Source organism: Mixophyes fleayi, chromosome 2, assembly GCF_038048845.1.
Source record: "Mixophyes fleayi isolate aMixFle1 chromosome 2, aMixFle1.hap1, whole genome shotgun sequence".
NCBI lineage: Eukaryota > Metazoa > Chordata > Amphibia > Anura > Limnodynastidae > Mixophyes > Mixophyes fleayi.
Window position 1 is genome coordinate 333,338,475 of NC_134403.1, and position 144,179 is coordinate 333,482,653.

A 144,179-nucleotide genomic window follows, 5' to 3' on the forward strand; every position below is an offset into this window, starting at 1 on the left:
GTGTATGATGTGTGTGTGAGGGGCCACTGTGTGTGTGTATTATGTGTGTGTGAGGGGCCACAGTGTGTGTGTATTATGTGTGTGTGTATTATGTGTATGTGTGAGGGGCCACTGTGTGTGTATTATGTGTGTGTGAGGGGGCACTGTGTGTGTATGATGTGTGTGTGAGGGGCCACTGTGTGTGTGTATGATGTGTGTGTGAGGGGCCACTGTGTGTGTGTATTATGTGTGTGTGAGGGGCCACTGTGTGTGTATGATGTGTATGTGAGGGGCCACTGTGTGTGTGTATGATGTGTGTGTGAGGGGCCACTGTGTGTGTGTATTATGTGTGTGTGAGGGGCCACTGTGTGTGTGTATGATGTGTATGTGAGGGGCCACTGTGTGTGTGTATGATGTGTGTGTGTGTGAGGGGCCACTGTGTGTGTATTATGTGTGTGTGAGGGGCCACAGTGTGTGTATGATGTGTGTGTGAGGGGCCACTGTGTGTGTGTATTATGTGTGTGTGAGGGGCCACTGTGTGTGTGTATGATGTGTATGTGAGGGGCCACTGTGTGTGTGCATGATGTGTGTGTGTGAGGGGCCACTGTGTGTGTATTATGTGTGTGTGAGGGGCCACAGTGTGTGTATGATGTGTGTGAGGGGCCACTGTGTGTGTGTGTGTATGATGTGTGTGTGAGGGGCCAGTGTGTGTGTGTATTATGTGTGTGTGAGGGGCCACTGTGTGTGTATGATGTGTATGTGAGGGGCCACTGTGTGTGTATGATGTGTGTGTGAGGGCCACAGTGTGTGTGTGTGTATTATATGTGTGTATTATGTGTGTGTGTGAGGGGCCACTGTGTGTGTGTATTATGTGTGTGTGAGGGGCCACTGTGTGTGTATGATGTGTGTGTGAGGGGCCACTGTGTGTGTGTATGATGTGTGTGTGAGGGGCAACTGTGTGTGTGTATTATGTGTGTGTGAGGGGCCACTGTGTGTGTATGATGTTTGTGTGAGGGGCCACTGTGTGTGTGTGTATGATGTGTGTGTGAGGGGCCACTGTGTGTGTATTATGTGTGTGTGAGGGGCCACAGTGTGTGTATGATGTGTGTGAGGGGCCACTGTGTGTGTGTATGATGTGTGTGTGAGGGGCCAGTGTGTGTGTGTATTATGTGTGTGTGAGGGGCCACTGTGTGTGTATGATGTGTATGTGAGGGGCCACTGTGTGTGTATGATGTGTGTTTGAGGGGCCACAGTGTGTGTGTGTGTGTATTATATGTGTGTATTATGTGTGTGTGTGAGGGGCCACTGTGTGTGTATTATGTGTGTGTGAGGGGGCACTGTGTGTGTGTGTATTATGTGTGTGTGAGGGGCCACTGTGTGTGTATAATGTGTGTGTGAGGGGCCACTGTGTGTGTGTATTATGTGTGTGTGAGGGGGCACTGTGTGTGTGTGTATTATGTGTGTGTGAGGGGCCACTGTGTGTGTATGATGTGTGTGTGAGGGGCCACTGTGTGTGTGTATGATGTGTGTGTGAGGGGCCACTGTGTGTGTGTATTATGTGTGTGTGAGGGGCCACTGTGTGTGTATGATGTGTGTGTGAGGGGGCACTGTGTGTGTGTGTGTATTATGTGTGTGTGAGGGGCCACAGTGTGTGTATTATGTGTGTGTGTGAGGGGACACTGTGTGTGTATTATGTGTGTGTGAGGGGCCACTGTGTGTGTATGATGTGTGTGTGAGGGGCCACTGTGTGTGTGTGTATGATGTGTGTGTGAGGGGCCACTGTGTTTGTGTATTATGTGTGTGTGAGGGGCCACTGTGTGTGTATATTATGTGTGTGTGAGGGGGCACTGTGTGTGTGTGTGTATTATGTGTGTGTGAGGGGCCACAGTGTGTGTATTATGTGTGTGTGTGAGGGGACACTGTGTGTGTATTATGTGTGTGTGAGGGGACACTGTGTGAGTGTATTATGTGTGTGTGAGGGGCCATTGTGTGAGTGTATTATATGTGTGTGAGGGGCCACTGTGTGTGTGTGAAGGGGGGGGGGGCAAACCAATATCTTGCCTAGGGCCCCATGAGGTGTAAATCCGGCTCTGATAGATATATATATCATGCATTTGCAAATAAGTGTAGCAGAATTATTTCAGTAATGTGCTAGCCCCCACATTAGGTTGACCACATCCACTTGGCAAATGTCACTCCCACTTCGAATGGGGGGCGCCGGTGCCCTGTCTCACTTCCACCACTGCTTACCTTTCAATTCACACAAATTGTACTTTATATTTAACTAAGCTTAGGTATTAATCATAATTAACATGTCAAGAAACTGCAGTTCATGGTTAGTAAGCCCAGTAATAAAAAACAGCAATCTCCTATCACTACCACGTCACAGACCGTCCGCCACTACAGTTACTGACTGCAGCCCTCTACCTACAGAAACATGAAAAAGTGCTGGAATACAATAATCATGTTAATATGTCAGTCTTCTGCATGAATCCCATAGTGCAACATTTAAAGCAGTCAGACCTCCTCATAATATAAATCCCACCAGATTCAGGATATTTGGCAGACTGCCCTGCTCTCTACTACCTGTTCTCGTCACTTTAACGGCTTGTGGCTGCTGGTGTCTTTAGATCAGCTGCTGCTTGTCTGGATCCTGGAATGTTGGAGGCCCTATTTGGAAAAAAAATGGGTACACGAAATTTAGTAAACTCCAACCAGTCCCAGTGTTAAATAAATATAGCACCCACATTTTATAAGTAGACCATACTTACCAACTTTCTTCAGGTCTCTTCCGGGAGCCAGCCAGCGGAGGGGGGCATGAGGGGGCGGGGCGGCCAAAATCACCTCATTTCGGCACCGCCCCCTGTGACGCCATGACGCAAATTGCATCATTTGACAGCGGGGGGCGGGGCTAAACGCCGCAATTCATCGGGAATCGCGGCGTTTGGGATCTAATTCTGCCCCCTTCCTAGTGAAGAGGGCAGAAGTCGGGAGATTGCCACACTTGCCCGGGAGTCCGGGAGACTCTCGCAAAATGCGGGAGTCTCCCGGACATTCCGGGAGAGTTGGCAAGTATGAAGTAGACCTCCCTCCAACCAAAACATTAAATTAATAGCATACACATTTAATAAATAGACCTATTTCCCTCCAACCAGCTCCAACATTAAATTAATAGTGTTACCATTTAAAAAATAAACCTATTTCCCTCCCACACACACATAATATAAATACACTGGCCGCTCACACACACATAATATATTAATATAAAGGGTGCCTCTTTTCATTTTGAGGTAAGAGAGGTGTCAGGATTGAGGCAGCGGGTCATATGAGGAAATAGATAATGAGCACGTGTCATGGGGAATATCAAAGAAAAGCTGGTGAGTGTTGTAAGGGTATTGTTGGCTGAGGAGGGGCCGTGTGGGGAACAGACTTCTAACTCATATGCCCCCTCTCTGTCCAGCACCTTCACACATGCCCCCTTTTCTGCCCAGCACCTTTAGCCACACATGCCCCCCCTATGCCCTGCAGCTTCTATCACACATGCCCCCCTGTGCCAGAGCAGTTTCCATCACACATGGCCCCCCTGTGCCAGAGCAGCTTCCATCATACATGCCCCCTCTGTGCCAGAGCAGCTTCCATCACACATGCCCCCCCTGTGCCAGAGCAGCTTCCATCACACATGCCCCCCCTGTGCCAGAGCAGCTTCCATCATACATGCCCCCTCTGTGCCAGAGCAGCTTCCATCACACATGCCCCCCCTGTGCCAGAGCAGCTTCAATTATACATGCCCCTTTTGTGCCCTGCAGCTTCCATCACACATGCCCCCCTTGTGCCAGAGCAGCTTCCATCACATATGCCCCCTGTGCCCTGCAGCTTCCATCACACATGCCCCCTGTGCCCTGCAGCTTCCATCACACACTAACAGACACACTATCTCCCCTTCTTCTTCTTACCTTTTTTTACAGGAACCAAAAGAAATGATGGAGCTCCTGCACGACTGCCATAGACTTCCAGCAGCTCGCCTAACACTGTGTACCATGTGACCGCTGCAACCACACGACCCTGTGATGTCATATTGACGTGCCTACAGTTACAGTGCCACAACAGCCTCTACCCCTAGCTCTAACACCAGCCCCTCACCTGATTCGCGGCAAACACCCCCCCCATGCATGTCGGGGGTGGGGGGCGCAAGTCGGGGGAGGGGCCAATTTTTTTTTCTCCCTTGTCCTCCCCATCTGGACCCCCAGAGAGCCGCTAGGCCCTAGGCAGGTTCCTAGGTTGCCTAGCGGTAATCCGGCCCTGCACTGAAATGGAACATTAGTATATGTTATAGTGACCTGTACTATCTTAATTTAATCTGTAAAAACAGCTCTGTTTACTAAATGTCCCACTTCCACATTAATGGATTGAACAAGTATGCTAATTGTTCTGTAAGTTGACTTGTTTCCTTTTTACCTGTTATTTTGTAGTGTTTTTATTATTATTAAAAATATGGAGTTGTTTGTGTGCTCCAAATCTTCCTCACAGCAGGGCCTGATTGACAATGCAAAACTGATGTTAGTAAATAAATATTAACCAGTTAACAATTTCAACTTCCAGCTTAAGTAAAAAAAATAGTAATCTGAGGTGTCTATGTGGAAAATGGAAAGCACATGAAAGCTGACCATATAACACACAAACAACCCAGAAAACACCCCTTTCGGCACTGATGAATAATAAATTGAGATTAAAGGAATACATTTTCAAACGAAAACAGAGATAACAGCTGCTGTCACTGAGATAAGTGCAATATCTCAACAGTAGTATTGCTAAAAGGAAAAAAGTGTGACGAATTAATAGAAGAATTCCCTCTTATATATAAAAAAAAGTATTTATTCAGAACATATAAAATTATTAAAAAGCACTGTTTCACAAAAATCACTATCACACAGCACTGGGTTAATCTGCAATCAGTCTGTAAATGTCAAATGTTTATATATAGACAGTTAATTTCCTGTTAGAGGTATTCTGAATAATGCTCAAGTGATGTGTCATATATACTAAAGTTTACTCCTGGGACCCAGCCAGCTTGATGTTGATATAGATTCAGAGTAGAGTGTAGTCAATTACCATATCAACGGCTTATGTGCAATAATTTCCACCAATGAATAGTTAAACAGTCTGTACGAAGTTCCTGTAATGGAGTGTGATTGTTCATAAATAAGACGTACCTAATAGTGAGCAAAGGTCCTGATCACATAGCTAGGACTTATGTCCAAAATCCGGACTGCAATTTGTGGAGAAGCAGCTGTAGTTTGAAGACATTGGACTGCAATGACCATAATAGCTTCAAACTTTTAATTAGCCGCTTCCAGTGTTAGGGCAGAAAACTTTCAGAATACTTGTAGTAGCAGAACTGCAGTCCACACAAAAGCTTCAAATGTATAATTAGAAGATTCCAACGTCATAGCAAAAACCTTGACGCATTTCAGTGCTTAATGCACTTTCATCAGAAACACTTGCAGCTAGGCAGACTCGCCTTGCATTGCTCTGGAGCAGGAAAAGTGGAGTCACTGCAACTCAGTCTACGCTTTTTGACCTGTGTCAGATCCCTGCAATACACTGTCCTAAAGATGTTCAAGAGTTGTGATCTTTCTGTAATGGAGTGTGAAGATAATACTTTATATTTTAACAGAATAGCAGCAGAATGTTAGGTCACACTTAACCTTACCTCTATGGTTTATACCCCCTAAACTTAATTTTCAGATAATTGGGGTAACTTACACTTGTCAAATAAGCAAGGTACTCATACACAAAAAAAGGTTGGAAGAAAACTCCGGTATGGATGTCCAGTGACCCAAGGTTGAGGTCCACTCACACCTTTATGATGGAAGGTGACACATGACACTTCATCTCAATACATTATCCACCTGTTTGGGTTTCCCATTTTATTTTAACTTTATCTATGCCAACTATGCTGCATCTTGTGAATCCCAGCACTGTTGGTTACATGATAATACTGTAAAACAGGTTTTATTTTTATTTTGTTTTCATGTTACAGCTTCTGTCAAATAGGGATAGAGCAGATGTGCGTGGGCAAGCATTCCAATAGGATCCAATCTTTACCATCTTGCTAAATACATCAGGAGTAGCCCAGGCCCTGCTCTGTAGACAATCTGTCAAATTGCTGAGATTAGGGTGGGGCCAATTGCCAGTATTGACGCATCTGAGCAAGTAGGCGCGGAGTCTAATCCACACCTGGTAATCACGATGGACCACTACAAGGAGGTATGGACTTGGCTGCAAGGGGTGCGCAGGTCGTGGTTCTCTAGGACAGTCACTAGAGAAGTGGTCGGTGAAATAGAATAGTCAAACAATCCGAATCAAAGCCAGCTGGTATGCGAGGTAGAAGGGAAGTCCAGATACTGGTCAGGGAAGCCAAGAGTCAAACCAGAGAATCCGTATGAGCCAAAATCCCAGTCCAAAGAAGGGTCAGGAGACAAGCCAGGTCTGGAGTCAAATACACTGAGAGCAGGGAAGCAGGAAAAAATGCTGGAGCTAGATGGAGACCTAATACTCTGGCACCCCAATGGTGCCAGAACCTTCTTAAATTGGGAGAAGGTAGGCCTGATTGACCATTGTTAATTGGGGCGACATCGGAGCCCAAGAGTGTCTTGCCTAGCAATGGGACGCGCACCAACTGCGCATGCACCCGGTCAGTGCAGAGCTGAATTGGGAGGCAGTGTCCCATTGCTAGGCAATGGGATGCACCCAGCCAGAAGAGCCTGTGTCCGTCCCTGCACAGTGGAGGAAGTACGGAGACGGTGCTTGACAGTACCCCCCCCTCCTTCTCCCCGCTTGGAAAGGCCTGGAAGCACATTTCTTTTGTTGCATAAAGATCCTTTTTATTAACCCATGATATTTCTTCAGGGCCATAACCTTTCCAAAACTGAGTCTTGCCTGGGAGAGTAATAGTTCTCAGAATTTGTTCAATCTGGTATTCCTCCCCTGAGTCAGTCCTAATAGGAGGAGGAGCTTGAAACATTTGTTAAGAACCAGAGGTTTCAATAATGAGATCTGAATGGAAATGTAAATCCTGACAGAAGGGAGGAGCTGAATTTTATAGGAAACATGAGAAATACAATATGGACCAATAAAACGTAGTGCTCATTTCATCAAAGCTACCTGAAGCCTTAGGTTGCAAGTGGACAACCACACTCTGTCCTCTACTTGGAGTTTCTACTTTATTAGGGTCCATTTGGAGACATGAAATCAGAGACCAAATACCTTGGGGAAACTCAAAAAGACATTTCTCTAGCTCACAATAAAGATGGTTTTGTTGTAGTCCGGAGAGTACCTCCTTCACATGATTTCGGTGAGCAGAGAGATTCTGAGAAAAAATTAGAATATTGTCAATATAGACTTCAACAGATTAGTAAAGAAATTCCCGGAAAATCTTGTTAACGAGCTCTTGAAAGACCACTGGGGCATTGCAGAGGCCGAAAGGTATCACAAGGTACTCATAGTGTCCGTCTCGAGTATTGAACGCAGTCTTCCACTCGTCACCCTGTCGTATACGAATTATATTATAAGCGCCTCTAAGAACCAATTTGGAAAAAATCCGTGCCCCACAGATCTGGTTAAACAGTTCAGAGATGAGGGGAAGAGGATAATGATTCTTGATCGTGATAGCATTCAGTTTTCGGAAACCTATGCAGGGTCTCAGAATGCCAACCTTCTTTTTTGACAAAGAAGAAGCCTGTGCCCATGGGGGATGAGGATTTTTGAATAAACCCCTGTAGGAGATTCTCTGAGATGTATTTGGCCATGGCTTGGGACTCAGATAAGGACAATGGATACACTCTGCCTCTAGGAATATTCTTGCCTGGGACTTGATTAACGGGACAATCCCATGGTCGATTAGGTGGGAGACTCTTGGAGACGGGTAAAATAAGGTACCAGAGATCTGGAGAGAGGTACCGTAGAGAAGCAGTGTTAACTCCAGAAGGAACCCCAAGAAGCAACTTGGGTTCGATGCCAAACAAAATGAGGGGAATGAGTTCTTAGCCAAAGTAATCGCAGGATGGTCAGGTCGACAGATTGTGGAAGGATTAGGAATTTGATCCACTCAGTGTGAAGGGCTCCTATCTGCAACCGAACTGGGCCAGAGACATCCATCCATTTATTATTGTGCTTACCTGTACCCATTGTTATGTTTACCGTTCTCATGTATGTCTGATCTGTATGGTTATATCAGGTGATATGGTGTCTGTGGCGCTATATAAATATTACTAATGTCTTATCCAATCATTAGGAAATTCTGGGGTGATGTTTTATACTTTGTATTAGGGGTGACCTTTTGCTGATTTCAGCCTCTCAAAGACATGTAATTTGGGTTTCGTTGACAAATGAAATGCTGAGAAAACAGTTATTGGGCTCCTGTATATGTTGTTTTCAACTGCAAAAGTAGCAGCATGGAAACCTCTGATCTTGCAGAAAACTAATACATTTTACAAAAAAGCTTAGGATTCATTTAGTTTGCACTCTCAAGTCACTCAGAGATTTTGGTCCTTACTAAAATGTTCTCTGGATTTTAAAGTGGTCATGCTATCAGGATGTGAATCCTCTCTGTGTTGTGTATTGGTAAGTGGAGTGCACTCTGTATTGTATATGGGCCACCAGAATATTCTCTATCATATATCAGTATCAGAATGTATACTAGTCATTAGAATGTATTCTGTAGTGTATATAGGTCACTAGAAGAAGGTCTTCATCAGATGGGATTGTGTTGTCCTTGGTTATAGACCTGTAAAAGATTTTCATATATGCCAATGTATGAGTAATAGCAAATCCATGTGTATTCATTTCTTTGATAATTGTTTGGGTACAATGTTTGTGTAGGCCCTGCTGGGCACAATATATATATGAGGACACAGCATTTATGTGAGGACTAATGGGCACTGTGTGTTTGTTGGCACTGCAAATTGTCCTATGTGTTCTAAAGAAGGGGTTAGCTATGATAGACATCACCTGGTGACTGATCTCTTTTAATAAGGGTGTGAGAAACTAGTCAGTAAAGAATTGTGAACTGACCCGGATTTTGAACAGTGTTGGTAGGTTACACTGGATAGTTAGGATACATGTTGTTTGCTAGAGCTCGGATGAGCAGGATTTGTTTTATTGTTTGACTGCACACAACCCAGAAAGCACTGTGAACCTTGTTTGTTGCAAATAAAAGCCAGCCAGACTGAGTTTAAAACTTTACCTATGGACTACCTGATTGTTGACTGCAGAGCATTAAGCTGAACACGAGCTGGAGCTCACCAGGCTCAGCAGCCCGTCGGCGGACCAAGGTTCGTGTAGAAAAAACCCCAGACATGGCCAATTCCCCGTGTTGGAAAAAGACGGCTACCTTGAAACGTTCCTGAAGAGATTTGACTGGAGTTGCTGACAGTTTGAACTGGACCACAGTGAGTGGGCCAGCTATTTAACCCCTGGACTGAGAGGGAAAGCTTTGGACGCGTTTGCAGACCTTCCCCCGGGAACTGGACGGCGATTATGTCGCAATTAAGAAAGCTTTGTTACATCGTTTCAACATAACTCCTGAAGCTTCCCGGTGGAAATTCCGAGACTCAAGGCGCAGTCCCTCTGATACCTATGCTGGACTGTTAGCGCAATTATCATTCATGATGCATTAATGGATTGATGGATTTTAGGTACTGGACTATGATAAGCTAAATGATCTTATTATCCAGGAGCAGTTCCTCACACTGTGCCCAGCTGAGGTGAGAGAATGGGCTGTGGATTGTGACCCTAAGACATCGCAAGAGGCTGCTAACCTGGCTGACAAGTACACAGCTGCCAGGGCCCCTGTGATGAAGAAGGGTTGAGGAGTGCCAGGGCAAGCTACGTGGAAAGAGGCAATCTGTAGGATCACCCCTGAGTTTCCCGACAACCAAACCAGCTGTTGATGCACCTTTTGGGGGGGGGGCGGGGGGGAAAACCTGTTTTGGCAACTGGCCGCAGGTGTTTTACGTGTGATGAGGTAGTTACTTGTCCCAAAAAGAAGAAAACAGCACCTTCTCTAGTGGGGGGCCCGGCAGGAAAGCCAGTGCCGGCCGTCCTGTGTGCAGGAGGACCCCAAGAACGTGCCCGAGACAATCTTCAAGTGGTTAAGGTAGATCGCACCAAGTCGCACTTGGGTTGTTAGACTCTGGCGCAGACCTGACTCTTGTACATCCAGCACTAGTGAGCCCAGAGAACATTATTTCCGGGAAGACTATTGCTGTGCAAGGAGTGGGGGGTCTACACGTCATCGTACCCCTAGCCAGAGTGTACCTAGATTAGGGATCTGGCAGAGGGATACGAGACGTTGGGGTACTAGACAATCTGCCTGCCATGATACTGTTGGGAACTGATTTGGGAAGGATGCATGCTGCTCATATAAATAAAAGTGATGTCATTTCTGATGCACTGGTGCAAACTAACCCTATTCTTTCTCGGGTGGACTCTGCTGACCAGCATAACATGAGTGCAAAAATATGCAATGAAATTTTATTTGCTACTCAGAATACTCATACAGATTTGCAAGTACGTGTGATGCAGAGGGAGGGCTCTTATTGGAGAGATTAGCACTTTAAATTCCCTGGGTTGTGAATTTGATCAGGGCAAAATGTGTGAGATTGTGCCTAAATGTAATACCATGTCCCCTACGTCATAGTACAGCACATTAATGATGTAATGGCAAAAGATGAGAGCCAAAAGAGTCAGAAGGTATATCACATAAACATGCTCAAAGCTTATCATGACAGGGAAGCTTGTGTATTATCTGTGTGTAGCTTGCCTGAGAGTGATCAGGAGTCTGACCCTTTGGTAGATTTAGCAGCTGCTGCAAAGAGGGGGGGTCCCTAGCAGACGCCCACTGCAGTGAAGAACTGTCTAACTCTCAGCTAGAACAGCTAGCTGTTGTGCTACGGCCCTATCAGTCCTATTTTACAGGGAAACCTGAAAAAACACACTTGGTCACACATCATGTAAACACAGGCAACCAGACAGCCAGCATATCGTACTTCCCTAGAAGTGCTAGAAGCAATGAAAATGGAAATAGACGAGATGTTGCATCTAGGGGTAATTCAAAAGTCTCACAGTTCTTGGGCATCACCAGTGGTGCTGGTCCCAAAGAAATTTGGGGGCACCCGGTTCTCTGTAGACTATAGGAAGTTGAATGATGCCACAGTGTTTCATGCTTATCCTATGCCTAGGATAGATGAACTCCTAGATCAGCTTGCACAGGCACGCTAAATCACCATCCTGGATCTCAGTAGAGGGTACTGGCAGACCCCATTGTCACCGAGACATGTGAGAGGTTCGCATTTATCACCCCATTTGGGCTGTTCGAGTTTTTGGTCATGCCCTTTGGAATGAAAAATGCCCCAGCGTCCTTCCAGAGCCTGGTCAATGACCTGCTAGAGGGCCAGGAGGGTCATGCAGTTGCTCACCTGAATGACATTGCGGTATTTAGTCAGACCTGGGAGTAGTACCTGATTCATCTGAATATTGTTTTAAGCCGAATCACTGGGGCAGGTCTGACTATCAAGCCAGAGAACTGCCAGCTTGGCATATGTGAAGTGCAGTACTTGGGGCACTGTGTAGGGAGAGGTACTCTCCGCCCAGAGCCAGACAAGGTAGAGGCTATCACTGTGTGGTCAACCCTTACAAGGAAAAAGCAGGTCATGTCATTCTGGAGTATGGATAGGTATTATTGAAAATGTGTGCCCCATTATAGAACCCTAGTCAAACCTCTGACTGACCTAACAAAAAAGTAATTACCACAGGTGGTTAATTGGACAGAGGATTATGAAAATGCATTTGCAGCTCTGAAATCTGTTCTGGCCTAATCCCATGTGCTACAGGCCCAAGAATTCAAATGGAGATTTATAGTATAGACCAACGAGTCTAACTTTGGACTAGGAGCCATCCTTAGCCAGGTGACAGCTCAGTGGGAGGAGCACCCTGTTATTTTCCTAAGTAGGAAACTACTGCCCTGGGAGGTGGCGTATGCTACCATTGAACGAGAATGTCTAGCCATCATATGGGCACTGCAAAAGCTACAGCCCTACCTGTATGGATGGGATTTCACCATTATTACAGACCATAATCCTCTAAAATGGCTGAATAGAGTTTCTGGGGATAATAGAAAGCTGGAGCTTAATTTTGCAGCAATATAACTTCACCATTTAGCACCGGAAAGGGCCCAGAACATGAAACGCAGATGGCCTCTCGCGTCAAGGGGCAGAAGTGGTGAATGGGGAGGAGAGACAGTGACAGGTCACAGTTCTCCGTGCCATAGGTTTAGGGCGAGGTGTGACGATTAGGTAGTATATCTAATGACTGATTGTTATTTTCTGTTGAATTCATGTATGACCATGTGAATATTTTATGTAACCTCTCAAAGTATGCTTTGCTGACTGACCTACGTGACCTATGCAATTGACCAAGAATCTTTTGAAATTGACCAGGCCCCAGGATAGTTAAGCATCTCGGAGGTGTTTGAAGCCCCAAAGTTGTAAACCATCTAGCCACTCAAGCAGAGCAGAGGTGAGAGATCCTCTGAGGTGCCAACATATATCTTAGTGATAGATCATTTACTTTGAAAGCTCTATGTCATTTTGGGAATCAATCTGACTTGATTGAAAATGTAATTCCTAAGGTGAGGGTGAAGAGCCATGTAAGAAAGGTTTAATATTTTCTGCTTTAGACAATACATTGTGCATTTTTATAAGGGGGTCTATTAAGACTGAAATGTTCCATATTTTCAATTGTGTTCCCTCACACATGCCAGTCTTAATTAGTAAGTAGCAACTCTGGTTTTAGTTCCTATTTTATTTTTGAAACTTATTTGTACAACTTATTGTATGTCTTGTGATTAACTTCTTGAGTAACTAAGCCTTGCAAATATTATTCAGATTAAATACATTTAATTTAGCTTGTTCTCCGTGATTCTTTGTGAACTTACAAAGCCCAATGAGCCTCATGCTACATGTGTATGTGATTTAACTGTGAAACATTAATAAGTGGTTTTGTTGAATGTAAAGACACCATAGTAAATCCGTCATGATGGCAGAAAAGGTGTAATCATTGTTAAGAGACTAAGGTGACGCAAGTCACGGCCAGATGTTCAAATTGCTGTATCTGAGACAGGCTGGGCGTTTGTGACAACAGAAATAGGGGTATTTGCAAGGCCGGATTAACCATAGGGCTAACTGGGCTACAGCCCAGGGGCTTCGGGCATCCAGGGGGCCCTTGAAGATGCTCAGCAAACTTGCCTTTACAAGCCATCGCCCCTTTAAATTTTCACTGCAAAGTCGCCGATTTCCGGCGACTTGCAGAAATCGGACTTTCATACATTTACCCCCTAGACTCTAAGAAATAGAGCTGACAATCTAAGTAGGTTAAATAGGTGCACTGGATGTATTCTTAATTGAGTTAGTCTTCACTTTTTTTTGCAAGGCCTAAGATTAGTAGGGTCAGCGTCTCCTAGGGTCGATGGGGATCAGGACAGCAGACACACAGATACCAGAGTCAAGGTTTCGCTGCTTGGTTTTAACTAGCTTGCAGCTATGTGTAAAACAAAAGCGAATAAAAGTTATTAGCACCAAAATTGATAGCAAGTTTCTTATATATCAATGTATTTTGCCATTTTAACATATTTCCAACCTCTGAATAAATGTGAAAAAGTAAAAATACTTTTGCTTATTTTAAAACACTGTTATATGAACACTGCAATTTGTATGCCCTTAATATGTTATGCTTTGGACCTTACACTGTCCGGACAAAGGGATTTGGGTATACACTTACAGGTAGCATAAAGTGTGCAGATTGTTTTCTACTGAAGTACTTTCCCTCAAAGGTTTAAGTCAATAGAATAAATTAACTAAGTGGAAGAATTCCTCTCCCCCCACTTTGGCCAAAACTGTCTTTAAAGTTCAATTCAGTTTTAACATAGAGTTGATAGACATGCCGTACTCCTCCTCTGCCTCTGCCCTCTTATTAATGGTTTAAGTGGCATGAGTATATCACAGAAGAAGACGGTTCGGCCCAAGTCGATCCTGGTTCTCTGATCCCCAAGTATTCAATGTGATCAAACCTAATCAATCATAAATGTTTGATGCTGTTTGCAATTTGATTGTGTGCATACATTATAGTATGGTGCTAAGGCCCAGGGTCTCCCAAACCCAGTCATCAGGGCTCCCTAACAGTGCAGGTTTTCCATATCTCCTTGCTGGAGCACAGGTGTATTCATTACTGACTGACACATTGTAACAGATCCACAGGTGGTCCTAATTATGTCACATGTGATCCAGAAAACCTGCACTGTTGGGGAGCCCTGAGGACTGGGTTTGGGAAACCCTGTGCTAAGCTATATGTTCTCTATTTTGTTTTCTTCTTTTAAATCAATAGAATGTTTATTAAATTTTGCAGAGAAAAATGTATATGCAATCACATTTCAAATGACAGGTAAACACATCTGGGGGTAAATGTATCAATATGCGGGTTCTTCAACACCCGCGTGTTCAGCCTCTTCCGCGATTAAATTTCAAGCGGCGCTGCATTGTAAAGGGAAGAGGCTGAACACGCGGGTGTTGAAGAACCCGCATATTGATACATTTACCCCCAGGTATCACACACGAATATACATCAAACAAAAAAAAACAAAGACAAGGGTAATTACAATCTGCATATGTTCTCATTTTTCAAGTTTTCAAGTTTTTTTTTTCTTGCAACTATTTGAAAAGTGTCCTTACTTGTGAGTAACCACCCCCATGCCCCCCTTTCTAGTCTTGGGTGTTTTCCTTTATTTTGCTGAAGATTTTGAATGTTTTTAAGCATTCCCTCATTTTGCACTGTCCTAGATTTTAGGTCAACTGTTCCTGGTTGCCTGCTAAATGATTTTGAAAGTGCTATGAAAGGTTATATAACCTGAAGCTAAATCTTATATTGTATAGGTAACATTTCCTGGTAACTTTTGGTCACTTGATCTCACTGCAGCTGTAAAACGCGCTTCTGTTCGTCTTTTTATCGCTTGGGATAATCTCTTTGATATTGCCGTTCGCTTGGGTTCTTCTATGTGATCTAGCTCATTTAACTCCAGTTCACGGCCAAATATTTCAATCTAAAAAAACAAGAAGCTTGGTTAAAACTTTTAAAAACTCTATTATTATCAAATGATTTTTGTGTCACTATACTTTTCATATCATATCTCAGGGTCCTGCTGTGGCTGAACTGCCCCATGAAGCATGAGATCACCAGAATAGTTCACTGTGTTCGTCATGGTAGTTGTCTCTAATCAGATTATTTTGTGTGGTCAAGTTGGCCAAAATAGTAGTCTAGCTGCCTCCACCACCCTCCCCAGATCTCACATAGTCCTACTTCAGCTAGACAACCACAGCCCTCGCTGCTTTACCAGCTTATATTTACAGCATGGTAAGCTATTGCTGTTGGAATTTCCAAACCTTGCCACACAACAGGGATGAAGCTGTAGAATTACGATTTTCTCCATGGTATCTTAAGGTCCCTCCAGTTGAAGGAGTGAAAAGTCTTAGGCTATTTCTGATGTAATATCATTAACAATTTTACCAATGACAAAGTCCTGATCAGCATGTCAATTCATGTGTACACACTATATACACATTTTACAAGATTTACCTTCAGATCTGTGTTCTTCATCTGTCATAACCATCGGCTGAAGAGATTGTGGCTGTAAACTCTATAGAGATCTGCCTACAGTGCTGGTCGTGAGTGCATACTTACTTCTGAATTTGCCCGACCTTGTTCCATCGTATAAAGAGATTTTAAGTCCAGTTATAAAATCAAATGAAATGATACAATGTGCTTTGGTACGATAAAACATGATCCTGGGAGCGTATACACTAGTGCAATATCGGACCTAACGGTCGGTTATCGTGTGATTGGCACAATAATTGGGTGCAAAACCTGTGCTGTGTACCCAGCTTTAAGGTCTCCCAGGTGCTCTAATTAATGAGTCCAAGTGAAGGGAAACACTTTAAACGGACGAGGGTGGTGGAGGAAATACCAAAGGCAGACATCCTATTGAAGCTTTGTAATTGCATTTCCTGAACAGAAAGAGAAATCCGGGAGGGAAATGCGTTCCTCAGACACTCTTATCTTTCACTGATTGATGGGACCTTTTCGGTCCTGCACCAGAGGGGAGGTCCATGTTGTAGGAGATGTTGAACAAAACTCTGTCCTCTCTATGTCTACTGGATATGTAGGGGTTTTCATAGCTTCACTGGAAAGCAACATATGGCAGCCCAATACTTGTTTTTGAAAACGGATAGGACATTCTGGGAAAGTAGGCAACTATGCTGTGGCCTCATAAATTGAATATATGATGGTAGGTGTCACATTCCGCTCTCCTTGTATCTCTACCCGAGCCTCTAAACACTGACTGTTTCTTTAATTTCTGTTGCTAGTGTGATTATGGGCCTTGATCTGCACCTGTGATTGTCACATCTGTATGCTGGCCAGTGTTACTATTGTTCAGTCTTCCTTTATTAGGCCCTTCCTTTCTATCCTGCATTGCTGGTTCTTCAAGTCACATCCGTTATTCTGATGTCTGTTTGTGTACCTGTTCCACTGCTCGTGGTAAGTGTAATGGTCTACACCTGTTACCTGTTCCACCATCCGTGGTAAAGCTGCTGTGTTCATCTCTGCTGTGTGGTCATCGCTGCTGTCTGCTGCATTTCCTAATCTTTGCATACCTCTTCCACTGTTCGTGGTAATGCTATGATCTACACCTGTTACATGTTCCATCATTCGTAGTAAAGCTGCTGAGTTCATCGTTGCCTGTGTGGTCATCGCTGCTGTTTGTTGTATTTTCCTAATCGCTGCATACCTCTTCCACTGCTCGTGGTAACGCTATGATCTACAACTGTTGCCTGTTCTACTATCCGTGCTTGTGGCAAGTGTTATGAACTTCATCTGCTCATTGTTTGATCTTCATCGCTGACCCTGTAACTTGTTCCAGTATCCGTGGTATACTTCAGTTACTGCTGCCGTGAGTTTACTTTTATTGGAAGCTGGACTGTTTGAATTCTGTATACCTATCCCACGGCTTGTGGTAACATGAGGAGTCACATCTATTATCCGTTTGGCCTGCATGTTTGATCACTGTTTTCCGTTTCACCAATTTTATCAAGCTGTGCCTATCGTGGCTGAATAGAGTTGGACTATGTTGATTCTCATACTTCAAGATTTCTATTATTGAAGAACCTGATTACTGAATTTGCAGCTTGTATTAATGAATGTTGCTGAAAGTTATTACTCCTGCATGACTTTTATAATCATCTCTGGCAAAGCATTCAAGTTTGCATTGGTCTCTTGTATAAATATTTTATAATAAATACAGTAATCTTTGTTACCATCTTTGATGTCCGAATTGGATCATTCCTCTGCCAAGTAACTAGTTCTCAGCTGTCGCAGTGGGAACTTTCCTGGAGGGCCGCTACCTGCAAGCTGGGAGCCGCAGAAGCCCATATTCCCTTGCGGGAACTTCTGGTGAGTACCTCTCAGTTTGTTAGACTCCGCTCCTCCAGGAAAGTTTAGTCAATACTCATTGGACAGCAGAATCTCACTCAATTACTTCATGAGCTAACCTGACAGTAGGATTATTTGTGATGCTTTTATTAATTAAATACATTAGCTGCAATTCACTTTAGTTTTCATACATACTCATGTTTGATCATTGTGGTTTTATTTACTACAATATTTTAATATAGGTGTGTGACGAAAAAAATCCTGAAGCTTCTGTGGCACAATACCAGAAAAGTTGGGAGCCATTGGCACAAATATGAGTAGGCAGTACTTCAAATATCTTATTTTGGTCAAATTACAGATTATGCTGCATAACGCACAAAGCATCTGTTCAGACAATTAGGGTTATGCAACTTTTTGGGTTCAGTGATGTAAATGGAAATGTGCTGGGTTTTGCGTATTGTAGTTTTATAAATTACTCCCTTTGTGTTAAACATGTGTATACAATAGTTCACCTGCATTTGCAGTATATCAGCACATGGCTACATAAACTACCTCTGCATTTTTTACATCTTCTTTGTAATCTCTCAGGTGCTTTCTCGTAATCCCATTCAAAGTATCTCTTTCTGCGACTGTTTGACCATTGATGACTAGGAAATAGGAGTAAAGTTGCAAGAAATTATTAAAAACAGTTCTCACACCACAAACTACATAGACCAACAATGCAACAAACACTTTACATTGTGCAAACTGGAAATACCAAAACACCAGTCCCAAATCTTCATAATGTGCATCTTCATCCCACTCAGTACATTTCCAGCTGTTGTAACCCAACTATGGTGATTGTTGCTGCTCTTGGATTTCTATGAGTGTTTGGAGAAGACTGTAGGAAGACCTGTATTACAGTGTTCCACAAGGCTCCCTAAAATATCGGTGTGGATTATCGAATTACCTTCACTTTGGACAATAGTATGCATTGCAAACCATTACACACAAATCAAGTGTATAACAGTATAGGAAAAGGCAAATATTACACAGCAGTAAGTAAAACCTGTTCATTCTACTTTCATACATGACAGTGTTTATAATTATATTATACCTGATGCCCAACCCTGTAAGCAACAATTCCATTGCTCCATTGTTAATACTTTTGAGTATGTCATTGTTTTCATTCACCTGTCACATTTCTTATTGTCATGTAATCTGTTGGGGTGTATACATAACATGTATTACATCACCACTTCTTAGTAACTGCTGGTGTTGACGCACATTTTAAACAGTCCATTGTCTGACACTTTGGTTGGTGTTGTGGAAATTCGTATGATGGAAACTTTAAATATGCATTACATTTAAAGATGCATTATCACCTAATTGATTAATTTTTTATTAGCCTTCTCCTTCCCCTACCCTGAGTGTTCTGTGGCTCCTCTGTTTCTGTAAGATAAACCTGGCAAAACTTTTCACTTTAAAATTGCTGAGACCAGAGGATGTGAGCAGGGGTACCAATCAGAAGCTGTAATCTCTGTGAACTTGACAGCTGATTGGTCCTCCCACTTTCATCCTATCTCTGCTGTGTCACACATCTGTAGTGTTTGGGTGGGGATTGTGAAGAACCATGGAAGAAAAGGTGTAATTTAGCAATCTGGTGGTGATACAGACATAGCGGGCCTGAGTCATTAAGGAGAGCAAAGCATAAAAAAGGAGTAACATTTGCACTTGGGCAAAACCATGTTGCATTGGAGGGGGAGGTAAATTTAAAATGTTGGGACAGATTTATACTTGGGGTAGGACATGTCCTAGATCAACTTTAAATTTCAGTGTAATAATAAAGCTAACAAGTATTTGTGTGCTAGATGAAAGAACAGCCAGTATTTAACTTATGTGCAAAATAATAAACTAATTTGCACCCCTTAAGTTGTAACATGGTTTGTCCCAGAGAACATTTACTCCTTTTTTGCCTTAATGACTCAGGCCCAGCATGTCTGTCTGTTTAAAACTAAATATAGTATTAGCGGTACTATAATGAAAACTACTGAGGAGGAAAGGGATCTAGGAGTCAATAATTGAGATGACTTAAAGGCAGGTAAGCAATGTAACAAAGCAATGAGAAAGACAAGTCATTTGCTTGGTTGCATAGGGAGAGGAATCAGTAGGAGAAAGAAGTTATAATGCCACTGCTTAGGTCATTGGTACGGCCTCATCTAGAATACTGTGTTCAGTTCTGGAGGTAGTATCTCCAGAAGGATATATATACATTAGAGACTGTACAAAGGAGGGAAACTAAAATGGTGCATGGTCTGCAGCACAAAACTTACCCGGAAAGACTATAAGATCTTAATATGCATAGTTTGGAGCAGAGAAGGGAACTGGGGGACATGATAGAAGCTTTCAAATATATCAAGGGTTTTAACAAGGTACAGGAGGGAAACATTCTTCAAAGGAAGAGAAGTATTAGAACACGAGGACATGTACTGACACTGGAGGGGAGTAGGTTCAGAGGAAATTTGAGGAAAAACTGCTTCACAGAAAGGGTAGTGGATAAGTGGAATAAGCTCCCATCAGAGGTGGTAGAGGCTAATATAGTAGAGCAATTTAAACATGCTTGGGTTAGAAACAAAAATATCCTTACAAAGAATAAAGGATCAAATAGGGTTTGGAGTTAAAAAATCGGCAGACTAGATGGGCCAAGCGGTTCTTATCTGCCATCAAATTCTATGTTTCTATGTATCTACCTATCTTTAAGATTTTCGATACTTGGAGGTGAGCATAGAGATAATCTTTCTTTTTAACTTTATAGTAAAGATGGTCACTGACCCCCGTGTTTTGATTTTGTATTCAGTTTTGGATCTGGATTACCATCGTGTTTTGGTTTTGGTTTTGGTTTTGCAAAACCGCCATAGCGTGTTTTGGTTTTGGTTTTGTTTGCTTTTGTTTTGCTATTTTGTTGGAAAATCAATGTTTTTGGGCCTAAAATAACCATATTTAGTGCCCCACCTGTTTCTTGGATAAGTAATATAATTGTAAGGCTAATAAATTATCCAAAAAACTGTTTAATTCCTGGTAGGTAGGCCTTCATTAATTCTACACACAAACCAGATTGTCTTCCTCTCCATCTATGCATATTGGCAATGCAGCCATCGTCATTGGGTATATATTACACCCTACACTTATAATTAAATATGTAAAGAAATGGACAAAGGCAGTTTGGTTTCTGTCTCTCTAGGCCCCTCTCCACTTGTAGAAAATACAAAAAAATTCAGCCGTTATAGACTGTACAATATTAATTGAAATGGACAAAGGCAGTTTGGTTTCTGTCTCTATAGGCCCCCCTCCACTCGTAGAAAAGACAAGTGGAGGTAGATTGAACCCTAGACTTAAATAGAAAGTTTGGTAAAGATGTTATCGTCATCATCTGGATCTTCATCCTCACCCTCATCAGTGTGTACGCCATCATCACAAACTATCAATTCATCGCCGCTTGAATCCGCCATTAGAGAACAGTCAGTGCTTGGATGTCTTTGATGGTGAAGGACTTCCTCGTGGAAGATGTAGTTTATTTTTATAAACATCATTTTCTCCACATTTTTGGGAAGTAACCTTCTATGGCGATCACTGACTAAGTTCCCGGCTGTACTGAATACTCGTTCAGAGTACACACTGGAGGGTGGGCAGCTTAGGTATTGCAAAGCAAGTTTGTACATGGGTTTCCAAATGGCCTGCTTTTCCTCCCAGTAAGGAAAGGGACTGTCTGACATTTCCATATCAATTACCTCTTGAAAATAATCCTCCACCATCCTTTGCATGTTTATACTCGTATTGGATGGAGTTATGGGCAAGGTGACACATTTTTTAGAAAAATCCTTCAAACCAGCCCAGATGTTAAATTGTTCTCGTCTGCCCCCTGCGTCTTCCCTGCTTCTTTTTGGGAAATTTAATTTTTTATGAGCAGCAGCTGCTTGAGAAAGTGAAGGAGGACACGTAGTCAAGCCGAGGCCCAGTTCAGCGGCCAACTTGCTGAGCAATAGCTCCTTGCAAAAGTTCACATCTCGCTCATTTACAAGTAAAGACTCAATGTAGGTCTTAAACCTTGGATCAAGCACAGTGGCCAAAATGTACTGATCCAAGTTCAAGATCTTAATAACTCGAGGATCATTGTGAAGCGAATGAAGTACTTGATCGACAAGGCCAACATACTTTGCTAAATTGCTTGCTTTCAGCTCCTCCTTCAGTTTCTCAAGCTGCTTTTCCAATAGTCTAATTAAAGGAATGACTTGGCTCAAACTAGCAGAGTCTGCACTCACCTCACACGTCACAACTTCAAATAGTTTCAGCACCTTGCACAGCACTGAAAGGATTCCCCACTGTGCAAGAGTGAAATACATCCCCCCTCCTTTTCCAATGTCATGGCTTGTGCAATATGCTTGGATGGCTTTGTGCTGTTCCTCCATCCTCTGAAGCATGTACAGGGTGGAATTTAACCTAGTTACCACCTCTTGCTTAAGTTGGTGGCAGGGCAAGTTAAACTGCTCTTGGAGCTGCTGTAATCTCCTACATTCTGTGGCTCAATGCCTGAAATGGCCTGAAATTTTACGGGCCACCGAAAGCATCTCCTGCACCTCACGGTTATTTCTTAGGAAGCTCTGCACCACCAAGTTGATGGTGTGAGCAAAACAGGGAATATATTGGAAATCACCCAGCTGTAATGCTCGCACTATATTGTTGGCGTTATCAGAAATGACATATCCTGGGGAGAGTCCAAGTGGTATAAGCCATGTATCAATCACATCTCTTAGTTTGCGTAACAAATTGTCAGCTGTATGCCTGTTAGTAAAGCCGGTGATATAAAGAGTGGCCTGCCTGTGACAAATGTTATGTAGTGGTATAAATGCTGCTGCTGTTCCTGCTGGTGAAGGTGAATGACCAACCCAGTGGGCTGTCACAGTCATATAGTCTTTGGTTTGGCCACTTCCACTTGTCCACATATCTGTGGTTAAGTGGACAGTGGGCAGAATGGCATTTTTCAGCGCAATCTCTACATTTTTACACACTTTTTGGTATAGTTGTAGAATTGCTTTACGGGAAAAATGGTGTCGCAATGGAATTCTGTAATGCGGACACAAAACCTCAATTAACTGTGAAAAACCAGCTGCGTTTATTGTGGAGATTGGACGCAGATCTAACACTAACATTGCAGCCATGGCGTCTGTGATTCGCTTGGCGACTGGGTGACTGCTGTCATATTTGCTTCCCCTAGCAAATGATTGTTTCACAGTTAATTGCTGAAATGTAGGACTGCTCATTTTCTAGACCTGCCTCTGGGCTGACGATTCACCCCCAACAGCAGCAACAGCAGCAGCAGCAGTGGGATTAACGCTTTCTTCAGAGGAATCAATAATAGTGCAGGAGTCATCCAGCCTTAATAAGTGGGATGCCGGGCTAACTCCGAGCGCTACTGAGGATATTGATGAGGATGGTGTGGTGGGTGTATTTTGTAGCCGTCGGGATGTCGGTGACCGGAGGGTCTTAGCTGATGATGGAGTGCTTGTAATTGTTTTGGAAGAACTTTCAGCTTTTCCCAACACTTTGCCATGAACTCTCGTCAAATGGCGTAATATAGACGAGGTTCCAAGATGGTTGAGGTTCCTCCCTCGACTGACTGTGGCTTGACATACACTACAAATGGCTATACAATTGTTGTCTGGATTTGGGTAGAAATAATTCCACACATAAGAAGTGGATTTTTTTGTTTTAAGCCCAGGCATGACAATAGCCTTTTTCTTGTCACGTGCCAGAACTGCTGCTACTGGTGCAGGACTTACACAAACAACCTCATCCTCATCAACATCCTCATTAGCGCCCTCGTCGCCTACACAAATCTCCCCCTCATCCTCTTCTAATTCCAATGTGGCATCCTCAATTTGGGTATCACCGGCTACACTCGGGCTATTAAGGCACACATCAGCAGAATGCTCACGATTAGACATCCCACTGTTGGATGGACTCTCCACAGGGATTGGTGTCATTTGTGAATCAGAGCAAACATTATCCTCTAATGCCTTACTGTTATCTTGCAGCTCGGCTTTAACGCGTAACAGTAGTTGTGCACCAATTGTAGGCTCTGTAACTTTTTTGGATCTGCCACTAATAGAGAAAGATGAAGGCCTCATACTCTCTTTGCCACTGCGTGTGTAGAATGGCATGTTGGCAATTTTTTTTTTTATCGGCACTTAACTTTTCCTCAGTTAGACTTTGTTTTCGCTTCAACAGCGTAAATTTTTTTTTTGGTGTGTGTTTTTTGGGATGATTTCAAAAGACGGTGTAGTTTGACATCGCCTTTCCCAGATGACGTACTGGGAACACTACCATCAGGACTGGTGACAGAACCTGGTTGCTCATTCTGCTCATATGTGGACTGCTTTGAATCCATTCTGAGCCCAAAGCTACAAATTATTTGGTAGATACTGCTGACAAATATGACTTTGGACAGCCAGAAATATTTATGCACAATTATGGGGGACATCCCAAAAGCACTGAGGAGTGCTAAAAATTATTTAGTAGATACTGCTGACAGATATGACTTTTGACAGCCAGAAATATTAATGCACAATTAGGGAGGACACCCCAAAAGCACTGAGGAGTGCTAAAAATTATTTAGTAGATACTGCTGACAGATATGACTTTTGACAGCCAGAAATATTTATGCACAATTATGGGGGACACCCCAAAAGCACTGGGGAGTGCTAAAAAGTATTTGGTAGATACTGCTGACAAATATGACTTTTGACAGCCAGAAATATTTATGCACAATTATGGGGGACACCCCAAAAGCACTGGGGAGTGCTAAAAAGTATTTGGTAGATACTGCTGACAAATATGACTTTTGACAGCCAGAAATATTTATGCACAATTATGGGGGACACCCCAAAAGCAATGCGGAGTGCTAAACATTATTTGGTAGATACTGCTGACAAATATGACTTTGGACAGCCAGAAATATTTATGCACAATTATGGGGGACACCCCAAAAGCACTGGGGGGTGCTAAAAATTATTTGGTAGATACTGCTGACAAATATGACTTTGGACAGCCAGAAATATTTATGCACAATTATGGGGGACACCCCAAAAGCACTGGGGAGTGCTAAAAAGTATTTGGTAGATACTGCTGACAAATATGACTTTTGACAGCTGGAAATATTTATGCACAATTATGGGGGACACCCCAAAAGCACTGGGGAGTGCTAAAAAGTATTTGGTAAATACTGCTGACAAATATGACTTTTGACAGCCGGAAATATTTATGCACAATTATGGGGGACACCCCAAAAGCACTGGGGAGTGCTAAAAAGTATTTGGTAAATACTGCTGACAAATATGACTTTTGACAGCCGGAAATATTTATGCACAATTATGGGGGACACCCCAAAAGCACTGGGGAGTGCTAAAAAGTATTTGGTAGATACTGCTGACAAATATGACTTTTGACAGCCAGAAATATTTATGCACAATTATGGGGGACACCCCAAAAGCACTGGGGAGTGCTAAAAAGTATTTGGTAGATACTGCTGACAAATATGACTTTTGACAGCCAGAAATATTTATGCACTATTATGGGGGACACCCCAAAAGCACTGGGGACTGCCAAATATTGAAAAAAAATAAAAATCCTCTATCCTCCTTCTCTTCTCTAGCGATTTTTGTTAGCACAATTGGAATCAGAATATTGTATTCTCTGTCCCTGCTCTAATCAGCCTGTGACTACACCCTGCTCTCTCCCTCTGTCAAATGGCGATGGATTGCTGTGGAGGCGTGTATTTATAATCTTGAAGTATCGCGAGAACCGAGCCCCGAGATCCGACGACGTCACGATGACGTTCGGCCTTGATTTGGATTCGGAGCGGGCGGGAGAGTACCGAGCTACTCGGCTCGGTACTCGGATACCCAAAGTTCAGGTGGGTTCGGTTCTCGGGGAACCGGACCCGCCCATCTCTACTTTATAGTCACATGCATATATGGTAACTAATGCAATCAACATAGTGTAATTTTATTTCACAAGTAACCCCTCTCAGCTCTGGGATTGAGTGTGTTTGTGTGTATACACAACAGCTGTAGTTTACCAAGTCCCAAGCTATTAATGTGCATTTTAGCCGGAAAAGAACTTGGTGCATATCGCTGCATAAACGCTCATGTGATATGACTAGCTGCTATGTGCAGTCATACAAAGCTTTTAAGCATTGCATTACTATGACTGAAATACACAAAGCACCCTCGCCTCTTACCCTCACCTACAAGGTTCTCTCCCACTCTACTACCCTTTATATCTCCAATCTCCTTTCCGTTCACACTCTTACCCGGTCCCTGCGATCCGCCAATGACCATCTCCTCTCCTTCACTCTGATCACCTCATCCCACTCCAGAATTCAAGACTTCTCCCGAGTTGCCCCCTGCACTTGAATGACCTCCTGCGCTCCATCCGTTTGTCCCCTAACATACGGGCACTGTCTCCTTCATACGGGCACTCAAAACTCACCTCTTTCTCAAAGCCCACCAGCCTTCCACTTAACCCTCTCTCCATGTTCGTTCTCATCTCCTCGCTCCTCTCTCCATGCTCGCTCATCTCCTCGCTCCTCTCTCCATGCTCGCTCTCATCTCCTCGCTCCTCTCTCCATGCTCGCTCTCATCTCCTCTCACCTCTCTACATGCTCGCTCTCATCTCCTCGCTCCTCTCTCCATGCGCCCTCTCATCTCCTCGCTCCTCTCTCCATGCTCGCTCTCATCTCCTCGCTCCTCTCTCCATGCTCGCTCTCATCACCTCGTTCCTCTCTCCTTGCTCGCTCTCATCACCTCGCTCCTCTCTCCATGCTCGCTCTCATCTCCTCGCTCCTCTCTCCATGCTTGCTCTCATCAACTCGCTCCTCTCTCTATGCTTGCTCTCATCTCCTCGCTACTCTCTCCATGCTCGCTCTCATCTCCTCGCTCCTCCCTCCATGCTTGCTCTCATCTCCTCGCTCCTCTCTCCATGCTCGCTCTCACCTCCTCGCTCTTCTCTCCATGCTCGCTCTCATCTCCTCGCTCCTCTCTCCATGGTCGCTCTCATCTCCTCTCTCCTCTCTCCATGCTCGCTCTCATCTCCTCGCTCCTCTCTCCATGCTCACTCTAATCCCCTCGTTCCTCTCTCCATGCTCGCTCTCATCACCTTGCTTCTCTCTCCATGCTCGCTCTCATCACCTCGTTCCTCTCTCCTTGCTCGCTCTCATCACCTCGCTCCTCTCTCCATGCTTGCTCTCATCTCCTCGCTCCTCTCTCCATGCTTGCTCTCATCAACTCGCTCCTCTCTCTATGCTCGCTCTCATCTCCTCGCTACTCTCTCCATGCTCGCTCTCATCTCCTCGCTCCTCCCTCCATGCTTGCTCTCATCTCCTCGCTCCTCTCTCCATGCTCGCTCTCATCTCCTCGCTCTTCTCTCCATGCTCGCTCTCATCTCCTCGCTCCTCTCTCCATGGTCACTCTCATCTCCTCTCTCCTCTCTCCATGCTCGCTCTCATCTCCTCGCTCCTCTCTCCATGCTCGCTCTAATCCCCTCGTTCCTCTCTCCATGCTCGCTCTCATCACCTTGCTTCTCTCTCCATGCTCGCTCTCATCACCTCGTTCCTCTGTCCATGCTCGCTCTCATCACCTCGCTCCTCTCTCCATGCTTGCTCTCATCAACTCGCTCCTCTCTCTATGCTCGCTCTCATCTCCTCGCTACTCTCTCCATGCTCGCTCTCATCTCCTCGCTCCTCTCTCCATGCTCGCTCTCATCTCCTCGCTCCTCTCTCCATGCTTGCTCTCATCTCTTCGCTCCTCTCTCCATGCTCGCTCTCATCTCCTCGCTCCTCTCTCCATGCTCGCTCTCATCACCTAGTTCCTCTCTCCATGCTCGCTCTCATCACCTCGTTCCTCTCTCCATGCTCGCTCTCATCACCTCGTTCCTCTCTCCATGCTCGCTCTCATCACCTTGCTCCTCTCTCCATGCTCGCTCTCATCACCTCGTTCCTCTCTCCATGCTTGCTCTCATCAACTCGCTCCTCTCTCTATGCTCGCTCTCATCTCCTCGCTCCTTTCTCTATGCTCACTCTCATCTCCTCGCCCCTCTCTCCATGCTCGCTCTCATCACCTCGCTCCTCTTGCGCTTTTTCCCCTCTTTTGACTCCCCTTGTGACAGCCGTCTGTTTGCCCTCCCTTTAGGATGTAAGCTCTTATAAGCAGGGCCCTCCTCCCTCCTGTCTCCCTACCTACTCTTCTGCTTCGACTTCACTATAATTGCTTTGCCTGGAGCTTCTGAAGTCATGGTATTACTCATTTATTGTTCTGTACTGTTTTCCCTGTATGGTCTATTGTTTGTATTGTTGACGGCACTCCGGAAACCTTGTGGTGCCTTATAAAGAAATGATAATAATAATAAAAATAATAAAAGCTCCATTTTACAATAAGAATAATCGCTAGGGACTGGTTGAACCGCAGGTGCTGAGCATACACACACATCATGCCCATAATTATTATTAGTATGAATTCTAATATGCAAGAATTGTGAAGTAAGTTCAAAGAAGCATGAATTCAGCAGCTTTCATGCCATATGCCATATAACCACAGTGTGACACTATTGCTCCACACACAATTTTCTATTCCTAAGGTAGGGACACTACCTCCCACACACATGTTTATTGCATTAAAAACAGGTTATTATACATGTCTAAGGGCCTGAGTCATTATGGAAAGTAAGGCAAAAAAGTAGTAAATGTTCTCCAGGACAAACCATGTTTTAATGCAAGGGGTGCAAATTAGTTTATTATTTTGCACATAAGTTAAATACTTGCTGTTTTGTCATCTAGCACACTAATACTTGATAGCTTTATTTTTACAATGAAATTTTAAGTTGATCTAGGACATGTCCTACCCCAACTATAAATCTACCACTGCGTTTTAAAGTTACCTCCCCCTTTTTTTTTTTGGTTTTGCCCAGGTGCATAGTTACTCATTATTTATGCTTTGCTCTCCTTAATGACTCAAGCCCTAAGTGTGTATTTACAAAGTGTACATAACCCCATTGTTATTACTTTCGTGGAAACAAAACAATCTTACGTATATCCGCAGACTCCATCAGCTGCTTTAACAGATCAAGCACCACTGTATTGGCTGTTTTTCCATTCACGTCTTGAGCTCTATGAGTTGATACTGTAATACGGTTGAATAGAACATATCACAAATGCCTGTCTAAAGCTTTATTTTTTTATTTTCACAACATAACATGCTAGCAATAACTTAATAAATATAAATATTGTAATGTTCTCCAGTATTGTAGGGGAGATATTTCTACTTTTACATAAGTAATTTACATTTTCAAAATATAAAAAGAAAGGCGGAGACATCTCATTGACATAAGTTGATATTGACGTCTACAGTTTGGTAACTATAAGTTGACTCACCAGTATGCCGCTCAGGAGTTGATTGACTATCAGACGACTTAGTGGGGGTCTGTGAATTCGCAGAGGGGGGTGGGGCTGTGACACTGCAATAGAAGCCATATGTTTCTTCTCCATTCATTTACAGTACAACAGATAACTGTATTCTTATTTGAGAGATTGCTATATGAGCAGGGCACAACATATGGGGGTGGGGAGGGTGCATGTCACTTCCCTCTTACTGTGTACACAGCTTTGCCTTCACACAGTTAATACAGCCATTTTGTTAGATGAAATAATATCTGGTTCACTATTTACAGTAAAAAGAATGTCCCCCCACCACCCCAAAGTGATGCAGCATGGTTGCTATGTGGTTAGCACTTCTGCCTTACAGCACTGGAGTCATGAGTTCATATCCCGACCATGGCCTTATCTGTGAGGAGTTTGAATGTTCTCCCCGTGTTTGCGTAGGTTTCCTCCGGGTGCTCCGATTTCCTCCCACACTCCAAAAACATACTGGTAGGTTAATTGGCTGCTGTCAAATTGACCCTAGTCTGTGTGTCTGTCTGTCTCTGTTTGTGTCTGTATGTGTGTGTGTGTGTTAGGGAATTTAGACTGTAAGCCTCAATGGGGCAGGGACCGATGTGAGTGAGTTCTCTGTACAGAGCTGCAGAATTATAAATAAATGGCAATAATAATAATGGATTGGATTCAAAATTGCAAAAATTACATATGAATTTAGAGTCATACGCCAGTTGTACTTGCAGCCCCATGTACCTGGAGAGGTGGGGCGGACGTGTAAATTCAGTACAGTATAGGGAAGCATGCCCCATAGAGATGTGTCCTAGGAGGTGTATCTGTTGCATAGAAAAAACAGCACCAGCTACAACCTGGGGCTATTCCAGCACCAGGCTGCTCAGGCTGAGCCACATTACATCATAACAGGGAAAATATGCCTCCCAGTGATCCTGGCTATTGTGGCACTAAATGTGTCAGCCTCTGACTTGAGTTTTAATTAGGAAAAATGTGTGCTTTATAAGGAATAATGCACGCACACCTTTACTATATAGATAAAAAAATTCACCTCAAAATTCTGGGACCTGCTTTATATATATATATATATATACAGTCAAGTCCATAAATATTGGGACATTGACACAATTCTCATATTTTGGGCTCTATACACCACCACAATGGATTTGAAATGAAGCAAACAAGATGTGCTTTAACTGAAGACTTTCAGCTCTAATTTGAGGGAATTTACATCCAAATCAGGTGAACAGTGTAGGAATTACAACGGTTTCTATATGTGCCTCCTACTTTTTAAGGGACCAAAAGTAATGGGACAAACTAAACAATCCTACATCAAACTTTCACTTTTTAATACTTTGTTGCAAATCCTTTGCAATCAATTACAGCCTGAAGTCTGAAACGCATAGACATCACCAGACGCTAGATTTCATCCCTGGTGATGCTCTGCCAGACCTCTACTGCAAATGTCTTCAGTTCCTGCTTGTTCTTGGGGTATTTTCCCTTCAGTTTTGTCTTCATCAAGTGAAATGTATGTTCAATCGGATTCAGGTTAGGCGTTTGACTTGGCCATTGCATAACATTCCACTTGTTAGCCTTTAAAAACTCTTTGGTTGCTTTTGCAGTATGCTTCGGGTCATTGTCCATCTGCACTGTGAAGCGCCGTCCAATGAGGTCTGAAGCATTTGACTGAATATGAGCAGATAATATTGCTGAAACACTTCAGAATTCATCCTGCTGCTTTTGTCATCATCAATAAATACAAGGGAACCAGTTCCATTGGCAGCCATACATGCCCACGCCATGACACTACCACCACCATGCTTCACTGATGAGGTGGTATGTTTTGGGTCCTGAGCAGTTCCTTTCCTTCTCCATACTCTTCTCTTACCATCACTCTGGTACAAGATGATCTTTGTCTCATCTGTCCATAGGATGTTGTTCCAGAACTGTAATGGCTTTTTTAGATGTTGTTTGCCAAACTCTAATCTGGTCTTCCTGGTTTTTTTGGCTCACAAATGGTTTACATCTTGTTGTGAACCCTCTATATTCACTCTTGTGAAGTCTTCTCTTGATTGTTAACTTTGACACATATATACCTACCTCCTGGAGAGTGTTCTTGATTTGACCAAGTTTTGTGAAGGTGTTTTTCTTCACCAGGGAAAAAATTCTTCTGTCATCCACCACAGTTGTTTTCCGTGGTCTTCCGCGTCTTTTGGTGTTGCTAAGCTCTCTGGTGCGTTCTTTCTTTTGAAGAATGTTCCAAACAGTTGATTTGGCCACACCTAATGTTTTTGCTATCTCTCTGATGGGTTTGTTTTGATTTTTCAGCCTAATGATGGCTTGCTTCACTGATAGTGACAGCTCTTTGGATCTCATATTGAGAGTCGACAGCAACAGATTCCAAATGCAAATGTCACACCCAGAATAAACTACAGACCTTTTACCTGCTTAATTGATGATGAAATAACGAGGGAATAGCACACACATGTTCATGAAATAGCTTCTGTGTCGATTGTCCCATTACTTTGGTTCCCTTAAAAAGTGGGAGGCACATATAGAAACCATTGTAATTCCTACACTGTTCACCTGATTTGGATGAAAATACCCTCATATTAAAGCTGAAAGTCTGCAGTTAATGAGAATTGTGTCGATGTCCCAATATTTATGGACTTGACTGTATATATATATATATATATATATCTACATGCAGTGTTCATTTTTAAATGTATTACAAGAGCATATTTTATTGAGATGGAGAAGGATCTTTGAAATAAACTATTTCACACAATTCAATGAACACTCACTCTTGATGATGTGGGATTTTTTAAATACAATTATTAGTGATGTGCTCTGATCAATTAATGTGACTTAATACACATGCTGGAGCACTTACATATTGTCTGATTATGTTCATGCTTTTCATTACATTGTACACTGTGTGTGTCTTGTGACATATAAAATTTGTACTTTCGTGATATTTGTTTTTAGCATAGAGGGTTATCAAACGTTTGGGCTTTTGAGACTGAGTATAATGGATAGCTCACATTGCATTCTGCTCATCCCTATCATTACTGCCCACTGGTCTGTGACAGATAAACAATACAGGATAAATGGGAGGAAGAGGTAAAAATGACAGGGAGCATCTATCACTGAATATGTCATTACCTTTCTACTGAATATCCACCAAAAGACACCTAGAACAGAAAACCTCAGTTAAACTACTGTCTACAGCACACATACTATAAACATGTTATATATAAATAAAACAATCAGAGTCCATTTAACAATTGTAATTTTTCTTGAGAAATAAATAAGACAATAAAAAATGAATAAATGTTTCATACTACTATTAAGGGCAAATAAAGGAGAATTGTCAGCGTAAAATACCATTGTGCTCCTGTCTGTCCGTTCATCAAACAGCCTGCTCTCAACACAGACTCCTGTTTGGCTTTGGATAGTTACACCAATATAGATCTCCATAAATCAGGAATTATAATGAGACTTATAATAAAATAACAAAATAATGTATATGTATTAATAAATATACATAGATTGTAAGCTTGCGAGCAGGGCCTTCTCACCTCTTTGTCTGTTTTACCGTTTGTTTATTAGTTTACTGTGTTTGTCCCCAATTGTAAAGCGCTACAGAATATGTTGGTGCTATATAAATAAATGATGATGATGATGATGATATACACAAGCTGAACTTCTGTTTGTATCAGTATTGGTACTCATATATGCTTTTTATGCCCGAGAGGATTACACATTGTCAGTGCACCAACCGGCACGGCAAGGGAAGGGGCGGACTAACTTAGGCCATGTACAGTAAGGGTGTTCCGACCTAGATGTGGCTAGTTCAATTCCTGTGTTTCCCATAAGGACGACAGTTTCACCCATATCAGTTCAACCACTACAAGGCAGGTGTAAATAGCGAATGATAGAGATGACTGACACGGCATAGTCTTTAAAATGAAAAGATAGACTATCATAATGCATTGTATGTATACTATGCATTGAAAACACCTTTATTTAAGTAATTAATGTAAAAAAATTATAATTTTTTTTAAATAAAATCAATATTTTTATAAGTTATTATATTGTTAATAGTTTTTTTATGCTTTTTAATATGACATTTTATTTTTATTTGCACATGTGCTTATACTGGAGTCTGTTCTGTGTGTCTACATAAGGCAAGTACCAATTAGGCAGAGTGTACTTACACACAGATTAAAGGTGAAACGCATCTAATACTTGGATTTGAATATGGTTGTAACTATGCACAAGTTCCATGCTCTTTTTTAAACACGACTTAAATTCCGGTGGGACTTAAATCAGGCCCATAGTGTATTTCTGAGTACTAATACCTTGATGCAAACTATGTGGGAGGGGGGGGGGGGGCGGGGGGGTGATGCTGCAGGGGTGAAACAGTGTGTGTGGGGTGATGCTGCTGGGGTGAAACACCGGTGGGGGTTGTGATGGAGGAGGGCACAGTGGGGTGATGGAGGAGGGCACAGTGTGATGAAGAGACAATAGTGTGATGAAGGGGGGGCACAGTGTGATGAAGGGGGCATTTTTTTCTCTTCTATACTTCTCACCAAATTAATATGCTTAAAATGTAAAATTTTATTGCAAAGAATACATATTCTTCATTTAAATTATTTAGAGAACAATAAATGTACACTGTTTAATGTACTTGCTTGTATTACTCTCTTTATGAAAGTTTATAATATGATTTGTATTAAAAGAAGAAAAGCATTATTGAATAAACAAATAATTTATAAAAGAGGAGGGAGCAAATTTTGTTTTTGCACGGGGGCGCCAGATATGCTAATGTTATACCAATGCAGAGCCTGTTCTTCAGGGTCTGTAGCGGGATGCAATACAACAAATAAATGAGGTAAGTGTAAGAGGATCAATAGCCCATATTAGAGGCCACTGGGAACACGGCTGCTGGTAAGGTAAAAATGGACAGGAGGAGGTTACTATTACCAATCATTGCCTGTGTATTTGTGACAGAAGAAACCCTGCAGCAAAAAATTTTTTTTTTGCTGCAATTAAAATTTCTTTTTTGAGTTTAGAGAAGTGGAAAGTGTCTAACGTGATTAAATATTGATCTTTACCCTTCTTTGCTGCAACAGGCTTCTGATTTCACTTTGTAATTCATTTATTTGCGCGGTTGCCCTTTTCTCCAATTCGTAGTTCTGCTGTTGTTCCTGGATTAAAGCCAAAAGCACAGAAATATTATCCAGAACAATTCATGCTTGCTTTATATCCTTTCTCATCATACCTTAGAGAAACTGTCTCTTTGTGTATTCCAGCATGAGATAAAATATAATCTATTTGGAGTTAATCTAAGTTTCCATTTTCTGAAACTATTCACAGGACCATCATATACCATTCCTGTTCTAACAGAGCTTTAAAAGCCTTCTAGACAGTTTCTGCATTGTATCGCTTCTTGCAGGCACACTTGTAGTGATACTAATTGTATTTATTGTATTTACCAGTGTTCCCACATTGTCAGTGCGTTCGGCATACAGCTCACTTCCTGGCTCTCTGGATTAATTCACCGCTTTCAAACACCTTTAATTTCCCTAAAGTGCAGTTTAGTAGTGAATATAAGTATAATGTATAGGAGTCAATCATTCTAATATACAGTTAAACATAGCGGGCCTGAGTCACTAAGGAGAGCAAATAATAAAAAAAGAGTAACTTTGCACCTGGGCAAAACCATGTTGCATTGGAGGGGGAGGAAAATTTAAAATGTGGGGACAGAGTAATAGTTGGGGTAGGGTATGTGTTAGATCAACTTTATATTTCAGTGTAAAAACAAAGCTATCAAGTATTTGTGAGCTAGATGAAAAAACAGCCAGTATTTATCTTATGTGCAAAATAATAAACTAATTTGCACCCCTTGCATTGTAACATGGTTTGTCCCGGAGAACATTTACTCCTTTTTTGCCTTACTTTCCTTAATGACTCGGCCCAGCATGTTATAATGAACCACTCATATGCCAACTTGCCAAATATCTTCCATGCAACAGCTTAGGAGGACGTAGAGCTTGCTCACATTATGGGCAACCATGGAACTGCCACTTAGGCAAGCACACTTAAATAACTTCTCCTAGAATTTGTTTGAATGGCTGCTGTGTGGTTTATGTATGCATGGCCACTTCTTGTGTTCATGGGAACTTTGGGGTGTTACCAGCTGGGTGGAGTTGGATTCCTGAGTTCTTCCATTAATAAATATCAAATAAAATTAGTATCAATGCAAGGGTCTATGTGTAATGCCCTTCAGGATAGCCACTGGTTTGGGATGTGCCTATTAGGGCGGTAAAGAGAAGTACAGCACCTGGGGGAGGAAAGGAATATCCGGTAAGCAGGAATGCAGAAGGGATCTGAGTGATGGCATCAACTCAAAGGAAGCACAGAGAGAGGAATTTGAAATACCCTTGAGGATCATTTGGGATGAAATGTCAGATCTTAATATACAGAGGTCTGCAATTAATAACTTATCGACCCATTCTCTGATCTGAGAACTGGGAGGTTGACAGGAGAGCGAGCAGTGTTCAAGATAATTTCAATTTCAAGCTTTGGGATAGCTGTGACCTTGCTGGATAGCTGATTAGAGGTGTGTGCTGCAAGAACCAGTATCCAAGTGCAAACAAGAGACAGTCATGACAGGGTTCCAAGGGAGTTTAATAAGAGCTGAGAGGAGCCACAGAGACATTGCGATTTTCTGGCATGCTGGGGATGATTTTGTGCCAATCCTGCTAATCGGACTAAGCTGTAAGTAGAGTGCAGAGACCACAACTCATCGAATAAGGATAGGGGACCTGTGACATTTGAGTGACACCTATATCCCTTGAGTGGCCAGTGCAATGATAATAATGCTCTTACAATGGATAGTACATAAGAGAGGAGAGAATAAGATTTCCCCCAGTCAGCTCTTTCACTTAACATTAATGCATTGTCAGATTCTACAATTTTCAAACTTACGTTTACAAGGGCACTGTTAGGGAGGTATGTCCACTGAAGCAGGTTGGCAGTGATGTGGGGCATGAGGCTGGAGAACCTCAATAGGAAGTTATACACCTACACACTACTATATTATACACCACTACATTAACACCACCCATGAGGAAAAGCGGCTACATATGTAAAGGGTGGGGATGGGGGTGGGAGAGGGACAGGTAAAAATTCTTCTAAGGGCAGTTTTACCATGGTATCTTTTGCTGTGATGGCTTAGCAGTACTAAATGCTATTGTGTTGTATGACCCAAGATAATGGGAATGTCTAGATATAGGGAAACTGCAAGGGATAAGAGAACACTATAAACCACCTACTCTTACACGTCTTTATTCAGTATAATGTGATTTCATACTACACATAGAAGTTGAGAGAGCGTCCAATTGAAAACTTTGCAGGAAACTCCTCATTACATATCTGCCTAAATGGAACAGGATCTGTCATTTTCCATGGCCCTTCATGGCCACTGTTTTCTAAGCTAACTTAGTAGCCCAAGTCATATGTGTGCTACCAGCCTTATAGTGGAGGCTCCTCACATGCTTATATATGAATTTTGATGAGCACTATACTGTGTGAAATAATTCTTCCCTTCCTAGATAAAATAGGTACATAAAGGGAGTGATTTAGAGTTAAATGTAAAAATATATGTCTGCACATTTATGTTTCTTCATCTATATAGATGTGCCCAGAGAAAATATGCAATAATCATCATCTTCAACTTGAAACTGCACCTGTCTTGTGTAGGTGTACAATCTGGTAAGGAACATATTTGAAAGTTACATGTAACCCAAAATAAGATGCATCTCAAAGTGCCATGCTTAACTTGAGTTTGCTTGAGTGCACTTCAACGTGAACAGTATCGATCTGCTTCACCAAGTGCAAGGGGTCACAAGTGTTTCATATGTGCAGCTCAAAACACCAGTGCAAACTGTGCACATGTACTGTGCAGCAAAATTAATGCAAGTTGCATATTTACACTACTGAAATGCACTTGTGTTCAACTCTGAATCATCCCCAAAAGTGATGTAAGAGCTAGACACGTGAATGCGCAAACCAAATTGTCCTTTTTCTCCGTTGTGATATCATTGCACAATTGATTCTTATATAGGAGATGGTGGAGATTGGGCATAGGCAAATGCACCTTATATGATAAAGAGCATTTATATGTGTGAAAATAATAATGTAACATAAACAATAAAATGTACAAATGTAACAACTGAAATGGAGACAGTTGTCACTTTAGTCAAATGAGCTAATTAAGAGGTAAATGAGGCTCACATGAGAAATATTTAAGAATAAAAGAACGGAAAGTTGCAATGAATTAAGGAAGTTATCCAAAAGCGACTTTAAACAGGACATTGATATGAAGTTTTTGTTGTGCCAGCATGCATAGTCATCTCATGAACCACAATCCTGCCTGTGGTCAAGAAAAGCATGGTAAGAGCCCCAAAAGGTGGAATGAGTGTGTACACCCGTGTCTGCGTACTGTCATTTAAACTTAGCAAAAAATATGCTGCAAAACTATAAGACCCTTATTTAGTGATATTTTTTATTGCCAAACCTGTTTGATTTGATTTTCAAGAGCAGATTTCTCCTCTGTATACCTTCTTCTGGTGTCTTCTAGAAGTCGGTTCAACCTCTCTTCCTCTTGTCTATATTACAAACACAATAGGATTCTTTCACTAACATGCATTTAAGTGCAAAAAATATGTCAATGTGCACTAGACAGATCAAAGCTAGTTGTTGATTGGTTGATGCGGTTCAGTGCAAAATCCCAATTGTAAAGCGCTACGGAATTTGCTGGCGCTATACAAATAAATGATGATGATGATGGTAATGATGATGAAGTCTGCATCTAAATGTAATGTTAGTAAGAGATACTTAATGGTTACATTATTTTAAAAATAGTCAGATATAATAAATACGTTATATACAGACATTTATTTAAACTAGTCAGTATTTCTACCTTTGGATTTTCTGTTGCAGTTTTTTTTATAAGAACTGTACCAGATAACAGTAACACAATCATATTTACATTATATCTATTAATTCAATCAGACACCACTTAGTGATATTAAAATGTTTCAAAGATTCTCAGAATGTTTGCTGTCCATTGTGCTTGCCTATTTTTCTCTAAATTACACTGGTTATTAATTGGCCTCAGCCAAGGATCCACATGTCATGTAACATTATCCTGAGTTGGCTTAAATAATTAATAAGGACATCACATTTAATTATATTGTCCAAGGTCTAATTTTAAGAACCTTGGGCCAGGCCAGTCACAGAAATATAAAGGGAGAATAGTTGAACGAAATATAAAAAAAAGTTGTGTGTCTTGTTTTCTCTAAATTACAAAAGCTACCCAATGCCCATTTAGTAAAAAAAAGTTTAAAAAGACATTTTGTTAAAAAATAATTTATTTTGTAATAACAACTTTACAAGTTTCCTTTTGTTAATTAACATGGGCAATGTCTGAGAGTTGCTTTGTTCATAAATTATTGTTTATTGTTTCCAAATAAACATTGCACACTATTTCATGATAAGTTGTCAATTTGGTGTCACTGTTCTATTAATTACTGTCTGTGATTGGTGATTTTAAGAGAAAAAAGGTGTAGCAGACATCTGCTGGGCAGGAAGCTGGGTGGATCAGCATTATGAGGTTGTGATTAAGTAATTAAGAGATTAAATTGTAGGTTGGGTGTCTTTTTAAAGATATTATTTTTAAGATGATTGTCCACCTTGGAGTCTGCAGATTACAACAAAAGGCAAAGGGATCTCACGGAGTAAGTAAACAGGTCTCAAAGAGTTAGTAAATGGATTTCAAGAAGAGTAATGATGCCTGATTAGATAGTAATTGTTTTTAGTTTTTAGAGCCAGTTGGGTTTTTATTTTCAGCGTATGGATTGGCTGCAAGAGCGCAACACTTAATCACAGCAAATACACTTCCTGTATTGGATAGATCTTCTTATTTTTATATCCTTTGCATAATATCCAGCATTCAGACTATGCCACGCTAATACTTTTCAGTTGGCTGCTTTACTTAAATGCTGAGCGTCTGGATCAATGGACAGATCCAGCTATTCCTCACTATAGGCAAAAAGGCTGGATCCTATACTGCACCCGCGAGCAGATTGGATGACTGAGAAGCTGACGGGTGACGAGCCCATATATACACACATATATATATATACAAGTTAACCCGTGCATGATACTCATGCATTCTAGTCAAATCAAGCTACTTAAGGTGTTAAAAAGGTTCTTGTCATGCATTTGGGCCATAGCCCAGGCCTCAACCACCAACCACTCCCCACTGTCACCCCCGGCAACCACCAACCACTCCCAACTGTCACTTCTCCTTCAAGAAATATATATATATATTTTTAAAATCTTTATAAACACTTTTAACAATTAACAAATTAAATTAACAAATTAAAAACATCTTAGTATACCAAATTTCAGCCCTTTCTGAATTTTTTTTCCCACACACACTAAGAATTTAGTAGGTCAGTGTATAACTCCGCCCAGCAGGTGGCGCTGCAGCTTGGTTTTATTTTTTCCACACACACACACAGACAGACTAACACACGCCACTAGACATTTATATTATATATATATATATATATATATATATATATATATATATATATATATATATATGTGTGTATATATGGGTTTATTCAGAGTAAAGAGCAAATCCATTAAAAAGTACAATTTTGCACCTTGGCAAAAGCATGTTGCACCACAGGGGGGTGGGGGCAACTTACTATGTGTGGTCATATTTAGAAATAGTAGGGGAGCATGTGCACATCTAAGTAAAATAAAGCTTCCGGATAATCGTGTGTTTCATGCAAGGGCAAGCAGGATTTTTCCTGTATGAAAAAAATACATTACAACATGGTTTGTCCAGGTCAAATTTACACCCTTTAGCTGGATTTTTTCCTAACTCTTTACAAGGCCTGTATATCTATAAGTACATATCATTCTGTCATTAACTTCTCTTTGATTTTCTTTACCATTACTTGTTAATTTATAAATGTGTTTATTTCACCTTTTTGTCTCCTCTGCTTGCTGGCGCCTCATCAGTTCTTCTCTCCGTTCCTTCTCAGCAACTTGTCTTTGAAATATTTCCCTTTCTTCTCTGCAATTCCACAAACAGTAAGAGACATTAAATCAACAACATATGACTAATTGGCTGACATATTGTTCAACCCTGGTGTCCTTTGCCTGAGTTGTTTCTGTATCTACTAATACCATGGCTGAGATCATTTTATTTTCAGTAGACGTTTTTTACAGCCCTTCCTTTGTGCTGTACATGTTAATAGAAGCATTCCATCGTGTAGATAAGATTTAATTAGCTCCAGACACTTTATTAGATTTACCTTGCTTTTCTCCTATCCTGCGGCCTTGTTCTTGGAGGTGCTGTCACTTTGGATACATAACTCCATTGTGGGGAAGCTTGAAAACAGAGATGTGATCATATTGATGGAAGAATGTACATTTTATTAAATGTCAAAATGTTAATGGCATCAACTCTAAATTCACCAAGTATAATATTTTTGGGAAATTGAGAACAAAATCCTGTTAACAACAGATGATCATGGTCACAATTATTCATGCCCTTTAGAGATTTTGGTTTACCTTTGGAATATGTTCTGCATTGATGGACTTACAAGAGGACAGGTGCAGTTTTCGAGTTGATGATGATTTCAGCATAATTGCTCTGGATGCATCTATACATTAAATGTACGATTGCACATATGTTAAAATTTGTGTAATCAAAATATAGCCGTGGATGCTGTATTTTGAGTTCTATGTATATGTAGACACATATTTGCATTCAACGCTAAATCACTCCTTAAGTGTTCATTTGTGGTTTGAAATGTTGGAAGGCATTTAATCCGGTTTCCATTTATTTTCCTCTTTTCTCTGTAGTGCCATTTAAGATCATTCATTTCTACTTTTAAGATTTGTGGATGGTATCTAATCAAGCTTCTGTGCTGGAAAAGAAGAGTGAAATATGCTGCACGAAGCATGTGACGTATGTATAATAATTGGAGATCTTCCTTTCTTCCTCCTGATTTGCAACTGGTGCAACTTTAGTCACATCTCTAAATGGGGCGTGGTCTGGGCAGGTCATATCAGTGGGCAACTTGTGATTATATTTGACAAAAATGCACATTTACGAATCATTTTGAGGGCATTTTCTAGCCCCAAGAGTGGCAAACAATTATTATCACTATATGCCTGGCACGGGGAAGGTGCTGGAGACCATAAAACAGAAAAACTTGTTTAACATTTCTATAGATGTCAGAACCACTTTAAAAGACATCTTTCTGCCCTGTTTTTAAAGTGCCCAAGTTTAAAAATAATGTTCCCCTTTATTGTTATACTGATATGTAATGCTCTAACAAGTGCACAATGCCAAACTGTACAGATGTGTCCATTATGAATAGCACTAACCTTGTGTTGGATCATGCACTGGAAACTGGCTGCTCTCTCCTTTGTTCAGTGAATTGAAAAGATCTTGGTAAAAATGTCTGTTTATTATCATCTGAAATTCCTGAACAGATAAGGTCGGTCCTCCTGTCTTCAGAGCTGCTTCCACATCACTCTGCTGCAACACAAACGTATACTGTAATAATATTCATTAATAATACATTCATTGGGCAGCACAGTGGCCTAGTGGTTAGCACTTCCGCCTCACAGCGCTGGGGTCATGAGTTCAATTCCCAACCATGGCCTTATCTGTGTGGAGTTTGTATGTTCTCCCAGTGTTTACGTGGGTTTCCTCCCACACTCCAAAAAACATACTGGTAGGTTAATGGGCTGCTATCAAAATTGACCCTAGTCTCTCCCTTTCTGTCTGTGTCTGTGTGTGTGTCTATATTAGGGAATTTAGACTGTAAGCTCCAATGGGGCAGGGACTGATGTGAATGAGTTCTCTGTACAGCGCTGCGGAATTAGTGGCGCTATATAAATAAATGATGATGATGATAATGGGTTTAATAATTTTAGGAATAATCATTTTGGATGGAGTTCATCTTTAAGCCATTATAAACAAGTATCCAGACATGCCTTCCCACAGGCACTAGTTTACATTTTACTTAATTGCATCTGGTCTGGGGAAACATTTGTGTTTTTTCACTGTAATAGCTATAGATTGTAAGCTTGCGAGGAGGCCCTCTTACCTCTGTCTGTATGTATTACCCAGTATTGTTTCATTACTTTTTGTTCTCAATTGTATAGCGCTACGGAATTTGCTAGCTCCATATAAATAAATGTCGACGATGATACATACTGTTTTAGCAAATTGTGTCTGTCTTCCTCATGAATACTGTCTGGCATTTTCCATCTCTTACAATCAGTACCACAGATTACATTAAACCACACACCTTTTTACTAGACCATAAACTGCTCTATTGTGAAATGATTATGACACATGGATTAGATTGATTGCAGGTTCTATGGGAGGAGGTAAGGAGATACAAAAATTGTAGCTCTGTAAGCTTGTTAAACTCTCCAAACCACATTAGTAACATATTTATAAAAGCTAGAGAAGCTAGAATATTATTGTTCTTTTGTATTTTTATATCTACAGTCATGGCTAAAAGTTTTGAGAATTACACAAATATTATTTTTCACAAAGTTTGCTGCCTCAGTTTTTATGATGGCAATTTGCATATACTCCAGAATGTCATGAAGAGTGCTTAAATTAATTGCAATTAATTTCAAAGGCCCTCTTTGCCATGACAATGAACTTTATAACAAAAACAACATATACATATACATTTCAGCCCTGCCACAAAATGACCAGCTTACATCAGGTCAGGGATTTTCTTGTTAACACAGATGAGAGTGTTGACGAGCACAAGGCTGGAGATCACTCTGTCATGCTGATTGAGTTAGAATAAAAGACTGGAAGCTTTAAAATGAGGGTGGTGCTTGAAATCATTGTTTTTCCACTATTAACCATGGTTATCTGCAAGGAGACACGTGCAGTCATCATTGCTTTGTACAAAAAGGGCTTCACAGGCAAGAATATTGCAACTAGTAAGATTGCACCTAAATCAACCATTTATACGATCATCAAGAACTTCAAAGAGAGAGGTTCAATAGTTGTGAAGAAGGCTTCAGGGTGCCCAAGAACGTCCAGCAAGCGCCAGGACCATCTCCTAAAGTTTTTTCAGTTGCGGGATAAGGGCACCACCAGTGCAAAGATTGCTCAGGAATGGAATGTACATGGCAAAGATATATAGCTGAATTTTCGTAAGACAAACTAGTGATTGTCACTTTGGACCTCAATTGTAGCTAACAGGTTATAAAGCATTCATTATATCGCTTTATGAGCATTTCCAAATCAAAGTAAGCGAGTCATTGAATGCATGATTAGGACTCAGTAGATGCTTCTTATATCAGGCTTATTGATGTGTATCACAATCTGCCTCCGTTTACAGCAGCATCTCCCCTGTGAATGCTATTTTGCCTTCCCCTGATCCTGCCTACTAAGACTTAAGCTTTTATTGTTGGATCTGGATTGTGCTCTCCTGTCTCTTAAAAAGAGTGCCTCTCCCAGCAGGCTAGGCCAGTTCATCAATTGTCCTTGCTGCTGCTGATTCCTCTGTGTAACTCCTGTGTTCTGTTCCTGACTGACTTCTTGGTATAGACTCCTGCTTGTCCCTCTGTTTTGCACTTCATCTTATGATCCAGACCCGGCTTAATTTTGACTTCGCTCCTGCTTTCTCCCTGGAATCGTGGTGGAGTTTCTGACTTCTGACCTCTCGCTTGTCTGACCCTCCTTTTGTCTGATTCCCCCGTGAGTCCTCCAGTTTTTCATGTCTCCTGATTAACTTGGACATCTGTTCTGCCTGTTTCTGCAGACTATCACTACCACCTGATATCGATCTTCCAAACTTCCCAGCTTACCTGGGAATCCAGATTCTCTGTGCCTGCAGATCATCTCACTTGCCTGGTATCACCTCACCAGCTTCCTAGCTTAACCTGGTAAGCCAGACTATCTGTGCCTGCAGATCATCTCACCAGCCTGGTTTCCAGCTCACAAGATTCCCAGCTTAACCTGGGCATTCAGTCTCTTTGTGCCTGCACTTTGCCTGTAATATCTGCAGTCCACAGTATAACTTGGAAGACCAGAGTCTCCCGCTTCTCTGCTTTATCTGGCAATCCAAACACTCAATATCTGCAATCCACTGTTTACTTGGGAAAACCAGAGTCTTTAGCTTATCTGCTTTATCTGGCAAACCAGACATCCAGTATCTATAGCCCACAGTATAACTTGGAATACCAGAGTCTCCAGCTTCCCAGCCTAGCCTGCTTACTTTGTCTAACCCGTACTTGCGCTTAAACTGTTGGTCCAGGTATCCAGAACTCCTGTCCCTTAGATATCCGACCATCCTGGGATCCTGTTTTCACTGTTTCTATGGGCTTGAGTTATTTGCCTTATCATTTACTGCATCTCAGTTTTATCAGTATGACCTGTGTTGAAAATAAGCCACTACATTCCATTTCACATTACTCCCTGTTGTGATTCATACTAGGAATCCTGACAATGTGCTTGTACTCTGGATTTTGCCATCACTGACATGAACGAATACAGTATAGCTAGCTATACCACATAGTACTTGGTATATGAAGACATTAAAGCACCCATACATGCTGCATTTTAAAGTTCACTGGTCGCAAATCCCAGCATGAGTCAAAAAAGTCAGCTGATCCATGGACAACATTAGATTGTAATCTATCACACGTTGATAGGGTGGACAGTAAATGTGGTTGAATGACAACCACATCTGACCATATATGCAGCCATCAGCCAACCATGCTTATAGTGTCTTATTGGAATCAGATCTTTCATAAATGAACACCCATTGACTGCTCATCCTGACCAGGTACTAGGTGTTCGCTGCAAGCAGCTGGATCAGACTGTGTATGTGGGTATGGATGAACCGTGTGTAATACTTACTAAGCTGCAGCCACTGAGACGTCCTTGGAGTAATATGAGAAATGTCAAACCAATAGCTGGTAAACAGTTATAATCTGGCTCATCAAGTCCTAGTATGTACTGGTCCCACACATACAGTAAAGTATCCATGTTTAGATAACCTGTAGCAAGAAATAGTATGAAATCATGAATATACTGGGAGGTAATGATCGGAGCCCTAATGCATCCTCCTGCCTCATAGACATGTGCAATGTATGGAATGTTCGGATAAGCCGGACCAGTCATGTCCTCCTGCCTTACAGCATAAAGCAATAAGGTATTATTCAGTAATGGTATAATTTGTGATTATACTACATGGCCAGAAGTATGTGGACATCTCTTCTAATTAATGTGTTTGGTAATTTAGGACACACCTATTGCTAAAAGGTGCATAAAATCACAGAATACAGCCAATCTCCATAGACAAAGATTAGGTGTACAATGGGTTGTACTGAAGCGCTCAATGACATTCAAAGTGGCATTGTCATAGGATACCACCTTTCCAACAAGTCAGTTTGGCAAATGTCTGTCCTGCTAGAGCTTTCCGGTAAATTGTAAGCGTAAGTGCTATAAAGGAAGAGCAACAACAGCTCAGCCGTGAAGCGATAGGCTACACAAGCTCACAGAATGGGGCCACCAACTGCTAAAGCATGTAGGGCCTGAGTCATTAAGAAAAGTAAGGCAAAAAAAGGAGTAAATAGTCTCAAGGACAAACCATGTTACAATGCAAGGGATGCAAATTAGTTTACTATTTTGCACATAAGTAAAAATACTGCTGTTTTGTCATCTAGTACACAGATACTTGATAACTTTATTTCTACACTGAAATTTAAAGTTGATCTAGGACAGGCCCTACCCCAACTATATATCTGTATTCACATTTAGAATTTATCTCCCCCTCCAATGCAACATGGCTTTGCCCCGATACAAGGTTACTCTTTTTTTATGCTTTGCTCTCCTTAATGACTGTGTGGAATTTGTATGTGCTCCCCACGTGGGTTTTCTCCGGGTGCTCTGGTTTCCTCCCACACTCCAAAAACATACTAGTAGGTTAATTGGCTGCTATCAAATTGACCCTAGTCTCTCTCTCTCTCTCTCTCTGTCTGTATGTGCAGATGTTAGGGAATGTAGACTATAAGATCAAATTAGGCAGTGAGTTCTCAGTACAGCGCTGCAGTATTAGTGGCGCTATATAAATACTTAGCTGCTGCTGTTGATGATTGTGTGCTTCCAGCTTTGTGGCAATAGTTTGGGGAAGCCCCTTTCCTGTTTCAGCATGAAAATGTCCCTGTGCACAAAGCAATGTCCTTATAAAAATGGTTTCCCAAGTTTGGTGTGGAAAAGTTGATTTACCTGCACAGAGCGATGACCTCAACCCTATCAAACACCACTGGGATTAATTGGAATGCTGGCTGTGAGCCAGACCTTATTGTCCAAATCAGTACCCGACCTCACCAATGTTATTGTGGCCTCCAATTTAATAATCCGGTTATGAGATCATCAATACATAAAGAACATAAAAAAATATACATAAATCATAAAAACATATAATATATATATAAATATGCATATATATATATATATATATATATATATATATATATATAATATATATGTATATAATATATATATACATATATATATATATATATATATATATATATATATATATATATAAAATATATTATATATATAATATATAATATATATATATATATGTCTGCTTATCTTTTTGCTTACATGTTTGTATATATCTTATATGTTAGATTTTTAATACAAGTTTTTTTCTCTATTCTGAAGTAAATGTACTGATTATTACATATGACAGTTGCTGTGATGAGGTTTTATCTTTTCAAGAAGTGATTGAATAATTAGTACCGACAAAGAGGACCTGGAAGACAGGCTGTAATGTTCTCTGCATACCCAACATCAAGGCCTCCTCTGGGCTTTCAACTGTGTCATAATAAAATAGACAAAACAAAGTTATACAAATTATTCAGTGTAAGGCCTTGTCAATCGAAGATTAGTAATTAATATTACATAAAGAGAGACCAAATAAATACTTTGTCACATCATGGAATAAATAAACTGAACATTCTTATCTCACTCTAATTTATAAAATACTCATTGGATGTTTAATAATAGAAATTATGGAGCTGGGGAAGACAGTCAATAATAGAAATAATGGCGCTGGATGTTACCATATTTCTGTGAAAGTCACTGACTTATTTGAGTAAATAAACTATTCTGTGAGCAGCAATGTATGCTGCAGAGGATCATCAAAGGGCCACCAAAGCTAATATAAAAGTTGCCTATAAAAGATAGTTTTGGCTGCTTGCCAGGACTGAACACATTGAGGATAAAGCTGTGATCATGGGATAAGAACTGTTTTCTAAACACATTAATCTTAATACAAGTAAACTTAATTACACTGCAGACCATCTCTATGAACCGGATTGCACTTCTGATTGCACGGTCGCAGGGCTCTTCAGCAGAGGTACCCATTTCTGGTAAGTACTGGTGAAAGCTACATCAGTAAAACAGTGGAGAAGAACCACTATAGATGTTAGACACTGGGGTAACGTGGAGTGTGTAATTCTTCCCCCCAAAAATGTAAATTATCTTAAAATTAAAGTCTCAATATTCAGAAGTTTATTGGTTTATTGTAGACTTTTCATAAAATGAGCAACAATGATTGTCCTATATCATGGTACCAACTTGCTATAAATAGATATATTTACATACGCTTCTGATGTTAAATACTTTTGTGTCAAAAAAGACAAAAGTATTATAGGAGTGATACCTTTATTCACACTCCTGCCCGCTCCCTGCGCTCGGCCAACGACTGCCGCCTCTCCTCCACTCTTATCACACCTCTTCCCACTCCAGAATCCAAGACTTTTTCCATGCAGCCCCCCTTTACTGGAACGACCTCCCTCGTTCCATCCATCTCTCTCCTACTCTGTGCTCCTTCAAACGTGCACTCAAAACTCACCTCTTCCTCAAAGCCTACCAACCATCTACTTAACCCACATCTCTTCCCTTTAGCTCGTCCTCCCCTCTCTCCTCTTGCCTCAACTGGCTCCTCTTGTGCCTGGTCTGTTTACCCTCCCTTAGGATGTAAGCTCGTATGAGCAGGACCCCCTCCCCTCCTGTCTCCATACCTGTTCTTCCGCTCCGTCTTTACTGCATATGACTGGCCGGAGTTTATGAAGTATTGGTACTTTTTGTTCATTGTTCTGTATGGTTTCACCCTGTATAGTCTACTGTTAGTACTGTGTGCGGTGCTGCGGATACCTTGTGGCGCCTAACAAATAAATGATAATAATAATAATAATAATAATTGGCTAGCCCAATTTTTTTTATTATATTTGCTAGCTTTCAGAGCACAAAGGTCCTGTCACATACACTACTGAAAATGATCTGCCAGCACGAAAAACACTCTGAAATATTGAAGAGCTTTTTACCTAGCTGTTTTCTGCTCGGACACTGCTCTGTGGGGGGTATTCAATTGTTAGCGTTAACGGGGAAAAATGAGCGCTCAAAAAATCTTAGCGTTAATACGGTAATTACTCGCGAAATTTCAGCTCGCCGCTCCCTGAGCGGCGAGCTGAAATTCCGCGAGTAAACTACCGTATTAACGCTTTTCACGCGCAATATTACCGTATAAATGGTAATATTTTTTGAGCGCTCGTTTTTTCTTGTTAACGCTAACAATTGAATACCCCCCTGTGAGTGAATACCAGTGTGCAGATGTTTATCTCTATCATATACTGTATTTTAAGCATGTAATTATTTTGTGTGTAAACTATATGCTGCCCATTCACAGCTCCATTTGTTATACTATAACATAAAAAACATTTCCTGGAAATTGCATTTGTGACATTTCGTTCTGTGCAAGTGCTTACAATACAATATGTTCCAAAAGTGTTTTTTTTAGTACTGAAGCTACAAGATTTGCATTTACAAATATGAGCAAATATAAGAAAATATAAACTCTTATGACTATAACATGTTTCTTTCAAGATACTACTGTACAGTGACTACACCCATTGCTCTGCCTATAAGGAGGCAGCTGCTTCAGACACTACATTTTGGGGACCAGCAAAATGAATGGGATTAAAAATGCTTATTTTCCTGATAAAAATGATAAAATTGTGCTGGTTACCTTTCTTTTACATCTAATAATACTTAAAAATTGTATAAGACATGACAGTGGGCCCTATTCAGTTGCTAAAGCAGCAAAATTACTAATCCCCCCTCCCACCGATCGTACCCTATGTTATATCCATTATTAATGCGAGAAAACTGCACAATGATTTCACTTACCCTGAGTTGAATAGATATTTTGGATGGTTTGTGCCAGGTGTTGATCTATGTCTTTTAATGATAATGCCATTGATTGGAATGCTGTATTGTCACTTTCCTATTTCAAAGGAAAAATTAAGACTGATTTGTTTTTTAAAATTTCAGCTGCCATCACCAATATTGTTCTCTACAATGGTGTAATTATAACTTTCAAGTCCCCAGTGCAAAATGTGCTACTGGGCTTCTATAACGTTGGATGTATGGTAACACAGAACAGTAGGTATCTTAAAATCCTACTAGTCTTGTTTAGATTTTTCATTGCTGTGTATATATTTATTTTTAATGATATATTTTAATTGGATTAAGACGTTGCTCCTACCTCACATTCACTTGGTTTCAGTGTTATATTGGGGCCACTGCTGGTGCCATATAGAATGCTTTAAATGTGACATCTAACATGTTATATCATGTAAAGAACTGTGCATAATTGTATAGGACATCGCCGACAGTCTATGGCATTATAATACAATATATAGCCTTTATGTTGCATAATCAAACTTCACCAGACAGATATACAAAATACTTATAAAAACTGTAAAATACAAGTTACAGACATTATTAAGTATACGTTGTGATATAAACTAAATGCAGTACATATTATGTTACTGGATGATTCTGCCATGTTCCATGATGATTTGGCTGTGAAGCAAGTGATCAATATTAAACCTTCCTCTCTTGGGAATGGAACATATGACTTTTTTATATGCTGTTAAGATTTTAGTCTCATTTGTTTAAAAAAGAATGTTGAACCCTGCCCCTTGGATGTTTGAATACTTCATTAAATATTGGAGCAAGTATTATGAATTGGTCTTTGCCAGCCTGCCTGTTACTATTAGATTAGGTCTGCAATGTCTCCTAGCCAGCTGGCAGGGAATAAATTGATAAATCATTGCTGCACCACCATAACAGTCTCTGAGGGAAATGAAAACGATTTCATTACTTTAATCTGGTTCCAAAATTGTATTGGATAAATTAAAGCAGACATTTTTTTTCTTTTGAACAGATAATGTACAGTAAGCCCTTTTCTTATCCATTATACAGAATGCTGAAGTATTTAAATGGGAGCTTTATGTAAAAAATGGCTTATTAGGGAGTATTTTCCATGAAATAATATATAATTGAATTTTGCAATTAGAAAATGTATAGTTTTCGTCATATATATATTTTTTTATGACACCAAAATCTCCTCCCCTTCAAATTGGTATTCATCTTTTTGTCAGCAGAGCTGGTAGTAAGCCAGGAACAGAAAGATATAACTTATCTTTGTACTTCTCACTTCTTGAGAGCAAGTCTGGATTGCATCAAGTGTACAATCTAGAATCGAACTGAGCATTAGTATGTCTATGGTGTAGGAACTTACCATAGCGGATGTGTTACAATGCTAATTAAGAAAGGGCAACCCAGGTGGCATCTTCCTATGTTGTGACCCTTGTATTGCATCTTGTGCCGATAATGTCATATTTCTGTTGTGCAATGTAAAATTACATCAATGTATTTAAAGTTTCCAGGGGTATTGTAGTGGGGTAGGATATCACAAAACATGTCCCAATCAACTGTTACGCCACTCTTAACTGGCAAGCCGTGTGGGCACCATTCTACCCTGACTGCCAACTCAGAACTATGCAGGACTTGGTGCACTAGTGGTTGGAAAGACTTTACCAGAGGTGTCGGTTGGCTTGGAAGCATGGAATCATATAAAAGATGTGAACGGGTAAACGCAGGAGGGGAAAGGGGAGCCAAGGACTTAAAGTGCTTAAACCCCTTTGGTAATGTAAGGACTTATTGTTCATCCCTTCTCTCCGGCAGACTCCCCAGAGCCAGAACCACAGGCGGGCCAGGAAGGATCCGAACACTAAGGCAAACACCATAACAACCCTATAAGATTAATCAATTCAATTACACCCTGGAAGGCTATGTAGAGGTTTCTTAAAAGTCACACACCCATGGTAATTCTAAGGAAGTTAAAAAGATTATACCATTCTGGGGATAGTCATTGGAGTATGTTCTTGGCTATCTAGGAGTTAAGGCTCGGTTAATCAATGGAACCAAATCATGTGCATTGGTAGCGGACAAGGCTCTAAAGCTGTAAGGTTGCCAAAAGCAGGGGGACAGGTAGCTAAGACCGTACCTTGCAGTATAGGAGCAAAGACGTCTTTGGTCTGACAGAAAAGAAGAGAGCATAGCCTCTACTTTCGGTGTCAGTGAATCTTGAAGGGTGAGGATTGCTGAGTAGATTGGATAATGGTGATGCCCCTGGCTATTGTTAAATTGTTTGGTTTTGTTAAGTGTGGGTTTTCACAATAAAGTATATTTTTATAACTTTATCCAACTGATCTCAGCTTAAGTGAATTCCGAACCCATTGAGGTACTGGGTTCCCCAGCTGGCACACAGGCTGGCCCTGGGGAAGACCAGCCAACCTGTAGTCAAAAAGGCTTTATAATTTCCCGGTCTCCTCACAGGGGATAGCGCACAATGTACTGTAGGCTGAGGGCGATAACTAGTAAAGTGCATTGTAGAGTTAATTGCATTGTTCTTCCTAAACCATTTTGCACGGAGTTCCCAGTTTGTAATCTCCAACAGCAGATCAAGTAAATCCAATCTATCAAAAATGAAATGGGAGGTGAAGTCCATATTTAATACATTTTAACTAAAATGGAAGAAGGAGTAGATCTTTCTTTGTTATTCTAACATAACAGTAATCCAAGTGCTCAGCAGGCAGTTGATGGTGTTCTCTGTCTGTATATTATTAAACTTTAAACTTAGATTCTGCTTATCCTGCCCAAATGCATAGAATATATGTGGCTATTAAAATGGTTCATTTCTGCTATACATGTGTGACATCTGTGCACAATCAGGGACTTGGCTGGAATTCAGAACATATACAGCAAGGCTGCAAATATTGATAGGAAAGCAGATTTTTCCCAAAGAACCCTTGTCTTTAAAAATGAACTCAGCAGCAGGAGGTCCCTGTAAAATGAATCTATGTGGCTGTTTGCTGGTTGTCACTGGGCCTTATGAACATCCATCGAGTACATTTTATTACAAGTCTTTAAGAAAGGAAATAGACATAACCATGACGTTTATGGAGGAGGTGCTGGACCATTATGGCTTGATACTTATGTAAATCTTCTAACAATTGTTTATTCTTGTACAGATATAAATGTTGGTGCGGTACTACAAAGTAGTAACGTCCTCTTGCCCTTTCTGACAAAAGCTGTCATCCCTCCCCTGGACGTGTAATACTGTCATATTGTTCATTGTAATCAGGATGAGTAGTAAACCTCGTACACAGCAAAAAATTCTGTTCAAAATGGTACTAGTTTAATAATGTTTATATTTTCTCCAAGAAGCTCGCCCAAGAGTGATTTACAGGACAGGTGTTATTGGTGTATATTTTGGAGCTACATAGGTGGAAATAAATGTAAACTGATAATATTTTGATGCATCTGAAAACAAGAGAATAACTGGAATTTAGTCTTACCTCGGTGGGTTGAATCTTACGCATAATGGATGGCCGTGAGTCCATCAAGGTGATATACTCTTCAACCAACAGAGTAGACATTGATTCTAGTGAGGTACTGGGTTTAGATGTGTCATAGACAGTCTGTATGAGAGGTACAAGTAAAAGATAGTCTTCTTCTAAAAGGTTGACCTTGCTTTGCCTATGATAATAAGACATCACATTCCGCATACATCTTACAATGCCTGAAAGAAAGACAACAAGCACACATTTGTTCCCAACTGGCAGAGATCATGGGTAAGCGGTATATAATATGCTTATGAGGGTACAGTTATGTGATGGGAGGCACAGTATAGAGCAAGCTGGCTGGGGCAGTAACTTGCCATAAAGACTTGAGATCGAGGGACTGATTCTAAAGGATATTATAACTCAACAGACCCTGGTTTTGAACAACACAACAACAATCGACTTAAAGGATAGTAAACCAAGGTATGGGTGTTTATTGGCACTTTAATTTTCTACATATATACTGGGCATTAATATTCAATATTTTGTTTTTAGAATAATTCATATTGCAGTAAATTGTTCCTTTAATCAACATGTGAGAATGTCCATAGATATGAATATATTCACCAATCCAGCTTTGGGCCCTATTCAATACTTACTCTTGTTATCTTTCAGGTGCTGCAATGTTTGCTCCTTAGTGAGTAGTGTTTCGCAGTGTAGCGCTATCTCTCTTTCGGCTATAGACCGGGCTTTGTTCCTGGACACTTGTATCACATATTCCGTGCGGACTGTTAATAATATGAAAAATAGATTGTTAGACATAGATAATCACTTAATCATTACATTCCTACTTTATAGAATAAGTATATTAAAAGACACCTAGGAGTCTCGTGACCCTGTAAAACCATGTAGGCCACATGTTTTTGTACAGGTGACTTCAAATATCTGTAATAATATACAAATGGTGGTGCGTTATTTCATAGAATATATTATATGCACGATATGTTGAGAATGAACTGCAATTGAATTACTTCTCAATGAATTTGATACTATCATGAAAACAAATACTTAAATATATTGTACTTCTAAATGTAATTTTGTCGAAAAACCCCTCAAAATTATTTTTTTCAGTTTAACAATTTAGAGGTGAATATAGGTCTAGTAAGCACCCACAAGAGCCTTGTAAAAAAAAGTTGTAGAATTAACTATATTATTTGTGATATTTATTGCATTATTCACCCATTGTGCCTATCTAATAAAATATTACAGTTAGAAAGGAAATGCTGTGGCCCATATCAGCCAAGAGATACTAGCTTCTATGATATGACTAGATTAGATTCTGTGTTTTTAAATAAGCCGCAGCCAGTACATATAGGACTTTCAATATGTGATAGATGTGCTTAAATGACCACTAAGCTTATCATCAGCATCATCATCGTCATCAGCTATTTATATGATGTAATGAAGCTTATGATGTAATCTGTGTTAAGGAAAAAAGCTACTAATACCAGTCCCAAATATATATGTACAACAACTTTCTGTAGCTTGTCCCAACAAAATTTTTTTTTAGGCAAGGCTCTACAATGACAGGAAGGATGAAGAGGTGTAATACACCTGAGACTTCCCATCTGTAGGACTACTATTAGCCACTACATCCTTTTAAATACCTAAAATAGCTGCTAACATAAACAGCGCAGTTGCATACAATGCCAATAGTATTAATGAAGATGGACTTCACTAAATGTGGCTATAATACATAAATAAATAGATGATGATGATGATGATAATAATACTCAGATGAGTCTGGTGCCCCCTCTAATCTAGTGAGTTCCCTGATGGCTCCTATGGACCAGCGATGCACTTGTCACCCCCACTACGGCTTTCCTATTTCATGCAGGCAGCAATGTTGTCAATGCCCCTCCTCTGTGAACTTCCCATGACAGATCTACCACCACAGGTGAGGGGGTCCCGGCACTACTGGTCCAACCTCCAGAGACGCCTGCTCCTCTCTTGTGAGTAGCTGGCTCATGCACAGTGAAGCCCTGTTCTCACAAGGGCAGAGCAGGAGGGTGGTTCGGCATCGCTGAGCACTACTGCAAAGTTCCTATGCCCCTCTTCGACCACGAAAGGAGTGCATCTGTACACAGTTGGAGCCTGCATTGTAGGAAAGTTGGACCCCAGGTTAGTAGAATTTTATATTATTGCATAACTTAATAAACTCCACCCAAAACTGATTTTTCAGCCTTGGGAAGGAATTATCCTTGAACTCGTGACAAGGTATGGGAACTCCAGCTCCCGATGTATGCATGTTTTTTCCAGCAGTCAAACAATGATAATACAGGATCTTAGGTGCATCTATACAATACTGATAACAACTCTAAATAATTTTAAAGTTATGATTAAATATAATTAAAAGCTGCTTTCCAAGCATCTGCTTATTATTGGGTTGTGAACAAATAATACAATGTTATTTTACATTTTCCAACCTTAGCTACCTTTCATGTTGGACAGTTGTAATTTCCAAGTTATAGTTCTCAAACCCACAGGTATGGAGTTATTGAAGAGAGCGTGTAGTTTTACCTTCATGCTGGGTCTTTTTTCCAGAATATTGATCTATAGAGAATACACATTAGTCATGTGATATGTAAATAAAGCCAAGAAACCTAATTGTTATTACATATGTGGAAAAAGCAAGTAAGTCATTATTATTATATTTAATTCCTGAAGCATCAACATATTCTGCAGTGCTCTATTGCAGGTAGATAAAACAAACACTGGCTAAATACTGAACTGGTGCTGTCATTTCCAGTGGCCCCACTAAGTAGGCAATTTGTGTCTGTGCAGTAAAGTCTCTTTGGGGCATCACTGCACATGTGCTGCTCCCTTGCACAGAGTGGCCTGTTTTCATTTTGCTCTGGTCAGAGCAGAGAATTAGAAGTTAAGGGAGAAGGCGCCCATGCCGAAAAAATATATTTTTTGGTACTGGTAGGCTGGCAGGCCACCCCCAGTAAGCATGGCACCCTCCTACCACACTTACTGTGCTTCCCTTGTTCCGCTAGCCCTGGTTACATTATAGGTATATACCATGAGACAAAGAGGAAGGAGGGAGAAGCTAAATTATCAACTTTTGAAAGTGTATGTATTTTGTTGCCAATATAATATCAGGTATAAAACAATATAAGATAGTAATAATGTGCAGTTATTGGATTTATGGAGGCTCCTATTTTCTCACATTTAAGTGATTGTGTGCCCAAGAAGAAAATCTTCACTCACCACACCATCCTGAATATGTGAAGCCAAGAAATCTGACTGGCTCCTTAGAATATTACCGTCTTGCTGTTGCTGAGCAACATAGCCATGTATATTTTCTTCTAAACAGGAGCTGATGCTGGAAGCTAGTTGATTGTAAATGGCACCTGGAAGAGAAAAGACCCCATCCATAAATACCCATTATACAACCTGGAATATTAGTTACATGTGATATATACTATTAAAGTAATTCTATCGTTTTCAAATAAGCATTGCCCAAGAGATTGTATTGTGTTTACAAAGCACAAAGTAATTTATTTTAGCAGATGCAAAATTTAGCAGTTCAATACATAATTATAATACAGTAAGCCAATACCAAAAGATACATACCTACCGCTGCGCTCACTTGCGCTAGCTGCGCTCCCACTGGTTCCAGCGTACAGTACTTCACTCCAGAATACTGTGGTCAGAAAAGACTGAGGCCAGTGCCAGTGAGAGCTGTATTATATACACTCAGTGTTACAGTGAAAACAATGCAGATGGTGTGGTTTGCTTCTATTGGTCCAGGTATCAGGAAGGTCCAGAATGCTGCAGGTCATAGGCCAGTTCAAACCAAAATATCCAAAGGTGGGGGTCATCTCTCCAGGGGTTGTGCTCTGACTTTCCTGCCAAGAATCCAGTTACAACTAATCTATTAGCATTTTATAGTCAGTATTTCTTTAAACATTTATTCTCTAACATCGCTAACTAGAGTATGCAATGTGCGATCTCTTCGGCGAAGCAACCGCACAACTGCTGATGAATAGGGGATTAAAATTATACCAGATATGACACATTTCCTGTAACCTGACCCTTAAATAACACTAAAGTGTACCTATAATCATAATATATAAACTAATAATAAACTAAATACTATCTGCTCACAAATCACTGTGGAATGGAATCAATATAAATATGAAATATAGAAATAACTAAATGTAGTGCGAGTGCTTGCGTGCGTATTTTACCACGCGATCGAGCCATGCCATGTGTAGCGTGGCATACTGATCGCGAACGCACGGTAATACAATATTAACCAATATACTTTTGTTCATCCAATTATACGACTTCGACAATACCATGACACAACTGCCAATAGTCTGAATTTTTCAAAGACAGCCAGGAGGCATGGAACATTAGAAAAGCGGGTGTAGTTTTGCTCAAATTGGTGGTGAGGCATATTTTTTCCACAAGTTTCCAATTGGGACTATCGGTATGTCTGAGGGTTCACCAGAATGAATGCTGATGCAATTATGCTGAAATAGTATACAGTGAATTATTCGGAAAAAAAATCAGGAATTTTTCTACCAAGTTTATTTTCCATAAAGTATGTATAATGCATTGTCTGCAGATATATCATCCTCTATATATGTGCAGTTATATACAGTTGTTGGACAGTAGGTGTACATGACTTGTGAAAAGAATTAGTATCAGTGCTTCCTTCATGCAGAGGAAGTGACATAACTTTACCACTGACCTTTCACAGGACCAATAAAACTAAATATTTTAAAAAAACCTACCACACAAGCATACACATACACATTTTTACACATACACAAGCACACTTGGGAACCTATCATATTTTAAAATGATAAGTGTAAATGTATGACCTTCCAGAGCCTGGCAGGAAGTGATGTCATTGGCTAGGCATGCTGGGAAGTTCCTGTTCTCTGTTCTGCATTCTAGTTATGTATGTTATACTGAGTAAACATATTATGGTTCACTCCTGAGAGTTGTCACTCGTCTTCCTACACTCACATCTACATGGTGTCAGAAGCAGGGGCGGACCCAGACATTTGCCCTACCCGGGGCGATTTTAGGGGGGGCGATTTAGGCCCCGCCCCCTTTCTGTGTTCTAAGGCTGCCGGCGGCTGCACAGTATGTGCAGATTGTGTTTAAAACACAATCAGAGCAGCCGGGCAGCATACTGTCACTGCTGAACGGACCTGCACAGTGTGCAGCTGTCAGCAGCAAGCCCCTGGTAGGGGGGGCGATCGCCCCGATTATCGCCCCCCCCCCCCCCTCCCCCCCCCCCTGGATCCGCCACTGGTCAGAAGTTGGCAGAATTGGTTCAAGGTCTCAGCTACATTAGTCCTCCCATATTTGATGAAAACATTGCTGGCAACTGGCTCCAGTTCAGGAAGGAATGGAAAGCATACTGCATCACTGGGCTATCTGAAAAGTCAAAAAAGGTACAAGCATATACTTTACTAAGTCTGGCTGCACAGAGGCAGTAGATAAAGCAGACACATTTGTTTATGAAGAAGTGGAGGATAATGGTGACCCTGAAGTGCCACTATGAGAGTTTGAGGAAATATGTTTACCGTAAAGAATGTAATAATGATTATATATTATATAATATATATTTAATACCACAAACCAAAAGAGTGATGAGAATGTGCAATTATATATGTCAACATTAACACTAGCAAAAAAATTGGATTTTGGCGCCATCGCCAACGAACGAATTAGATACAGAATTATTTGTGATATTCATAATGATACTGTATGCAGACAGTTGTTAACAGAAAGGAAATTGACATTAGAAATTACCCTATACATATTCATGCTTAATCAACAGTCTGAGAGGAGTACAAGGGAATTAAGGAAGGAGACAGAAGTATGTAGTGTACAGCGCCAATAGATGCAATGCAAAAACTGTGGTGTGCACCACCCACCTGACTTTTATAAACGCTGTAACTCATGTACTAAATGGAACCACTTTGCAAAATGCTGCAGATCCAAATACACAATGGGAACTAGCCAACACTTGAAAGACTGAGTGAAAGACAGTCACATAAAGTTGATAGCGGGAAGAAGAAGGTGTGGGAGAGGGAGGGAGGAGAAATGCAACAGGGGGGTAGCAGTGAAGCGGTGAAGAACAATATACTTTTTGCTAGGGAATATAGCAAATGATTATAGCTCGTTTTGCAGTTTTCAATGCTGTAGCTCTTTTGCTTTGCGTCTATAGCTCTTAAGCGGTGTATATACACCGCTTAAAAACTATAGACGAGAATGGTCGAATAAATTACTTCTGTCATGCCTGAGGCAAAAATCTTCAGTACACTGGATGCTAAATGTGGATTGTGCAAGGAGTGGTGGATGCACATAGGCAGTAATGGATAGATAATGTACGAGCTGCTGGGTGAAAAGGAGTTAACCACACTCCTAAGTTTACAATATGAAAGGATGGTCCACTAAGCACTTCAGTACATATGGAGAAAGAACATGTATATTTAAAGGAATGTAAATGAAAGTAGTCTTTTAAGATCAGACGAGGAGGAAGAGGGAGAAAATTGCACCAACAAAAAGCACAAACCATCCACCCATCAATAGTCTCCCCTAAACAATTAGGGATATTCAATCTTAGTGTTCACCAGCTATCTGACACTGAAACATCACTATTAGGGAAATGCATCAAATTTGCCCCCACCCGGCAGCTTAACAAATTCGAAACATATTTGGACATTCAACAATTTGTTCGCAAAATTTGTCTGAAAAAACATTTTGCACAAACCAAACTCTGATACTGCCCTACACCCGACAACAAATACAGACACAACAATCTCAGACCTTTAGTCTTCATTTTATCCCATCCAGGTCAAAAGTAGCTACATTAACACATTTGAGAAGTTCCTCACAGATGACATAGAGATCATGGACACAAGATTATCCAATAAGACACAGCCTAATCTCACAAAGAAAGAGAGAATGGCATGAAACACCTTGAAGACCAACACCAATATAATCTTTAAACCCGCAGATAAGGGTGAAGGCTTAGTTATTCTTAGCCAAAGTAACTACAAGCTGGAGGCCCATAATATCCTGAATCTCATCCCTTACAACAGACTAACAACAGACGCTACACCCACGTTCCAAAATGAACTGTCCAATCTCTTAAAATTCGAGAAAGAGATCAGTATCCTCAACACCATGGATCAAATTGATTTTCTACTTAAAGGCATCAAATTCATACACAAAACTACACCTGGTTCGACAACAATTACAATCTCCAGCACAGAGGCACTGCTATGGGCACCAAGTTCGCACCAAGTTATACCAACCTCTTCATGGCAAAATGGGAGGAGGATTACATCTGGAGCAGGGAGGACATTGGTGTGAACCTGATGCTCTGGAAGAGATACATTGATGATGTCCTCTTCATTTGGAAAGGTGACCTCAATTCTCTCACCACATTCCTGGATTACATAAATGACAAAAACAGCAATATCCAATTCACATCACAAATGAGCAAGCAACAGGTAGAGTTTCTAGATTTAGAGATATCCATATAATACCACTATATTATCACCAGGACTTTTCACAAGAAGTTGGATGTTAATAGCTACATCCTAGCCTCCAGCCACCATAACCCAAACTGGTTATCCAACGTTCCTTTGGGCCAATTCACCCGGATATGTAGAAACTGCACAAATATTCAAGACTATGATGCACAAGGTAGGTCACTCCGATCCCAGTTTCTAGATAAAGCATACAACAAAGATATGGTAGAGCAGGCTTTCACCCAAGTCAGGGAACTCGATAGGAATGCCCTAATCACAAAATAAAATAGAAGACACACAAGGAAAACTCCTCCAATGAGGTATATTTCATCACCAAGTACTCCACATCAGCCAACAAAATCACCAAAGCAAACAGGAAACATTGGAAAAATCTCCTGAAGGATCCCATTCTATACCACATTCTACCAGTCAATCCCAAAGTAGTTTTCAGAAAAGCGCCCAGCCTCAACAGAACTCTTGTACGCAATCATATCGCCCGACACAACTTAGGCAAACACTGATCAATACCCCCTCCAGGCCAAGTGGATTTTACCACTGTGGCCAATGTGTGGGATGCAAAAAACATGAAAATTAGGGCAACAAAACCCACATTAAGCTTTCATCTCAGGTCACGACCAAAAAGTTTCCAATAAACCAGTTCATGTCTTGCAACAGTACAAATATCATCTACCTGCTGGAGTGCACATGCAAATTCCAATATGTAGGACGCACAATCAGAACACTGAGAGTCAGAATAAACGAACACATTCGCAACATCAAAAAGGGATTTTTACTTAACAGTGTATCAGATCAATTCCACAAAATACACAAATCCAACCCCGAAGGCCTGAATTTTCATGCTATCAAGCAAGTAGAAAAAACTGGAGAGGAGGGGACTTCATTAAGCAAATTAACAGGGAGGAGGCAAGTTGGAGCTACAATCTTAAGACACCCCCCAGGGAATTAAATATTGACTTTGATATTAAGTCCATACAAGTCAATTAAATCCCTCGTCTTCCTACATTACAGGTTAGGACATTCGATGAAACACTCGCATATTAGCATCTACTCATATTCCAAAGAAATATCTCGGGGTGAATTCACTCACTCACTAACGACTATCAGTCACACGATTTGGACCTGTAGGCCATATCACTACGATATCTTTCTCAATAGGAAACTGGGCACATACCCGTATTATATCCGTGATACAACCTACACCACACTTCCAAGCATGCACCCATGTGACTCAGATCGCAGTATCATAAACCAATAATTACTATTAATCACCATTATTAATTATAGTGTCAGTCATTACTGTTAGCCATTAATGTCAGCAGTGGCACCTCATTATTGGATTGTAAAGAACGGCCTCACCTCGTCTAAACCCATCTTGTAATAGGTATTGTACCATAATTATTACTTTTACACTAGTGTTACTCATCAATCACTAGTGTCCATCTATTTATATTTTATTTGTATTTTATTTGCATTCCATTTATATTGGTTTGAATCCCATACCCCCTCTATTACTTCATTGACCATTAAACCCCAGACCATAACCCATTAAGTGCACATCAGACCAGTTTATGTCTCACACATAGAATCGCCCACCTTGGCCCAGAGTATTTCTAGTACCTTTTGTACCTTCTCTATTTTCTATATATTTTTATATTCTTTATATACTTGTACTTGTTATACTTGTTGTTTGTGTATTTTGTTTATTTGTTGCACTATTTGCCATCTCATTACTATTACTATATCCACTTATAATTATTGTACCCACCCCAGTTAAGGAATCTTCAAATTAGATCCCTATTGGTAATCATTCACATAATATTATTACATGTTCAGTGGCCACTAGATATCCAAAGTATGCCAGATACAGGACAACATGTATCCACTACAGTAGCCAATCCACTGGCAATATGTTCTCAATCAATCATTAGCTGTCCCATTCTTTATAACAGTCACTCCCACTAGCAATCATTAACTCCTTGAGAAAGTCCCGAGCCGGACAAAATGCATCAGAGTATATTACTTGATCACCTCTGCACATTTACTGTTGCAATTTTTGTTATTGCTAATAAAGTTTGTTGACAATACATCACTATGTAGAATAATTCTTCCTTTGAGTTCGCTAGCTGCGCGTGCGCAACATCCAGCATCGCGCTGCATCCAGCTGACTATACCAAACTCTCACAGAAGAACATAGCGGACGGCTGGAGTAATGATTCCATGACCATCAGAGGAGCCCACCACAGCACGATCCCCACCACCAGAAACATCATACCAGGCGTTATTTCTACTAGTTGGAGGTAATTACACAGCAACCTCCACATACACTGAGGGCAACGGAGATACCGCTCGCAGTCTCCTGGCATCCATCTGCACCATCTGAATAGCGGTTAAAATCGGCATCACAGTCACCACACTTTGTGATCACCAGACTGTTTTTGACCCATGAACTTGTCAGAATATTCATACCACCCTGTGCCATCATCCCCCTCCATATACCATACAGCCCACCACGCTGCACTGAACGCTAGTCACATTCTTTCTTGCTCAGTTTATATATCTGCATTAAAAAATGTGGATTTTGGCAGTTACCTCTGGACAGAGTCATCCAGGCTCCCCACATTCATGAAACCCACTGGACAATATGCTTTTCTTGCGTATGCCTTATGCCTGACCACTGAAAGTGAAGTTTTTCAACGATGCATGGAACAGCTCTTTGCAGGATACCTGTGTGAAATCATTGTTGATGACATCCTCATTTGGGGTCGCAACATACAAGAACACGTCAGCACCTTTATCAGGTGTTGGAAAGGATCCATGCCACAAACTTAAAGCTCAACCCAGACAAATGCATGTTCCCAGTGTCAGAATTTCCATATGTGGGTCACCCCCTCCCTGACAAAGGGGTCAAGAGAGACTCTGAAAAAAAGGCAGCCATTCAGCAAATGCCTGAGGACAAAACTCAGTCTTCACTGATATTTGGGAATGACAAACTACCTGTCAAAATGTATCCCCAATTACAGTGAGACAACAGCACTACTATGACAGCTCCTACACCAAGATACAGAATGGAGCTGGCAGGAGCCACAACAAGTATTTGCCTGTCACAAGTTCCATGACTTTATATATATAGACATCCTGTCACTGTTGAGACAGACAATAAACCACTCATAAACATACTGAAGAGGCCTTTGCATAATGCTTCTGCTTCATACAAAGAATGATGCTCAAATTACAGAGATACCATCTGGATGTAGTATATAAGTGTGGCAAAGAATTATGGTTGTGGTTGTTGCCCATTCCCGGGCCTACTTACCTCACACTGAGTGCCCAGAAGTTGAGGATGAATATGACGTCATGTCTGTGCAAATATTATCTTCCAACCAAATGGATGAGCTACAGCGGGAAACCTCTGTACCTTCAGCTGTCTCAAATCATATAGCAAGGGTGGTCCCAGTTCTCAAGAGATCTCACAAGATTTGTGCCCATTCTTTGCCATGAAATATGAGCTTACGCTGTCTGATGAAGTTATCCTGAGAGGTCAACGATTCATAATACACTCTGCAGAAGTACTACGCTGAGCAGCTCCACCAGGGATACCCGGGCCTTGAAGCCACCAAGCGGAGGGCCAGAGAGTCATTATATTGGTCCACCATGTTCAGTGACATTAAAAAAAAAGTCTCCATATGTGGCCTCTGCAATGCTCTCAAAGTACATTGACCCAAACAACCTTTTCACCTACACAAGATTTCTGACTTGCCCTGGTCGGTCACTGCCGCAGACTTTGAATAGAGAGGAAGGGTAGATCTAGTTTTGGTGGACTCTTATTCAGGGTGGTTTGAGATTGACTACCTACCAAATCACACCAGCATTATTGTTGTTGTCAAGCTCAAGAGACACTTTACTACACATGGCATCCCACAACAACTTATTACAGACAAATCCATTAAATTCATGAGTAGAGAGTTGAAAGAGTTTGCAAATATCTGGGACTTTCAACACACTACCAGCAGCCCCGACTATCCTCAATCCAATGTGCTCTCAGAAAGAGCTGTGCGCTCAGCCAAACACCTGCTGGAAAAACATGATAACACGGATATCATTGCAGCATTGCTTATCCTAAGAGATACTCCACAGGATGGTTTACCATCACATGCCCAGCGGTTATTGCTGCGCTGCACCAGGACTCTAATCCCTGTTATTAAGCAACAATTGCAACAACAATAACAAACATGAGTACAACAGTACTTATCTCAGAGCAGCTGTCCAACAAAAGAAGTTATGACCGAGCAGTGCATCATCTTCCACATCTTGTTTCAGGTCAAGTTGTCCAAATGCAAGCTCCTTCTCGATATGGATAAACCTGCTACTGTTCTCAGAAACACTGCTCGTTCCAATAGTTACATAGTACAAGCTGAGGGTGCCACTTATGAGTGTAATTGTCGCCACCTGCTGAGTGTGCCTGAGGAAGTTACTCTAGCTAATTATCCATCTATGTTTCACTCCTGAGAGTTGTCACTTCAGTCTTTCTACACCCACATCTACAATAACAGAGGGCAATAACTTGAAACTACTCCAGTTTTAAGTGAAGCTAAAGTTATAGTTCTCTCGCCTAACGTTGTTGCATTGCCATTTCTAGCATTGCACAATCTCTATGCAGGAAAGCATATATTGACATATATTTATATATGCAAATCCATATAGTATGATTAGTTGCTAAAAGACAAAGATGGAATCCCCCGAGAGAAAAGCTTTACATTGTATAGTTTCCTCACAAATTCTGGGAACCAGACAAATTAAATTTGTTGCTGATTATCACTATTTTTCTTGCAATAGCTGGCAGGAGATTTTGAACTTCAACACATTAGGCTTATCTTGTGTCGGGAGTTGTCATCTAGTCCATGTTCAAAATCCTCAAGGCAGTCCCAATGGGTAGCTGGTCTGACCAGCAACTAAGAGCCCCAGACTCTGGATACCTTCCACTGTGCTAGTTGGGAAAGGGGGGATTCCAGTAAAATAATTCATTTGGTCTCAATGCTACTGTGATTTTTTTTCCAATGCACTTCAATTTTAAAACCTCCATAATCTTAATTGTATGTATGACATTTCTATTTTTAATAGGATCAGACCTGTGAGCATTTAATTAAAACATATATATGGTGAATCCCATGAAAGTCTGCATGAAGTGTACAAATACCTGACAATATAATTGACCTTGACCCATCCTGCTTCTCTGCCGCGCTTGAACCACTCCTTTCTCCCATCTCCTCTCTGGGAGTTTTAAAGCCCCTGCTGCTCTGTCCACTTTCCCTCCTGTCACACACTTTGAAGTCCTCTCACTCCTACCTCCTCTTACTCCTAAACCTGTTCTCTTGACCTTGCTCCCTCCTGCCTCCTCCATTCTCTCCTCTAACACTTGCAGTCTCCTAGTTAACCTTTTCAAGCTATCTCTCTCTGCCAGCTTCTTTCCTTCTGCCTCAACACTTCTATTGTCAAAAAACCATATATAGACCTTTCCTCTCTTTTCAGTTATCTCTCCATATGCTGACTTCTATTCCTTTTCAAACGTCTTGAAAAGCTAGTCTACAACCATTTAACACTTTCTCATCGTTCACTCTTTGCTTGAGCCTTTACAACCAGGCTTCCACCTTCTTCACTCCACCGAGACTGCCATCAAGAAGGTGACTAATCAACTCTTGGCTAAACTGAAGGGCCATTTCTCCCTGCTCTTGCTACTTGACTTTTTTGCCACTTTTGGCAGAGTTCATCATCTCCTGCTTAACTCCCTTCACTCCCTTGACCTTTATGACATTGTTCTTTACCAGTTTTACCTCTTACCTCTCTGACCATTTCTTCTGGCGCCTGCTGCACTTCTGTCCCACTTTCTGTTGTAGTTCCGCAAGGCTATGTTCTTTACCCATACTTTTCTCTCTTTACAACTCCTCTCGTGGTCAACCCATGAACTCCTTTGACCTCCAATATCACCCTTATGCTGATGACACACTAATTTACCTTTCCTCCCCTGTCCTTTCACCCTCTCTCCTCTCCCATGTGTCCGACTGCCTCTCTGCCATCTCCACCTGGATGGCTGGATGCTATCTCAAGCTCAACATATCCAAAACTGAGCTTACCATCTTTCCACTGCATAGCATCATATTCCCTCTTCTTATATCCAGAGGTTGATGGTGTTGCCCTCATCCCCTATTCCACCATGCGCTCCGCTAGGAGGTCCTCATTGACACTGGCCTCAATTTCACTCCCCACTTCCAGTCCCTTGTCCACACCTTCCAAAAATTGCCAAGATTCACCCTTTCCTCTCCCTGGATGGCAAGAGACATGCCATGCCATCTCATGCCCTGTTTATTGCAATCTTCTCATCTCTGGCTTCCTTGTCAAATGTCTATCCTCCATGAAATCTGGTCTGAATGAGGTATCGAGACTAATCTTCCTCTCTTTATGTTCCTCTTCTGTAATGCCTCTCTGCAAAACCCTCCATTATGCTTCCCATTCCCTCCAGTGTACAATTTAAGTTTCTTACCTTTACACCTTACCCTTAATGCCTCCCACTCCGAAATCTCCGACATTGTTAAGATATACTCCCCTAGTCACCTACTACGTTATGTCAATGACCTTCGGCTCTCCTCATCCCCTATCACCACCACTCCCGCCTTCAGGACTTTGGCCGTGCTGCTCCCAACATTTACAGCTCCCTTCCCCACCCAACCAGACTCGTCCCCAACATTGAATCCTTCAAATGCTTCTTCAAAACTCACCTGCTCACTTGTCTACCAGGCCCCATACTAAGACAATTCCCTCCTCATGCTCCACCTGCACCTTTCACTCGAGCTCTATTGTCTCCGTTTTCTACCCTAATCCTCTTCAATGCATTCACAGGTTTGACCCTCTCTACCTCCTATCTCCTCATCCTCTTTGTAATGTTTCCTTTGTTCTAATTGTGTCTTCTTATGTAGTCCCTTTCTCTATAGTCTCCTGTATTGATTTTTACTGATTCTATTGTTTCTATCATCCCTTACTTATCTTTATTTTTTCTGTTTGCTTTTGCGCAGCGCTACAGACTCTGTGGCAGCATATAAATAAAATGATTACGATATATGCAATTTCTAGCTCTGAATGTTATCAACACATTCATAACAGCAGCTATGTAATTATAGATTGTCCTATAGTTGTTATTCAGTTGCAGTACCTGAGTGTAAAGCTTTGGCTGCTTTTTCCAGGACAAAAATCTTCTCAGTTTCGGAGAGGTCATTGAAGAATTTAACGTTACTCTCAGTCATCTGCTGCTGGACGGCATCGTACAATTTGCCAGTAAACTCCTTCCACTCCTGTTGAGGATGAAAAAGAAACAGGTCTATTAAATAAAGAAAATGACTGAACATGTGCATATGTGTTAAACATCCATCTTTATCAAACTTGAATTCTATTGGTTGCGGTACTTTATCATCCTTTGTCACCATCAGTTGAAGAGTCACTACAGTCATAGCCAAAAGTTTGAGAATGACACAGGTATTGTTTTTCACAAAGTTTGCTGCTTCAGTGTTTTTAGACCTTTTTGTCAGATGTTGCTATGATATACTGAAGTAAAATTACAAGCATTTAATTAGTGTAAAAGGCTTTTATTGACAATTACATTGAGTTTATGCAAAGAGTCAATATTTGCAGTGTTGACCCTTCTTTTTGAAGACCTCTGCAATTTGCCCTGGCATGCTGTCAATCAACTTCTGGGCTACATACTGACTGATGGCTGCCTATTCTTGCCTAATCAATGCTTGGAGTTTGTCAGAATTTGTGGGATTTTGTTTGTCCATCTGCCTCTTGAGGATTGACTACAAGTTCTCAGTGGAATTAAGGTCTGGGGAGTTTCTTGCCAATGGAACCCAAAATGTCGATGTTTTGATCCCTGAGCTACTTAGTTATCACTTTTGCCTTATGACAAGATGCTCCATCATGCTGGAAAAGGCATTGTTCATCATCAAACTGTTCTTGGATGGTTGGGAGAATTTGCTCTTGGAGGGTGTTTTGGTCCCATTTTTTATTCGTTCTTGGGCGCCCTGAAGCCTTCTTCACAACTATTGAACTTCTCTCCTTGAAGTTCTTGATGATCCAATAAATGGTTGATTTAGGTACAACCTTACTAGCAGCAATATCAGTGCCTGTGAAGCCCTTTTTGTCCCCAAATTCCTCTTGGCAGACCTACAGGCACATATTGGACTGAGCACAGCATATAATGGGTGGATGTTGCAGAGAGCACAAAGAATCGCAAATGTGGAAGTGCAAACATTCACTTATACTGTGCCTGCTAAATAACTTTAAATAACTTTAATAGCATGTAAATATGATGGAGTGTTAATGGTAGCTTTAATTTGAGATAGTTATTGCAAAATGTACATTGTGATGATCAGTAGATTGTCCTATTACCATTAAGTATGAGTCATATTATAAAATAAAAAAGTGTTCACAGCATAATTTCATTATATGATATGGGACAATTACATATTTGCCAACTCTCCCGGAATGTCCAGGAGACTCCCGCATTTTGCGAGAGTCTCACGGATTCCCGGGAGAGTGTGGCAATCTCCCGGATCTGCCCACTTTCTAGTGAAGTGGGCAGAATTAGGTCCCAAACGCTGCGATTCCCGGTGAATGACGCGCATTTTGGAGCCCCGCCCCCTGTCACTCCCCCGCAGCCTCCCGGAATCGAAGATTATAGGTAAGTATGGCAATTAGTAGAAAAACTGCAGCCATTTTACAGCTTAACATTTCTCTCCTAACACCCAGAGTGGTTGTAAAACTGCAGTTTATGTTGATTTGTAACATTAATTTACCTGTAGATTTTGAATCTGCAGCCTTGTTTTTTCAAGCCACGGGAGACTTGTCGAGCCTGCTGCCATGTCTTCCCCAGTTTTGTATACTGGTAGGACAGAAGCTTTAGTTGCTACAACAAACTATGCAAAGCTGCACTGAGAAATAGCAGAGGACAAACACACAAGTTCATTTACATTGTAATGACATAAAGCAGATTAACTCATTTTCAGCCAGAAGAACTTGACTGCAAAGGTATCATGAAAATATAAGAGCTTATAGAGGACACATTAATAACTGATTAGTTGAGTTTTTTTTAACTTATAAAATTATTTTTGTAAAGACTGTACAAAAAAGAACAGATCTGAAATCCCTAGGGGAATTGGGGCCTGCAAAAAATGCCCCCGACCCCAAGTAAAGACAGACCAATGCTGTGAGCACTGGGCCTTCTCCCAACACCCTCTAGTGGGTACTAGGGTAATTAATGTGTAATAGTTACCAATAGCATTTTTCGGTGTGACATTACTGGTAACCGCAAGCCCTGGTATCAGGGCCCACAGGGATCTGTAGCGTCACCACATAGAAAAGTACTGTAAAAAAACAGACACCATAGAAAAAAATAATTTATTTAAATAAAGACTCTCCTAATACCTTGCACATCACTTTACTAATCGCTTAATTCAATTCGTCCAGCTGCTGCTAGTGATATTTGCTCTGGACACATGTATATGCTAGGTTTGAGGATGCACCTATCTGTAACTCAGAATACAGATGTAGAAATATAATTGAGCAGATCCATATTTGTATATGCAAATGGTAAACTTTTATGTTTAACCTGTTTATGTTTAAGCACAAATACACACACATATACACACACTAAACATAAATATGTCCATGACTAAAGATGCCAAACAACAGTACGGGGAGAGATGAGTTATAACATTCGGCAGGAAAAAAGAAGAGATAATCTCCTGTCTAGTCCTGTGCATCCAGTAGTATTGGGGGATCTTCCAAAAACAGTCTTGTTTTGTATACCACGTTGTGTGTTTAAAGCAGTGATAAAGGAGTTGTTTTCTGGCTACTGCAGATACGATCATTAACAGTATTCTATCTCTTTTTATATTTGTCAGTAAAAATATGGTGATACCCTGGACTGGTGTAATTTAATCTTTTATGCTTAGTTGACCTTTGTTAATGTTTTCTGTATACATCAATATAGAGTAGTGTTTGCAACAACATTAAAAAATATAAAAGCAACTGTATTTCTGTGTTTATATGATTCAATGGGGAGAGGCTGATGCATGATCTAACACAGTAGTGCTTAAATTTTTCTTTTTCAATTGACACCAATGGGTAAATGTATCAAGCTGAGAGTTTTCAGCGGGTTTGAAAAGTGGAGATGTTGCTTATAGCAACCAATCAGATTCTAGTTATCATTTTGTAAAATGCACTAAATAGATTATAACTAGAATCTGACTGGAGCACATGAATTAATTGTATCACCAGCATCGAGCGGTGGCTGAAGGTGAATGTTAGAGCAATTACCAGTGGGTCAGAATCTTGAATCCAGAAACATACTAACAGAGGTCTAGTGTGACAGGAGGATTTTTTGTCATTGTCTGTTGATGTCTCATTTCCATCTTCTTCAGTAGAGTGGAGTTTCAGCACCCCCAATGGACATCAAGATACTATCATTTCATAGTGCCAACCTCAGTTAAAGAGGGTAGAAATTGTTTTATTTGTTGGTTTTTCCAATAACCTACTGATGGGTTAGGTGTCATCTAGATTCCATCTTAAGTGTCCCAGTTCAATTACAGGTGAACCTGTATGTCTTGCAATCTGCCCTAGACAAGCCTTAAGGTAGCTACACATGCTGCAATATCAAATCCAATATCGCGTGTGGCCCCAGAATGACTACAATAAACAATATTGATCCTAACAAAATCATCAAGAACATTATCTGGTATGGTCTAAAATGCAGTTGGAAAATGTTGAAGCGAGTGTGATAATAAGGGTAAGCAGAGACACCACTAGGAATGTGTACCCTAGGCATGGAGTTTTTTAACCATACCCCATGTTGCCATATTACAACCCTTTTTCACCATGGCATTGTGATGTAGAGTACCGGACTCCTAGAATGAACCTCGAGGACCATCTTCACCTTTAGCAGGTCCCTTCCGAACATGCTCTCCAGTACTCAGTTGCTTCCAGGTCTTATTCTTAGGTCTTATTCTTAGGAACAGGCTGGTACAGGAAATAGCAGACGCTAGGGCATTAACTGAAACGATGCTGGTTCAGGTGTAGGTAGGTAAAACATACACTGAGGGCTGTGCACACTAAACAATAATGCAGGTACCTACACTGGGAAAGCATAAACAAGGTCCAATGTCCAGGGCAGGCAAGGGCTAAGACATAGTTCACTGCACCTATAATTAATCTACAGTACATGTAGTCATCTAATCAATAAGAGTCCAGCCCCCATGCCCTCCCAGGATGAGGATAACAGAAGATAATGAATTAAATAATACTTTATTATTTAAATATATAATTTTGCATTAGGCAATAGTTTTAAATATTATCTATTTTTTGAATATTTTGTATCTAGTTTTTTTACTATTTAATTTGTATTATTTCATTTACTTAAGTAGTGGCACTGAAAGTCCAAGTAATATGCCTATCCCTGAGTGTGGCCCGGCAAAGCGGTAAGTTAGCCCTCCAGGTCAGTATCACAGAGGATGCTGAGTATAACTTAGCTGCCTCGAAAAGATTTTGGTAATAAATTATGGTGATAGGTGATTTTATATTGCTGCAATAAGTGGCAATAAAAAATCAGCCCTATCACATATATTAATTAATAGACCCCTAACACTTCTATGAAAACATGGCACACGAGGACTGGTTTGCTTACGTCACAGTAATCTCGCTGACTGTATTTAGTATTTATACGTGGATTTCACAATGATGCCAGCACCTACCCTCTACTAGGGTAGCCAGATATTACCTATAAGGCTAGCGATATAATTAGGCAGGCAGGAAAGGCATAGTATGCTCTGTATGCTCTGCTCTGGGCATGTTGTGGAAACTACGTCTGGTTTATCTTGTAGGGACTGTTGTGGTTGTTTACATTGTTATTGTTATGTTGCCAGGTGGGTTATGGGTAATTATCGGAAGGGTCCTGGTCACATGACCTGAAAGGGCCGCAGTATCCTGCCTCACCACTGAGACCGGAAGTCCCAATCAGCTGAAAGATGAATCTCAGGGAAAAGGCTTGTCAGGGGTTAACCTGGTAGTTGACTAGTCCTTAGCAGAACCCAGATCCTCAGTTAGCTTGAATAGGTCCCCATTGTTCTGGGTAGTGACCAGCTAGACAGCACGAAGTTGCAATAACAGGGGCTCTGCGTGTGTGTGTGTGTGTTTGGGAAGGGTCAGCCCTATAACAGACCCTTATGACAGCTGTCAATCTCTGAAGAGTGATATATCTGAGCCTACCCATTAGCTAGTGTGACTATTTTTAAAAGACAGCCCTGTGACAGGGGTCTGGGAAACAATGTTCAGAAGTTGTTTTGTTGGAAAGCCCATGGTTGGAGTTTTTGGCTCCTGCTGAAATAGTACTCACTTTCTCAGCACATCATCTTGTGAGTCTGCTAGCTTGGTGGGCCTGCTGGAGCAGGGGACTTTGTATCGGATTCCTACCACATTGGTAGAAATTGAAGGAAATTAGGCCAAGCCTTTACTCAAAGATACAGGAGCAAAGGTGACTGCAGTCCTCTGGCCTAACCCGCTGTCACTCACCGGACCGTGGGTGCCTCTACGCTGGTGCATGGCTCCCTAGCCTTCCTGCCGGCACCTATCTTGAACCGCGGCCGTCCGCCATCCTGATGGACTGCGCATGCGCAGCACCCAAGAACTCTTGTGACTGTTGCTTTTAATCTAATTGGTTGATCAGGCAACTCTCCCTATTTAAGGCACCTGTGCTCATTACCTCATTGCCTGATCTTGAGTCTCATTCCCTGTGAGTCTCTGAAGGTGTCTCCTGTGTTCTACTAGTGTCTTCAGTTTCCTGCTGATTCCTGTTCTACTCATTGCTGGTCTCCATACCCGCTACTGTCTCCTGTGTACTACTAGTGTCTTCAGTTCCTGTGGATTCCCTGTGCTACTCATCGCTGGTTTCCATACCTGCTAGAGTCTCCTGTTTCCTGCCTGTGTCCTCAGCTGGACTCTGATTACCGGATCTACTCACCTGTGGTTCCTACACTCGTCTCTGCCGTTCAGCGTCTCTGCAGTCCCTGCATCTTCCTGTGGACAGACTGTTCTACTGAATAGCGGTATGCCTATCTGTTATTGACTTTCTACGTTTACTCTGCATATCCGCTAGGACAAGTTTTCCCTCTCAGCAGCGGTATCCATACCCGCTATAGACTGTTTTTGTTACGCTGCATATCTGTTTGGAACTAACCGCACTACTCAGTCGTTATATGCATAATTGTGATTGACTATCCATTATTGGCCTGCATATCTGTGCTGAGCAAGTCTCTACCAAGCAGCGCTACACATACCGTTAAAGACTTTGCTGGATACGCTGCAGATCTGTTGGGATCAAGTTCCTCTGTGCTCTCAGTGTCTGCATCCTATTATCCTTTGTATGCCTCCACTCATTGACACCTGTACACATCCTCACCTATTAAGCAGTGGTACAACTTGCTGTACGCAGACCACTGACTTCCCCGCTACCTACCTGCACCTGGACAAGTCTTCTCACAATAAGCAGTGGTACAACTTGCTGAACGCAGACCACTGACTTCCCCGCTACCTACCTGCACCTGGACAAGTCTCCTCACCATAAGCAGTGGTACAACTTGCTGTACGCAGACCACTGACTTCCCTGCTACCTCCCTGCATCTGCTCACGTCCATCCTGATCTCCGTGTTCAAATCTGCCTTTCCACAATATCAGCTAGTCGCTGACTCATTGACCAAGATTGCTGCAAGTCACTGACTTTCCTATTCTTTATCGGCATTCTCTATCCATCTGCTGTGATATATGTTCCGCTAGTCACCCTGCTACCAGAGGACCGTTGTGTTAACTTCACCACTCTGGTAAGCCCAGTCATCTGGTGAATTCCTGGGCAAGACTCCTAGTGCCCGTGACACCCGCTTGGCATTTGCTTAAAGTGTATTTTTATTCTTATGCATTGTTTAATAATAAATCAATGTTGTACTTAATAACTGCTTCGCCTTAGTGATTGATGAACCGTAGAAGTACTGGATATTCTTCCATGGCACAGTAAGACACCCCGGGGTGGCTAGCCAGCCAGAAGTAGGTATACTTCAGACAAATAAACTTGGTATCTTCCCAATTATATCTTCACACAGTTATTTGAAGCATAACTATTTCTATCACGTCGATTTTGGACACCTATACTGTGGACAGATGCTCTGCAACCTCTTTACTTTGTTGTTTTGGGATGGATGAGGGTAAATGGCAGCTCTGGATGACCTTAAAATAATACAATCAATAGGATAGAAATCTTTACACATAGTAGTTGCTTCTCTCTTTCAATTTCTGTAATCTTGGACCTTATTTGTAATTGGACGTAAGTTATTTTTCCTGCGTAAAATATGCATTTCCATAATGCGCATGTTCACCAAAGATACTTACGTCAATGGGGATGGCTGGCAGTGACCTAGCCCAAGGTAGTCCCCCCGTTTCCCCCAGCCCAGTCCAGGGTTGGACTGGGCCATCGGGGGACTGGGTTGTCCCCCGGTAAGCCCCAACACTGATCGCTCCCCTCTTCGTTTCATGGGGGGAGCAGGAAAGTCACTGACTGTCACTCACTGAAAGTCGGGCGTGAATGGGGAGCACAGCAAAGTTAAGGGGGAGCACAGCAGAGAGTGAAAAGGGGGAGCATGGCAGAGAGAGAAAAGGGGGAGCATGGCAGAGAGTGAAAAGGGGGAGCATGGTGGAGAGTAAAAAGGGGGAGCACAGACAGAATGGCAGAGTGTGAAAAGGGGGAGCAGAGACAGCATGGCAGAGTGTGAAAGGGGGCCAAAGCAGCATGACAGAATGTGAAGGGGAGCCAAAGCAGCATGGCATAGTGTGAAGGGGGGCCAAAACAGCATGGCAGAGTGTGAAGGGTGCCAAAGCAGCATGGCAGAGTGTGAAATGGGGGCCAAAGCAGCATGGCGGAGTGTGAAAGGGGGGCCAACGCAGCATGGCAGAGTGTGAAATGGGGGCCAAAGCAGCATGGCAGAGTGTGAAATGGGGGCCAAAGCAGCATGGCATAGCGTGAAAGGGGGGCCAACGCAGCATGGCAGAGTGTGAAAGGGGGGCCAAAGCAGCAAGGCACACGGGGATGAAGGGGGACCAGGAGAAAAGGGGAGTAAAAGCAGCATGGCACAGTGTGATGAAGGGGGGCCATGAGAAGGGTGGGGCAAAAGCATGGAGGGCGCAGTGTGATCATAAGGAGCATCATGGTGAAGGGGCACAGTAATGTGTGTGTGATAGCACAGCGGGCTTCTGGCTATATAATGTGTGTGTGGTAGGTGGTGGCTAAATAATGTGTGCTATTTTGTTTGTAGGATGAAGGTGGGGCAATATAATTTTATAGTGGGAACTATTAATTTAAGATGGGGTGGTTTGGGGGCTATTTATTGAATGTGCGGCTGAGTTTGAGGAACATGAGGTCTATTTATTAAATGTGAATATGAATTATTTAATGGCAGGGACGGTTGCAGGAAATAGGTATATTTATTGTACGTAAATGCAATTAATTTACTACAGGGGCTGTCTGCAGGGAGGGAAATAGGTTTATTAAATGGGAATACTATTACTTTAATGTTGGGGCTGGAGGAAGGCCTAAGTATTAATTGTGGGTTCTGTTGATTTAACCCTGGGGCTGATTGGAATTTTCTAAATGTACCCATTATTTTTTCCAAATAGGGCCCCCCAACATTCCAGGATCCAGACAAGCTGCAGCTAAAGAAACCAACAGCCACAAGTGGTAAAAGAGACAAGAACAGGTAGGACAGTCTGTCAAAAGTTCTGAGTCTAGTGCAGGCTTGGCTAACCTGTGGCACTCCAGGTGTTGTGAAACTACAAGTCCAAGCATCACCTTCCAGCAATAAGCTGCTATATATTGGCAAAGTATGCTGGAGCTTGTAGTTTTACAACACCTGACGTGCCACAAGTTAGCCAAGCCTGGTCTAGTGGGACAATCACAGTCTGGCATTTCTGTGGAGCTACTGGCGGTGTAATATGGCTGGAATGAGAAGATGCAGCAGAAGGCACAAAAACAAAACATGAACCAGTCACTGTAGAAATCTTAAAACAGGAACCATAATTGTCCTTTACCGTTTATCATAACTGAGCCTCCTTCCTCTGCTGCTTCTAGAGGAGGCTATAATAAGGTATAATCTGAATTTACCACTCTTTTTGGGTGGTATTTAATGGAATTAGGCATTATTCCCTAAGTGCGCAAGGAATTTAATTTTGTACAGTGATTTAGTACAGTTATATTGCCTGCTACCGTGTGTTCAACAGTCTGTGAATCCCTTTGTTAATTTTAGTATTTGGTTGTGTTGTTTTGTTATTATTAATTCACTGTTCACACCCATTAATTTGTACTTTAGCTCCGCTAGTCTATGTGGTTTCACTAGAAAAGCCCCAACACAATCCTTATGTATTTATGTATTTGTTATGTATGTTATGCACAACATATTATCTCAAAATATATATTACTGTTATCATTTAGCTAATGCGTCTATGTGTGGGATTACCCATAGTATGATCAATGTAACTGCACTGTGCCTAAGAGGCTGAGAAATCACCAATCACCAATACATTATGCTAAGCTACAGGTATGGGATCTATGATGCAACATATATATCTATATGTTACCAGGGTTACCTCCATTATATGTGCAACAACAGTGCCACAAATACTTTATTCTGATTACTTTATATGGTCACCATGTTCAGGGCCGGATTAAGGGAATGGAGGCCCCTGGGCTAAGGGGGCCTCCATTCCCCCGTGAGGGCCCCCCCCCCCGGTGATCCGAGCCACCACCCCCCCCCCCCCTGGCACTTACCTCCTTCTCCTCCTTCCCCGGCGCGCTGTACACTCTTTACTGAGGAGATCTCGTGAGAGTGAGACTCGCGAGATCTCCTCAGTAAGGAGAATACAGCGCGCCGGGGAAGTACTGCAGTGAAAGTGCTCAGCAGCAATGATCGGGCTGGGGGCGCCCCCGCCCCCGACCGATCAATACTGCTGCTGAGCACTTTCAAGGGCCCCCTGGATGCCAGAGGCTCCTGGGCTATAGCCCAGTTAGCCCTATAGTTATTCCGGCCCTGACCATGTTAGTTATTGGTACTCCTAATCTATTTCTTGACTTTTTCCTATTTTGGTAATAGATACAACCCCTACACTGAAATTTGAGCAACCCCACAATGAATATCTCACATAGAAGCCCATATTTTGCAAAGGCCAGCCCTGATGAATGGTACAAGGTTAGGATTAGCCATTAAAGTTTCCAAATGATCCTTCTGTTGGCAGCAAGCATAAGTGGGCCGCTCTAATATGTTTGATATAAGTTATAGATGAGAAAATGTTAATATCAGAATAATTATGCATCCTCAGCAGAACAGTGGCACAGTGGTTAGCAATGATGATTCAAAACGCTAAGGTCATGGGTTCAATTTCGACCTGGGCCCTTTTTGTGCACAGTTTTTATGTTTGTGTGGGTGTCCTCCTGGTTTCCTCCCACATTCCAAAGATATACTGGTAGATTAATTGGTTTCTGACAAAATAAACCCTAGCATGTTTCCGATTGGTAAGGAATATAGAGTGTAAGCTCCACTGATGTGAATGATTACAAATCCTTTGCAAAACACTGTGTAATATGTAGAGATGCTCAGGCTCGGTTCCCCGAGAACCGAACACACCCAAACTTAGCAGATCCGAATTGAAAATGAGGCAAAACGTCATTGTTACGTCATCGGATCTTGGATCTCGCGAGCTTTGGATTCTATAAATACCGCCCTCCAAGTTGATACAGCACCATTTCACAGAAGGACACAGAAGGGATAGCACAGTTCTTGGCAGTCTCTAGTGCAGTTGGGCAGCCTCATAGGTAGAAAAGAAAGAGGAGGGATAGCAGTGTTCTTCAAAGTCTCCAGTGACATTCAGGAGAGCTCCATTGCTAAATGTAATTGCTGAAATACAAATAATAGGTTGGGCAGGCTTGGTCTTCTGAATCTGCAGTCACATTGTACTGTTTTATATAGGTAACATACGAAGAGGAGAGTTTCATTGTTCCATTGCTAATTGTCATTGCTGAAATACAAATAATAGGTCTGGCAGGCTTGGTCTTCTGAATCTGCAGTCACATTGTACTGTTTTATATAGGTAACATACAAAGAGGAGAGTTCCATTGCTCCATTGCCAATTGTCATTGCTGAAATGCAAATAATAGGTCTTGCAGACTTGGTCTTCCAAATCTGCAGTCACATTGTACTATGTTATATAGGTAACATACAAAGAGGAGAGCTCCATTGCTCCATTGCTAATTGTCATTGCTGAAATACAAATAATAGGTCTGGCAGGCTTGGTCTTCTAAATCTGCAGTCACATTGTACTGTGTTATATAGGTAACACAAAGAGGAGAGCTCCATTGCTCCATTGCTAGTTGTCATTGCTGAAATACAAATAATAGGTCTGGCAGGCTTGGTCTTCTAAATCTGCAGTCTTTGTTTGAAAGTGTATGAAAATAATATTGTGACCTGTGAGCTGGTCAAAATTAACTGCAAATGACTTGATATTAGTGTTATTGAGGTTAATAATAATGTAGAGGGTAAAAAAAGCAAATATGTGTGATTTTAGCAAAAAAAAAATAGGGATTTTAGAAAAAAACAAATCACGGAAGGGCAGTTTTGTCAACACCAAAACCAAAACACAAAGTTAATCCAGATCCAAAACCAAAACCAAAACCAGAACACAGGGGTCAGTGAATATCTCTAAACGTAATTATATTAAGATTCATTTTTTTTGCAGTTTTCACATTTGGTTTAATGTCAGTAATTTTTTGTCCACTACAAATAATTTTAAAGCCAAAATATACTTAAAGAAAAGTCTATTTTAGGGGGTTAGAAGTTAATAAGAAAATGTAATGTTTATTACTATTTCCAACAAGTCATTAATCAGACTGTAAACTCCTTGAGAGTAAGAAACTCGTTTTGTTCCTGCCTTTACTTTGGCAGTAAGAATCTGTAACTGGCAGAACAGCCTTGCTAAAGTCATTAAGAGACTGCAAACGCAACTGGTCTATACGATTGCCTAGTGAGGTTGAAGTACACAGAGCCAGAGAAAAAGGATTAGTAAACAAATGACAGATGTTCCACGCTTGAACTGTACTATGTTGTGCCCCTATTAATTCTATCCACGTACTGAGCATTGTGGCACAAATGTTATTTCTTGGTTCAGAGAGAGCAACAAATGAAAGAAACACACTGTGCGAAGTTGACAGCACATTAATATTATCTTGCTGCGGTTGGTGATAAATTATACTAGAAAACTGAATATGAAACAAATATACAGGATCATAGGCACTTTGAACATAAAAAGTATGATTGAAATGTTTATTTTTAGGTGTGATAGTTCTACAGATAATGGCTACTGTACTTTACACTATTTGTCGGTCTCATTTTCGAGCAAGGTACAAGCCATGGACAATAACGCATCATCACCCTGACATTCAGAATCCTGAAAGCGGTACAAAATAAGCCCCGCCAGCCCAAACTCCGCCCAGTCATGCCTAAACTCTGCCCACAAGTGGCCATATTTGGTCAAAATACCACCCACTCTTTCATTAAGCCCCACCCCTTGTGTGGCCTGTGAATCGGGACATCCCACTAAAATAGGGAGAGGCATGCCCTGACAAGCAAAACGGTGAGTGTTAACAACATTACGGGCTAAAGTTGCCAGTTCCTACCCATTTCCCATTTTCTAATCTTAGAAAGTATGCACATTGCTACTTTATACATGCGCACAGCAGTGATGTAACAAGGTGCCATTCTTCATGGCTACTCTTATCTGACACAGTAGAAGCATCGGTGTAACGATTGTCTTGTTGTTTGAACGCAGACATCCCTGGGGAGATGGATACATGTGTGAGCCTGGTTTAGCACTGACTGAACAGAGGCACGGAGTCTAACGGGTTCCCCGGTCTTCACCAAGAACCGCCGCAAGGCAGAATGGACTTTAGCGGCCGGGAACACGCAAGTTCCGGCCCTCTGAACAGTCACTAGGCGTAACACAGCGGAGAGAAATGATAATCCGAAAACAGGTCAGCTAGCCGAGGACTGGCGGTAGCGAGGTACAAAATCAGTATGCAGAAAGAATGTCTAACAGGCCGGAATCTGGTAAACAGGCAGTAGCGCAGTACAGAATCAGGATCCGAGGAAGAGAGGACAAAACAAGCAAGGACTGGTACTTGAGGGGTTAAGAGGCAGAAGCACTTTCCAAGAAGGATTCACAAGGCAAACCTAGGTCAGCAGCAATACAGCATAACAAGGAGTCAGTCTAGGTATGGAAACCTGTTGCTCTGACACTGTTAGAGTGTGAGAGTGAGCTTTATATACACTGCAGAATATGCCGCCTCCCAGCCACAATCATTTGACCGCCCAAACCAGCTGATCTAACACAGAGACAGAGAGAATCAGAAGCACAGGTGTGTGAGCAGGGAGGTTTGTGACAATCAGGTAGAGTAGCAGAAGTCCATGCGTACATCTGATCACATGATGCTGCAGCTCCCAGTCACTGATAGGCTGGGACCGCTGTGATACGGTGACTGGGAGCAGGGCCATCTTAACAACATTATGGGCCCCCGGGCAAAGCAGTGCACCGGGGCACATAGATATAGATATAGATATATAGATGTATACAGATACAGATATAGATATATGGAGATAGAGATAGATAGATGTACTTGCTCAGTGACCCTTGTAGGTTCTTTTTGCAGGTATTTTTCTTTTGCAGGATTATTTATTCTCATTAAGAGCCGTGCCTATGGGGCCCCCTTGCCCGTGGGGCCCCTGGGCAGCTGCCCATCGTACCCAATGGAAAAGATGGCCCTGACTGGGAGCTGCATCATGTGATCAAATGCAGGGATAGGTTCCCGTTGCTTCAATTATGCAAACTAAGAGAAGCATTGAGGAAAACAGAACAAATTGTTACATCCCCTTCTCTTCTGTACACCAACGAGACGGAATGGGATGTATCACTATCATATGCTGCTGGTATAAAAGGTAAAAGCACTGAGTGCCTCTGCTATATCTGTTGTGAGTCAGAAAAAATAGATTGTCATCCACAGAGAATCCATTGGGGCAGATGGTGTCAAGAGCACAAGCTTTGGCTTCTCTGCCCACGCTATTCCCCTTATGCCAATGTAGCAAATCTGCAGGAAAAAATAAAACTTTCAAAGCTAACATGTTTTTTACTCGACCCTATAGCTATGTCAGACCTTGTATAAAGTTGTTTTGTATTGCTATGTTTTGAATTACTAGGTAATTACATTTTGATGTAAATATTTGGGGTCGCACTAGTAACATAGTAACATAGTAACATAGTTGATGAGGTTGAAAAAAGACACCAGTCCATCAAGTTCAACCTATTTTGGATCTCCTGCGACCCTGCACTTATATTTGAAATTAATCCAGAGTAGGCAACCGCCCATCTGTTTCAATTTTGAAAATCCCCCCAGACTCAATATTGCAATCCAATTTTACCCTATATCCACTACTATCCTTTATTTTAAATTAACGGTCGTATCCCTGGATACACCTTTCCGCTAAAAATTTGTCTAACCCTTTCTTAAACATATCTATTGAATCTGCCATCACAACCTTCCCTGGCAATGAATTCCATATCTTGACTGCCCTTACTGTAAAGAACCCCTTCCTTTGCTGGTTGTGAAATTTCCTCTCCTCTAACCTAAGGGGAAGACCACGTGTCCTGTGTATGGTCCTTGGGGTAAAAAGTTCCCATGAAAGCTCTCTGTATTGACCCCTAATGTATTTGTACATAGTAATCATATCTCCCCTTAGACGCCTCTTTTCTAAAATCATGCCTAAACTGGCTAACCTTTCCTCATAACTTAATGACTCCATACCCTTTATCAATTTTGTCGCCCTTCTCTGAACCCTTTCTAATTCCAAATTATCTTTTTTATAGAGTGGTGCCCAGAACTGTACTGCATATTCAAGATGAGGTCTTACCAATGATTTATACAGTGGCAAAATTACACTGTCTTCCCTTGCATCTATGCCCCTTTTTATGCATGCCAATACTTTGTTTGCCCTTGCAGCTGCTGCTTGACATTGAGCACTATTGCTAAGTCTACTCTCTACGAGCACTCCCAAATCCTTTTCCATTATAGATTCTCCCAAATTAATTCCATTTAATTTATAGATTGCGTTCTTGTTTTTGATCCCTGAATGCATAACCTTACATTTATCTGTGTTAAACCTCATATTCCATTTAGCCGCCCAATCCTCCAGTTTATTTAAGTCCCTCTGTAGAGAAGCTACATCTTGCTCTGATTTTATTACCTTACAGAGTATAGTGTCATCTGCAAAAATAGAAACTTTACTCTCTAAACCATCACCAAGGTCATTAATAAATATATTAAAAAGGAGTGGTCCCAGCACGGAACCTTGAGGTACTCCACTTAAGACCTTTGACCAATTAGAAAATGTTCCATTTATCACAACTCTCTGTTCCCTATTCTCTAACCAGTTTTCGATCCAAGTACAAATTTTGATTTCTAGACCCAGTTCCCTTATTTTGTAATCTGTATCAAAGGCCTTTGCAAAATCTAAGTAGACCACATCTACTGTCCTGCCCTGGTCTAAGTTCCCACTAACTTCCTCGTAGAAACTAATTAGATTAGTTTGACATGACCTATCCCTCACAAATCCATGTTGATTCCCACTAATAATTTTATTGCGTACCAAGTAATCCTGAATACTGTCCCTTAAAATACCTTCCAGTAGTTTCCCCACTATTGATGTCAGGCTTACAGGTCTATAATTCTCTGGTTGTGATCTCGTCCCCTTTTTAAACAACGGCACCACATCTGCTATTCGCCAATCCCTTGGTACTGAGCCTGATGAGATTGAATCTCTGAAAATTAAGAATAGCGGTCTAGCTATTTCCGAGTTTAACTCCATAAGGACCCTTGGGTGTATGCCATCTGGACCTGGAGCTTTATTTATCTTAATATTCTTCAGTCGCCTTTGGACTTCTTCCTCTGACAACCAAGTATTAATTAATGGCATGGTTTCATTTCCATTTTTATGTATTACTCCTGCCATTTGTTCCTCTCTGGTAAAAACTGAAGAAAAGAACGTGTTTAATATCTCTGCTTTTTCCTTAGTATCATTTATCAATTCACCCATCTCACTTCTTAGGGGTCCTATATTATCTTTTTTAGTCTAATTAGGTCAAAGTAAGGCTGGGTACACACTACAGGGTTTTCAGCTTATTATTGGGCTAATCACAAGATAAACGACTGTTCCTCCCAATGTCGCATTAGAGTGTACGCTCCAACTATGAATTATTATCGTTCCAAAGCATATAGCATCGTTTGATTAGATTGATGTTGTTGTAATCCTGCAGTGAGAATGCACTCAGGACAGGCAGTGTCCATAGATCTCTATGCAGTTTACAGAGTCACGATCTTTTCAGCTGATGGTTATGACAGATGAAGAGCACAGATCTGAAGGTAAATCGTGTAAAATGTGTTTAGTGTGTACACATGAACCGGAATGCTGTTTTTTTCCAATTGTTGGTAAAAACGTTACTGATACCGCAAATGGAGACATTTTCTGTAGTGTGTACCCAGTCTTAGGGACATATTCAATTGTTGGCGTTTTCCGCCGCCGATAAAGTACCGTTATTACGGTAATACTAAGCCGGATTTCAGCTCTCAGCTCGCAGCTCACTGAGCCGCGAGCTGAAATCCAGCGTGAAATGTACCGTAATAACGGTATTTACGCGCACTATTACGGTAATAGTGTGTGTGCCGCGTTACTTTAGGCAGTAACGCCAACAATTCAATTTGCCCCTTAGTATGGGTAAAATCATGAAAAAGTATGTTTTCCATTTTTATCATTATTTGCTCGTTTAATGGCCAAAAATGTACTTGTGAAAACTACGGAATTATAAAGTTTTTGATGCTTAAATTGACCGATCACCAAAATTCAAAAAATTGTTTTGCTCATAAAGTTCTTCTAGGACATTAATGATAACTTTTTATTCCAATTCATTTTAGGTTTTACCATCGGGGGGATGGACTCCCACACCGGACCAGAACACAGTGCATGTTAAGTTCTCATGTACGGTACGTGCCATCATAGTCCATTTGCATGTACACATTGGCCCTGTTTTACAGAGCACAAAATGGCAAGATACTGTGTATAACCCTCTGTGGTAATGCGGTGTGAACTGATTGCACATGGGTCCAAGGAACAAGAAGGCTGATGTGAACCATGGGGAGGAATGAGGGTGCGTCTAGTTTTACAGAGCAGCGCACTTTGTAGGATAAGGTACATTTTAGTGGAGAAACGGAGAAACGTATTTCTAGACGCATTTTGCTCAAAGTAAAAAAAAAAATTATAATTCAAAGACACAATGCAAGTCTCAAATAAACAATGCAAGTTTCAAACGGGTTATATACTACATTGAAGACTGAAAAGTTTAACGACAGGGGTGATTCTAAAGAGGGTTTTATTTGTCCACCTATGTGTTTTGTTAGTTTGGATATGTGGGCGCTACAAGTCATTATTAGTTCCAAAATAGCGTTTGGGAGAAAATGATGGTAAATTTATTTTTGTGTATAAGAGTATAATAATGTAAATGAAGTAATGAAACTGAAGTAATAAAGTGGAGAGATTAGGAATAGTATAAAAGAATAATGACAAACTGACTCATATATGTGCAGATCTGCAATGTCTGGCATATTGAAGCCATAAGTTAACCCTTCCCGGTGTGGCCCAGTATCACAAGTATGTATTGGTCAGGTGGCACGCCAATATTTTTTTTATTTAGTTTTTTTTAATTTTACTTATTTCTGCAATTTGAGGATAAATAAAGGGTCATGTTGGGAAGTACTATATGCAGAGAGAAAATGGATGAATACAGTTTATTTTTTAATGATTTAACATGATAACCACTCCCATAACTATTTGTACATCATTTTCTGTGGGAATTAGCATGGGCCTTACACAGTATTTGTATTTCCCAGCACTGTATATGTCAGTGACATTGCCCAAATAAAGGATTAGGACATTTACTTAGTAATTTATCTAGCTAGCAACGCCAATTACATATGTAACTCCACCCGCTGTTCTAACAGAGCGGATGGAGCTGGGGTATGTCTGACATCATAACCAGCTACTAACATGACTCACACTGTTCTGACTAACCATGAAAAGCACAATATTTTCACGGGACTGTATCTCTTACTCAGATGTGGAATTACATGTTTGATGCCCAGTATTAGTGGTCGTCAAAGAAAATTTCAGGTTCTAAAGATATATATTTTCCACATGGTTATGAATTCACAGGATTTCTATATTTTTGAACGAAGATTTTATGCTTACATTGCAAAGCATTTCCAGATTTAGTGATGTAGCATAGGAAACTTTCCATATTAAAAATTCTAGAATGTCAGGTTTCCTTCATAAGCAAGCATCAAGACTAGTTGTCTGCAATATATTCTTTTATTATTTGAAATATTGTATTTGTAATAGTAAATAATTTAATTCAATAAAACTTGTCCTTGTTATTTTTGGCACTGTGGTTAGCATTGCTACCTCACATCATTGGGTCTCTGGATTATATTCCAACCAGAGCCCTATCTGGGTAGAGCTTGTGTGTGAGCCTGATTCATCTTCGGATGTAAGTCCGTTTGTGTGCTGTATCTTGTGCGAAATAGCTCTGTGCATGCTCAGAATTGTATCTTAAGCCAGCAAGCGCAATTGCATGCAAGTATGAACGCAAATGACACTTACGGCTTCCTATGACTTGAGAGGCGGAACAAGGGAGGGAAGGAGCGGATGAACGCAGGCAATGTACAGTAGGGGCGTGCCGACGCCGATGTGGCTGATTCAAGGTCTGTGTTTCTCTTATTTTGTTTAGCCTTATCATTTGCACCAGCTACAGGGCAGGTGTATATGTCGTCTGATAGTGATGACTGACATGGCACGGTCTAAAAACTACATGTATGAGTGCCACTAGATAGCACAGAAAATGCGTATGCAAGGAAGATTTACTATATAAACGCATTTTATGTACAGTAAACAATAAAAACATCTTGATTGATGTAAATAATATAAAAAAATATATATTTTTTAAAACTCATATTTTTATTAATGATTATAGTATTATAAGTTGGTCATTTCTTTACGCAGGATACGCACATATGCATGTGCATATCCTGCACTGTGTTCTGTCTGATAACATACGACAAGTAAGTATGTTTAGGCAGAGCGTACTTATAACCAGATTCAAATGGAAACATATCTTGAGATCCATTTTTAAAGCAGCAATGCCGCTTCTCATCCCACCTAACTATTACACTTAAGCCTAAGTCTAATAGGTGGGATGAGAAGCCGCATTGCTGCTTTAAAAATAGTGAGAGACAAGTCGCAATTGAAAATGACATACTAACAACATGCCCGTTGTTTCTGGGGATCATGATCTCTTACCACACTGCCGGGTACTTGTTCTGTCAGGGGTCAGTCCCCCTTTCTTCTAAGTCGGTGAAGTCACTGTCAGTGTTATCAGCACGTTAAAGTGACTACCACCGCTTCCAACACAATCTGAAAACCCACAAATTATAGTATGAAGTAATCTGTGGGGTTTATAACCCTTGCAATGCAGAGGACTTGTGGGACTTACTACATAAGGAGGTCATGTAGAGGATGAGTCCCACTCAAGGGGTTAAACACTAAACAGTGGCTTGTAGGAAACCAGGGTGCCCTTAAACACATCACTATATGGACATACAGCGATTTATTGGCCTTTATCATTCTGTGTTGATATGGCTGACTTTCTAGAAAACCACTAATAATTTTTTTTTAAAAAGTATAAAAATATGAAAAAGATTAAACATTTTGATGCCAAAAATGCTTTATAGAAATAACAAGGCATCTTTTCATCCTGAGATAGCGGTAACAGAACAAGGATTGCGGTGGTACAAACCAATTAGTCGAGACCCAACAAATCTTTTCTCTGGTGTGGCTAGCGCCGGCAATAGCAATAGCTCTGTTACTGCCGACAGTGACCCTTTGATAGAGAACCCAATCTCTGGTGAAAAACACATGTTTTTACCCGAGATAGGGCTGTTCTACTTTTGATAAATATGCCAGTTAATCTTGTTTATTACTAAAGATTCTTGTCAACGACTATTTACAGGAAAGCGGCACCGCACTCCAAGCCTGTCACTGAATCGGAGGAGGAGCAGCTGGCAGTATCAGAGGCAGCACAGACTCCGGTAACCCTTTCCTGCCTGCTGTATGACCCCCCCCCCCCACGCTTGCTCCACACAATGTAAGTAGTGTGCGGTAAAACTGAGGGTGGGGCATTCTGATGGGTGGGTGCCTTAGGTGCAGGGGCAGGCTGAGCTGTGAGGCAGGGAGGTATCTGCCCCCCGGTCTGGTTCCATAGTGGGCTACCTTGGGCTAGGTCACTGGGCCACCTGCATTTGTTTTGCTTTAAAATGTTCCTAATAGGCTGCTGTGTCGAGTTTTGCCCCCTGAGCTAAAATTTGCCACCCCTCCCCTGCCTAGGTGGCCTCCCCTGCCTAGGTGCCCTCCCCTGCCTAGGTGCCCTCCCCTGCCTAGGTGCCCTCCTCTGCCTAGGTGCCCTCCTCTGCCTAGGTGGCCTCCCCTGCCTAGGTGCCCTCCTCTGCCTAGGTGCCCTCCCCATCAGTCACCTTCTTTCAGGATGCCTCCCTCTTCAGCCCCCCACATCTTACCTTTCATCGAGCCAGCAGGCAGAGTAGGGGGATGTCGGAGGTGGGACTGGGACCCCGCTATTCGTGCGGCCAGAACCTCTGCACTCGGCACCAGGATCTCTCCTCCAGGAGATCCAAAATGTTGGCAAGTATGAATTGTACCCTTATTCTGTGGGCTAGAGGAGTATTTTGCAAACAACATGAAAAAAATTAAAATATATGCTTAACATTATTTTCAGAATATACCCTTTCATGCTGTTCCTAATTGTTTAAATAGAATTAAATAAGAATAGTGCAATTCTAAGTTATGTTATGTTATACGTTATAATGTATGTGCAAAACCTATATCTCTTTAAAAATAACGCTTTGATAAATAGCCATCTCTTAATCTTATATATCAGCATTCTTCCTCCTTAGATTTTCTGTTCTTAGAGCAATGGAAAATCAAACAAAAGAATCATAAGTTTTTATCATGTTAGTTTAAAAACATGTGCTGCTCTTGAACTTTAAGGAGCACGGGAGTGTGTGATTTTGACTCACGTGACCAGGATGTTTTCCCAATGCAGCCAGGATGTAATCTCTATGTTTATATACAGTCTTTGTACGTCTGGCTGAGCTGAAAGGACTGAGCTGAAAATTAGGCTTCACCAGGATCACTCATGGCTTGTCTGTAAGCAAATCTGCTGTTTCCCACAAAAAGGCCTTTATCCTAAGAAGAACAAAAAAAGAAACCGATCCTACAGTGTAGCTTTAAATTGCTGCCATTAATTGTACAGTATGGTCCTGTTTTGCGCACATAAAAATTGCATGATATTTGTTGCCCTGCACATGTGCACAACCTACACCCGTATTTTAAGTTGAGTATTCTATACTTTCAACCACTTATAGATGTGGGTCAGGAGCATTAAAATGTAAGTAGATTACCGTAGGACCGTAGAGAGGTCAACAGCGACCCTTGGGGAAAGCGTTGAATTTTGGCTTTTATGTATCTTTAGGATAGGTGTTATATCTTATTGTGTCCCACTGGCTTAGTGCAAGTTTACAATGCAATGCAAAATTCTAAAAAAGGGGAGAAAAGTATGTTTTATATGGGGAACTCAAGTGATCAGAATAATGATATCAATAAAATGTATTCCTTTATTTATATTATGACAAGAGAGTCCCTATAGACGAATGCACCTAAATAGGGTTTTTCCTTGACAAAGCGAGCAGCAAAACCTTGACAAAGCGAGCAGCAAAATGCGCGCCTGGTGTTCACCTTGCCATCTGATCCTTTACTCATTAACCTCTTAGGTAGACTAGCAAGTGAAATTTCTATCACTGTTAGTCAGTCAGGTTATCAAGGGGTGAATTAGAATACCCTGGCAGTGGAATATTCATTCCACCTACTTGAGAGTCTCACTTGTGGGATATAAAGGAGTCTATCAGACTTCACCAATAGTACTTGCGATGAGCCGCTATAAACAGCGTGGTATTATGAGGGCTTCTTTTGGAGTAATCTCTCTGTCAATATAACAACGACAGCTGCATGTAATCAGCGTAGTCAATACCTATTAGTCATTATTATATATTTCTGATACCACTAAAACATTATATACATCTAGTTTTGAGTATATATTATCAAAACCCCATTTAGAAAAATAATCTTATTAGTGGACTAAGACCACTGTTTAAGATAAAACAGATGGGGCTAGACTCCTGTGATGGAGTGAATGTGTGACATGGTCCAACTCTACTACGATAACACCTTTTATGTCCACAATTTATCATATTTATGGCCACAAATTATAGCCAGGCTTAACATAACGTGTAATATCAAAGAATATATGTAGGGGTAATTAAACAGTGGAAACTTTATGAATGACATAGACAGCATTTTGGTCTCTGCAGATTATGGTTTATTGGATCCATTGAGCAATACCAATACAATAAAGGAGAACAACTTTGATGGTTTCACACGCTACTTAGTTAAAGATTGTCGAAGTCAAATAATTGGATGAAGTAAATCAAATTGATTAATGTCGTTTTACCGTGCGATTGCGATAAGTACGCCACGTGTTATGACGCAATCGCACGGATAAATAACGCACACATACACTTACACTCACACATTCACTTGTAAATAGTTCACCTTAGAATAGGTCCAATATACAGTCGTTTATAGTCAGATTTAGTAGGATTTATAGTTAAATATAATAATGTTAAAAGCACTTTAGTGAGATCTAAGGTTCAGGATACAGGAAACATATCATGTCTAGTATCATTCCAATCCCCTATTTATCCTCATAGCTCCGTTTCTATCGGCTAAGACAGTGGTTCCCAAACTGTGTGCCACGGCTCCCTGGGGTGCCACAGCGATCTCACAGGGGTGCCGCGGCCAGGGCCGGTGGTAAGCAAGGCAGGGGGCTACTTGGTAATTATTTTGGCTTAGGGGTGCCTTGAATAAATTATTGAGACCGTAGGGGTGCCTCGAACTGAGAAAGTTTGAGATCCACTGGGCTAAGAGATCGCATCTTGTGTATGCGAGTTATGGATTAGAGGGAAGAAATGATCAGAATGGTATTGTGTGTGTAATGCAAATGGACCAGTTTGAACCAGCTTTTTGGTGGGAAGATTAGTATACATCTGTTGGAGAGCCGACCCCTACCCTTGGAGGGCATCATTTGAACTGATCAATGACCTGCATTTCACTGGACTGTCCTGAATCCTGAACCAATGGAAACATGCCAAATCATCTTTACTGTTTTCAATGTAACACCAACTGTATATAAGCAGGAGCTCTGGGACCAACAGACAGTCTTCTTGTCCACAGACCTCAGGATTGAATGACTGTATGCTGGATCCAGGGCGCCTGCGTATGTAATCGGCTGTACTTATTTTACTGAATTGTTATTCGTTGCATCCTGCTACTTTTTGCTATTAAATCTAATTGTGCGTTGGAACCATGCAAATCGCAGCGGACAATGTTTATTGGTAAGCGATAAAATAACTTTAATAAGATCATGGTTATACTGTATAGCAAATATTATGTATGATCTGGGGTCACATGGTGAGGCTTTCATTCTTTTACCTCTGTGTATGTTTTTAAATATTTTGTTCCAAGCTTAAGATCTGGACCAAGAGAATATTTTAATACTATAAAAAAAAGAAATACGCTTTATTGATATCATTATTTTGATCACTTGAGTGCCATATATAGAACATTCTTTTTTCCCCTTTTTTGGAACTTTTGCATAAGTACATCTCAATGTTCTGGGTGTACCACCCAATAGATACCATTATTTATAATAAGACTATACAGGGATTCCGGGATGCGATGGCCTAGCCTAGCCACTTCCCTTTCTTTGAGTTACATATAAGCTACTTTGGCTTCTCACTATGGACCTCTACCCTCACCTACTGTTTCATTCACTCCCTTGACCTTGTCTTCCCCCATCAATGTGCTCTTTCTGACTTCTCCAACTCTCCGTTACCCACTCTCTGACCACCATCTCAACTCCTCTACCTCTCCCCTCGCACACATCTGCCCTCTTTCTAAATGCAATCTTGATACTCTTGATCCTGCTATCTTAGCCTCTTTGCTTTAAACTACCCTCTTCCCTCTATCCACCCTGGACTGCCCCAACCAGGTGGCCTCCCTCTACAACCACACACTCACCACCTCTTTTGACTCTGCTGCCCCCCGCCTTGTCTGTCCACCTTTGCCGCTCTAAACCCCAACCTTTACACTCCAAATTTACCCAGTTCATTTAAAAATGCACACATACCACCAAACTCCACTGGAGGAAATCTCAAATCTTAGCAGACTTCCTTCATTTCAAGTTCATCCTCTCATCCTACAGTTCCACCCCCTCTCCCTCGCTAAACAATCCTCCTTCAAGTCTCTCCTCCAATCTCTGCTGCATTTTTACCACTTTCAACACACTTCTTTGTCCCCTCTTCCTCTCTCATCATCCTCCCTTACTGCCACTCACTTTGCATCCTTTTTCACTTCCAAAATTGAAACCATCAGACATGAAATCTCCACCCATCATACTTCTGCCACCACTACCACTCCACCCTCCTCTCCCTCCAGCCACCACCTCTTGTGCTCCTTTAGCCCACTATGGAAGATCAAGTCCATCCTTTTATAGTATCCTCTCCACCCTCCACCTGCCCCCTGGATCCCATCCCCTCTCACCTCCTTTGCTCGCTCTCACCCGCTAACTGCTCCCACCTTGCTTACCACCTCTTCAATCTGTCCCTCTCCACTGGCATCTTCCCCTCATCCTTTAAACATGCTCTTGTCTCACACATTTTGAAAAAAAATTATTTTGGCCCCACCTCACTCTCTAACTACCAGCCCATTTCTCCTCCCCCTTCCATAATTCCTATAGAAGTCCCACATGGTTGTGTTCTTGGCCTTCTGCTCTTTTCTCTGTACGCTGCATTTTAAAACCTGTCTGAATAATGGAATAGCAAGTGATTTGGGAAATCACAGATTGATGTTAATTTTGTTAAACTTAAATTGTGTTATTTCCAAGTCTAGAGAATATTACATCCTGAGGGTAAACATTGAATGTAATATCTCATAATTTGTGGTGCCAGCTTGGATCAGGGGGCTGGGTTAACCCCTGACAACATGTGTGTCATAAAATGAGCATGTTTGACCATGTTATGTATTATACGATCTGAGCTTCTGGAGATCACTAGTCCCACTAACTAGTGGGTAACTGTTCTTATGAGGACTTCTTGACCTAATAAATATCACTGCTTCAAAATCCTGCTTTTTAAACCTACTTACCTGCTGTAATTCCTGTGACCTACAGATCAGATTACTCTAATCAGTTATCGGGCTGTTCTGAGATTAGCACCCAGCATCTAATTACAATGCTCTGTCCGCTACCCTGCAGCTCTGGCCAAGGGGATCCGTCCACAGCAACCCTGATCTGAAGGAAAAGGTCAGGAGTACCAGCCCAGGTGCCTAGTAGGGGGTCCTCTAGCAGTGAGAGTTACACAGAAGGAAACCGTTCTAGATGCTTGTGAAGAAGCCGAGTAGTGGCAACAGAGTCCCCTGCGTTTAGAGGGGTGCAATTGAGATAAAGTGAGGGGACAGTGGCGAAGCAAGCCCAGCTCAGCCGGTTCCCAGCACCATGACAGGATGGCATAGGAGATCCATCCTGTCACATGGGACATATGTGAAAGACAGAAAAGAAATGATCTGGTAGACAGACTTTATACAATTATAAATGTACAAAATCTTATACAGTATGACAAATGACACAACTGGTAATAGAATTTGTATTACAGGTTTGCAGGCACAGAAAGAGTAAAAAAATGTGACTTGAATAACATTCCCCAAATTCCTAGAGCCTGGCTTAATCTATACAGGGGCCTCTCTCAAGGAAACCTCTTCACCTTGATTTTGTGAAGTGATAAGGACTTCACTTGTATCGTTCTGAAACACGTCTATACTTGCATTGTCTTCCTATTGTTTAATCTATGAGTTGTTGATCTTTTCAGAATGAATGTGTATTGTTTTGTTTGAGGAGTGCAATGGCACTGCCTAGTACTGCTCCGGGGCAAACCCAGCACTATTAATCACTACATTTTGGATGTCAGTGTTTTAAGCACTGGAGACAAGATTCTGTTTGAGATGCTTGTCAAATCCCTGACATTCCTCCATCATACCTGATGAACTCTATCCTGCAGCAGGTTTCTAATACATGTTTATCAGTTTCATACAAAGATGAATGAGCACAAGATACTGATATGAGGAGTCAATGTAACTATTGTTTATTGAAATTAGTTTTTAGATTTAGATAAATTGTGGTTTGTACAATATTAATATAGTTTGATTTTAAAGTGTCACTGAGAGGCACACTGAGCCTTCTAGTTCAGTCCAGTAAATAATGGAGTATAAAATTACAGTCACACTGAGGAAGCAACAGTAAATCCATAATGATTTGCTTGATGCTCATGGAAAAACGCTTTTTGGACAATTGTGGTCATGTACAGAAAGATGAAAATTTTAGTGAATGCTAACCATTATTACTTACATAGAGGAATGGTTTTCCCATTAGAGATAATACTGCCCAGACTTGTGCCATTGAAAGAGGGCACAGGTGGGAGGAAGTCCTTCTGATACTGTGACACAGTTTGTTAAGCACAGAATCACATTTGAATCTAATTCTGCCTACATATGCAGCAATACTGCTGGTTATATGGAGCCCTATGTCGCCACAAGTAGCTCCAAAACTACCTTAATGCCAGATAATGATCCTATCAAAATTGTTATGTGGCATACGGGTAAATGTGTTCTGAAGATGACCTGTGTGCATTCATCTTATAACTGGACTCAGGGGCTTCAGTGGCGCTAAAGGGTTCTAACTGCTCTGCCTAAGTTACAAATGTATGGAACTAATCCAATTTGGTAATACAGAACCAGCAAATCAATCAACCTAACCATCTGTAAATGGCGAAAACGGGTGTGTGTGTAACCAGGTGGACCAAACACAAGCTGCAATACCTTGATTGAAGCTTGTTATTGATCCTCCTGCTCAGAGACAGATTAATCCCACATGAGGCACTAGGAAGAATACCAGTCATGGGGACACATACTGCGATCTTCTCAGTGCTCAAAACAATTCAGCATAATACATGACATGGACAAATAGGAAGATAGAGAATGGACAGACATGAGATATAAGGTGAGGATCCTACCCGTGAGAGCTTACCTTCTAGAGGGAGTGTGAAGAGAGAGACAAAAAGTGGTAAACGGACTTTAAGATTAGGGGTCCAGGTGGGTAGCAGAGGGGGTGGAGGCTAAGCAGCTGAACTGACAGTTCGGGTTGAATTAGGTAAGGATATTGGGCAGGAAGGATGGGTAAGAAGGGGAACACTGAAGGAGAGTTAGGATAGAAGGGAGGAGAGAAGCATGGGGCAGTGTAGAGGGACATGGGGCTTGTTTCATTATGGAAAGAAAGGCAAAAAAAAGGAGTACTTTTTCTCCTGGACAAACAATGTTACAATGCAAGGGGTGGAAATTAGTTTATTATTTTAAACATAAATTAAATACTGGCTGTTTATTTGCTTTATTTGTACAATGAAATTTAAAGTTGAACTAGGACACGCCCTACCCCAACTATCAACAAATTGGAGATACAGAGAAGTGAAAGGAGAAACAAGGTTTGCAAGTGGTTCATTAAATAAGCAGTGAATATATGCCTGCTCAGAGGTCAGTAGTGAGTGTCAAGTAATGCACAAGCAGGTGATTGAGGTGGACTCACTGGAGGGTGATGGCTTTTATCTTATTGTAGCAGTGATGTCAGCTGTATATGACATGTTTCCTCAAAAACTCCTCAAATTGCTCGGTAAAATCTGGGAACCTTGGGCAACTCACTATTATTTGAGGGTACCGTTCACATCATAATAATATGGTCAAGTTCACTCTTATATCTATTCACATAAATGGAGGCCCCCTCTTAACACCAAATATATGGCTAATTGGTTAACCTTTATCCATAATACACACAATTTATTTTATAAACCAAACTTTAATTAACACGACATTGTAACACTCTCTATTGTTCTATGGCTTATACACAATATTTTATGTATTTTAAATGATCCTTCGATAAACACATTAAATAAAAGAAAAAAGAGTTAGGATATCTAAGCAGCGGATCAGCCCCATATTACCCCAGATGGGTAATCTGCCACTGTTGGCTCTCACATCCCCATACCCAAGTTTTCCTTGAGGGCTGTAAGCAGCCTTGGGAAAAATCTGTTAGCTGGAGCAGCCCCTGGTAGGGGGGGACAAGTTAGTGAAATATTACCCTAGATGGTAGGGCAGCTTTAAGAGAGAGAATAGAGTGAGCAACTATTCACTTAACATTCCTATGGTGATCTTGTTACATTGCCCACGTCTAAAGGTAAATGTTATATCCAATATCACTTTAAACAATAAGTGAGTGGAAAAATAGAAGTGTGTGAACCAAACAAAAACAATGTTATTACTCTGTTAAAAGGTGCAATCAATAGAAATGTTACACAAAGGCTTTGCTTTAAGATAAAAGTACATTTTGCAATGCATTAACCCCTTCACTTTAGGGCTGTTGAGATGCTTCTCATAGATATGTGTATTTTGTATTTGACAGTTATTGATTTGTACTATTAAACCAGGGAATCATCAGTGCATGTAAAGAAGACTTTGGCAAAGATAAAAGAAAACTTTTAATAAAAGCTGGGGTAGTCACTCTTGTTTGTAGTGTCTTCTATTTACACAAGGCACTCTGGTGTGGGACATATACGCAGGTTTGCGAAGTATATTTTGCATGAAATCGCTCTGCGCCTGCACAGAAAGAAAGCAAACTCAAATGCGCCTATCCAGACCATCGTATATCTGACACCTGGGAGGCGAGACGTGCTAAGGAAGGGGCATTCTAACGTTCTACCTACTACTGTAGCGGCGTGTTCACGCAAATGTGGGTCTGGAGGCGTTATATAGAGCAGGTGCAAATAATCAATGATGATGACTAGTCATAAACCAGGAGCATATGCTACTGATTTGCAAAACCAAAACAGATAGGGGCACCATAGTATTGGGGAAAAAAAATCACACAAGTATAATACAAATATCTGATAGTGAATACTACAGAATATAGTATCAGAAAAAAACACCTTATTTATTACATATAATTTTGGTATATATAAAACTTGCAGTTTTAAAACAACAATTATTAATCTCAATTAAAACCACGCCTCTCAAATGATGTCCATATCTGAATCCATGGTATGATAAAACAAAACCAAAAAATCAGAATCATAAAATAATGTAAATTTCACCAACAAGCGCTCATATTGTGATCTGTATACTACAAACAAACCGCATGTCCATGTGTTAGACTGAATAAAGTTTCATTGTCAGTGTTGACTCATATATAGAAGCTGTGCAGGTATCCTGAGTGAGTGGCCAGCTCACTCCCACAGAAACAGATAGCTTTAGCAAACTCTCAGTGCTTCCTCTTTCACACCAAAGGGCCAATGTGCAAATAATCAAACGGGACCCAGCTGAATGTAAAAGTCAAAATGTTCTTATGTTGTAATAGTATCAGAAAATTAGGGAACGGTTTCACCTGATCTTGAAGTGGCTGTTGTTAAGGAAAGAATTTCCCAACTCTTGATTATCATACAGCCTGAATTACTTCCCAATCAGGCACTCTGTACCTTGTTACACATGTCAATCAGCAGTAGAAATCCCAGTTGAATGGAAACTGTGCAGCTTTATTAGGCATGGAATACCAAGTAAGAAATACTTGTTAATAAAAGCAACCACATTGTAGGGATTATATCGTTTCCCCACTGACGCGTTTCGCACTAGTTTGTGACTTAATCAAAGTTGCTGATGTGGAGGAGGATACATCTTGAGATGAGTACGGCTCTGCAAACAGTTATGTTATTTTTCCATGATCTTTTTAAGCAAAATTGAATCCCATTTTTTGAGACTAACAAAATAGCATTGTAATTCAAATAATATGTCATCCACTGTTAGACTCTGGACACACTGGAATATATGTATACAGTTAAGTAATTTATAAAGTACAATATTTAAATTTGTTGCATTACAAATATATAATAGTAATAATAAAAATAATAATAATAATAATAATAATAAAATAATGACTGGATATCTATTATTATAATTGTTATCATTATTATTATATTTTATAAGTGCAGTTGAAGGAGGAGCAGCAGATGGGAAACTTATATTAAAATAAGAGTGTTGTTTTTAAACATATTTTTGTTTATTTACATTATGCATTGAGACTATATTTATCTACAGAATTGAACAGAAACTTTACCAGTGTTAGCAGAAAGTTAGAAGAAAGGGAAAATAATTAATTATTGAAATACCAATTAAATATTAATATCAACATTTATGCTACAATGTGGAATTAAACTCTAAGCCTCATAGGAAACCATGATGAAAATACAGATAATGAAGTAGTATTTGCATGTGAGGCCCAGGGTTGTTTGGAGAACATTGCAGCCTGATTTCAATGACTCACTTTGGGTCTCATGTAGAGTTGGACGTTTGTCTTCTTTACGTAACTGTACATGTGCACCAAAAATGTGTACACCTATGTCCGTATGCAGATTGTGTCACTTCTTACACTTATGACTTGTTGCACTTGTAGAGAAGAAACGAGGAATGGAAGAGACGAACAAGCCCAGGCCGAGTACAGTAAGGACGTGTTTATGTAGCTGTGATTGAGGTAGACCAGGACACAGAAGCAAACGCACCTGTCAGGAGGCATATCCTTTGCAGGGTGCTGGTCGGCTGGCACATTGATATGCAATAATGGCGATCTGAGCTGGGTAGCCAATTCTGTTTGGCTGATTGCAAATTATCCCCTATAGCTGAACTTAATTCATTAGTGTGGCTGTTATGACGCGACCGTCTATTATAATATCTATGATTATTTATTGGACATTTCTATTGAACTGCGGCAGGAAAGAAGATTCCCACTTGATTTGTAAAGGAAAGATAACATATTTGCATTTACTTTAGTTTATGTTTGTATTTAATTATATTTTAGCTGGTAAATGTAACTCGCATTTATTAATTAAACAGTCACAGTACACTATTATATCTTATGTATTTGACACTTTAATACATTAATATATTATTCACAGCCTTCAATTATTTAAATGTGCTCCTAAAACCCAGCTATTTTCTAGAACCTACCCTACTCCCACCTCTCACTCATGTCCCAGTGTCCACTCTTGAATCATACTCAGCCCTCTTATCTCAGCTTTGCTCTTTTCCCATTAGAGCAGTGGTGGGCAACATGTCAACGAGCCTTCACCTCCGGCTCCCAGCTTCTTACTTGACTAATTATCTGCTTTGTTATAGAACAGAGAATAACATTGAATGGGAGCAGCTGACATCAGCATCATGCAACCTCCTCTGCACAGCACACACATGGAGGCCACACAGCACACCAGTGGAGAGAGTGCTGCATTGTGTGCCATGTTTTCTCCCTCCTTCCCCTATGCTCTTCAGCTGTGAAGTTAAGTATTTTTTAGTAGATTATATAGTGCATGTGGGGGAGGAGTATGTGGCATCTAGGGAGGTGTGAGGAACATGTAGGGAAGTCTTAGGGGGATGTGAGGGGTATCTGGGAAGGCCTGACTGGCATGTAGTGAGGTCCAAGTAGCATGTGTGGGCATGTGTGGAGATCTGACTGGCATATGGATGGGCATGTTGGGGGTCTGAAGGGTGTGTAGGGAGGTCTGAGTGGCATGTGAGGAGGTCTGACTGGTATATGGGGGGCATGAAGTTTTGTCCTAGTGGCATGTGGTAAATGGTGGAGCACATGTGGGGCATTTTGTGGAAAGTGGGGATCTGAGCCATGGGAGTACTGGCAAATTTTAGCCCGGGGGTAAGACTCGAATCAGCAGCCTATTTTAATGGAAAAAATTGCAGGTGGCCCAGTGAACCAGCCCAAGGTAGCCCACTATAGGACCGGCCTGGGGGACAGATGCCTCCCTGCCCCCAGCCCAGCTTGCCCCTGATCTGAGGATATGTGAGGCTATTTTGGAGTACGAGGAAGGTTTGTGTAGCATGTGTTGGAATTTGTTGTGCGTGAGGGGCATTTTGGGATGTGTGGTGTGGTGGTCGTCTTGGGACTGTTTGTTTATTCTTGAAATTAAGGGTAACGTGCAGCTCTTTTAAAGGTTGGAGGGGACACACATGCTCCCTATCCTTTGTTTTTAGGTTTGCATTTATTTTGACTACTTTGTATGTCCTTGTTTTATGTCTGATGTCTTCACTACTGTACAGCACTAACAATAATAACAATAAACATTTTCTCTTCCCCAGTTGTAATACAGTTGGAATGTTGACAGTTAATCACCCCTTTCCTAGATTCTGCTACTTCACTGCATGTTAGAATTATCTTCAATTGAATTCATTGTACATAATTTTGTCGTTGACACTTTGGTCCTGTTTTACAGTTTCCCACGGCAACTGTCTGAATACTCTCAGTGTCACTGTGGCTAGGATGACAGCAATGCCTGGTAGGAGCAGGAGATTTTCTCACCACAAACAGTATCTCCCAAAACAGTTTCATCTACTTTGTCCTTGTGCAGCCACAGCTCAGAGCCAGAACGTATTGCTGGAAGAAAAACACTGGCATCGTTGTTACAGATCAGTAATTGTCAGTGTTCTCATTTATTTTCTCTCCCACTCCCTTGAGCTACTGTAAGGGTTGTATGATTAATCTGCACAGAACTCAATTTCAAAATTTAAAACAGCATTTTATTTATATCCTTCAGTGGACAAGGAAGCGACTTTCACAGTCACATTCTTATAATAGCAACTGGTGAAATCATCATGCAGTTAAGAAATCAGGTTCATTTAAATCCAGATGGCTTTAGCAGCGGAAATAAATTGTTTTGCATTTGTTTACACATGCTTGAAATTAAAAGAAGGCAATTATCACTTTGCAAGATAATATTTTATGTTTAACTCCCTTTGCCATGACTGATTTGTTCTGTGAATACAAGTACACAGACACTCTCCAAGAGTTTCTCGTGAGAATGCCCAAATGCTATATTGGGGTGCTCAGGGCCGGACTGGGACTAAAAATCAGCCCTGGCATTTAAAGCACACAGGCCCACCTCTGTTGATAAGCTGGAAAAAAAAATGTGTGCCGCAGTGCAGTGGCGGTGCCGCCAAAGGCGTAGCTACATTATGTTGGGGGCGTGGTCAAAATGGTGCGTTGATACATACATTATAATAAAACATTACATTTATCAGACCCTCCCCATCCACATTACGCCACCCCCCCAGATACATTATGACACCCCCAGCCCACTGTACTTATCTATGCTTCTGATGCTGCTGACATTCCTGTAGAGTGAACAGGGAAGCTCTTAGTCTCATGAGATTAATAAATCTCGTGAGACTTAGAGCTCCTCAGCTTGCTCTGCAGGCTGTGCCCTGTCCGGGACGGAGCACAGATCCTCCTGCTGACCAACTGGATTAAGGCTCGGGGGGCCCGGGCCCTTAAGTCAGGGGGGCTCCTATGATGCAATTTGGCTATTAGACAAATTTTTGACAAATACAAAGGCAATACAGTGTGCACTACTGTTAGGTGCACGCAGTTCTGCCTTAACAAGCAGTACAGTGTGAAGCAGGACATATCTCCCAACTGTCCTTGTAGTCAGACCAAATCCTGACTAAGTGGGACAGTCACCCATCAAATTCAGAACAGTTGGCAGACTGTCCTGGTCTCTCCTACCTGTCTTGTCATGGTCACCACTTGTGGCTGCTGGTGTCTTTAGATCAGTTGCTGCTTGTCTGGATCCTGGAATGTTGGGGGCCCTATTTGGAGAAAAAAATGAGCAGATGAAATTTAGCCCTGGTGTTAAATCAATATAGCATCCATGTTTTAAAATTAGGCCTCACTGCAGCCACAACATTAAAGTACTAGTATTCACATTTGATAAATACATCTATTTCCCTCCAACTAGCCCTGACATTAAATAGTATTCCCATTTAATAAATAAAACTATTTCCCTCTCTCCAAAGCACCCCAGCATTAAATTAAAAATCCAATCACCCCATCTGAAATTGATAGGCCCAGCTATTAAATTGCCCCCATCTTCACCCCACAAATAGAATAGCACCCAATAATTAGCCCCCACCTGCAATTCCCTATTAGATTAACAGCCTACCTCCCACATTATATTAAGAGCTACCCATACACACATTATGGTCATACACCGGCCCACACACACATACTATAGTTATACTGTTACACACATACACACTATAATCATAACCTGTCACACACACACACACACACACACACACACATACTATAGTTATACTGTTACACACATACACACTATAATCATAAAGGTCATTCTTTGGATATTTTTTTGGGGGGTTATTTTTTGGGTAATTTGTATTCATTGTCATTCAGAGCTTGATTTATATTTTTTTAACTTTGTCGATCCCATTTTTATTGGCGCCTGTCAGTAAATTCTGTGTTATTTTTTGTTACACTATAATCATACCCTGTCACACAAATAGATAGATACCCTGTCACACAAATAAATAGATATCCTGTCACACAAATAAATAGATACCCTGTCACACAAATAAATAGATACCCTGTCACACAAATAAATAGATACCCTGTCACACATATAGATCCCCTGTCCACATATAGCTCCCCTGTCACACATATAGCTCCCCTGTCACACATATAGCTCCCCTGTCACACATATAGCTCCCCTGTCACACATATAGCTCCCCTGTCACACATATAGCTCCCCTGTCCACATATAGCTCCCCTGTCACACATATAGCTCCCCTGTCCACATATAGCTCCCCTGTCACACATATAGCTCCCCTGTCACACATATAGCTCCCCTGTCCACATATAGCTCCCCTGTCACACATATAGCTCCCCGTCCACATATAGCTCCCCTGTCACACATATAGCTCCCCTGTCACACATATAGCTCCCCTGTCCACATATAGCTCCCCTGTCACACATATAGCTCCCCTGTCCACATATAGCTCCCCTGTCACACATATAGCTCCCCTGTCACACATATAGCTCCCCTGTCCACATATAGCTCCCCTGTCACACATATAGCTCCCCGTCCACATATAGCTCCCCTGTCCACATATAGCTCCCCTGTCACACATATAGCTCCCCTGTCCACATATAGCTCCCCTGTCACACATATAGCTCCCCTGTCACACATATAGCTCCCCTGTCCACATATAGCTCCCCTGTCACACATATAGCTCCCCGTCCACATATAGCTCCCCTGTCCACATATAGCTCCCCTGTCACACATATAGCTCCCCTGTCACACATATAGCTCCCCTGTCACACATATAGCTCCCCTGTCACACATATAACTTCCCTGTCACACATATAGCTCCCCTGTCACACATATAACTTCCCTGTCACACATATAGCTCCCCTGTCACACATATAGCTCCCCGTCCACATATAGCTCCCCTGTCCACATATAGCTCCCCTGTCACACATATAGCTCCCCTGTCACACATATAGCTCCCCGTCCACATATAGCTCCCCTGTCCACATATAGCTCCCCTGTCACACATATAGCTCCCCTGTCACACATATAGCTCCCCTGTCCACATATAGCTCCCCTGTCACACATATAGCTCCCCTGTCACACATATAGCTCCCCTGTCACACATATAGCTCCCCTGTCCACATATAGCTCCCCTGTCCACATATAGCTCCCCTGTCACACATATAGCTCCCCTGTCACACATATAGCTCCCCGTCCACATATAGCTCCCCTGTCACACATATAGCTCCCCTGTCACACATATAGCTCCCCGTCCACATATAGCTCCCCTGTCCACATATAGCTCCCCTGTCACACATATAGCTTCCCTGTCACACATATAGACAAACATTTTCGGACGATTGACCATTACACCAACAGGGACTATAATGACATTGTATTCAAATACACAGTGCTTATTTTGTAAAAAAAAAAAAAAGGTGGTGGAACTCCCATCTTGTTAATATTTTATGATTTATTTTTTTTATATTCATGTCTTAACATACCTTTAATGTATTATATGTATTGTATGTCCCCCTTCAGTTTTCATCCTGTGCCAGTGCCAGTGCCCCTAATAATTTTTATGTCCCCCTTCAGTTTTAATCCTGTGCCAGTGCCAGTGCCCCTAATCATTTTTATGTCCCCCTTCAGTTTTAATCCTGTGCCAGTGCCCCTAATAATTTTTTTGTGCCCCTTGAGTTTTTATGCTGTGCCAGTGCCAGTGCCCCTAATAATTTTTTGGTCCCCCTTGAGTTTTTATGCTGTGCCAGTGCCCCTAATCATTTTTTGGTCCCCCTTGAGTTTTTATGCTGTGCCAGTGCCCCTAATCATTTTTTGGTCCCCCTTGAGTTTTTATGCTGTGCCCCGGGCCCGCCCCTCTCATGCTGGCCTTTTTCTTTTTTTTTGTCACCATTTATTTTTCTGACCACTTTCTTTTAAACGGCGCCCCATTTTTCCTCTAACTTACCTTACTTTCTGTTGCCTCCTTTTTCCTCGTCACTTCTTTTCAGTTTTCTTTTCTGTCGCGGCGCTCCTCTTCTTGTTGATTGCTACTCACAGCTCCGTGAATGACTGTCGGGCGCGACGTGCGTGATGACGTCACGCCCAACAGCCATTGGAAATAGAGAAGGGAGAAGGGCGCGGCCGCGCTGGACAGTTGGTATTGTTTACTTTTTTTTTTTCATTGTGTGTGTTAAAGGCCGGTGGAGAAGCCGCCGCAAAGCCCAAAAAAAAGGTCCCGGAACGCCGTTCCCAGCGTTCAATGGGAAAAAAAGCACTGCAAATACATATACTTTAATATGGAATTGGTCCCCCTTTTGCAGCGATAACAGCTTCCACTCTTCTTGGGCGGCTTTACACAAGATATTGGAGTGTTTCTGTGGGAATTTGTGCCCATTCATTCTGTAGCGCATTTATGAGGTCAGGCACTGATATTAGACAAGAAGGCCTGGTTCGCAATCTGCTTTCCAGTTAATCCCAAAGGTGTTTGTTGGGGTTGAGGTCAGGGCTCTGTTTGGGCCAGTTAAGTTCTTTCACACCAAATTTGTGAAACCATGTCTTTGTAGTCCTTGCTTTGTGCACTGGGGCTCAGTCATGTTGGAACAGAAAAGGGCCTTCCCCAAACTGTTGCCACAAAGTTGGGAGCATAGTATTGTCCTAAATGACTTGGTATGCTGAAGCATTAAGATTGCCCTTCACTTGAGATAAGGGACATTGCCCAAACCCTGAGAAACAGCCCCATACCATTATCCCTTCTCCACCAAACTTCACAGTTGACATAATGCAGTCAGTCAGGTAACATTCTTCCAGCATCCACCAAATCTGACTGCCAAATAGAGAATTGTGATTCATAACTCCACAGAACACGTTTCCACTGCTCCACAGTCCAGTGTTGGTGTGCATTACACCACTCCATCCGATGCTTGGCATTGGTCTTGGTGATGTGAGGCTTGCATGCAGCTGCTCAGTCATGGAAACCCCTTCCATAAAGCTTCTGCCGCTCAGGTTTTGTGCTTACATTAATGTCAGTGGAACTCTTCAGCTATGGAATCAGCAGAGCGTTGGCGACTTTTACGCACCATGTGCCTTAGCAGTCTTGAACACACTCTGTGATTTTAAGTGGACTTCCGCTTCGTGGCTGAGTTGCTGTTGTTCCTAAACGCTTCCACTTTTTAATAATCTCACTTACAGTTGACCGTGAAATTTTGAGCAGGGATGAAATGTCATGAACCGTCTTATTGCAAAGGTGGCATCCTATCACAGTACCACACTTGAAGTCACTGAGATCTTCAGACCGACCAATTTTGTAACATAAATGTTTGCTAATGGAGACTGCATGGCTAGGTGCTTGATGTTATACACCTCTGGCAATGGGTCTGATTGAAACATCTCAATTCAATAATTAACAGGTGTGGCCAAATACTTCTGTCCATATAGCGTATACTTAAGGTCCTGCTCCACTGGAGCTTACAGTCTAAATTCCCTAACAGACACGTGTTACTTTTGTCAGCAGTCATTTAACCAACAGGTATGTTTTTGGTGTGTGGGAAAAAACTAGAGGACTTTGTCATTACACATAAATTTTAACTGGACTCAAAACTAAAAAAAATATTTTGGGTGAAATGAAAGGATTTAATATAGCAGTGAAAAATATACTTTGGTTGAACATGCTGGTCTCTGTATCTCTTGGAGTTCCAAATGGCATTACCCATCACACACAGGAGTAATAAATAGTTTTAAAATTGACATCATATTCTAGAACAAAACAGTATAAAATATTTTCTTGGGTTTTTTTTAAGAGCTAAATCAAAATATCTAATGAATCACATTTTTTTTTCAAAATAGCATTTCGGCCCTCATTCTACATTACTCATAAGGTGCAGACTATTTTCAAACAGCTTGCTGCAAATAGGGTTGACGATTTCCTTTCTAAGGGACAGATATCAATTACACATGTCCTGACACTGGCTGGTATGGACCCCGAACTGGACAACATAGCTTCAATAGTAGATATGAATGGTTTGGCTACAATGAATCCACAACACATCCTACATACAGAAAATGAAGCTATTGAATGAAATTAGTTTCTTATTATATTTAAATGTGCAATTGTTTTTCCTTTCCCCCAGGGCAAGAGAGCTTTTTGATTGTCCTCTGGGAAAAGAGGGGGTGCTATAAGTATTGCAATTAGTCACCAGCTTCTAAGAAGGGTGGAGGACAGAAAGGACGCTTACCAAATGGGAGAGATCAAACACTCCTTATTTTTCCAGACCTAGAGGGTGATATTATCAATAGTGCTATAAAACTATATTTGCCAAGTTATGTTTGGTTTATATAATTAGGAAAACAATATCTCAGAAATCAAATGATATGAAGTGATCTATTGCCTGAGGAATATAGAAGCAAGATTTGTTTTAAGAGAGTATTTATTGCACATAAAAAAGTGTCCACACAACAAAAATGAATGGAAATTGAATATGAACAAAGTCTGGTTAAAAGAATAACTGAATATTATTATTGCTCACTGGTATTGTACAAGAAAACAGGTCTACCAATATAACACACTACAATAAATTACGTAGGAGAAAAACCAGTTTTCATACATGGGAGTGATGCCTTATGACTAACTACTTACTTTGTGTACATAAACATGATTTCTTAAATCCTAAATACTTAGGATAGATGTATAAACAATGCCCTGTATGGAGACACATGGGATTCTTCCAGTAATGGTGCTCCCAGAAGAGTAATGTTCTCTTTTGGGAGCACAGAATAAAATTGGCGAATGTGATTAGGTTATTATTCAGAAATATATCATACACATTCTACCCATGTTAAGGAATATTAGTGGGGCTTACAGTTGCCTCTTCTATTTCAGTTTAATATCTGAAGCACTTTCCATATCTAATATTTTAATTATTTTAACAATTCACAGCTATATTTTATTTCTATAATTATTTCTATGGAGTATCAGAAGGCTCAGCCTTAGGCCCTCTCATCTTCTCTCTCTATACAACTTCTCATGGATATGTAATAAGCTTCTTTGAATGTCTAAATCACCTCTACGTCGATGACACCCAAATTTGTCTATCCTCTAGGAATCTTTATTTGGGCTGCTTTACTGACTGTCTTTCTGCCATTTCATCTTGGATGAGCTCTCACCACCTCAAATACAATCTTTCAAAAACTGAGCTAATAATTTTCTCATAGTTATCAGAAGATACCTACCTGATGCTTCTGTTGACCGCACAACAATACATCCTACCCCTCAAGCTCGGTGACCAGGTGCTATATTGGACTCACCATCCAATCTGTATCCAAATTACGTTACATACATCTGATAAACATGTCCAGAATATGCACATGTCTTACACAAGATACTACAAAAACATCAAATCAAATCAACTACATATATAAATATGGCTAATACTGCTTTCCGTATTTATAAATACACACACAAAACATCGAAACAAATTTGGTAGAATACTATGTATGTGTGTGTGTATATATATATATATATATATATATATATATATACAAACACGAGTAAGACAATTGCAATATTACGAGCATAGACCAATTGTAATATTACAAGCATAGAGATCAGTCCATAACCAGTTTAGCCCTTTTCTATCTACTGGTAGGACGACTCAACAATACTCAGTTGATGCTTATGTGCAAACTGAAGCCAATTGGCTTAATTAAATACGACTAAATAAAAAACAATAGAGAACGGAACAATATACCAGCATTATGGATGAAGCAGCAGCACAAGGTTTGCTCCCTGGAAAATCTGTCATTCTTCCTTCTTCATTCCATGAAAGCCCAAGAAATATGGCACAAAATTTCCAAGATAGAATGGCCATTGATCGCAAATAGAGAAAGCCAGACTATTTTATCACAATGACATGTAAGCCGAAATGGCTCGAAATAACGGATAACTTGGCATATATTTACCTGATCTTGTTTTTAGTCACGGTCAACTTTATGTGGGGATATCCAAAGTGCGGCGTTCTGCTGACGTGAAAAGCAAAATTATTGGTGGCATGAAACGGGGGAAATTGGTAAAAGACTCTGAGAAGATTTACACAAACTATGTGGCATATAAAGAAATATTTTGTGAAATAACAGATGTGTTAAGTTCTTTTTATTTTTTGAAGCCGGTAGTTGATTCCACATTCGTGGGATAAATGATGCACGGAATTTAACCCTTACCAAACAAGGGTCCAACATGATCTTATTATTTTTTTTCTGTCATTTTGATGGGCTTTTAACTAGTGCACCCATAATCTTCCATATTGTCAATTGCTTTTTTTTTTTTACTAGTTTTCCCCATACCAGCTTTTTACCTCTGCAATATACATTGAATATATCAACTTGATTATTTTTGTTCCAAAACATAAATATCCTCATGTGGTCTAAAATATCTCCCAACTGAATCCCTTTAGTGTATCCAAGACCTGTATCTCAAATCCCCACTCATTATTCGCTTCCATTCCCAGGACTCTTTTCGGCCTTGATCCATTCCTTGATATTTCCTCCCTCGTACAACAAGACTTTCCTCTAGCTTTCAAATGTGAAGCATTCCGTGAAAACTCACCACTTCAAGCAAGTTGATCAAATTCCAGAAACACCTTCATAACTGCCCTAAACTATTCAACTTGATTACCACTCTTCTGCACAGTTCAAGCAAAACATATATTCTTTCTCAATCTATACTCAAACAATCTACTTTAAAATGGATTACAATGGATCAAGCCCTATGAAGCACCTTTTCCCATTGCAAACTGGCTGGACCAATTACGTGGCAGTTAACCTTATGTATCAAATGCCCATTTTCCTATAGATTGCCCTTGACTTCGTACTCTTATGCACTCCTTTAACCATTAACATTTTATATGTTGTGATTGTATGATGTAAACATTACAAATTGCCTTGCTGTTTTCTATATTTACCTGTCTGACGTTATTCATAAGTAAATAGATTATAAAAAAAAAAATCAATAACCATAATAATACCAGGCAACAAAAGTAGAAAAGTATAAATAAATATAAAGTGCTTACTTGCTAAACATACCTGTTTAAATTCATAAACCTAGTAAAATGAATGAAAATAGTAAATAGCACATAAACATTCTTTTGTCACCAAGCAAAGATCATGTGATTAAGAATCATAGTCTAGGTTATGTTACTAAATGTCACTGAGGGGTAAGATGATCAACATTCTTTATATTCAGTTTGCCTGTCGAGTCCACAATCTTTCAAGTCTCCAGAGCAATTTATCCAATCTTTGTAAAATCTCTTATGATGCTTTCTCTCTGTGCTGTCAGCAATAATATGCTCTGTCCCTGTACAGTCTAATAGAACTGGAATTATAGTACAGAGTGAAATGAAGAGTTGCTGCACTATCATCACCAGCGTGAATGTTACATCAAGTAGTGTATAGTACAGCGCACATAAAGGCTGGAGCAGACACATGTCATAAGACAACCAACATAAGGGGCTAGATTTACTAAGCTGCGGGTTTGAAAAAGTGGGGACGTTGCCTATAGCAACCAATCAGATTCTAGCTGTCATTTTGTAGAAGGTACTAAATAAATGAAAGCTATAATCTGATTGGTTGCTATAGGCAACATCCCCACTTTTTCAAACCCGCAGCTTAATAAATCTAGCCCAAAGTGTTGAAATAGATTTATATTTCCAGAATAACAAATGGTTTCGTACATTTTTATATATACATTTTTTGTATATTGTGGTATTAACCTGTTAGATAACATATGTTATAAACTGTTTAAGATGTACAGATATTAATATACTGTACATCATTTTATAAATGTTTCTAATACGTTGTATCAAAACAAAAGAAACAGTGACTTAGGCTGGGTACACACTACATGGCTATAAGCCGATTATCAAGAGAATCACTCAATAAACGACTGTTCCGCCCGATATTGCATTAGTGTGTACACTGCAACAATAAGCGATTATCGTTCCAAAGCACATTGTATCGTTTCATTTGATTTTTAATCTGAGCTAAGAATCTCGTTCAGCGATGGAACGATGTCCTTCCAATCCTGCAGTGTGTATACAGTCACGATCAGGATCTCCATAGAGTTTACAGAGTCATGATCTCTTCGGCCTATAGTTATGACAGATGAAGAGCACAGATCTGAAGGTAAATCTTGTAAAACGTGTATAGTGTGTACACAGGAATCGCCATGCTGATCGGGAGTTTTTTTTTATCAGTCATTGGTAAAATCATTATACATACTACATCGGGAGAACATTTCTGTAGTGTGTACCCAGCCATAGGCATAGTGACACCATTCTAAACCATTCGTCATTTCATCTCTCACATTCAATTCAGAATATTCCTAAACACCAATCATCACATTAAACAGTTCTGTGATGAATAAGAAGACTATGAAAACATCAATATAGCTTGGTACAGTGGTTTGGAAAGATTGGGTATTCTACCCAATAACTTAATTCAGTTACTATAGGTAACAAAATCATGACATTGAGACCCAAGATGAATGATAATTTGTGTCCACTTTCTCAAGTGTATCTAAAGAGATTATTGCCATAAGTCTCAAACATAGACAGGTATTGACTAAAGAGAATAAGTTACAAATTCTCACTAGTCAATCTCCTTGTTTTTGAATTAAACAAATTAAACATTTTTGGTACAAATGGAGTATCCAATTGTAAAGCGCTACGGAATTTGCATGCGCTATATAAATAAATGTTGATGATGATGATGATAAATATAATTAGTAAAGTATCTCCTTTAAAGGGCTCACTGTGTATGTTCCCGTAAACCTTACATCAACCTTAGAATTCTAAACATTTTGCATGCAAATAAACACACGGAGACATGTATAAGTTATTAAAAAATTGCCAGAACTTTTATTATGATTTTAACTTTAACTAAAACCTATGGTGGCGGAGAAAGGGCACAGCGAAACAACTCTCAAGCTGATAACACTATATCACAATTGGACTGGCGCAAACCGCCGTATGTCCACAACCACGGGGAACAAATCCCATCATAACTTGCGCTGAGTTGGCGTCAGAGTGACTGCCCCTTTAAAACTCACGCTGCCCTCCCTCACTGAGCCGGACAGGGACCCTCCTCACCGAAGGGCCAAAAAGGGAGTTACTGGTGCCTCAAAGGGGGGCAGTGACCTACGACAACTACCTGTGCGCCCACAAATCAGCCGCTGAACGCAGTGCCTTCCTACCGCAACATAAACCCAGAAATACTCGCAACTAGGAGTGGGTGGGTGGGATCTCGTGCTGTGGAATGAGGCAGAACAGGAAGTACAGCCTTCTTTACCAATCAAGGTCCCTCCCACTGGAGCACACATTGGTCGGGCCAAAACCTATGTTAACCCCTTCAGGTAAGATTTCAGCTTACTACAAACCCTGTCGCCCTTTAAGTGCATTCGTCCTATGCAGCCTCACTTGTCATTTAAGCTCCAAACTAAATGGTTGCTTTAAATATGGTAGATGTCGTCAGCGCCTGTATGTGATGCAACAAATATATATTGCACACGTTAATATATATAATCGAAAATCGTGATACATCTCATATATATATTTATATATCTTATCACATCTCTATTCCAACATTTGGATGTATTGCTGACAGCAGGAGTGTTGAACGTCTTTAGAGTATACAGAGAGTCCTATTAGAGCTTTGGAAGATTGTGAACTCCACAGAAAAACTGGATATTCAGCATTTTGGTAGAGAACCTTGTTGTACCCCCAATGACATTTTCATAACCTAGCCTGTATTGCGATTCCTAATCATATAAACTTTGGTGACAACACAATGTTTACATTAATATTTTCTATCATTATTAACTGTATTAGATTTATGAATATAAATATGTATGACTGACAACGTGGTATTCTTATACTTTTGATGTCTGCCACTAAAATAAGTGTTGATTTGATTTTGTTTCCATGATAAGCTACAGCTTAGTCAACTGATCAGGAAATACCCTTTATATGGCATAAACCATGATTATGGTACCGTTCTTGCATTGAACCAGTTGCTTTTTGAGGACTTAATAAAGTATATATTTTAAATCTTTTTACCCTCTGTATCTTGCACCAACATTTTCACACAAACTGAGGCAGTAATTTATGCAGTGTAAATATCAGCTGTGGCCTAGATTTCTACTGAGGCACATACGTTTGCAGAGCACGAAGACAGTATTTGCAGAGGAGCAGAAAGTTTGCATAGCAAGATTTCTTTTTGCAAAGCAAGATTATTAAAAATTAGATAATGGGGTGGAGACGGCACATTTTTAGGGGAGCTGCTGTGCCTAAACTTTGAGGGGCTTATGTAGAGTTGAACGCCAACTGCGCTTTCATCGTATAATCTGCTTTCTTACTTCTGCGCTTGTGTTTTGCATTCAGCATTTTTATATTTACATATGCCTGTATTCTGTGTAAATGCCACCTAGTGGCCAGACTTAAAATCTTTACAAAATTTTTGCTTAAAATTGAACTCTCAGGGCCTCTGTAGTTTAGTTTTCATTGTTACCATAGGTAATTACAGGAGGTCTCCATTTTAGACATTACATACTAAGAAGTAAGAGGTGCAGTATATCTCTCCCCTTAGCACAGCATTGATGGTAAGACTGCTCCCAAGTTATGCACTTGTGCCATGTTTTTTATGTTTGCATTACATTGGATCTGTTCATGTTGTAAATGTATTACATCATTTCTGTATTACAGTTTTACCACTTGAATTATCACGTTCTTAACTACTTGAATAAACAACATTAAAGTAGGAGTGGTTATGCTGTCTGTTTGATTATATTTAAGCCAAAGCAAAGTTATAGTAAGGACAGAACAGCTTGCCCACAAAGCACTAGTTACATTTGAGGTAATATATAGACTGAGTTACAGATTGCGTTTATGGCCGCGTACGGCCCCTGACAATTGAAGAGGTGGAACGGGGAAGGAGGGGACAGGTAAGGGCATGTTGGTGCATATACATCTGTCAGGAGAAAGGAAACCTGTGAGTACTCGATCACTGGTGTAGGTTACCAACTGATTGTGATGATGATCAGCATGGATGTGTCTGGCTCAATATATCCATGTAAGATGTGTCTTTTCTGGGATGCTCTTTCCGTCTGCATTTTAGATGGAAACTGCGTCCAACTTATGAGGCACTGGGTTGGCACAGATTAGGTAGCGTTCTATACTTCTCATAAGACTCGTTTTGCACCTCTTTGTGGTAGAAAAACCAAATCACTTTCCTGTTTGCTTCGTACAGAACCTCCTGTGTGCACCAGTGTGCATGAAGTAAAAATTCTCCACGTAATACTAGAAAAATTTTAAGCTACTCAGCTGACACTAGTTTCAGATGCATCTATAGAAGGAAATTTCCTAAACATGTTCACAGGATCAGCCAAGAGTGGGAGGTTCTCCCTCACACATATCTGTTGTTTGGGTTATGTGAAGAAATATCTGGAATAGGACCAGAAGACTGGAAATCACTAGTGCGTTAAACTGCATGGGTGTGGCCTGGGTCATGAGTCACGACATAGCTATGTGCCTGCACTTCTGCAATAAGTAATAATAGTTACAGGTGCAGGGTTTGGGCTTTTCAGCATATAAAACTATTACTATTGTTTCATTGAAACTGAAATGAGTGAAGTATGGATTTATACCCCTAATACTGTGATTATTGCCTCACATAGATATAGAGCTAAACTTGAAGAGAGAACATTTTCTATATTGCAGAAGTGTGTGAATATTATTGTCTTGTCTATCCTTGGTTGTCAGAGAAACTGCCATGGATCAATAAACAAACTGCCCTGATGACAATATATGTTACAGCAGGCTTTACTAAATTAATTTACTTATTTAAATAAGCAAACATTTTAAACATATAGACAATCAGAGCAAAACATTTCTGTCATAATACAACTGCTTCACATTTTAGAGATCACTTTGAAATATATCAGCACAGCAGTGAGCATATTAAAGGACTTATGCATTTCAATATATATTATCCATTAATAACTTCACATATATGAATAGATAGATAGATAATCATTATCATCATCATCATTTATTTATATATCGCCACTAATTCCGCAGCGCTGTACAGAAAACTCATTCACATCAGTCCCTGCCCCATTGGAGCTTACAGTCTAAATTCCCTAATATAGACACCCACTCACACACAGACAGACAGAGAGGGAGACAGACAGACAGAGACTAGGGTCAATTTTGATAGCAGCCAATTAACCTACTAGTATGTTTTGGAGTGTGGGAGGAAACCCACGCAAACACAGGGAGAACATACAAACTCCACACAGATAAGGCCATGGTCGGGAATCAAACTCATGACCCCAGTGCTGTGAGGCAGAAGTGCTAACCACTAGGCCACTGTGTTGTTAGTCAGAAGATGACTGTCCTTCAACATGATGAGGTGACAGCATCTACAGAATAAAAAAAGAACCTTATGTAGGCTATACTGACAAACAGTCCAGATTGTAGCAGAGCAGACCTGAAGTTAGGTAGAAAAGAAGGACTTGACTTATTGAAAATTGGCATAATATCACTCCAAAATGTGTGTTGCCTAGGGCGGCTGATCTGGGTGTGAGAGGTTCATGCAATCAGTCCTTTTTGGGAGCTGGTATTATATTGAGGTGTAGCAAGCAAACTGCTGGTGTTTAGGGCATGTAGGCCTCAGACTTGGTACAGTAAGTAACTCTTCCATTGTATACTCATATATTATAGGGATGTGCACCGGCGACTTTTGAGGTCTCGTGTTTTGTGTTTTGGATCCGGATTTTCGTTATTTTTGAGGTTCGGATTTGTCTCGCAAAACACTTGACGAAAGGTCTCGGTTCGGATTTAAGGTATTGGATTCGGATTTTTTTTGAAAAAAACATAAAAAGTTTAAAAATCAAGTTTTTGGGCTTATTTTCACTCCTAGGCTATTATTAACCTCAATAACATTCAATAACAAGCATTTCCACTAATTTACAGTGTATTGTGAACACCTCACAATATAGTTATTAGTCCAAAACGTTGCAACAAGGTATCTTTCTGGACTGCGTAGAGGAGTGGGTCACCACAATATATATTAAAAACCCTGAACTTTTATGATTCGCACCAATAATTGTACCTGGACTGCGTAGAGGAGTGGGTCACCACAATATCTTAAAAACCCTGAACTTTTATGATTCGCACCAATAATTGTACCTGGACTGCGTAGAGGAGTGGGTCACCACAATATCTTAAAAACCCTGAACTTTTATGATTCGCACCAATAATTGTACCTGGACTGCGTAGAGGAGTGGGTCACCACAATATCTTAAAAACCCTGAACTTTTATGATTCGCACCAATAATTGTACCTGGACTGCGTAGAGGAGTGGGTCACCACAATATCTTAAAAACCCTGAACTTTTATGATTCGCACCAATAATTGTACCTGGACTGCGTAGAGGAGTGGGTCACCACAATATCTTAAAAACCCTGAACTTTTATGATTCGCACCAATAATTGTACCTGGACTGCGTAGAGGAGTGGGTCACCACAATATCTTAAAAACCCTGAACTTTTATGATTCGCACCAATAATTGTACCTGGACTGCGTAGAGGAGTGGGTCACCACAATATCTTAAAAACCCTGAACTTTTATGATTCGCACCAATAATTGTACCTGGACTGCGTAGAGGAGTGGGTCACCACAATATCTTAAAAACCCTGAACTTTTATGATTCGCACCAATAATTGTACCTGGACTGCGTAGAGGAGTGGGTCACCACAATATCTTAAAAACCCTGAACTTTTATGATTCGCACCAATAATTGTACCTGGACTGCGTAGAGGAGTGGGTCACCACAATATCTTAAAAACCCTGAACTTTTATGATTCGCACCAATAATTGTACCTGGACTGCGTAGAGGAGTGGGTCACCACAATATCTTAAAAACCCTGAACTTTTATGATTCGCACCAATAATTGTACCTGGACTGCGTAGAGGAGTGGGTCACCACAATATCTTAAAAACCCTGAACTTTTATGATTCGCACCAATAATTGTACCTGGACTGCGTAGAGGAGTGGGTCACCACAATATATTAAAAACCCTGAACTTTTATGATTCGCACCAATAATTGTACCTGGACTGCGTAGAGGAGTGGGTCACCACAATATCTATTAAAAACCCTGAACTTTTATGAATCGCACCAATAAATGTACCTGGACTGCGTATAGGAGTGGGTCACCACAAGATATCTTAAAAACCCTGAACTTTTATGAATCGCACCAAAAAAATGTACCTGGACTGCGTAGAGAAGTGGGTCACCACAATATATATTAAAAACCCTGAACTTTTATGATTCGCACCAATAATTGTACCTGGACTGCGTAGAGGAGTGGGTCACCACAATATCTTAAAAACCCTGAACTTTTATGATTCGCACCAATAATTGTACCTGGACTGCGTAGAGGAGTGGGTCACCACAATATCTTAAAAACCCTGAACTTTTATGATTCGCACCAATAATTGTACCTGGACTGCGTAGAGGAGTGGGTCACCACAATATCTTAAAAACCCTGAACTTTTATGATTCGCACCAATAATTGTACCTGGACTGCGTAGAGGAGTGGGTCACCACAATATCTTAAAAACCCTGAACTTTTATGATTCGCACCAATAATTGTACCTGGACTGCGTAGAGGAGTGGGTCACCACAATATCTTAAAAACCCTGAACTTTTATGATTCGCACCAATAATTGTACCTGGACTGCGTAGAGGAGTGGGTCACCACAATATCTTAAAAACCCTGAACTTTTATGATTCGCACCAATAATTGTACCTGGACTGCGTAGAGGAGTGGGTCACCACAATATCTTAAAAACCCTGAACTTTTATGATTCGCACCAATAATTGTACCTGGACTGCGTAGAGGAGTGGGTCACCACAATATCTTAAAAACCCTGAACTTTTATGATTCGCACCAATAATTGTACCTGGACTGCGTAGAGGAGTGGGTCACCACAATATCTTAAAAACCCTGAACTTTTATGATTCGCACCAATAATTGTACCTGGACTGCGTAGAGGAGTGGGTCACCACAATATATTAAAAACCCTGAACTTTTATGATTCGCACCAATAATTGTACCTGGACTGCGTAGAGGAGTGGGTCACCACAATATCTATTAAAAACCCTGAACTTTTATGAATCGCACCAATAAATGTACCTGGACTGCGTATAGGAGTGGGTCACCACAAGATATCTTAAAAACCCTGAACTTTTATGAATCGCACCAAAAAAATGTACCTGGACTGCGTAGAGAAGTGGGTCACCACAATATATATTAAAAACCCTGAACTTTTATGATTCGCACCAATAAATGTATCTGGACTGCGTAGAGGAGTGGGCACTGGGCACCACAATAAAATATATAAAAAACCTTCAACAGATCTGCATTACACTACACATACGGCTGCTCCTCCATCCTCTCCATCATATACATGTTGGAGTTTTAGCGTGTGACAACCTCTTGTTTTTGATAATGTCAGTGCATTTGGAATATTTTTCAATTTGCCCCACACCACTGAATGTACTTTATCTATGATACGCAATACGCATCTATCTATCTTGACTGCGTAGTGTGGTGGCCCCGGTACACAATTTGGTACCGAGGCCACAATATAATTTAAAAACCCTCCACGTGTCGGAATTCCACCAAACAAGTATCTGGACTGCATAGTGGGGTGGCCCCGGTACCCAATTTGATACCGGGGCCACAATACCTCCTCCAAACATGCTCCAGACAATTCGTCATTGACAGACCCCAGACAGACAGGGTCGTAGTGTTATTGTTTGACTTTGTAAACCCAAAAAAATGTCCCTGTTGCACTTGCACATAGTCGTGCAATGAAGACTGACTTTTTCATTTAAAGGCACGATCTTTAAAGTGTCAGAAAGAGAGAGAAGACACAGGAGAGGAGAGTTGTAGCTGGGGACCTGGGGTGGAAGCTCCCAGGCTCCCCCAGCATTGCCTGGAAGTCTGAGCGTGGTGACTGAGCCAGGGCAAGGAATGTGTGCCCTGGATGAGGGGGAGAACTCCATGCCACTATAGTGAACCCAAGAGAGAGGGGGACACTGCACATGGAAGAGGCCCTGGAGTGAGGGCTGCTACAAGAGGCATGGTAGCTGTAGTGTCAGATCCTGAGGCTGAGAGTACACAGAGTGACGTGTCAGAGCACAGGAGACATTATCCCCGCAGAGGAGGGATGAGCTGCAGTTGAGAGGTATGTTGTTGAAATAGGACATGCACACTTTAACAAACCAATCATTTCAGCGACAGGGCCTACCAAACAACTTTGACTGAAATGATTGGTTTGTTTGGGCCCCCACACCAAAAAAGCTATTCATCTCTCCCTGTACAGACTAAACAGGCTCTACTGAGGCAAGATGTCGTCCTCATCCTCAACCTCTGATTCCTCTCCCCCTACAGTGTGTACTTCCTCCTCATCACACATTATCAATTCGTCCCCGCTGGACTCCACAACCACAGGTCCCTCTGTAGTATCTGGAGGGCAGTGCTGTACTTCATTGAGGAATTGATTATTCATTTTTATAAACATCATTTTTTCAACGTTGTGAGGAAGCAACCTCCTTCGCCGCTCACTGACCAGGTTCCCCGCTGCACTAAAAACTCTTTCCGAGTACACACTGGAGGGGGGACAACTCAGGTAAAATAGAGCCAGTTTGTACAGGGGCTTCCAAACTGCCTTTTTTTCCTGCCAGTAACAATATGGACTGTCTGACATGTCTACTTGGATGGTGTCAGCAAAGTAATCATCCACAATTTTTTCTATTGTCACAGCATCCAATGCAGCGAGAGTAGACATGTCTGCAATGGTTGGCAGGTCCTTCAGTCCGGACCAGATGTTATCAGCATCCCCGCCAGTGCCTCTTTTGGGAAAACTGAGCTTTTTCCTCGCAGCCATAGATGTGGAAGAAAATGAGGGTGGAGCTGTTGGCATGTCACGGTCCTCTTCAGAGGACAATCTCCTGACCAGCAGGTCTTTGCACCGCTGTAGACTTGTGTCCGCCGGAAACAGAGACACAACATACGCTTTAAACCGAGGATCGAGCACGGTGGCCAGAATGTATTCCTCTGACTTTAAAAGAGTGACCACCCTCGGATCCTGGCAAAGCGTACGAAGGGCTACATCCACAAGAGCTACATGCTTGCTGTAATCGCAATGGCTTACCAGCTCCTCCCTCACTTTCTCCAGCTGCTTCTGCAACAGCCTGATCAGGGGAATGACCTGACTCAAGCTGGCAGTGTCGGAACTGACTTCTCGTGTGGCAAGTTCAAATGGCTGCAGAACCTTGCACAACACGGAAATCAGTCTCCACTGCGCTTGACTCAGGCGCATCCCCACTCCTTTGCCTATGTCGTAGGTGGCTGTGTAGGCCTGAATGGCCTTTTGCTGCTCCTCCATCCTCTGCAGCATATAGAGGGTGGAGTTCCAGCGCGTCACAACCTCTTGTTTGAGGTGATGGCAGGGCAGGTTCAAGCTTTTTTGATGTGCCTCTAGTCTGCGGTAGGCACTGGCTGAATGCCGAAAGTGTCCAGCAATTTTGCGGGCCACCGCAAGCATCTCCTGCACACCCCTGTCACTCTTGAGGTAATGCTGCACCACCAAATTAATGGTGTGGGCAAAACATGGGACGTGCTGGAAATTGCCCATATTTAATGCCCGCACAATGTTACTGGCATTGTCTGACACCACAAATCCCCATGAGAGTCTAAGTGGGGTAAGCCACTGGGAGATAATTTCCCTCATTTTCTCTAATATGTTGTCAGCGTTGTGCCTCTTATTAAAGCCTGTAATGCACAATGTTGCCTGCCTTTGCATGAGCAGCCATTTTGTAGATGCTGCTACTGATGCAGCTGTTGCTGTTGCTGCGGAAGGGGATGCATCTACCCAGTGGGCTGTCACAGTCATATAGTCCTTCGTTTGCCCAGAACCACTTGTCCACATGTCCGTGGTTAAGTGGACAGTGGGTACAACCGCATTTTTAAGAGCACTGAGGACACTTGATCGTACTTCTCTGTACATTTTTGGTATCGCCTGCCTAGTGAAGTGGAATCTCGAGGGGATTTGGTACCGGGGACACAATACCTCCATCAACCCTCTAAATCCCACTCCACTGATGGCGGACACCGGGCGCACGTCTAACACCAACATTGCAGTTACAGCCGCAGTTATACGCTTTGCAATAGGGTGACTACTATCGTATTTGGTGGTCATGGCAAACGACTGTTGGACGGTCAATTGTTTGGTGAAAGACTTAGCGGTCTTACGACTTCCCCTCTGGGAAGATGACCGACTAACAGCAGCAACAGCAGCAGTGGCAGTAGTAGGCGTACCGCTGCAGGATTCCTCGGATGAATCCCGTATTGAGGAGGACTCAGTCTGGCTGCTGACTTGGGCTGCAGGACTGAATCTGATGGAGATTGTGGAGGAAGTTGACGAGGAGGGTGTTGCTGGTGTGTATCCAACTGGACCACGGGATTTAGGTGTCCCTGTACCGATGAGGGTCCTAGCCCCAGTTCCTGAACTAACCACTGAACTATGAAGGTTATTCAGGTGACGTATAAGGGAGGATGTTCCTAGGTGGGCAAGATCCTTACCCCTGCTTATTTGAGCTTTACATAAGCTACATATTGCCATACATTGGTTGTCTGGATTTGGATAAAAATAACTCCAGACCGAAGAGGTGCATTTTTTGGTCTTCTGACCAGGCATGACGATGGGCTTTTTCATCCCATGGACATCAGCTGTTTCCCCCCCTGGTGCCTCATTTACAATAACCACATCACCATCCTCATCATCAAGTTCCTCCACAGCGCCAGCTACATCATCAATAGCCTCCTCCCGAGCCACCTCTTCCCGTACAGTGATGGGAAGGTCAGGCTTGACAACCACCAACACCCTTGGACTCGCCTTGGGGATTTGTGATAATTTCTCTTTAGAAGGCAGAGTTGTTTGCTGTTTTGTTGCTGACAGCATAACTCTCTTCAATTTTTTGTAGGGGGGGGGAGGAGGAGGAGGGCTAAGATCCGTGGGTGAAGCTGAACCACTAGTCATGAACACGGGCCAGGGCCTAAGCCGTTCCTTGCCACTCCGTGTCGTAAATGGCATATTGGCAACTTTACGTTTCTCCTCAGATGATTTTAAGTTTCTCTTTTTGCTACTTTTTCTTAACTTGGGCTTTTTGGATTTTACATGCCCGGTACTACGAGATTGGGCATCGGGCTTGGAAGACGACGTTGATGGCATTTCATCGTCTATGTCATGACTAGTGGCAGCAGCTTCAGCATTAGGAGGAAGTGGGTCTTGATCTTTCCCTACTTTATCCTCCAAATTTTTGGTCTCCATTATATGTAGCACAAGATACTGCAGAATGTGTGAACTTGGTAATATTGCAGTACCAATGGACTTATACTGCTGGATTGGTTTTGCAAATTTGGTTATAATTATTATTTTTTATTTTTTTTTTAAATTTTTTATTTTTTTTTACTTTCTTCTTATTTTTAAAAAACTTGGGAATAGTGGGGAAATAACTATGCCCTTAGAAGCACAGAGCACAGGACACAGCACCACTGGACTGAACAGGACACGGCACAGGACCCAGCAGCACTACGGAACTCAGCAGGACAGAGCACAGGACACAGCACCACTGGACTGATACTGCAGAATGTGTGAACTTGGTAATATTGCAGTACCAATGGACTTATAATGCTGGATTGGTTTTGCAAATTTGGTTATAATTATTATATATTTTTTTTTTTTTTAAATTTTTTATTTTTTTTTACTTTTTTTTTATTTTTTAAAAACTTGGGAATAATGGGGAAATAACTATGCCCTTAGAAGCACAGAGCACAGGACACAGCACCACTGGACTGAACAGGACACGGCACAGGACCCAGCAGCACTACGGAACTCAGCAGGACAGAGCACAGGACACAGCACCACTGGACTGATACTGCAGAATGTGTAAACTTTGTAATATTGCAGTACCACTGGACTTTTACTGCTGAATGTGTGAACTTGGTAATATTGCAGTACCAATGGGCTTATACTGCAGGATTGGTTTTGCAAATTTGGTTATAATTATTATATATTTTTTTTTTTTTTAAATTTTTTAATTTTTTTTACTTTTTTTTTATTTTTTAAAAACTTGGGAATAATGGGGAAATAACTATGCCCTTAGAAGCACAGAGCACAGGACACAGCACCACTGGACTGAACAGGACACGGCACAGGACCCAGCAGCACTACGGAACTCAGCAGGACAGAGCACAGGACACAGCACCACTGGACTGATACTGCAGAATGTGTAAACTTTGTAATATTGCAGTACCACTGGACTTTTACTGCTGAATGTGTGAACTTGGTAATATTGCAGTACCAATGGGCTTATACTGCAGGATTGGTTGTGCAAATTTTGTGGTAATTAAAAAATATTAAAGTAGTTTTTGGTATTTTTTAAAAAAACTTTTTTTTATTTTTTTAAACACAGGGGAATATTGGGGAAATAACTATGCCCTTAGAAGCACAGAGCACAGGACACAGCACCACTGGACTGAACAGGACACAGCACAGGACCCAGCAGCACCACTGACCTCAGAAGGACAGAGCACAGCACACAGCACCACTGGACTGATACTGCAGAACACAGCACAGCACAGCACAGCACAGCACAGCACAGCACAGCACAGCACTAAACAGCACAGCACAGCACTAAACAGCACAGAACTAAACAGCACAGAACTAAACAGCACAGAACTAAACAGCACAGAACTAAACAGCACAGAGGACCACCTAACACACCCTCCCTCTACCCTGATCAATGCCCGAGTGAAGATGGCGGCGACTAGCGGGGAATTTATAGGATCCGAGTATCGCGAGATCCGACAACGGGATTATGAGTCAGAGCCTCAGTTTCACTTTTGAATTTGGCGCCAATACCCGGATCTGTCTCGGATCCGACTCGGATCCGCAACGTTCGGGTGGGCTCGGATTTCAGAAATCCGAGTGCGCTCATCCCTAATATATTATTACTCTATACACCTTATTATTATTACTACTGTATCCGCAAGACCTGTCTTTGCTTAAGTGTGAGGGAATGTAGAGTATATTCTAGACTATGGGGACTATGTCATATTAGCCCATTAACTAATATCTTTCATGTATTTGCAATGGTAAGAGATGTAGTAATGGAGCTATTTATTAATTATGACAAGACAAGACCACTTCTCAGATAAGCAGCTTTTCTGGTGAATAGTTTTATACCTTTTGCCATTTGATGATTGCAACAGTAAATGAGTATTCTCTCAGGTTCTGGTCTGGTCTATTCACTGCACATGTGCGGCCTGTCATCTAATGACTTGCACACAGCTTGTACTGAAGGGAAGGAGGGGAGGAGAGTCCACCCTGCCGGGGAGGGGTCAGAAGATTCCTCTCTGATTGGCCTTTTACTATAGAGAAGAGCTGCTAAGGTCATCTGAAGGTGCCGCTAGCAATCAAAGGTAAACTGCGAAAAGCTAAGCTTTTTAATAGCTTGTTAAGATTTCACCATCCTCATAGATAACTATAGACGACACCATCCCCATAGACGACTCTTGCAAACATTATTGGGCTGAATGCAGGAGATACCGCCAATATCTCCTGCATTACAGCAATGTAAATACCACCTATACATAAATATTGCTGTAACTGCAGTTTTTGCAGGATTTATGGGCTGGGGGCTTTAGTAAATAGGCCCCTATGTTTTATGCTATCTCTCTATCTAGGTTATGGACACACACAGTAGGTTGTTTATGCTTCCTCTTTGCTGTCATATTTTTTGTAATTTCTGAACTTAGCCACTAACGCAGTGATGTCACACATACTCCTTGCCACTAGGCCATGCCCCAAGGTATTGCGTTGTGAAATACTTCAATAAGAATGACAGGAAAAGTCCAGGGTGAGTTAAAAGAGAAAAGAAACAATGAGAACTGTACTGAATGATATACTCTGCAGGCAGACTTACTAGCACCAGTACAGAAAATAGATAAAGTTCTATAGCTTTGGTTGTAAATCTATCAAATTCCATTCACTTACATTTTCTATACCGCCAATTCTAAATTTCCACTTCGAACACTGTTCATACCTAAATATATATATTAGACAAATACAAAGGGGAGATAGAAAATAATGTTATTGTCCCTTAAAAATTATTCAGCCCACTTGTCATCTCTGGTTGGTGAAAGGATTGGGATCTAGTATAGACAGGGAACGTGCCATAGTGTGATGTGAGTACTTTAATAGGGATTCATCAAAATCATATTTTAGGTTTCAGCTAAATACCAAACTATTTTATTACAGAATCTGCAGAATACCAAATCAAATGTAAATCCTAATTGGAATATTAAAATTAAGCATAAGGGGGTCTAAATTTTAAAATCGTATCTGTGATTTTAGTTTTTTTAAAGTGATCAATATGTCCTGTATATCAAAATCATATTGCAATATAGAATTTGCTTTGTTTCATATAATGGCAATTGTTGTGTGTTTGGTTTGACGTATACCAGAAGCTGGTTATTGTGGTTTTTACTATTTTACAGGTCTTAAATATAATTATCTAAATTGTTTTGTCCAATAAATTTGAGCTTTTAATATCGTTCAGTGGCAACTCAATCACACCCTGTATGCTAAATCAGTGTATAATTCACATTCCCATAGCACCATTTGTACAACAAGGAACCTAATCCAGTTCTTACTTTTAAACAAGTTCTAAATATAGGTAGACATACACAATCAGCATTAACGCTGGATCTGAACTGCTTGCTTTTTACAATATAGAATTTGGGTTTGATTGGCTATATACTAAAGATTTAGCTTACTTGAATCTACTAAAAAGCTTTTAGGATTACGGTTATTGTCCTGCTATGCCTTAATACAGTTACAAACAGGGCCGCCATCAGGGGGGTACGGCCAGTACTGCTGTGAGGGGCCCGGACAGACTAGGGGGCCCGGACAGACCTCTCCGTCTGTCCAGACTCCCTGGACTGTCTGGGCCCCGCAGTCACTGACCGTGTCTCCCATTTTTTTTTACTTACCTGCTCCGCGATGCTGCAGCTCTGCCTCCCAGACATAGGACAAGTACAGTAAGGGAATGATCACGCAATTGCGGACAGAAGTAGATCGGGACACAGACACATATACACCTGTCTAAGCTGTATTATTTGTGGGGGGTCAAGGGCAGGTGCAAATAGTAGATGATGATGTTGACGGTCCCCAGCAATAGAGAGCTGTTTGCGTTTGGTTATTTGCGAATGGTCTGCTGACGCTGATAGGTGCTTTCTTCGTCACACATGCATATATTATGCTGCTGTGTTCGTGTTTAAGTAAATTTATTTTATTTCATTCAAAGGTGGCATTAGATAGTTTTTTATAGTTTCATTAATGTCTAATATCAAAAATATATTTTGCAAACTAAATAAATTGCCTGCCATAAACCATGCGCGTATGCTAGAGGTGCAGACCTGAACGTATATTGCTATGGTTGCATGCAATTGCGTCTTTTTTAGTAAACGCAGTTTGTGCCTACGATTTGGATTGGGAGGCAATGGCAGCCAACTCTGCATCAACGACTGAGTGTCAAGTGCGTAAAAGATACAATGGACAATTTTATTTTATGTTTACAAAAATCAGTTAATTGGCCATTGGAATGTCTACTAATATTTGATGTTGACAGTGATAGATGTTCATGCTGCATAAATATTTTTCTGCCTTCACCTAAATTCCTCATGTGTATGACACATTGCTTATTATCACACTGAGACATAGCTACTGCAATCTGTGTGAAACTGCTCAATATTTATAACATCTATAGACCAAGAATGAATGCATTTGACTAGGGCCAGAGAATGTTTTTGTTATCAATCTTTATCGTCTTCTTGTCCGTTTGTCTCCAGATTTGAAGTTGGTGGGGATAGAACAACTCATCATTGGAATGTTCATTTCCTTGGACTGTCATAGGACAACTGGGAAACCTGGGAACTCTATCCTTCTAAACCACACCTTGATCTAGATTAACACAAACATTAAGTTTTGCATAACCTACAAACAAAATGATTAAATACTAAAATATGTTGTAGCAATAGTACACTACTGTTACAAATAAAAACTGAAATAATGTTAGTTAAAAGTATGTGTGGCTGGATCATTTATAAATAACTTATTTGTGGCTGGATCACATAGAAATAACTTATTGTAGATATTTATTTTAATTAGGAGTGCAGTGTACCTCTGTATATCATAGCAGATGTATTTCTCTTCTTATATTGGTATGTGTTTTGTATGAAAATGTATGGACTTTTGAGACAGTATGTCATGTTTGGGTTTTATAACTGTCTAGAGACAGGTAATCTCATGTTAATTAGACCTTTTCATCCCTGAGTGACCAAAACATCTATTGAGCCTGAAAGACAGGAAGAGATAATTATACTTGCTGGTAGGCTCCCTATGCAAGTGATCATAGATGAATGTCAAATTTGCAAGTTAAATTGCATTCAAAGCAAGATTAGAGAAATGTTATATCCTGATGGTAACCACTCAATAGAAAACCTCAGATGTAGCAGGCCGCTAGCAGCAATCTAATCAGGTGTTAAACCCATCCAGACTGTTTTATGTGCAGGCTGCATGAAGCACCTAGATTGGTTAGAGGGGCAGGAGGCTGGATTACCTCCTGCCAGGGTATCTGTGTAAATCTGTATAAAAAGCGCACTGTTTGACCATGTAGTATTATACCATCTGTACTTTCTAGATATCACTAGTACCTCAAACTAGTGTAACTGTCCTTTTCAGGGCTCCCTGAGCTAATAAACATCACTGCTTAAGGAACCCGCTTTGATGCCTACTTACCTGCTGTAATTCCTGTGAACTACAGATTACACCCAATCTAATCCGTTATCCGGCTGTTCTGAGGTTGGGACCCAGCATCTAGTACCAATGCTCTGCCCATTACCCTGCAGTTCTGCCCGTTACCCTGCAGCTATGGCCAGAGTGATAGGCCAGGGGGAACCATGCACAGCAACACTGATCTGAAGGCAAGAGGTCAGGGGTACCAGCCCAGGTTGACCGGCAAGGGGGTACACTAGCAGCTAGTTTTACTCATAAGAAAGTGGTTATAGGTGCTGCTAAGGAGCCTAGTGATGGCAGCAGCAAAAGCTCCTCCTACTGCGGTTAGAGGGTGAGTTTGGGATAAAGAAAGGGGACTGTGGCATGACAAGCCCAGCCGGTCCTGAACAACACAACAAACAGGGTGGCATAGGAGGTTCATCCTGTCACAGTATGTATAAACACAGTTTGAAGTAGCATGTACTTTTTATCTATTTTCTGTAATAAAATACTTCAGAAAATCTCAATTTAAACTGTAATATGCCATTTTACTAGTTTAGTGATGCTTTCCTCCACCAGCATCAATGACATTTTCTTCGTTACTGCTCTAGAAAGCAATAGATAAGTGATAAATGTTTAGGACAATAAATGCCACAATTATATCACCAAGTGAGAATTAGCTGCTGTGAAGCCTCCTGTACAGACACAAAGGGCTATTTACAAAGCTGGAATATTGAGGATATGCGGTACAAGTTTTTTTCCATTTTGTGACCTCATGACTGCATGTTCTGTGATTGGGTTAATAGGGCATTCTTTGCTGAATGTTGGCTAGTCACAGGAATGTGCTTTGTACTGCACTCAAATAAAACGACAACAAGATATTTAATTGAGCTTGAATGGGACCTTGAGTGTGCACTTAATTCCACAAAAATTACTTGATTTTTTTCATGTCCTCAATAGTGCTAATAATTGGACATTGGCTGATACTTTCAATGGAATATATTTTATATAATTTATGTCCATCTTACAAGGTATATTTCAGTGAACTTGACATGAGAAATATAATTAATGCATCTCAGATGTCCCCTTAGTACCATCAATTGGTTCAGGCATAATTGAGGCAGCAATAAGCAGTATTTTAGTATAAAAGAAGAAAAGTTGAAATCATTAAAAGATGGTCAATGAGTGTCTTACAATGGTCACTACTGGCACTATCAGTACCAGTCAGGGCTATCACTACCGTCAGATGAGCCTATGTTAGGGAGCGCCTAAAACACTGAATAGGTGACCTAATGTCATTCAACAAGTGGTTTTAATGCACCCGCCAAAGATCATTGGCTGCTGACATGAAGGAGAAGCAGCCGGCAGCTTTCTACATGTGAAGCTGCTGTCTACTGCTCTTCCTTGTCAGTGTTACGCTGGGAGTGGCTATGATGTCACAACTAAGCACCACATGCCTACTCTGAGGAGCCAAGAATGCCGTCCCTCACCTACCGCCTGTAAAGGTAAGAAGCAGTGGAGGGGTGCCGTATCTGAAAGGGGAGAGAGAGTGCAGTCCAGGGAGTCCCCAGGGCTTGCACCTACCCCATATAAAGTACATTTTTATATTATGTAGACTACCTTGATGATGCAAGAAGGTAGCTGAAACTACTGGAAATGCTGTGGATATTACTAACTTCAAGGTGATGTTGCAAAATTTTAACTTTTGAAAAAAAAAGTTCTGTGGTACATAGTGGCAATTAATTTCAACTATGTTCTCTTTCCACCACTTCTAGCTCATGTTAATATACCATCTGTAATGCAAAAAATTATAGTCAGTTTAATGCTTAATCAGATGCATAGTAATGACATCCTCACTACCTAGAAGGCATATCTGTCCAACCATCAACCAGAGGAAAAAACAAATGGACACCATATTCCTGCACGAATCCATGTGCACCTCAACTGTGCATTTATGTCCTAACAAGGACATAAATATATCACAGCAAAATCGGATAATAAAACACAACTTGCAAGTGAAATGCATAATCTTAGGATGGATATTTAGTTTATATATATATATATATATATATATATATATAGTACGATCTTGACGTTATCTTGCTGTGGATAGTTTTATTTTAAAGTCTTAGATTGTTCTGATGATGCTTCAGAGCTCACATATTATATCCCTGCACAGAGCTAGGTCTCCTTCTGTTTATATTCTGTTTATATAATGTATGTCACTAGTATCTTTCTAACAGACATTAAATCAGGAAATACGATTATTTTCATTCATTTGTAGCAACCCTGGGAGCCTTCAGAACTGTTTTCCAGCTTGTTCCATTCTTGCTGATCCGACCTTCAGCTGTCAGACAACAGCATGTTATGATTCACAGATACTAAGCATGTGGGAAAAAGATTTGTTTTCCTGTATTCTTTGACTTCTGGTGTAATTCTTAGATAGAAATAATTAAACACAGATGACTATATGCATGGATGCATCCTTTTCCCCCTAATCATAGACAAGCGGAATACAGCGGATTATGAAGCCTGGGACTATATTGTACATTAGACCGGAAAACTAGAAGTGTAAAAAGAAAGGTCACAGCCTAATGTATATACTGTAAACAAATGCTGTGTTTATCCAATAACATAATATCTCAGGCAGAGTCTCTCCCACACAGAGTTCTGCTTTCAGATATTTATTCTAGACAATGGGTGTGGTCGCAGCTACTCAAGAGTATCAAATCGTTTATTTCCAGGATGTATAAATTACGGTGAAAATTAATGGGGGCAGTAATCAGGTTTCCTTTTTTTTGCTAAAGATTGTATTTATGCCCTTTTATGAAGAAAAGGAGTAAAACTCTTTTGAAGGGACACACTCACACAACACACATGCAATTGGGACTGTAGAAATCCCAAAACCACTGCATAGGGTAAGGATTTGTATATGAACCCTGTTCACCCCTTCCATAACTGTGTTAAGTCCATTTATAGTTCCTGAACTAATTGGAAACAAGTCAGGCTGCCTCTGTGAAATGGCAATTGGCATTTGCAATTCAACTTTTATAGCAAGTAAAAATGCACTGCATTTATGTATACATTTTATGTGCCTTTGATGTGCAATTGGATGCGCTTATGAATGCTTTGAATCTGCATGCTTTAAACATGTATCTGTGACAAACAGGAAGTACTAGGTGTCTATTTATCAATAAAGATTGACTATTGCTGTTTATCGCAGCAATAGAAAATCTTCTGTCACCACAAATTATGGGGCCCTGAGGAGCAATGACAGGGTACCTCCTCCTGCTCCCATTGAGGACACCATGCTACTCTCAAAAGAGCAGAGAGGTGACCTCTTTTGAACATGCTCCAAAGAGGCCGTGAAGTAAGAACATTATCACCAGGTTTTGCTCTGGGGACCAGCGATGCACTGTTCCACCCCTGGCCGTTTCCACCTACACTGAGCTTGCCTTATAACAATAGTACAGGCTAGTGGTGGTGGTGTATGGTGCGGGGAAGGATTCTTGGCACACATTAGGCCCCTTTATACCAATTGAGCAGTCCACAACCTACCGGAGTATTGTGGTTAAATATGTGAATCCATCTATGGCAACAGTTTACCAGTCTTCTAATGTTCCAGCAGGATAATGCGTGATGATATGTGTGTGTGTGTGTGTGTTTGTGTGTGTGCGCGTGTGTATATGTATATGATTTGAACGTTATTTGTAGATCTTCTTTCAAATTCTGAACCATGGTGCTCTAAGGTTTGTGAACATCGTGGTTCTGACCTGTACGCGGGGGTTGTAGTTAAAGTTTTAGATTTGTAATTGTCCAGATCCTGGCTGACACAGTCTCTGGCTAAAGTTTCCTCAAAGACTTTACCTGCTACAAAACCTTGTCCTGGAACCTCCTATGTGTTGTGGGTATCTTGGCAACCATTTTAACTTGTTCTCCAAGATGGCAATGCATTCCTGCACAATCTTTCCACCCATGCCAAGAGCAAGTGACTGGCATCTTCTACATTTGCTCATATACTTGGAGGTTCTTGGGGTATCTCTTGGTAAGTTAGTTCTCAATTTAAGAACACATGAATGTACATTCACTTGTACAAGTGAATGTAAATTAATGATCATGTTGTGTGTTCTATAAATCCACATGAATGTATGACCCAGTATACAGGGACTCACATTGTTCAGAGTTAGGACCACGTATTAGCAGAAGCGCCGTAAAGTGGCGGGTGGCTTATCATACATTTGCAAATGTGTGTAACTGAGAATTCTGCATTTTAATGTACAAGAAGAAAGGCAGCTCTCTTACTGGGGCACAGCAGTGTTGCTGGGGGATTTTTCTCTGTATTTTCAGGTTCTTATTTATGTCAGTGGACAGTTGGCACTCATTCAGTGTTTCAGGTGCTCAAACCATTGGTGCCGTAGGCAGACAGCTCAGCGTAGGCAGAGAGCTATGTTGTATCAAGGGACAATAAAGAAAAACAACACTGCTTGACTATATAATTACAGGGCTAAGAAGCACAGACAGAAAATAGAACGAAAACACAATGTGATTAATGAATGTTACATTAACATTAGCATGTATAAGCCAAAACATTAAAGTAACCTAAAACCCATTTAAAATTACTAATAGTCAGTTTGCTACAGGTCTCCAGATGTTGTAGATTTATTGCGGGTTTAAATGTAGTCTATTACATCTAGCTTTTACAGTTTTATTAATCTGCTGATCAATAGTTATGTAGAAAGATATGTTTGAGACTTAGTTACACCCATGAATTGCTATGAAGAATGGAATTCATTTTATATTGATGGTTACTTATGTCACAATGGATAATGAAGCCGTTTTAGGTGCTGAACTAAGCACTATTAGTTCAGGGAGGCAGTCATTTAACAGACATTCATTCATAGAGCAGGACTCTTAATCACATCAGTAATGCAATCATGCATAAATGGGACTGTGCACTTACACTTTGATTAAGCAAAGTGCTGCCTCCCTTATGCCTTGCAGGATTCACTTGTCTATCAATGCAATAATCAGACAGGGATATCATTAAAAGTAATCTATAGGCTACCATCAATAAAGAGTTTTTCTGTAAACAGCATTTTTTGTCTGCAATCAATATTGGTGGCAATGAAGCCAAAAGATAGCGTTTATATACTAGACACAGAGCTTACATTAATCATAGACATCATCCTGATCTATCTCTCAGATGATATGGATCAGACTGATGCCTCTGCATTTTCATTGGTCATTTAATCTACAATATTTTAAAACTTCTTTACATACATTATTTCATGGGGAAAAATTTATTTTTATCTGAAACCCTGTATGATATTAAGCTTTCTTTCTTTTCTATATTCACAATTAAGACATTAATTAATCTTTATATCAAGCCTTAAACCATGCTTTACCTACATGGTGTAGGCATTTTTAAGTATAGTCACAGTTTAACAAAAGTGTTACGCAGGAGATATCAGAGATATCTCCTGCATTAGGCAAAGTACCGCACAATGCCGCAGTTCCTATAATACTCAATGGGGACTGCAGTGTGGGCAAATTTATCAAGCTCCAAAAAAGCTTAGTTTTTCAGAGCTTGACCGGACGGCTAGCGCCATCTGAAGACGGTGTTAGCTATTCAATCCTATGGTTAGAGCAGCACAGGAGAGGGACCTTGCCTCTCCGGCAGCCTTGCTGCTCTCCCCTGCTCTGTTTATCACAACCGGCAACTGCACATGCACAGTAAAGACTCTGGGTTCTGACCCATTATCATTAGAAAAGAGTCATAGCCTCCTATGCGCTGTCCCAACATGACTTTAATAGTAAATTCATAGTTGTCTACTCTCCTGGAATGTCCAGGAGACTCCCAAATGTTTGAGAGTTCTCCTGGGCTCCCGAGAGAGCAGGGGAACCTCCCGAATTCTGCTCACATTGTTAGTGAAGTGATTGGGAGCGGGGCTAATCGCACCATCCTGGCCCCATCCCGTACTGTAATAGAACGAAATTGGTATCATTTGACAGAGGACAGGCAAAGATGACACAATTTGCGTGGCCACGCCCCAGGACGCGGCAGCTTTGGAGATCTCCCAGAGGGGAGTTCTCCAAAGTTGGCAAGTATGAGTAAATTGCTCCGTTAAGTCATCTGTCAACTCTGCGATGACAGATGATACATAACAGGGCAAAGATCCGAACATTGTTAAATATGCCCCATGAGGTTTGGCACAAAATCACAGTGGGACTGATTTAAAGACAGTGCAATATGCACAGATGCACATAAAAGGATTGATTTGGTGTAGATTTCTCATTTCTCCTTTCTTTATTGTTGATTTTGCTAAGGTTCATCATGTCCATACCTTAATAGACGTTTAATAATAAAGTAATATAATAAAATCTGATAGTATAAACCATAGTGTAACAATAATAACAATTAGTACTGTAACCAGACTGTTTTGACCTCACTCACTATACTATGTATCTGTGTTTTCATTGATTACATTACATAATAGGTTACTGAAATAGAGAGCTAAGCACTGTAACTATCTGAAAAGTATTTGCTGACATGACTTTGAACATACATAGTCTTCAGCTCAATTTATATTACACATTACATCTGGATTTTTAAATGGCAACTGGCATAAATTAGCCTGTGATCAGCAAAGCAATTTGTCTTCCCTTGATGTATTGAGATTCAAGTAAGCACAAATGGCTCTCCACATGCAAGAATTCAATAGCACACAACTGAACAACCTGAACTTTGCATTGCTTGTATACATTCACTGATAATAAGTAACATCCAGCAGTGAATGATTTCTATTTAAAAATTAAATCTGGCTACTGTCATCATTAGCTAATTTTCATTTGCTAATATATTACATCTGTTACCCAATATCATACTTGAGTAAAAAGATGACAGTGGTTTGTGGGGGGCATGAGAGAATGAGAGATATAATTTTAGATAGAGGTGAGGTAAAGGTAGGTAGTAGATACCAGAAGGGAGAATAAGTAACTGAATGGAGGAGTGGTGTGATGAATGAAGGTGTATGTGGGTTGAAAGTGGTAAGAGTTGAGCAATGGGAGAGACAAAGTTGAGGGAATGGGAAGGTAAGAATTAATGGCATGGATGGGAAAGCTTGTCTATGGAGTACTGGACTGGATAGTAGGGAGTCAGCTTAAACAGCAGCAAATAGTTATATAGAATGCCGCAGAGTACAGTAATGTGGAATAGTGTTCAACAATAAGAACATAACATGGCAGAGTACAGAATCATTGTGTAATATACATGGCAGAGAATGGAACCATGGAATGGGGATAGTATACAGTACACTAGAATATCACAGGGCAGTGTGAGTCTTGGCAGATGTTCTATGAAGTTAGTCTGCAGAGGGAATGATTTGGTGGGATGTAGATTGGAAGATTCAACCCAACAGGTTCAGGTTGAGGCTCAGTGATCCAGAAGGGCAGTGCCTTGGTATTATCGTGAAGTAATAGTCCAGACTAATAAAGTGGCAGCATCGTTGCATGTAAATCCAAAGCATAGTGGTAGTCCACCTTCTAGGATTGACCCTGTTGTGCCCTTAGTGGCTCATGTTGAGCTGCACACAAATTGCTCTTCTGGCATATAATATGCTTTTTTATTTCTGCACAAGTGCACAAAGCACTAGTTTAGAAACTAGTAGTTTGTGCGCATGCTCAGATGTAAAAAATTTACTATACGGCAGAAACGAAATTTGCAATTGACTTAGCAGGAGCCCCTCAGTCTCCATGCAGAACAAACTTTATAAATAAACCCATACCTCCTAGATTCATGTGTCTGTAAGGCACATCTCAGACTGCAGCACTGAGAATAATGCACAGAGTAATATCAGAGAAGACAGCATGTTCAGAACCCTTTCACAGTAGTTTTCTTGATTCAGTTGTCAAGAATGTACCATTTGTCCAAATTCAACATTAGTTCTTTAAATGCACATCATGTGGCCAAAACAAAAGAAAAAAATAAAATTGATCAATGAAATGACACAACAGAAAATACAATGGAGCTGCTGCAAAGTGAACAAAATGTGCTGTATATATCATGAAGTAGCTCAGATAAAATATAGATAGTTTAGTGCAGACAATTATTTATTTTATATCTTTTGTGCACATAAATTCTTAAGGTACAAAACTTCGATCAATATTTTGTATGGTTAAATAGCAAGTAAATGTAAAACATAGTAATTATTGTCCTAGGTCACGTTATATTAGTCTTCAGTAACTGTCATTTATTAATATGTGAAATTATTATTTTATGTGAGTGTCTTGAGATACTGAGACTAGATAGATCAATTAATGTAAATAACTGTACATTAGAAAAGAGAGTATTAGTAAAAAAAAAGATCTAAACTCCAATTTAAAGAGGGCATTTAATATATGCAATAAAAAAAAAAAAATGTTGAATTAACTGTTCATTCACACTAGGACTGCAGTTGATATCTCTGTAGCTTTTTTTGGCTTGCTGATAGACAACACATATCCACTTGTTATCTGACAGAACTACCTATAACCTAGTAGTCTGGGCCGAACTAATTAAGTAAATGGTGTAAGAGATATAAATAAACACCTGAATGTGCTCACGAAAACTAGTCACACTCCTTGGGATCCTACCACTCAGTCCAAATAACTGGACCACAGTCCAATTTGGCTACACATGTGGATAGCCAGACTGGACATGGTTCAGATATTAAGCGCTTGTGTCAAGCTGTTAGATCACAGAGGCTTGCTAGTGCCATTGTAACATTGCCTAATATACAGGACAATAGTGGTCATCTTTCATGAGTACTTTATCTGAACTTTATTTCAATGGGCTTCACAGTCATTAGTTGGCTTACATGCAGGGATAGTAGTCGATATGGTAGTATGTAGGGTGAGCATTAGAATCTTGTACAGTGTAAAGTAGACCTGCACACACATTGGCTCTAAAGTACAGTAGAGATAAAAGATTCATTTGACGTTTATTTTTATTATTGTTTTTTATTAATTGTTACCAAATAGTTTATTGTATTTGCATTAGACTGGAAAAAAATACAGTTTTTGCCATGGGTGGGTAATGTTAAAGAAAAGGTCGGTTCCCCAATCTCGTTTTTGGTCAGGATCTTATTTCCTTCTTCTGCTAAGAGATATTTCTTCATTCTCTTTACCAAGTATCTACAAGTGACGCTGACAAAGCAGAAACCATTACACAGATACAATGTATAATGCGCATTGATCTAATTTTGGTGTAGTTACAATGCTGAGAAAGATGTGGTGGCCTTGATGTTAAATTACATCATTATGTACAGAGCAAAAATAATTTAATAACTAGCCTATTGTCTACAGAATTAGTGTATTTTACTGTCTGACTGCTGCTTATCTCTGCAAACAACATAACCATTATAATATGTTCTGATTCTGAAATTGTGTTGCTGAATCTAAGGAATGTGGCCTGTGCTACACTTTCCACTTGCTTCATAATTTTCCAAACAGGGTTTGTACTGATCTGCTAGACTGGGACAGATGAAAAAAAAAATGTATTTTCTTTTAGATAAGTTTGCTCATTTATTAGGCAGTGGTCCCTTTTTCTTAGTTTAGGGTTCTCTGTATTTAAATATTATGTTTAATCTTGTTGCTGTCTGTGTTATACATTGAACAATTTACATGTTACTATTTGAAGACCAAACACATAGGGACTCAGGTAGAGTGGATGTATGCTTATTTTTTTCTGTGTAAAATACGCTTCCATCTTTATGCAGATTTGGTTACATTGTGCGCTTCTAGGTGGAGTGGGGGAGGGAGGGGCGTGCAAGTGTAGACCGAGTGTTAAGAGACATATTTCCTTCAGGTGCTCAACCCAGGTGCAAAATATACACTGATGATGATAATGATCGACTGGCAATGTTGATTGGCTGAGTACATTGTAAAACCTCCTACTGATAGTATGTAAATTATTAGTGTGGCGTTTGCAGTCTATTTGCATTATTTAATTGATATTTGTATTTTGTTTTATCTTAGAGTACACCTGGCCTATATACTACAGTTTTATCCTAGTGTATACCTGGCCTATATACTACTGTTTTATCCTAGTGCATACCTGGCCTATATACTGTTGTTTTATCCTAGTGTATACCTGGCCTATATACTACATTTTTATCTTAGTGTATACCTGGCCTATATACTACTGTTTAATCCCAGTGCATACCTGGCCTATATACTATTGTTTTATCCTAGTGTGTACCTGGCCTATATATTATTGTTTAATCCTAGTGTATACCTGGCCTATATACTTCTGTTTTATACTAATGTATACCTGGCCTATATACTACAGTTTTATCCTAGTGTATACCTGGCCTATATACTATTGTTTTATTCTAGTGTATACCTGGCCTATAAACTACAGTTTTATCCTAGTGTATACCTGACCTATATACTATGGTTCATTCTAATGTATATCTGCCTGTATACTACAGTTTAATCTAGTGTATGTATGGCCCATATACTACTGTTTCATACTGATGTATACTTGGCCTATATACTACTGTTTTATACTAATGTGTACCTGGCCTATATACTACAGTTTTATCCTAGTGTACACCTGACCTATATACTACAGTTTTATCCTAGTGTATACCTTGTCTATATACTACTGTTTTTTCCAGGTGTAAACCTGGTCCATATGCTATGCTTGCAGAACTGGACAGATGCTTCTGAATCAGTAAAATGCGTCTTTTTTGGCACATTTTACTCCTGCACTTTTTAGGTAAAATTTGTCAAACTCTTCTTAAGCCCCGTAAATCATAACAAAAATCAACGATACTCCAACAGACATCAGTATCAGGAATAAAAAAATTACCAAAATAAAAATAATACAATATATTTAGCACATTTTATTACTTGCACATGTATAAATATTCATGCAATGAAATCACCATTGTTTCCAGAAAAAGAAACTTATAGTTCACTTCAAAAATGGTCTTATTAGGGGATACAAAGATAGATTACATGTAGATTAGGCTGTACTGAAACAGTTTTTTCTTTGTGTATCTTCATATTTTATTTAATATACACAGAAATAAGCTTTCAACATATAGCTTATGGTGACATTTGTATAACTACTGGTTATTTTGACATTATTTCTATGTTGTTTGTGAGGGATTGTGGAAGAAATGAAGATCTGGAAGCTAATGTGAGAATGACCAGAGACTCGTGTATTTAGAAATCAGATGCCGTATGCATATTCAAATCAGCATAGATTCACTGTGCATTTACAAAGGAATATCCCTTTCCGGGTGATTACAATAATTTTTATAACTTGAAACAATGAAAAGAGAATAAAACTTAACATATGGTACATGTGTAGTACACAATAAGATTTTGCTTACCAGTAAACATTGCTTGTTCTTGACAGATACAGAAGTCTTGTATATCAAAAGTAGAATCTTAAACCATCTTGAATATTGAGGCCTATTCTCTGTTCTCTACACATCTCATATTAACCATAATGTCCTAGACAACTACATCATTTCTTACAGTAACAAGCACCAATGTTACCATCATGCATACAAATTTCTTTTCTTCTTTTTTTCCCTTCTAGTGTAAGTTTTTTTCCTTCCACTGTGTAAGTCACATACAGAAATCAAATGAAACCACGATGATCTGGCTATTAAGTCCTACTTCCATAGTAAACAAAAATAAATCATTTTATAGAAAGTGTATAGTAATTCCAGATTTTTTTAAATCAGGCCTAGGGAGAATGTGACTGCTCAGTAGTTGTAACTAGGCATGCTGGGTTTTACAGTTTCACAACAACTCAAGAACCACATGTTGCTTTTCTGTTATTTAAATAATGTAACAACACAAGTGGCAAGCCTGAGAATTTTTTGTTATTTGCAACTAATTCCAGTAATGTAACAGTGATCATGATCTGAACTAAAGTAGTGGAAGGAAATGACCGCAAATTCTGCATACATCTGAAACAGATCTCCCCTTGCACCTCTCTGTGCTTAGAGAGGTGGAACGGGGAAGGTAGAGGGCGAGCCCAGCAATGTAAAGGCATGTTCATGCTCTGTACATGCTATGCTGAGTTGAAAGCAGCCGCAGATAGGTCTCTAGGAGACGTATCTTTTGCGGGTGCTTTCTCCTAGTACAACGGAGCTTGCATCATTAAAAAAAGAAGCAAAAAAATAATTACATTTTAAAAAAACATGTGCACCCCTTAGCAAAGCCTAGTGCTGTTTGGTGAGGGGGGGCATCAGTTTATAGTGATATCGTCTCTATAGCCTATGACAGCACTTGCCTGTGTCATACTCAAAATAAAGCTTGATTTACCATGTAAATCATGTTCTCAGAAGTCATAGCTCTGACACTGGCCTTTTGGCTGGTTGGGAGAATTTTTATATTTGCATGGCCATTAGGCTGGGGCTGTACCCACACGGCACTATGTATAGTCATTTATTGCACACCTTGTTTGTCGCCTTCACATTTATGTGTTTTGTTTCATGGGCTCTATATTTCCCAGAAGATCTAGGGAAGATGTTGTGGCCCGGAGGTTCTCATCACCCTGAACATTTGATCAGCTCCCTTCCAGGGGTGGGCAAGTTTCCAGACCCTGGGCGAAGCTTCTGAAGGTATCAGGGTAAAGGGACCCACCTAGCCTTGCGGCGAAGCTAGGTCCGAAGACCCTTGCCCCCTAAGTAACTGTTTGGTCTTGGCGGTCAGGAATAGAGGGGCCCTCACTTCCTATTTAAAGGGTGCCTGAAGTTTGCCGAACCCTTATTTACTTTTGTTTTTTGCATCTTTTTTTTGCACTAGGAGCAAAAAAGCACAGTCCCGGGCTTTATAAAAAAAAAAACTTTACACTGGCAATGTTATTAATATAGAGCCAAACAGGTGGCACCTAGATTTAGCTTAAAAGTCCCCATAACATTTTTAAGATTTTCATCAGTGAGTATGGGGCATTGAAATTCTACATCTTCATGTAACAATGGTACAAATAACTTACAGGGGTGTAAAGCATTGATACATCTACTGATTGCTTTGTCTCTCCTTCCCATAACAATAATTATCTACATGTTAATACACAGACTTCTTTATTATTCACAAAACAGAAAATGAGATCATTAACTGCAGTGTGCCGGTAACAATACTCATCCAATCAACTTCATTACTTAAAGTGAAAAAGACTGTTACATGGCAGAGTGCTACTTATTACACAACAAGTTAAATATGTTTTAGAGTGAATATCACACATTTAGTCAACATCTTCACACCATTTCCTGTGTGGTAAAAACGGTGGTGTGAAAGGGGGGGGTGTAGTACTCTTGTAAGTGAATTCTTATCACTGCTAATGGCACAAAACATCTGCTTTCTACATGCAAGATTACCTAAAGTGCAAGGGATCATTTTAAAACAGTGTTAACTCTTTATGACGCTAATTATTTTTGCGTTAGTTTTGAAATGCATGAGAGATATTAATAATGCAATAATCTTCTGACCATTTTTTTGGTAGTGATTATCAGACAGACATTAAAATATACAGCATAATAAATGACATCATCATTTAATCCCTCTCTACAGCCACAACTTTTTAAAATTCATAAGGAAAAGTGACCCAATTCCTTAGGGGGGTTAATTATAGATCACGAAACAAGTCAGGTGCAATATAAAGTAATCACAGAAGAGAATGAACCTAGACACATTATGTACATGTTGATAATACAAACTAAACACTTCAGTAGAGATGTATTTCTTCCTCCGTCCTCCCTGGTAACACAGTTGTTCCGTTTACAGGGTGTTTATTTGCACATCATTTCAATACTGAACTTCCTGTATCTACTGTGCAGTCAGGGAAGACAAAGTTTACCATACACTGAAGAACTGGAGAAAAGGTTTTGTGCTTATGTTGGGACTTGTAGAGTTTTTGCTATTGATGGAAATGATAAAACAGGGAGATTAGTTTAGTCAATCTGTATCGGAGTATAGGAATGACATAGCAGTCTAAAGATTGCTTTATATGCTGCAGAAAATCCCCAGTCCTTAGAAGGTTTTCAGTGTGAAGCATTAGAATACTGATACAGTGTTTCAGCACTGGGGAGTGAACAGTAAGTTTATGGGTTGACAAACCCAATGAAGACAATAGAACTTACAAGTCAGTACATGCTGTATAGGTAGAGGATATATAAGCAGTTGTCATTGCTTATATGATAGAAAAGTTAGGTATCCTATAAAACTGATGAGTTGTGAGAGCCAAGACCAGCAACAGTAGGACCGCTGCATCCCTTGCAGGTGGGCAGCCTCTTGGTGACTTCAGCCATGGCTCCGGCCCCCCCGGATCCGGGTAGGCTTTTTTTTTTAAAGAGAACAAGAAGCAAGAAGTGTCTATGGTTGGCAAGGGTCAGAGAGGAAACATGCAGCAGTAGCAGCCAGAAGACTGCCCAGCTGGTCTACCTGAGAGAGCAGCAGCAGAACTCAGCGACCTGGAAGGGATTGTTAAGAACTCTTTGTCCCAGCATTGATCCAGGCCTCTACCTCTATCCCCCATCGCTAGCCTTCTAACCCTTAGGCTTGCCATGCCCAGTCTCCTCTCCCCCAGGACTCAGTCCGCCAGCCCCAGTCAGCCAGCCCCAGCCAGCCAGCCCCAGGTCTCAGCCAGCCAGCGGAGCATTTACTGTAATGGAGAGGAAGGAGTGGAACATTTACCGTGATGGGGAGGAGGAAGTGGAACATCTACTGTGATGGGAAGGAGAAGGGAGCGGAGCATTTACTGGGATGGGGAGGAGGGAAAGGAGCATTTACTGTGATGGGATGGTGAGGGGGAAGCAAAACATTTACTGTGATGGGATGGTGAGGGGTGGGTGCTTTTACTGTGACAGGATGGTAAAGCGGGGGATCAGAGCATTTTCTCTGATGGGATAGTGAGGGGTGAAGTGGAATATTTACTGTGATTGGTCTGTGAGGGGGAGCAGAGCATTTACTGTGATGGTGAGGGGGGGAGAATTTACTCGGATGAGATGGCAAAGGGGGGGAAGGAGCATTTTCTGTGATGGGGCAGGGGAGCGGAACATTTTCTGTGATGAGGGAGTGGGAGGAGGCATGTACTTGTGATGTGGAAGGGGGGAGGCATGTATTGTAATGAGTAAGGGGGGCATTTACTGTGATGAAGGAGCGAGGGAGGCATGTACTGTAATGAGGGATGGGAGGGAGGCATTTACTGTGATTAGGGAGTAGAGGGAGGCATTTACTGCGATGAAGGAGTGGGGGAGGCATGTACTGTGATGAGGGATTGGAGGGAGGCATTTACTGTGATTAGGGAGTGGAGGGAGGCATGTACTGTAATGAGGGATTGGAGGGAGGCATTTACTGGGATTAGGGAGTGGAGGGAGGCATTTACTGTGATGAAAGAGTGGGGGAAGGCATTTACTGTGATGAGGGAGAGGGGGGAATGTACTGTGATGAGGGAGGGGAGGCATGTACTGTAATTAGGGAGTGGGGGAAGACATGTACTGTGATGAGGGAGTGGGGTGAACACATGTACTGTGATGAGGGAGTGGGGGGGACATGTACTGTGATTAGGGAGTGGGGGGAGACATGTACTGTGATGAGGGAGTGGGGGCATGTACTTTGATGAGGGAGGGGGAATGTACTGTGATGAAGAAGGGATACATTTACTGTAATGAAGGAGGGGGGGAGATGTGTACTATGATGAGGGAGTGGGGAGAGATGTGTATTGTGATGAGGGAGTGTGGGGATTTATATACTGTGATGAGGAAGTGGGGGCATTTACTGTGATGAGGGAAGGGGGGAATGTACTGTGATGAAGAAGGGATGCATTTACTGTAATGAAGGAGGGGGGAGATGTGTACTATGATGAGGGAGTGGGGAGAGATGTGTATTGTGATGAGGGAGTGTGGGGATTTATGTACTGTGATGAGGAAGTGGGGGCATTTACTGTGATGAGGGAAGGGGGGAATGTACTGTGCAGAAGGAGGAGATAAAGGATGGGGTACAATACACAGTCATAGTACAGTGTGCAAACAATATGTAATACAATAAGTCACACTCAAGGTTGTCATCTGAATATGTGGGGCCCAGTACTAAGTAATCTTGCATGCCCTCCCGTCCCTCTTCACCGTACATGTGTCCCCCCTCCTTCTGCACAGTACATTCCCCCCTTCCCTCATCACAGTAAATGCCCCCACTTCCTCATCACAGTACATAAATCCCCTTTGTTTTATCACTACTATGTTGTGTATCTCTTATTTGCGGGTTACGCACGTGAGATAGTTGTCAGGTTTGTTGCATGAGCGAGTATAGAAGCGAAGCAGCAGTTAGGATAGGGATAGCCTAGGTAGGGAGACTGTACTCTGGTTACAGGCATCAGTCAGCAGACAAGGAAATTGGAATACCCCAGAGAGTGAGAACCCCCTGGAGTAGCAGAGACCGCAGGATTCGCCGTGGTGGACCAGTTTCCGTATAGTCCGTGTATAGTCTGTATAGTATAGTATAGTCTATAGTATAGTCTGGAGAGGGCGGTACCCAGTGGTGCACTCACCTTGCGGAACTGTCCTCCCTGTATTTCACCCCACCCCCCTTATAGCAAAATGAGTGCCCGGCATACGAGACAAGGGTCTCCCTCCACTGTTGCTTTTGGGTAATCAGACATCTCCCCCACCTTTCTGCGCGGATGCCGCCGAAGCAGAAAAGAAATGCTCCAAAAGGCGGGCGACCGGCGTTGCGCGTATGGTAAGTGTGAGTCCCTTCCCCGTCTTAGATCCCCATCCACAGCCCTCTTTACAAAGTGACCAGACACAGTTGTGACTATGTTCAGCACTTATACATTTGCACACGTTT

The 144,179-nt window shown here is 40.9% G+C and overlaps 2 protein-coding genes and 1 long non-coding RNA gene across 3 annotated transcripts; 1 reads left to right on the forward strand and 2 right to left on the reverse strand.

Moving 5' to 3' along the window:
• Nucleotides 1-14,791: 14,791 nt before the first annotated feature.
• On the reverse strand, nucleotides 14,792-45,121 carry LOC142140470 (uncharacterized). Its single transcript, XM_075198200.1, has 11 exons — nucleotides 44,988-45,121; nucleotides 41,471-41,624; nucleotides 40,390-40,465; nucleotides 40,059-40,148; nucleotides 37,572-37,662; nucleotides 34,105-34,197; nucleotides 32,150-32,178; nucleotides 28,976-29,058; nucleotides 28,632-28,724; nucleotides 18,067-18,161; nucleotides 14,792-15,130 (listed from the first exon to the last, which is right to left on the reverse strand). The coding sequence occupies exons 1-11, from the start codon at nucleotides 45,114-45,116 to the stop codon at nucleotides 14,951-14,953; spliced, it is 1,113 nt and encodes a 370-aa protein (XP_075054301.1). The 5' UTR covers nucleotides 45,117-45,121; the 3' UTR covers nucleotides 14,792-14,950.
• Nucleotides 45,122-46,857: 1,736 nt separating this feature from the next.
• LOC142139967 (uncharacterized) lies at nucleotides 46,858-69,516 on the reverse strand. Its single transcript, XM_075197830.1, has 8 exons — nucleotides 69,273-69,516; nucleotides 67,634-67,772; nucleotides 56,114-56,256; nucleotides 55,336-55,453; nucleotides 53,500-53,628; nucleotides 52,856-53,079; nucleotides 49,335-49,431; nucleotides 46,858-46,958 (listed from the first exon to the last, which is right to left on the reverse strand). The coding sequence occupies exons 1-8, from the start codon at nucleotides 69,336-69,338 to the stop codon at nucleotides 46,858-46,860; spliced, it is 1,017 nt and encodes a 338-aa protein (XP_075053931.1). The 5' UTR covers nucleotides 69,339-69,516.
• An 11,768-nt stretch (nucleotides 69,517-81,284) lies between these two features.
• LOC142140471 (uncharacterized) lies at nucleotides 81,285-98,679 on the forward strand. Its single transcript, XR_012688500.1, has 3 exons — nucleotides 81,285-81,548; nucleotides 84,575-84,643; nucleotides 98,440-98,679. It is a non-coding gene; the product is annotated as an uncharacterized LOC142140471 (long non-coding RNA).
• Nucleotides 98,680-144,179: the final 45,500 nt, after the last annotated feature.

Bases quoted from the DNA above. Each gene is read 5' to 3' on its own strand.
- LOC142140470 (XM_075198200.1), bottom strand. From the start codon at position 45,116: ATGGATACTTTACTGTATGTGTGGGACCAGTACATACTAGGACTTGAT. The intron at 34,198-37,571 runs GTTTGGCAATAA...GCTTTAATCCAG, and splicing joins TTGAAAATCAAATCAAACAG to GAACAACAGCAGAACTACGA. The intron at 18,162-28,631 runs GTAAGATTGTTT...CCTATTTCCTAG, and splicing joins GATGGAGTCTGCGGATATAC to TCATCAATGGTCAAACAGTC.
- LOC142139967 (XM_075197830.1), bottom strand. From the start codon at position 69,338: ATGGCAGCAGGCTCGACAAGTCTCCCGTGGCTTGAAAAAACAAGGCTG. The intron at 67,773-69,272 runs GTAAATTAATGT...CATCCTCAACAG, and splicing joins TGCAGATTCAAAATCTACAG to GAGTGGAAGGAGTTTACTGG. The intron at 55,454-56,113 runs GTGAGTGAAGAT...TATTCTCTATAG, and splicing joins CACATATTCAGGATGGTGTG to ATCAATATTCTGGAAAAAAG.